Genomic DNA, 144,179 nt, shown 5'->3' with positions numbered 1-144,179 from the left:
TGGCTGCTCATGGCTTGGACAGGCGTACTCTTCGCTGGGTAAAAAACTGGCTGGATGGCTGGGCCCAAAGAGTGGTGGTGAATGGAGTTAAATCCAGTTGGCAGCCGGTCACAAGTGGTGTTCCCAGGGCTCAGTATTGGGGCCAGTTCTGTTTAATACCTTTATCAACTCTCTGGATGAGGGGATCGAGTAAGTTTGCAGATGACATCAAGTTGGGCGGGAGGGTTGATCTGCTCGAGTGTCGGAAGGCTCTACAGAGGGATCTGAACAGGCTGGATTGATGGGCTGAGGCCAACTGTATGAGGTTCAACAAGGCCATGTGCTGGGTCCTGCACTTGGGTCACAACAACCCCACGCAGCGCTACAGGCTTGGGGAAGAGCGGCTGGAAAGATGCCTGGCAGAAAAAGACCTGGGGGTGCTGGTCAACAACCGGCTGAATATGAGCCAGCAGCATGCCCAGGTGGCCAAGAAGGCCAGCAACATCCTGGGCTGTATCAGAAATAGTGTGGCCAGCAGGAGCAGAGCAGTGATCGTCCCCCTGTACTCGGCACTGGTGAGGCTGCACCTTGAGTCCTGTGTTCAGCTTTGGGCCCCTCACTACAAGAAAGTGAGGGATTGTTTAGCCTGGAGAAAAGGAGTCTGAGGGGAGACCTTATCGCTCTCTACAACTACCCAAAAGGAGGTTGTAGCGAGGTGGGGGGTCGGTCTCTTCTCCCAAGTAAGAAGTGATAGAGTGAGAGGAAATGGCCTCAAGTTGCACCGGGGTAGGTTTACATTGGATATTAGGAAAAATTTTGTCACTAAAAGGGTTATGAAGCATTGGAACAGGCTGCCCAGGGAAGTGGTTGAGTCACCATCCCTGGAGATATTTAAAAGATGTGTAGACGTGGTGCTTAGGGACATGGTTTAGTGGTGGACTTGGCAGTGTTAGGTTTATGGTCGGACTTGATGACCTTAAAGGTCTTTTCTAACCTAAGTGATTCTATGACTCTATGACTCTGTGATTTCAAAATAGATACGCCATACCTGAAATGCTTGATAAAAGCAGCAAAACTGAATTATGGAATGCTTTTATAGACTACATAATTATTTAGCTAACAACCTATGAAAGACTGGAATGCCAAATCTACTATCCAAGGGTGTTTCCTGGAACAGGTCTTTGCATATTCTAGGTAGAGGAAGAAATAAAAGTGTTCAGAGATGTTTCTTAGAATTTTAGGAAGTTGAGTAACATCCCTATTCACAGGTGAAATTCAATAATGTATGTTGGTAGGCATAAAAGAACATAAAAGGAGACTCAAGATGGGCCTCATTATTTAGCTAGAAGTGTTGCCATTGATGGTCCATCACACAGACCAAATATAATGGTTCAGGCAGGCACCAGTTTCTTCCAAGTGCTGCAGCATATGGAAAATAGGCCCAGTCAGAATATTTTTTATGAAATTTTGTTTTAACATGTTGCTTTGCTAAAAATGAAATGTTTCACAGAGACATACCTTGTTTTGACATAATGCTCAGAGTCACCATAGGAAGTCTGCTCCAAAGCAAGCAGAACACTGCTTTTCAAGTAGGATTTCCAGCAGCCACCTCTGCAGAAATATCTCTGCTCTTCATTTCAAAACAATTATTTTGATACTGTTGTAATTTCTCAAAAATTTTTGAAAGGTTTTGCTTTTATTTCAGTGAACACACATGCACACAAAACCAAACCACATTTTGAAACATCACTGTGAAATGTGATTGTCTTCCTCCGGGCAGCACCAGTGATTATTTTAGCACAGAGCACTTGCTCATTTTAGGTTTTGTATTAAATCCTCACCACAGCAACTAGGGAGAGATCTCCCATTAAGCAATTGTTCTGCAGAGAAAGGTGAAGTCTGGTAGTGTCTGGAATGCTTGGCTGAAATTTGCAAGTTCATTTAACACAGTGTTTTAAATGTGGCAGTATAAATGTGGGGAAAAAAAAAAGAGAAAAAAAAAATTGAGAACTGGAAGTTTTATCATCATATGGAGCTGTGCAGGACACCAAACTGCATTACTGATAAGGTTTGTACCTTCAGATCTACAGCAGAGACTTTTATTTCCAGAAAAACAAAATAGTAGGCAACAGTAAAATGCTATTCTCTTCCCTGTGGGGAAATCACTGGCAAGAGATGAGAGACCCGTATATGCTGCCAGCAGGTTGCAGAGCAGAGGACTGTAGAGAGTTAGGCTTGACTCATGTCTTTGACCCCATCCTTTATTCCACTTGCCCCTGTGCAATCATCTCGTTCCTTTTACTTCCATACTATCAGTTCTCCAGCCAGGAGATTACTGAGACAATTTTCTCCCTTTTAATCTGCAAATATGGTGCCATAGTAGCCCTTGTTGATAGTGAAGGACTCTTTGGTCTTAAGAAGATCTGCTTGATCATCCTGTTAAGAAGGCACATTTGAAGCTCCATTACAAATATATCAAGTGTGTGGATGGCGTATGTCCACTGCAGATGATGTTCTTGAAGAATATGCCTGTCACATGCCTACATTTCCATTGAGGATCCATGAACTGTTTCCACAGCGTCCGAGTTAGGTGAATTGCCCTGGAGAAAATAGAAGAGACGTTCTTGAAACAATAACCTTGCTTTTACTGTTCTCAAATCCTTGAAACAAAGCACAAGAATATTTAAACACTTCTGTTTGTTGGGGAGCTCAGTGTTGGCAAAATAATGTACTCCTTCGACATCAATTCTCAGGTTTCACCTGAAAATTCAACTATTTCACCCGAAAATCTCTCCACAAAGTTCAACTTGAGAAAAAGACCTACCATGAAACATTCCATTTCAACCTCTTAAAGAAAGAGGTTGTGTAAGAAACTGAAAATAGGAATATAAAAATAAAAACATTGGGAAATACTGGGTCACCTTAACTACAATCCCACATCTGTCTTCTCCTAAACTATGTAATCAGAAGCTTGCTTTTCCTTATGTCTTCCCTTTCCTTATTCAAAATCTGCTAATTGCCTATTATGCCTAAACAGTGTCTCTTTAGTGAAACTATATACCATGCTTGAGACAGGTTCTTTCCGCAGCTTAAAAATTCATCCACTATGTTTGAGAAAAATCATAGTTTCCTCCTGTAGAGTGGGCAATTTGTGTTGAACATAGCACCATCCACAAAATCAAGTCTAAAATGGCCCCACAGACATCAGAGTAAGCTACCAAGGCATTCAGTGCTAAACCACTTACAACGATATTGGATGTAAAAGTATCAGCATTGGTTTATCTGGAACAATCTGTGTCTTTCTTGTAATTAATTAATTAATTAAAACCCAAGTAAAGTGTTTTATCTGAATTAATATCTTGTATCTGATCAAATGTCAGGGCTGGTGCCTTCTAGTTAACAAGAAATAAATGGACCTATATTCCAAAATTAATTGTGATTAAATATTTCATATCTAGGATATAAAAAGTTGGAAAAGAATTCCTATTTCCAATATTCATTTAGTATCCTTTGGAAGCTGCAAGGTATGTGGTAATGATGTAAAGTTAAGATAGATCCATCCTATATTCCTGGAAAGCTTGATCACTATATAACACTTCAAGAAATACTTTATTATATTAAGGAGATTTTTGCCCTGGCACCTCTCTTTCACACATGCTTCTAAATATAAGAAACATGTATAAATTTATGTCTAAAGATAGTAATTTAAAAGTTTCCAAAGGAATATTAACTGTACATATCATACCTTTCTAGGACATGGTATTATACAGCATTTCTTATACAGCAAAAAGACTAGGAGTGAAATGTAACTGGAGAGCACAATGTTAAACTCCTGTACAAACGCTTGCTGCACAGAAGGCCAAGATTGTGGCCAGCCTTTGTGCAAGGCAGAAAGTACTGGAAGTAGGTACCTTGTATCCATATTAAGAAAGCACGGTCTAGCCAAAATTAAAATCTTAGCTTAACTGGAAGGGAAAACAGGGTTACAAGAGTGAATACAATACTGGAATTACAATATTTCAAAGCTCTGGGAGCCCAATCTTTACAAATAAAATCACTGAATTTTTTGCATTTCATCTCACTGTCTTACTGCACACCTTTGCATTTCTGTGTGTCCGGTATGTGGCAACACTTTGTGTTGAGACAGCTGAAACTTCAATGAAAATGTACCCTTGACTTGCTGATGAAAATAGAAAAGTTTTGAGGCAAGTTTTGGAGGGAGAAGTCATATTTTTTGTGAGACTAACAGAGATACTTCGGGAAAAGATGCATGCTTGTGGCCACACCAGCCTTTCTTCCACCCTGAAAGAGCAAGGTTTGGTACAAGTTTAACTTGTTTAAGAAGGTGGCTGGTACCTGTGGAGCTGGAGAGGAATGTTAGCCAAAAAAAAGGATTATGTGTGTTATGGGTTTGTGTGGTGTGGGTTTTTTTGGTAGCGGGGAAGGGGCTGCAGGGGTGACTCCTGTGAGAAGCTGCTAGAAGCTTCCTTGGCTCCAAGCCGGACCTGCCTCTGGCCCAGGCAGAGCCCATCAGCGGTAGTGGTAACACCTGTGGGAGAACAGATTTAAGAAGGGGAACCTGCAGAGAGTAGGGGACTGGAATGTGAGAGGAACCCCTCTGCAGGTACCAAGGTCAGTGAGAAAGGAGAGGAGGAGGTGTGTTGGAGGAGGGGATGCCCCTGCAGCCTGTGGAGGGGAGCAGAGGCCCCCCAAGATGGCCGTGACTCCACGGGAAAGCCTGTGCTGGAGCAGTCTGTGCCTGAAGGACTGCAGCCCATGGAAGGGACCCATGCTGGGGAAGTTTGTGAGGAACTGCAGCCCGTGGGAAGGACCCACGCTGGAGAAGTTCATGAAGGGCTGTCTCCCGTGGGAGGGACCCCACGGTGGAGCAGGGGACGAGTGAGGAGGAGTCCTCCTCCCCCTGAGGAGGAAGGAGCAGCAGAGACGAGGTATGACAGACTGACCCCAGTCCCCATCCACTGTTCCCCTGCGCCGCTGGGGGGAGGAGGTGGAGAGAACCAGGCGTGGGGCTGAGGTGGGAAGGTGGGAGGGGTTGGGGGGAAGGTGTTCTCAGGTTGGGTTTTACTTCCTAATATCCTTGTTTTGATTTGATTGGTAGTAAGTTAAATTGATTTTGCTTCTTCCACAAGTTGAGCCTGTCTTTTGCCCATGACCACAAGTGGGGAGTGATCCCTCCCTGTCCTTGTCTCGACCCATGAGCCTGCCTTCATATTTTCTCCTCATCCCACCATGGCTGGGCGGGCGGGGTGTGTGTGTGTCAGTGAGCAAGCAGCTGGGTGGTGCTTTCTTACTGGCTGGGCTGAAACCATGACAATGTGGTCCTTAGCTGCAGCAATACACCTGAATCTCTCAAATTATCCATACTGAAGAAGATGTGGCGCAATTGCTCTCCTCTGATATACATACTGGGATTTCTCTGTGTGGACACCAAGGTCCCTCGAGAGGGAAGCCCAGGTGTAGTCCCACAGCTCACAGTGACATAGACCTTTTACGTGGATCTGGCACACCTTCAGAACTACCAACTGAGAAATATCCCTGGGCCAGCACACAGAGGTGGTCATTGATGCAGCTGGAGACAGGTACTCCTTGCCTCTCAAATATGGGAAGTTTAACTACAGGAGAATTGAGCAGAATTATAATTATAAAATAACTGTGTCTTGAGTTCAAAACTTTTACTGTCAGGCAGAGTTTTGAATTTAAATTCCCAGACCTGCAATCTTAAGGTATTTTTTAAGTCTCCTTTTCTGTGTCAATCCTTCGTTCTTGTTTCACCTCTCTGTTTTCACCTCTTCTCCCTTCGAATTACAGGGAGGACTGCAGAGTGTTCTGTTTCTTGAGTTTTTTGCTAAGAATTTGGTTGTTGCTTCCAATCAGACAATTACTGTCTCCCTTGTACTAATTGCTTCAGCGAAAGGCCGACAGTTGCAATAGCATCTCTCCAGGTCTCTTCCAGACCACACCATGTGTGATAACAAGGGGTGCAGTTCCATTAGCCTCTGCTAGAAATCTTAGCACATACCCTGCAGCAAGCCTGGAAATGATTTTTCAGCCTCTTATAATTTGTACTTTAAATGTTATTTAAATGTTGTTGAGGATTTTTTTCACCCTGAAGCCAAGTGATGCACACCCTTTTCAGTCAGTAGCATGTGCCTGCCAACTTTAAGAATTATCCAATTTCTGCCTTAGCCCTGTTCTGATTTGATTTATTTTGTTTTGAATCATAGATTGGTTGTTTTCTTGTTTTTTAAAGAAGCTATGTTTGGGTGTTCCTTACTCTCATCAAAACCAGAGCAGCCAAAGTGAATTGTTCAAACTCGTAAATGAAAATGTACAGCACAGACAATTTTTGGTGTTAAGCCCCTCTGGTTACTTTAGGTCTAAAAGAGGAGATCAGAGGCTTGTTACAGTGTAAATCAGATGTCATCAACCTGTTGCAAGCAGCTGAGATGCAGACCACAGGTGATGCCTATGTCACCTTATTGTGTTAGCACCAAGTTGTCCAAACCCCAGCTCCAGGAGAAAACCACCAGGGGCTGTGGGGTGTTATCCTCGGTCTTCTATCCATGCCCCAGTGGCACTCTGCCCCCAGCACCCACCCACCCACCCTGGGTCGCTGCCATTCCCAGGAGCCACGGGCAACTTCTGCTTGTGACTCATGATCAAAACCTCCTTTCCCCTCAAGTTTCTGCAGTGTGTGTAGTCCTTGGCCGTGGGGGGATTTCTGATGTACAGCTAAGGAGGCCACCTGCTTCTGATGGGTTTCACTTCTTCCACCACCTACTCTCCTCTGCAACATCAGAGGAGCACTCTGATCATCTCTGGAGATCTACTTTGCACATCTCAACAACATTGGTACAGTTTATTTTCTTACAAAGAAAAAAAATACAATAAACCAAACCAAAACAAAAGGGCGGGTGTGAACATGTAACTCCAGAAAAACCCAGTTAAATTTGCTGCTACTAATAGGCTCTGAGACCCATGGGACTGGAACATGAACAGCCAAGTTATTTTGCAGAGTGCATCTTTAAGGAGAGGTTAGTATTGCAATGGCTTCAGTGGGTGTAGGGGAAAAATAAGAGATCTGGAAAATAAGAGTGACACCGTTCAAGTTGTCTGTGCCACCAACTGTTTTATTTTGCCCAAGGAACTCTCCAAATATCTCACCCTTGGCTAGTAAAAGCAGTTGTCAAAAAAAATACTAGCAGAGCTGTGGGGAGCAATGACCTAGAGACTTTTGGCACAGAGGAGAGTGGATGGCATTCTGGGGGGTGTTTTCTGCTTTGTTTTATGGAGTTCATCACTATGGAAATTATGCTTGTTGATACTGGTAAAGGGTGGCAGCTCTGATGAGGGAATAGCTTGTATTCAGTTATTTACGGTATGCTTTCCAGTGAGAGAACACAGAGAACTAAAAGGAGAGCAATAAAGCAAGGGAAGACATTAATCCCATGTAAGGGGAGGGGGGGAAGGCAAATTTTTCAGTACATAAGGAAGGAGTAAAAAACAAGCCCCCAAATCCTATGTTCTCACCACAACAGATAGCACTTTATGTTGATTATTATCAAAGTGGGATATAAACTTTAAAAAGAAACTCCAACTGGCTTTTAGTAATGGCAAAATCAGATTTATCATCTGCAGATATAGCTAGTATTTTGCTTCTCTGTTGTAGGTGGTATTACATTTCCATTTGGATCTTCTGAAAATATGGATGAATGAGAGAGAGATCCATGACATATCTGGTACTGATTCTTTTCAGGCTATTTCAGGCATTTGTAGACGTGAAACTCAAATAGCCTAAAGCTGTATTCAAGGTTTATGGAGCAGAAATAACTGAGAGGCTAAGAGGACTTTTCTCTGTGGTAACCCAGATATTAAAATGGAATGGTTTAGACGATTTGTATGTGGAATGTGCCCACTGCCACAGGCTAATATACATTAACATGGTCAAAAACTTTTGCTGGTGTTGCAAAGAAGAGAGCTTTTGAAATATTGGGAAAGTGTTCTTTTCAACAGACATGGAACTGGCAAGGTAACAACACCTCTTCTTTGCTGGCATCTTCATTCCTCTGCTAAGTACAGCCCTGTCTGTAACGCCTTCACAGAAATCAAATTACACACTCCAGGAGCATTTGGATTCCCAGGCAAGGACTACCACAGACTTCTCAGTATCTCTGTAAATGCACATTTCTGGCACTCCTGTCTTGTAGGTGCTCTGGTTTACAATGCCAACGTGACAACTGAGAAATTTTGTAATGGTTCCAAAACGCCAATTTCTGTCTTTTTTTAGATAGCATGACAAATGTACAAATTAAACAATATTATAAATAATTGCATGCATGTCTTTTCCATGCTAGTCTCATAAGCCCTTTTGTCAGTATTCTCTTGGGATTTTGCTTTCTGCACATGCCTTCTCTTTTGATTCACAAATTCACAAACAGCAGGGCTGAAAGGAACATAAAGAAATCATCTGGTGTACTTTAGCCTGAAGTAATATCAAATGCACCTAAATCATTCTAAATGGATATTTGTCTGACATCTGTTGAAGAACTTCATATTATCCAAGCAAAATATTCCAGTTTATCAGTATCTTTACTGTTAGAAACATTCTCCATGTGTTTAACTTATGCTTCCCTTTCTGCAAGTCTGTTGCTTTTACATAGAAGAAACATGTGGAAGATGCTATAAAATTTTTCTTTGCTATAGAGATTTTTATATTGTGTCTCCTCCTCTCTAAACTGAGTCTTTTTCTCTTCTCCCTCTCTAAGTCTCTTAGAATTCAGCTAGTCCAGCCCCTGAACCAAGGAAAGATCTTCTATATTTAAGTCATTTGTGTTTATCTGATCGGTGTTTGTCTGTCCTCTTAATACAGATTTCTTGATGAGTCATAGTTGTGTAGTTCTTGGTTTATGTCCAGTCTTTCCCCAGTAATTTACCTTCTAACTTATGCAATGTCCAACACACACTTCCTAAACCTGTAATGGAGTATCTCTGCCACTCTGTACTGGAGTATCAGTGTGTTTCATGTAAGGAGGTGTGAAGTCCCCTTATTGCCAAATCAGATAAAACAGCAGGTGCCAGTTGCTTTTAATGTCATTTATAAACACTTCTAAAGTGAATATAGTATTTTATCTAGGGTCTCCTTTAGAAACTATGCAGACTGTATTTTCCCCTCTCTCACAGAGCTCTGCAACATTACACTGTGGTAATTAAAGCAAAGTGAGCTTTATGTTTAGTGGAACAAAACCAATTTCAATGCTTTTGAAAAGTCACCCCAAAGAATTTTGCTATAATTTATGCTGATGCAAAAAGCATGACAGTGATGTCTGACATACATCGTGCCTTTTTAGGATGATCTATGGAGTTGATGGATGGCTTTGCCGTTCTTACATATGCAGGCCTAAAACGGAGACACTCACACAGTATTTCATGCATAAGCACTGCTTAGCACCTCCGGTGCCTTTCTGGTAACTGGGGATAATTAATAAGGTATAATGACATGGACATACACTGTCCTGTGGCAAGCAGTTGTAAGAAAATAAACTAAGCATTGTTAGCATTGAGTCATCTACATTAATAAACCATAAAATAATAGAGGCTAGAGAGGGAAAAGACCTATTAAGTCATTCACTCCATCTCCTGCCAAGGCAGGCTTCTTTTCTGCCATATATTATTAAGTGCTTTGTCCAGTCTAGTTTTAAATTATTCAAGCAATTTGATTTTCACTGTTTCCTTTGGGAGACTACTCTACAATTCAGTTCAGAGGTATATTTATTTATTGCTTGCTCTTTAAATAAAAATTTCTTTGCTTACCTTCACTACTTTAAAAGCCACTTTCCAAATTTATTTTTTTTTTTTATTTTTTTACTCTTGGAGCTGGGATGTAAAGTGGGGGATGGAGAGGACTTTGGATGAAACAAAGACATGACGTTCTCCTGGGAAAGTAAATAAAGGGAATGTGTTTTCTTTGTTTTTTTTTTTTTTTTTTGTTCTGTTGTTGTTGTTGCTTTTCAAATCTCACACCACATCTTTATACACCCCCACAAACCAGAGCCAAATATAATAGCAGGCTTTACGTGCTGTTGACTAACTTCTCCTCATCTTGCAACCGGTAACCATCCTGCGACGGTAGGCATCCCGAGCAGCGGCGGAGGAGATAGCTTGGGGGCCGTGGCCCGGAGGAGGCAGGGAGGGATGGCTGCCCCGCGCCCGGTCGAGGGAGCGGGCCGCCCGCGGCGGCAGCGGCTTCGGCTCAAACGCAGCAGGGGGTTTAAACCTCCGGGCTGCTCAGAAACGTACGGCCAGCTCGGGGAAGTCTTGCGTGCTTCGCGACCTGGCTGGGTCCCGCACATCGCCGGGCAGGCTGTCGCGAGGGGAACGACCAAGCACTAAATATGCAGGGCGGTAGAAAACACAGGTGAATGATTAAAAGGCATGTGTGTGCCGTAAAAGGAGAAATAGTAATGAAAGAAATTCTTAATCCCAGCTGTTCAGCTGTGCCTCGTCAAGTGTTTCAGCAAGCTCGTCCCCAGCCCTACGCTCTGGTACACTTCACAAGAAGTTTTCAGGTAATGGGAGTTTAAAAATTAACCGGTGCGCCCTGTGCTGTACGCTCACGAGCCAGGGCCCTTTGAAGCGGGTAGCAAAATCCCCACCAATTTCAAAGGGCTTTGAAGCGAGCCCTGAGCACGCGGAGACGGTAGTTAATTTTACACTCGGACACAAAGACGCCCCGCGAGCGGTGTGGTGGCCGGGACGGCGACCCTCACCCCTGAGGCGGCGGCGGGAAGAGATGGAGCACGGCCGCCTGGCACAAAATGGCAGCCAGCCAGCACAGCTCCCGTGCTGCAGCCGTGCCTCTGGCAGGCGCCTACCTCTTGTTAGTTAGATTAAGGCAACGCAGAAGGACACGGGAAAAAATAATCTGCCCTTCCTCTAAGCGAGTGCAAATGTTCAGTCTTGGGAAGAGGAGCGACTGCGAAGTAATCCTCTGGGAAACCGCCTTCCCTTGGCAGTGGGAATAGAGAGGAAGGTCAGCTTAGTATGGGACAGCTGAAATTCAATACTGTGAATACTAAGAAACACACTAAAGGGTAAAATGGCCAGGGTCTTGGAGTAAAGACGACTTAATGTGGCAGCAGAATGCAGCTTTCCCTACAACTGCAAAGGAAAATGAAGGTCTCCCTTGAGCAATCCTACGGAAAGCTCTAGGGTGAGGTGGCAGCCGACAGCAGCGGCTCCTTTATTTAGGTCTCTTTTTTCCTATCTTCTGACAGAGAAGAAGGGAATGACCCCGTGCTTGGGGGAGGCTCCACTCCGACATGGTGGCACGGCTGAGACGCGCGACGCCAGCTCTGAGGCACTGGTGAGGGACTAGCCAAGGGCAGGCAGTAATACCTGAGCATCACCATATAGAGATCATATTTGGACTCCATCTTCAGAGAGGATTCCTTGTGAACTCATCCCTTTGCACGACAATATGGCTACCCCAGAGTCCGGGCACACCCATCTTGAGACTGAAGGCTTTTTGTAAGCCATTTTCCTTCAAAAAGTCCTTCAGTGTTTTAAGAAGGTCGTTTGAATTGTGTTGTGCTGTTGCTAGTGTCTGATTGTACTCCTTAGGATAGTTTTAGAAGAAAAAACCATAAAAAATAACAGCATATTAAAAATAATAATTCATATTATAAAATATAAAGACACATGAAGTATTTCGCCAGATATCTTCAAAATATTGGTATGTATTACAAGTTTCCAGTTTGTAAGAAACCACAGATGTTTCCAAGGAACTCATTAATTTTTCCAATTTTTGTGAATGTGCTTGAGCACATTAATCAAAATTGTGGGGCTTATTCAAACAATATCTTCTTCTTTTAACCATATGAGCTCTATTTAGTATTATCCATCTGGATCTACACAATTTGGTGTGAGATTCCCCAAGGACAGCCACCATTTCTGGCATGCCACGGGAACAGCTGCATTTAAGCAATTCAGTTTGGGATTCAGGCAAATAAAATTCTCCTGAACAAGGCTTTGGCCCCTCCAGCACCTGAGTTGAACGCTAATAAGCACTTCAAGCTGTTTTAACTATGGTTATTACTTGCTTCCTTAGCAACTCTGTTTTAACTCTATTTATGTGAAAAACACACAGAATAGTATGAACTTGTGGAAAAAATTATTTGGTAAACTAAGAATGGGACTGGAAATAAGAACTACATAGGAAGCCCACACATGGCGTGTAAAAATCTCCTTTATTAACAAATATATTCAAAGTAGTCCCTTAGAAATAGTTTAAGAATAGCTGACCCTGTCCTGGGAGAGGAGGATGGATCACAACAGTGCCTTCTAGCCTTGGTCTCTCTATGGGGCACACAAGCTGACAGCAGAACAATGCTCAAGTGACAAGAGTTCAGTGGTTGATGGGTCTTAGCAAAAGGAGAATACTTTGCAAAAGCTGTTTATTTTCTACTGAAATGTGTTTTGCTCTAGTCAAATATGTTTAGCCATTTCATTACAAGAATTCCCTGAAATATATTCCTGGATTGGTTAGTGACTCTATATTGCTGACAGGCTAGCCATAACTTGTTTCGTGTTTTAAATATGTAAAGTAGGCAAACCTTAGATGTTATAAAAGAGATTTTCAGCTACCCCTTGAAAAAAGGGGTCATATTTGAGGCACTATATTTAAAAAGAAGAGAACTTTTACTTCCCAAATAGTCAAGATGTTCATGACTCTGTCTTTTATAGTTAGATAAATATTTACAGTTGTTGCCATTAAAATAAGGACTTACTTCACAGTGTCATCCTTATGACTCTGTATGGCACCTTTATAGCAGCTTCAGTTATTTCCTGTGCTATACAAATGTGGGAAGTAGTCACTTATTTTTGATGGTAGTCTGTACTTAAGTTAGGCTACTGATTGAAGAAAAATGTTTTAATTGTTGTTGTTCATTATATTAATATTAGGACTATGAAAACTGAAAATACAGTTTATTTTGATTTTGATATCTAATTCTTCAATCTAGAAATTTCCTTAGACTCCTTCTTATGGATACACTGCCCTAGTCAGCTGGACCAGTGCAGGCTTCCGCCAGCTCCCGTGTAAGATGGAGGCTGCCTGCACTCTCCTTGATTTCTTTGTTGGGAATGAAAGGTGAGGAAAATAACAGTTCACCCTTGACTACAGTCTGCCACGACGCTGAGTAACAACACCTTGCTCCTGGCACAGACAGTGCTTTTTTGTGGACTAACATTTAATATAATGGTTACAAAATCCAGCTCTGAGATTGAGGGAGGTGAAGGTGTACAGATGGCTTGGCCCATTACTTCATGGTATCGCTGCACATCACTACACAGTCTTTGAGACTGAAGGGTTGTGTCTACACTGTGCCACATAGTGAGGAGCTAAAAACTCTGAACTAGCTCTCAGCAGTTCTAATGTAGCTGTGTGGCATCATGTGCTCCATAAAGCTCTGTAGCTTGCAACGCTGCCCCTGAGCTAAATTAGCCCTATTTCTTAGCACAGATAATTAACCTAAGCAGAGTCCACACTGACACAACACTGCCTTTGGTCCTAAAGCTGACTGGATTGCTGCTAGCCTGGGGATGTCCAACGGCCATCCTCCATTACATAGTTTATAAAGACCTGTGCGTGGATGTTTTTAAATGTTGTGAATATTTCAATCCAGTGTCAGTGTGACTTAGCCAGCAGGTTGGGAGGTGGAGTTGGGAGGGTCCCATCAGGCCAGGGGCAGCTGTAGGCTGGGATACCAGATGAAGGCAAATATTTGCAATGCTATATCCAGTCACAAAAGAAATAATGTTTTTTCTGCAAATGGATTTCTTTTCACCTGGTCAAATGTCTTTGCAGAGGGTAAAACAACTAAGTCACACGTATTGGCCAATCCCTCCCTCTCCCCCGGCATCGCACTGATACCACGGGACTTTCTATCAGGGTTATGGGACAATGGGAACTGCTGTCTGAGCAGGAGTGCCCGGCCACCAGCCGGGAACCGAGTGCCACCTTCAGACTTAACACGTTGCTTTCCCTTCCATTAGCCCTCCCGTGTGGGGCAGCTGTCCCAGAGTACCCAGGAGAAATGATCTAGGCAAGACAAACCCAGGCCAGTGGCTTCCTTGTGTACTCCAAAGCCAACCTCATCTGCTAAGTTACACATACGTAACACACAGTTAAAGAAAATAGACGTATTTTGCCCCTGGAAGAGAGATGCAAATATTTTTAAATAGAAAACATGAGCTGGTAGATTTCACTAAAGAAAGAGGATTTTCAGTAACAGGAAAGTTTCTAATGAAATAAAATTCCAGTCTCTTTTGTTCATTAAACAGCATGTTCAATGATTTTACAGGGATGATTTATGTTCTAAAATATCTTGCTCTCCTTTAGCCTCCACTGTAGTTAAATTTGAGACATCAGATATTGCTATAGCAACATTTTGCTTTCAGAAAAACAAAATTTGTAAGGGAATTTTTCACTTCCCTACAGAATCAAGGAGTTGGTAAAGACTAAAATAGAAACATCTGAAATCACAGGTTAGGGAATATAGAAGCATGGTGTACTACAAACTTCTTATTCCAGAGCATTGCCAACTTTCACAATTATTTAATATCTGAAAGCCCCAACACTTGGCATCCTTTTACTTGAATATTTTTATTTTAAAATAAAATCAGAAAGCAGTTTGAAGAGAAGATAAATAGATGATCTTTTGTAATGGAATTCGCTGTTTATAGGGAAATATTTGCCTAGTTAAACTACCTGAACAAGCAGCTTGGAAGTACTAGTATGCAATGATGACTACTACATAAAGGCTACGTATAATCTAAATGTGTTTGAGAAACTGAGGGCCTCACTAAAGTTGATAGATGATATGAGAGAAACTGTAATAATGAATACCAGTGGTTTATACAAGAACATAGAGCTTGAAACATAATTAATGCATATAAAATTTTACATATTACTTATGGAATGCTAGTGGATGTCATGCACATAAAATGCATGTCACAGAGTTGAAAACCTCAACCTCACGCACCTTTCTCCCCTGACAAATAAACACACTGTCTCTGTAACCCATAGTGACAGATTTTATTTTTTTTTCCGATTACAAATGACTGTAAACTGAGCACAGTATTAGTGTTAGAAAACTGGAGTTTATAGAAACACCTTTCAGGGCATTGATAAACATAGAATAAAGCAGAATTTGGACCTTGACTGTATGACACCTGGTAATCAGTTTTAAAAAGCCAGCAATGAAAAAAAGCCTTGCCCCAGGAAATGTAGAGTGTGAGTGCCAGAGCTACTGCCGAGGGTGAGAGAGAGGAGCAAGTATCACAGCACATTCACAGAACAAGAATCTAGTACAGCATCTTCACAGACCCCTGTCAGACAGAGACGGAAGAGTCAGTGCTAGCTGGAATCCCATTTAAAAGCACCACGGTGTTGATAACTCATTGCTGCAATACTAAAACATCCACAACTGTGTTTCAGAAAAAAAGCATAGCTAAGAATGGTCAATTCTATGTGTACATATATATATTTATATCCATATATCTGTATGTTAGGTTTCATCTGAGCAGTGACATTGTGAACAGCTTCTGGTATGTTAAAAAAGGGAGGAATCAGGTAAAGGAGCTCAGGACACTGATGCATACTTAGCACTATTAAATGACAGAAAGATACCAAGAAAGCATATGCTGTAAGCTTTAGAAAACTAGTTCAACTGAGAACTGACAATCAAAATGGTGTATGGCCCTGACAGGGCATACGCCACTTAACTTGTCTAATGTGCCATACAGCACCAATTTTCTATCGGTTTTATGTTCAATTTCAATCCAGACACTTGTGATTGATAAAATAACCTGTGTACCCACGGGTTGCAGAGCGTCATGCGTAGTGTTTGGGGGAAAAGGGAGCAAAGTTTGAGTTATTTGCAGGACTCTATAATAGAGCACGATCAGAGGCTGATGTCGTACTTAGTTGGACTGCCTGGTGTTTAGAAGACAGATAAAACAAAACAAGCCCCCTCTGATGGAAAAACGGTTGTGAACAGCAGCTGTACCATCACATGTAGTCATGCTACATACAAGCTAGGGAGTCGTAGGCAACTTCTTCACGTCCCAAAAGTGCGGGTGGTAACAAGCACAGAGCTGCTGCTGCTCCTGAAGTCTGAGAGGGACCACAGCCACTTGTGGGCTGAGCTGGTAGGTGCTACAATCAGAGGAACAGACGTACCAGCAACAGGAACATGGGGATCTTTGGGGAGACCTGCTGGTCAGACAACAGTTCTGAATTGCACTGGTTGAACAGAGACGAACTGAACTTCCTCATCTGAATTCAAAATTTTGTCTTACATAAACTTTGCTAATTACTTTCAGTATTGTTGGCTTGGAACAGAAAAAGGCAGATTACTGAAGCTTTCCTAGGAGGCAGCTATTGTGTTGAACAGTGCTGATAACAGAGTGGTCATCAGTTCCCACAGAGACTGAGTGAAGCAAATCTCTGCCAGGCAACCTGACTCTGAGTTATGTGTGAACAACACATTGGAGAGGGTCCTTCCGTTCTGCTTTCCAGGAAAACAGAGACAAGATGCCACGAACCCCTGTACCTGCCGAGACACTGAATCAGTCAATAGAAAACAGTATTTTTATTACTTTTAAAGTTTCGAGTATTAGAGTGCTTTACACAGAATCTAGCCAGAAATATTTATCTCAATCCTATACACACTGCTGATTTCCCAGAATACCCCTGGAAATGGATACTGAGCTTGTTTCTTGCAGAGTCAGCTAGACTGTTGGAAGAATCATCTTTTGCATACCCTCAGTATTACAGCAGGGAGTTGCCTTGGGAACTTAAATTCAAAAGCAGAGAGAAAAGATTCTTAAATGTTACTTAAGACTTGTAGGAAATGTTAGCGGAGTTTTAGCTGACTTCACTACATATTTAACACTAACTTATTTGTCCCTTAACTGTACTAAATCTTTTAATAGCACTTTTTCAGGATTAGAGCAGTCCAGGAAAATTCCAGACTTCACTTTGGCTAAGAAAGCCAAGAGGAAAACCAGTCTGTAAAGCAGAAGTATGTTAGTAGGCAAAAGCTGAAGTGTTCAGAGACTAGGGAAAGTCGGACTGATTTTCTCAGAGAACAGGGCAAAGGACAGCTATACACAGGTGCCTCTGGCCAGCGTTTGTCCCAAGAATATAATGGTTATTTTCAGGTTTTAGGTTCACCTACTTTTTTCATTTGGGCACCATCCAAGAATGATGCAAAGACCACACTGCTTTTCTAGAGCGCTTACGTAAATACTGAGTAAGAACACAGTGAACTTGTTCTAGTTATGAACGATGTAAAGTGTTATAGACCTATATTTTTGGTTGATTTTGTTACCTTTTTATAGGGCAGAGGGAGAGACCTACTAACTTATCACTCAAGAATAAAATTATTTACTCAAAATTGTTCTTAAGAATCAAAACTTTTCTTTCTAGTCCCTCCAAGAGTCTTCACTTTCACAGTTGATTTTATATGAAAAGTGCTCCATGGAGGTAGTTGCTTGTGTAATGACCCAAGTAGACACCTTTACAAAAGTAGGTATATTTATTGTTTACCATCATGAAAATAATACCTCCAATCAACTAGATTATATTTTGCCTTCTTGAGTCTGCTGATATCTTGAAACAATTCCTCTGAAAAATGTATCTGTACTATAAGATGACCACATGAGAAATAGTTAGTGGAAGCTTTTATCCATGTTACCATCTCAGGCTCTCAAAATTTAACACAGTGTTGCCATTACATCAGGTTTCAACACTGGCGCAAGAATCAGGCAGGAAATGTGGTAATTAAATTTAAATTAATTGGCTACGAAAACATTCAGGTATCTCTATTTACTTTTCTATTCTTTTCCTCATTTCAGGGATTTAAAAAACGTGTGCATAACAAACAAATATATATTGACACGTGCATGTGTTTTGAGAATTTACATGGAAATCTTGGAGAATTTAGTGTCTTTGATAGAGACTTTGTGTACAGTTTACCCCAGTATACAGAGGCATTGTGAACAATCCTGTGTTTAGCTGCATTTGTAAATTGGTTAGTGGCTTTGTTTTGGATTACATGTGTTCTGCAGTTTGCTGACATGACAATGTAGCCTCTAACTTCAAAACCAAGTCCAGAAAAAATAGATCATTTTAGGCCACATGCTCCAGGCTGTCAAACAGCCTCCAAACCGCTATTGACTGTCTTTTCTAGTAAGGCCAGGGGAAAGCCTTTTCATAATCTGGGTCATGGTGGAGTTTTATCTTTTTGAGAAGAGTATTCCTAACTTTCGGAACAAAATGCATCTTTAAACTTTTTAACAATACAGCATATGTAAACCAGATATCTTCCTCTAAGCTACCCACTCTGTTTCACTCTTTTCTTCCGTGTTTGTTTTCATTAGTTATAGATCACTCTTTTAGTTTATGTTTTCCTATATCAAAAGATCTGGACAATGAAACTCCAGTATTTAGTCACCTAAATTCCTCCTCTTTCTGGTTTTGACTACGTTCTTTTCTCTGCTGGAAAAGAGGGAAATGAGTGGATCTCCAAAGCCAAGCGACACGTCTTTTTCCTTCAGCGTCCTCACATTTTAAGATATGTAATCAATCGCGGAGGAAGGCGCAGCAGCTGGAGTAACAGGCGAGGCCCGTCTGCCCGTGGTGTTAGCGCAGAGGAAGCTGTGGGGTGGAAGCAGCAGGACAGTGCCAAAAAACCCGTCAGCGTGGAGGCACGGAGCCAGGCCGTGACGCAGCAGAGACTGAATCCTCCCACAATGCGATGTGGGATCTTCCAGGCGGAATGGACGGTGAAAGGGGAGAGATGAAGCAGGTGGCTTCCCTCCAGAAAGAAGGGAAGGGATGGCAATAGCAGGGAACAGAGCTTGCCGGAATTGTGGGGGGCTTTTCTTGGGTTTTGTCTTCAATTTCAATGAAGCTGTTCTACCAAAACACCTCCTGCACCGCCCCAGGGAGAAGAGACTAGTTAGTCTGAACCAACAGTGAATATTTTGACAAAGTTATTTGTTGGAGACTCAGAGCAGTTTCTCTCAGCTCAATCTTCATAAGTATGGAAATCGTTCAAAACCTTTTTATCTTCTGACGTACCCCTTTCCCATCTCACATTCTTCTGGACTTCCTCACTCTATCAGATCCTTCCTCTTCTGTCTGAGCTGCCCTTTTATCTTCCACTTCTCTTTTCTCCTGACCTTTTCTTATGACAATCTTCTGACTTATCTGGCTTTCACTTGCAAATCTCAGATCCTCTTTGTAGAAGACACCTTAATGTCAGTAACTTGGAAGATGTGAGAGAATTAAAATCAAGATGTAAGTTTGGGAACAGAACTGTCAGCACCTCCTCCCATTAATTCTCTTGTTGCAGCAATTGTAACAGGAGGATGCAGCTGGATGTTTTGTCTGGTGGTTTGGTAGGAACTCAAACAAGATTTTTATCTCTGACCTAGAATCTGTGCAGATCTGGATCTTCCCTGGATTATGTTTCCCACACAGAGATACCCCAAGTTTTTGCTTTTTCCTTTTTTCTGTCTGCTGCTGTTCTAAGAGTGGATTTACCTTCTCTTCTTTTCAAAATAGTGCAGGATTTCCATCATACCAGTCTAACTGATGTGATTATTTTTCATTTGCAGTGACAGTCCTAGAGATTTAACATTCCTGGTTTAATTTCAAACCCACAACATTAAATTGGCTTTGATATTAGGCAGGGAGAGTCTGCCCAGCTAACTGTAAATACATGTAAAATGCTTACACTTACTCCATTACAGCACGCATCGGTTATTACATTAAATCCTTAATAAAGTTACATTTAAAAGCTTGTAAGAGTGAGAGAGAAACTTCCCACAGAAGCGAAATCTTGAGTAAGTATTTCTGCTGTGTCTTTAATTCCTTTTGTCTAGACATCACAACAGCCGTTAGGCTTATCCTGCCGATGTTAATAAAGGCTCTTGAGGATACATGGTAAATTAACAAATATAGCAATAAAAGTAATGAGAGGAGAATTATCTAACTATAATAATAATACAGCATATATTAATGAAATATACAGACACACACATGCACACAAATATATGTACTTACAGGCACATATATGCATATGTATAACTTCTGCTTGGGTTTTCCTGACACTTCAGGAGGTCCATGAGCTTCATAGCTAGAAAATTTTTCATGATCAACCATAACTACAACACTCTTCTAAAACAAAATGTATTGAGAGAAGAAGAGAAACTCAGTTCTTTTACAGCTGTGCAATGGACACAACTGTAATCACAGTTTTTAGCAGCCACTATAAACAGTGGAGGGATTGAACGAGAAAGACCAAACTTGCCTGTGGTGAGATCTTTCCCTTGGTTCTTTATTGCTCAAACTGAATAAAATAATCTGAGCAAAGAGAACACAATAATCTCCTTCTGATATACAAATCTCCTCCTTTCTATATGAACCCTAAGTAACCTCCTTTTCCCCCATGCTCCATCTCCTTCAGCATAGAGCAGATAATAACTTGGCATCCTTGCAGTAACCTGAACCACAGTCTACACCCGTCTCATTGTCACTGGATTGCATCTGCAGAGCTAAACATTACCAAGCTCGAGACTGAATAAGGGACTTGTAAAACATTTTTTCCTCTTTAAAATGAGAAATCTCCACCTTTTCATAGACTGCATCCCACACTATGCCTTTCTTGAAATTGTTAAGAAGTTAGAAAATGAAAGCAATAATGAAGATAGTTATGACCTTTACTTGTTGTGAGTTTTCAGGGAGTTTGTACCTCTCTCTTAAAACAATGCAATGTTATATTTATTGTACCTTATTGTCCAAACATCCCTATTGAATGTTATAGTTGATTTCAGGCTACAAAGGTATTGTACTGACTTCAGCACTAGATGAACATTATCTGCACCAACTAGCTTAGATTCTGTCTTCACGTACCTCTCCAAAAGACCATGGGGTTTCACCAAGTTTAACTGTGGTTCGATTTGTTATTAGGCAGATAAACTCCAGATTTGCTTGAAATAATGGCTATAGATTACAGTCTCTATAGCTGCAATAATTTACAAGATGTGTGAAACAATATCTCAGGAGGAGAAATAAGCGGCCTTAGGACGATATTACACGTTGAGTCTCCTTTTAAAAGAGAGCAAAACAAGAAAGTTTTAAAGTTTTAAGCATGGATGCTGCCATTAAACTGCTCTGACCAGTCCTGAAAGAGTTCATGATTTTTTTCTGTTTGTTGGTCGCTGTCACCACAGCAACTAACTGGTTCTACATGAAGTTACGGTGCAAGCCAGCAAGGCTGTAATGGAATACATTCCTTAGCGTGAGTCAACGCCTGTGCTGAAGAGGAAGCACACTGTTTTGGAAATAGGCTCTAAAATGGTGTGTTCTGCTCAGAGACTGGAAATAAGAAATTGTCTGGAATCAGATTTCTCCCTCTTCCGTGTATGTTTAGTTATAAGTACTTTAGTTATGCTTGCTTTGTGATGGATCAGGACTTCTGCTCTTCCAGTGTGACTGCAGCAAGGGGAAGGAGGGACCTGAAGCTGAGGTTGCTTTGTGCCCTGCAGAACAGAGAGAGAGATCTCTATCAGTCACAGTCACAGGCTGGCAATTTTTTCCTCTAAGACTAGCCTTTGGAGCGGTGGTTTTCACACCATGTCCCACAGACCCCTGGGGATTTGTTGACTGCTTCTGAAAGGTCTTCAAAATGGGACTTTAAAACCCAAGACTACTGGTATTATAATTTAAAATCACTATCCAGGGATCTGTATTTCCCTTGGAAAACTATGAAAGATCCACAAATCAAAAAAAGTTGAAGTTCACTGATACGTGCAATGGAGTAATACCTACTGTGTAAAGCGAGTCTCGTTCTGCCTTTGTAAAACCAGCATCAGTCTGGAGAAATTCTTATTGCACTGGGAATTACACTGGTGCGGATGTAGAAGGCCAAAACTTTTCACTGGCCAAACTGCTCCAGCCCATGTTGTATGAAAAACTTTAGACATTGATTAGTAAAGAATCAAATATATTTTGTCATGTGATTTTGGGGGGAGAGTTATGACTCAGTTTTAAGGCATTATAAAGGCAAATCTGAGGAAAAGTAAAATCAAATTGTATCCCAAACACCAAATCACAATAATTATTAAAATTAAGTAAATTATTAACACAGGGCATTTAATAAGACGCATTTGAGGTTACCAGTCTGTGGAAGGAGTTGCATGAATTTTAGATTTCTATTTTAAAGCAACATTGTATTGCCCAGGTTCATAAATCAGCAACCAGATGAAACCTTAGGGTAGACTATTTTTGCAGCAGTGTAACTCTCTGTGCAGTCAGAGCTACTTTGGATGGGTTTTTTCTGAGAACAGAATGAGAGCTGACTTTTCATCACAGATATTATGTCATCTGCATTAAAAAATATATCTACAACTCCAACCATGGGCTGGTAAACTCAAATGTAACATCACATTTGTCTTAATAAATACAACACATTAATAATCAGAATTTTAACAATGATTTCGTCTTGGAATTGCTGTTTGGAATATGATTTAATGTTACCTTCCCTCAAACTTTCCTTTAAGACATTTATTATAAAAGTCTTAAAACTGAGCCATAATTTCCTGAAAATAAAACCAGATGACAAAATACATTTGGTCCCTTAACAGTCAAACTTAGGGAAGGCTTAATGAAAGGCTTATGTGAGATATCAAGTTAGAAATAAATTGGTCAGTAAATATATTATTTTTGTTCTCAGTTTAAAGTAACTTTTTGATCTCATTTTTCTTACCCCCCAAAATTATATTTTCACATATGACTCTATAAATCCTGACAGCTGTGAAGCTTATTTTTATCCTACCACTAATGGGCAAATTGCAACCACAGTAATCTCATGAATATTTTCAAGCAGACTTGCAGGGGCCACCCTAACAAACTATGATTCATTGACGCTCTCGGGTAGAACACTTCCTCAGAAAATGAAATAATGACTTTGCCTTCTCTGTTGCAACATATGGAGACAATACATAAGGCTAAAGAGTAGAAAATAATTTGTAATTTATCTCTATTGCTTTGATAAATATTAATAATTGTATTAAAATCTGCAAGAAAGTCCACAGGAATAGCAAAGTTTGGCCAATAAAATCTGATTAGTATATTCATAGATTAGTAAAGTTATTACACCACCAGCCTGATTTCCTGCATAATGTCATCCATGGAATGGCATCCAGTGACTCATATATTGAGTCTAATAACTTGTGCTCAGCTCTGGAAAGCATTTCAAACAATTTCAGTTTAAGGATGCAGAACCCCACACTTCTCTTGGTAGTTTATTTGGGTGTCATTATCACCGCTATTAAACATATGTGCTTTTTTTCCTAGTAGCTCAAATTTTCTGGCCATTGATTCTTGTTATGTTTTTCTCTACTAGATTGTCCATGGTAAAACTATCAAGGGTGATATTTTATGTATGAAAAGCTTATTTTGTGTATATAAACAGGTTGTGCTCTTTAAATTTATCACTGTAAAGCATTATAACCATTTTGAGTTACTTGTTTTTTCACTTTCTTTCTGCATAGGGCTTTCAGAACAGTACACAGTATTCCAGTATCAGCACTATAAACAAAGATAAAATAATTTTCCTGATTTTTCACACTACTTCCTATTTTATTCAAGCATGGATTATAATAAGTATTTCTTAATAATTATCTGTATTTCCACAGCGATGAATGAAACCTTTCCCAAGCCTTCCAGGTTACTGCCTGAAGTCCAAAATTTGCAAGAGTCACAATTTTGTTACATAATATTAACAGTACTTCTGAATCTTGACATTAATCTTCCATGTTTCTTTGCTTCTAGGAAGTGGTTAAAAAGTCTGGACTCAAAGCTTTTGACAAACTACCAAATACTAGGTATTCCCACAGTTCTGCTCAAAGTAACCCGAGGTCATGCTCAAGTCCATTCCGTACCAGTTTCTTAATTTTCTCTTAGAAAGGGCAGGATGTTCCGTGTTCAAAAGGACAGTTGGCTCTTCTGTGTATCAGCTGTGTCCTGAAAGGGAACAATAAATCATAACTAGATGTGAGCTCTCCAGTTGTACATAACTCTTTTTTTTTTTTTCGGGCAAGAAGGCCAAGGATTAGGGGTTCATTAGAGAATGTTATTTTGTGCCAATTCACATATGTATAAGAAACAGGACTTCTTGCAGGTGTTGATGAAATTCATCCTGTTGCAAATTAGACCACATGGCACATGAAAGCTCCCTCCAATCCAATTTGTAAATTACACAATGAAGGGGACTGAACCAATTTAGGATTTCCTTTCATCCTGCCTCTCTCCTTCCCTGCAACTGTGCAATCACTAGACATATGCTTTATTTTACTAAAATGAGCAGACCCGTATTGGGGTCTGCTTTCCTGGATGTAAAGTTAAGCCTCTGCAAAAGTATTTGCAGGATTGGGGCTAATTTGGCTGGCAAGCTAGAGAATGTCACTCTGATTTCCATTATAGTTATTAACTACCAGAGGCTGGAAATTTAAAGGGTTTTAGAAACGGTGTAATCCTCAGTTAAAAAATGCCGGTCATATAGCTTTGTCGTTGGAAAGCTATGAATCAGACATATCCCTATCTCTTGTTTACTAGACTTTCCACCAGGCCAGGCTGCTCAAAGCCCCATCCAACCTGGCCTTGAATACTTCCAGGGAGGGGGCATCCACAGCCTCTAAGCCAAATTCTAAGATTAGGCCAAACTCCTCTGCAAATTTCAGCGCATGTAGCATTTGGCAGGGTCAGAGCATGAAGAGATGGTAAAATTCCTCTTCTTTTTTAGTGTGCTTAAAAAAAAATCCACTAAAGATATCTGCATTATTTCAGCACTGGCCACACCAAAGAAAAAAAATCTCTGAAATCCATTGGGAGTGTAGTGAAAAACTTATTGTGTGTTTCGCTTGTTTAACAGGAGCTATGAAAAAGGAAATGAAAATGCTATTTCAGAAACTGTTGGAGGAGGCAAAAGATGAGTATCACCAAAATCCTGAGTTCTTTTTGTGCTTCTGTTTCTCCTTAAATGAAAAAAAAAATTTAATGGCAGCAAAAACTGTAATATCCTCTGTTATTTTAATGAGTACAAATGCACCGATGAAATTAGGGTGGTGAGGCACTGGAACATGTTGCCCAGAGAAGTTCCATCCCTGGAAGTGTTCCAGGCCAGGTTGGATGGGGCTTTGAGCAGCCTGGTCTAGTGGAAGGTGTCCCTGCCCATGGCAGGGGGGTTGGAACTACATGATCTTTAAGGTCCCTTCCAACCCAAACCGTTCTATGATTCTATGAAATCCATCTACTAACCTTTCTTTGCTCTGAGCTTGCAACTAATCCTAGATGCATAGTAAGCATGCATTGCTTTGAAGTTGTGACACTGAAGCCAAGATATTTGTTTTCATGGTTGAGAGGGTCCCTTTAACATTTTCTGGTTTATTCTACTTAGTACCAACTAATGTTTAACTCCTGCCTTTCTTTTCTATTGTGATCATGTTACATGTCATTCTTCTTACCTACATATGGCCGTTCCAAATGAAGTACATATTCTAAACCAATCTCTTCCAGAGGGCCATTTATTTTACTGGTGATACTTTAGGGTAAAGTGAACCATTCTGTAGGATTGTTTACCTCTTTCCAATGACCATAAAGTCTAAATAATGAGCTCAGGCAGTATGCCTCACTTCTGTGTATATGAAACCATTTAAGATGACCCCACCATTTTTCAGGCAAACCTATGAATCCTTTCATTTGCCCTTATGGTTCTGATTTCTCATTTGCATTTTTGTTAAATTGTTGTCCATAAGTAATTTTGAATTTATTTTATATTTCACTCCCATTTAAATCCTATTTCTAGTATGAACTTTTGCATGAAATCACAGGCTTTTATTGTCCACAGTGGATGGCTGTTGTCACAGAACGACCCCCAGGAAAAAAACGCACCACTGCTGTTCACCTTTTGGCCTTAGAGGTGTTCTCCAATTTCATGCACTGTACTCCCTGTACTCTTCTGTCTGCCAATGCAGCATCTTCATGTACATGTTTGCTTTGAGGCACATTTTGTTTGTGTTCCTAATACTGGCATTCTTTCTGTTTTGCATGACAGACATTTACTGGAAACCTGTTTTCTCTGTGCCTTTGCTCTGACTTTATGCTCTGTGTGGATGGCACCCTGTTCTTGCCCCCTTCTTCTGTTTTTGTGTGCATTGGATTCTTCTCTGAGAAAGTTTGCTTACAAAAGGCGGAAAGCTCTCATTATTCACTTAAGAACATAAATAATGCCACCTTCAAACTTAATTTCTCAGAGGGAGATCTATACTGTTTGTGTACCATTTTATGTATGCGAACATGCACACACAAATAAAGCACAGCTGCTATGCAAAAATGCCCAAGCTAGCCCGAATTAGCAAGATAGGGGACCATGTTAGCACATCTGAATTTCTTCTGACACGCAGATTACTTGATTTTTTTGATAGTATCTCTATATGATGCTGCTTTTCCGTGACAGAAGATCTTTTTAAAAAATCTATTCAAAACGTGGATTTTTCAAAATTATTCTTAATGGATCTCCATTTGAGGGAGCAATATAAATCAAGACATGCCAGCATTACCTGCATGCAATTTCATAAGACTTACTCCCACCACTGAAAGTCCCAAAGCGTTTCCCTGATATGAGTGAAGTTTGACAGATGTGAAACTGCTAAGACGAAGAACATCAAAAAAAGGCAGTAATCTCAAAATCAATTTTCATTATGATCCGAGTTTTTCACCACTCTCTGAAATATATGGATTCAGGTCTGCTGCTTTTACTCACCCAAGTGACCATTTCTTACAGGACTAGTCAAATCAGTATCATTAAGTCCTTAATTGCAAAGGGACTTTTTGCACACGGATTACTACATGACTATGGGTTTCTGAAACAAGCCTGGCTACTTTTATATTGCTTTTAATCACGTCAAACTTCAGTTTGACAACATCAAATGTTCATATCATTAAGAACCTCATCAGCTGGCTGCTGAGAGATTTTTCAAGGAGCCTTCAGGGCAGGCAGACAGATCCACAGCTTTTCTTGCATATAAGCATCCCACTGATAACAACGTAGCTTTGTACATGCAAGAAGAGGACACAAGCCTTTGTTTTCAGAATTAATGTCCTTGTAACAATGGCTTGAAAAGAAGTATTGTCAGAAACTCTCGTTTTGAGGTCCTTGTGTTTCGTTTTCTTATAGACTCATTATATTCTTAGATTGGTCATCTGGTATTACAAAGAGTTACACTTGACTGAGACTTCCCTGATGCTGAATGATAGTCTTGTTAACAAAAATCTCTTCTCCATTAAGTGCTCATCCGCTGAGTTACAGCAGTTTTCCAGCTATGGAAGGAATAACAGCCTTACAAAACCGAGGTCTGGTAAGAAATAATACCGGAGAGTAACAGTCTAGATCAGAGAAGGCAGCTGGCAGCTCGTGGGGTGATTTTACTCAGCCTCTAACAGTTCAGACTTATCGTGATTGCACATGCTTGGGCCCTTTGATGAGCAATAATCCTGTCTAAGTGAGTTGAGAAAGCAGCGCAAATGGACAGCAGATGTGCCCCAAACTGGCATCTGTCCCACTAAACTGTTAAGTAGCCCTGATCTAAGCGGTAATGAGTCTCAGCGGGTGACAGTGTCTGGCTCTCATGGGGCTCACAGTTTATTTAAAAAAAAAAAAAAAAAAGCTGTCTTTAATATAAAATGCTACAGTAATAGCCTCAAGTGCTCATTTCAGTGTCATTGTGGGGCTTCCATTAATTCTAACATATTAAGAAGAAAATTAATTACACTCATGAGGGCAGGACAGCACCTTTAGTGTCAAACATTTAGGCTGATTCAAGGCATACTGTTCTCTGCAACATGTTTTGGTCATCCTAGTGATATGTCTTTTGCTGGCACGGGCAATCTGCAACAGGGGCATGGCTGAATCAAAACTACATGCGCTGGGAGAAATGAAGAAGTTATTCCTATCTACTGTCCAGGAAAAGTCAGTCCAGAGGCAAATTGTTGAGTATTTTATTCCATTCCCTTCCTGGAATAATTTATGCTCTTGAACATTCTTTAAGGTATAGCTAACAAGCAAGCTTCAGACTACATGAGTCTTTATAAATATTTCAGTTATAGGTAGGCCAAGTGCAGAATCTAATTACTAAAATGAGCACCAGATTAAGGCAAATGAGAAGGAAAACCAGTTGAATACAACACCCTGAAGCACCACCATTTTATATTTGTACCTCTGGCCTTTCTTCTGCTGTACAAGTGGAAAGAAGGGTGCAGGACAAATGAGGGAGCTCTTACAGCTGACCAAATGTATGTGTTCAAAAAATTTGGAAAAATAACAGGAAAACTCACACTGGCTCAGGTTTCCTTTGCTTCTGTTTTCTGATCCGCTCTTTCAGCTAAACTTCTCCTAGAAGAGCTATAAAAAAATCCACACTGGAAATCTACAACATTTACACCGCTGTGGGTCAGCCAGCTGGATCACTTGTCTCAAACACTTTTCCAGCTATTGAGAAATGTCTCACAAATTCTGTTTGCCCATCTTTCCTTACTAGCTTTTCAAGCGGTTGGTGGCCACACTGTCATGACCCCATATACCAAATTCGTGCAGTAGTCTTGTCTTCCTCCATTTCAACAACCTGCCCAAGTGAAAAATAGGTAAAAATAATATTCTAATATTGTGCATCCCTTGGTTTCACTGCTGCCTATTCCTCACAGACAGCCGTGAATACCATCACTGAGTTTTCCCTATTAGAACTCTCTCAGGACAAACGTTAGTATTGGAAATTGATGTGCGGTCATAATGCGTTCTGAAATGGGCTTACCCAACTCTTTCTTCCAACGTAAACCTTCAGATTCTTTAAAGCATTGATTGAGCTGAATATCTGAATAGCAGACTATATGTTGCAATTAGAATAGCTTAAAATGTTTTTAGGAATTAAATTCTGGTGGACAAAAAAAACCATATAAAATGCATATGAAAAACAAGCAAGATATATCTATCCAGCCACACCGCAAATCTTAAAAATGTGTATTCTAGTCTTTGTGGAAACCAGATGCTCAGTCTGCTTGTCTACTCTGACTGAAAAATTGATGAAAAATTAATGGAAAAAAAATGAACCCATTTCACAGGAGACTAAACCAAATTGCTATAAGCCTTGCTCAAAATTACTGTCATGCTGCTGTAGAAAAATCTAACACACGAATATTCCTTGCCCATACCCACTCCATCCAACTCACATAGTTCCTTTCCTCACCAAAATGTACTTGCTTCAAGTAAATGGGCAAGCAGAATTTTACAAGTTTGTTTTATTTGGCTAACATGTAAATCAAAATAGTTGACTCACTTGAAGTATTAGCTTTGTTTGAGGAAAAAAAATAACCACCTGCAAAAAAATGGGAAATGTTCCAACAAACATAATTTAAAACAAGTGAGTGACTGTTGACGTTTCTAATGGGAAAGAAAATCTGCCATCAGCTGCATTATATGGCACCAGCAAGCGAATATTGGAGTCTAGCTGGCAAAGGATCTGGGAGACCACTGCTTGTCGTACGAAATAGGAGACAGATGCTTGAAGAAAAAGTAGAGCAAAGGGACGCAGTAACCGTATAGTAAAACAATCTAAGGCATAGTTGTTGTATAAAGTTTATGGGACTCTAAAGCTGTTGAATTTAGTCAGACAAAAATATACAAACTCTGCCTTATTTGGCAGACACTGTCAAATTAACAAACACTCAAAATTAGTTTGCATTCAAACATGAACTCTTCTTCGTGTTTACTCATTGTTTATGTACAGCTGAAGTTAATTGTGTGCTTCCGAACTCTGAACATAGGACACACAATCTTAAAATCTTTTAATGATTTGCCTGTTTTATGTCAAAGTGTTATATGCTTGTAAGTTTGACTGCAGGTACACACATATTGATACACAACGGGTTTGACTGAAAACATAGAGAAATCAATAGGAAGCTTCTCACTGATTTTGATTGCGTCTGGAGAAGACCAGTATGATAAATCTTGTTCTCATCAAGATGGTAGGTACACAGGCAACCCTTCCTAGCCTCCACCAGCTGCTTTCTGCCCAGACATTCCCCTCTTCCTCCCTCCTCTGTGGCTTTACAGAGAATTACTCTTTAGCAAATATCTTTGCAAGCAAGTCTATGTTTGCAGCACACATTGGCCCTTCAGGGAAAGACTCCCAGGGTTTGTAAGCACAGGAAACACGTCAAGGAGATATGCAGCTGGAATAAAGCATCATCTTTGTGCGGGGTCAGCTAGAGCCATGGGCAAAGTCAGGATTTGCCTAGGACAGCTGACTGCCAGAGGCAACAAAATTATCATGGCCCTACTGCTTGTTTTGCTCGTGCCAGGGCCCTGGAAAGCGATGCTGGTTGCTGCTGCTGGCAGAGAAGTCCACGGGGCAGCAGTGCTGGTCAGGCAGGACACGGTCTCCGTGCTCCCCATCACCCCCCAGACCTCAGGAGCCACCAGCCCGGCTCCAGACAGCTCTCCGGACAGTTTCACAGCTCTCTCCACCCCTTTCTGCCCCTGGCCCAGGGCACGGCTCCCAGTTTTGCTTAGCCGACTCAGCCTCCCCAAAACTGCTGAGAAGCCTTGGGCTGGCGCTGCCTTTGGCCACTTGTTCAGGACTTGCCTGACTGATAGTAATGCAAGCAAAAATCTAATATCCAAATGTAAACCAATAATACAGTCAAAATATTCTGAGGTTTTGGGCCAAAATTTTATGGAAGATCCCATTTAATGTTACCGAGAAAATAACATTTAGAAAACACTGTGTAGCCATTGCCTTGTAATTCTCAGGACCAGGTGACGCTGAATTCAGTTCTAACAAAGCTGTACTTAATTTTAAAGCCTAGGAACAAAGTAATAATACAGGGTTCATTCTACTCATGCAGGAAGTCACATGCAGATTAGCAGAAGACATTCAGCAGTTTGGTGAAAGTTAGCCGAGTTCCCTTAACAAATTCTTGCATTTAAATGCTTTTCAACCATCCTCAAGAAAAGAAAAAACCCCAACAGAAAATTGTCAGGCTGGCGGGACTACTCTTCACCTCTCTGAAAAACAGAAGTCTGTTTTCTTACTTAATTCACTCCCCACTCCCCACTCTGTTTGTATGCATTTAGAGCAGTCTTAGTTGCACGATCGAAGATAATTTTGAATGCCGTTAATCATGGCAGAAGAAAAGAATTTCTGAAAGTGTGAGGTTAGAGAGATGAGTTTTACTGAGTCCTCCACAAAGGGGCTAGACTGTATTTTAGTATCAAAGCTCAGGAAGCCAAATCAAAGAACATCCTTAATTCTGTTATTTGTTTGATCTGCTTTCATAAGCGTAGCGCTCTCTCCTATAATTATTTGCAGGTTTTCTGCACACGGATCCAGATGCACGTGTGCTGAAGCAAGTGGCGTCATATCATCACAAAACTAGAGTGAGCAAGGGATGAATCAGAATCCGCTAAGGGTTGTCAGAGGCAGCGTGGCTTAGTGCAAAATGGCTCCAGCTCATAGGAGTCTAGTATTGAATGGTCGTGACACATACCTCGGGGTGGGGGGTGTGATATACGACCCTTACTGTATACCATAGGACTGGCTTGGGTTTTGCAGAGGTTAAAAAAAGCTTTGCAACCAGTACAGTTGTGTTTCTTTGGTGTGCGGAGTGTGGGGAGGAGGGTTGTACAAATTTGACTCCATTCAAATTTATGAGCTTCATTAAAACCAGATAAACATCAAAATCATTGAAGGACAAATCTAAACTAGGCACTCCTTCCCCCGAGGGAGCCAGGGGGCTGGGGGCAATGGCAACGGATGGGGGACTAAAACATCCCCTTCTTGCGCTCAGGGAAAGGAAATAAACACCGCAGATGCAACTGGGGAAGCGAAAGCAAGCAGTCACACCCTTTCTAGAGTAACCCGTTTATTTTCAGTCTGTTCCCTTAATATCATCCCAACGTTATTTCTCAAGTAACTAAGCAACCTCCAGTGCCCTACTGCAAAAAGCCTGAGTCACTGCTGGGACCCTGGGCAGCGCTGGGCTCGCTGCCGGCCGCCGGAGCCCTTCCATCCCCGGGCTGCACTGCCGCCTCACGGCACGGCTGCCGCGGCGCTCGCCTCCCCCCGGACGCCGAAAACCCGTAATCGAGGACTGGTTACCTGTGATCCTGCGGGTAGCGTAGTTCTGACAAAGTCTTTCCTTGTGCCTGTACTGCTCAATTTTCCTGTGAGCGGGGATACACAGGAATCTCCCATTTAGCTCTGGGGAGACATAAAACGGGGAGGGGCAGAGGATTAGAACTCCGAGGTTTTTGTAAAATTGGAAGAGTGGTCTGAAAGACAGGATGTAAATCAGTGGTTTCTACCTGGACGCAGGGAGCAGAACCCGGCAAAGGAAAGGCGGGCAGGGAGCAACGGGGCTGGCAACAATCCCGCAGACAAGAATTTGGAATCGCGGGGGCTCACGAGTCAGTGTTGTTCAAAAACATGCAGCTGCTGTGGAAAAGGCAAGTGTTACACCAGTGGGAATGTTATCTGCAAGGTGCTGTGAAATAGAACACAGCAGAATAAGGATGCCTGTGTAAAAAGCATAGCGTACAAAGGGTTGGTTTCTTTAAAAAGCTTTCTGTGTACACAGAGGTTTCACAAAATGTTTGTTTGGAGCATTTGCTTGAGCCTTGCAGGCGCAAACTCCGAGACCTTGATTTTGGATAAAACTATACCTTTGTATATACCTGAAAGACATAGATGATCTCAAAATGCAGATGAACTGAGCTGGGTCCCAGACATTTTGGGTTTCATACCAACGAGATCCAGCAACAACAGGAAATACATCTTTTTTCTTTTTTTCCCAGTTTTCAAACTGATCAATGTTAGGTGCAAATAACTCTACGGTAGTTGGGCTTACCCAGGAGAGTAAAATAACATCTCTTTTCCCCTGGGAGTTTACTATGTAAATGAATACAGCCTTTCCTACAGCAGTGCTTCTCTGTGTGTTGTAATACTAATTACTCCTGGGACTAAAAAAAGGAAAGTAGCATAATGGGAAGCACAGAGAGGAATGGCATAGAAGGATAAATAATTCAAGCATGAAAAATGACATTATAACTTCACTGGCATCTTGCTCCTTCAGTGTTTTCCAAATAACAATGCAGGAAAGCAATCCGAATGACAAACAGAAATGAAACTTTCTTAATCCATTTCTCTGTCACTGCTCGAAGCAAAACATCTGGAAGATCCTAGAAAACTACTTCTCTTCCAAACTCCAACGACTCCAAAGGAAACAAATCATCTGAAGGATTCTGACAGTGTAATTAATTGTTCTAATTCTGCCATTGATGTTGACTGCATGTGTCTCAGTATTAAAAGTGTGTTGGGAGCAGTGTTGCTGTCTAAAGCAGGAACTACTAGAAAATGTAGGACAGAATGGGAATTAGTCAGAAGGGTGGGAGGCAAAAAGGCAAAATAGAGACATTTTTTATGACAGATGTAGAGGAGCAATGTGGGCCTGAGAAAAGGAAGAGAGGAATAGTGACAAAAGAAACGTTTGGGCAAGAAAATCAGAGGAGGTCGGGGAGGACAGGAAGAAAAATGGGAGGAGATAAAAGAAATAAAAATTCAAAAGAAGGACTAATGAGAGAAAAAGGATTGTTCCTGCTGAGCAGATTCAAACAGAGTGTAGTATATTTAGAACCAGAGGACGCATCTGGAGTGAAGCTGGGGATTCAGGTTTTAAAGATGGAAAAGGAAGCAAGGCTGCATCTGTTCTGTTTGATAACTTAATTCTTTGGTTCAGTCCCAGGACCTGGTCCCCAGTCACTCACATCTGAGTATGTTCTCCCGCTTTTGTGCTCCCCTTTGGAGCTCACTGACCGCTTCCCCCTAGGAAGAAGCCGGGGCAGAGTCCCGGAGGCTGCCGACTGTGACCAGCGTGGATGAGGCTGTGCCACCGTCCTTTCCAGCCGGTCCTCCGAAACGGAGCCAGCTCACCATCCCACCACGCAGGTTCCCACGCCACCGAGCACGCAGCACAGCCCCACTGCACAGTGCCATCCAGACGCCACTCAGAAGGGCTGCTACACGGCCTCGGTTTACTTCAAGCATTTTGAACTAAATAAACACGAAGCATAGTTAGTACAATTTAAGGGGCCACCATACGGTGCCACGCAGGAGACCCGGGCAAGTGTGGATGCCCCCCCCCCCAGAGGCAATGAGGCTGAAGCGATGTGACCACAAGCTGTTCGGCAGGAGCCGTCCTGGCAGCCGCAGGTCGGTCCCCCACACCGCTGCCTTCCGTCAGGTCTACGGTGGGACGGGAAGAAGAAAAATCAGGCAGCAATCTCCTGACTCCTGAAATGAGGCGAGGATTGCCTTCACCTGGATGCAGACAGACGGTGAGCTGGGGTGAGTCCTGAACGCTGGATGCTCCCCTCCGTCTTTAACCCAACGGCAGACATTTGTAACGGCAGCTGCAACCCGAAAAATGCTAACACTCCAGGATCACACCCAGAACAATAGAAGACAATGAGTTTTGGCCGACCGCCACGCAACACACCCTTGGTGTGGTAAGAGTAGAGTCACACATGGCAAGGTGCTCCATGATGAAATATTACATAATCACCTTTCATTAAATTATTTTCTAGTGTCATTCTCTGCTTATGATTTTATTATGTTTTCCTTTTCATTGTTTGCCTCATTCTTGAATTAGCTTCCTGCCTTAGCTTTCTGTGGGACAATTTAATCATTTCAGGATGTTTTAACAGTTTTTAATGGAGAAACATATGAATATTAATGAAATACCATGAAAAGTTAAAAAGTTGCAGAGGTATTGTAGATCAATGCTTTACTATATTCCCAGGGAGGACAAAAATGGATCCTTTCCCATAAAAAAATAACTATTTCCTATGACTACCAGAAGCGCTAATAACGTATCAGTCTATAAATGTGTAATTATAAAAATTGCTCTGCTTTTTTCTTTCATGTGGAGAAGGAACGGGTAGATGACACTGAACTTGAGATAAGCTTGACTGCTTTCTTTTGTAATAATAATAATATAATTTTTCCTTTGAGCAGGACCATGTCCACAATTGTTCCTAGATCTCTTGAAACCTCTACTTCATAGTGCTGCTTAGTGAAGAAGTGGCACATGAGTTTACCACAAGCTTTCTGTCTCACGTACAGATAGCAGTACGCTTCATTCTCTTGAGCTAAAGCAGATGAACCTGATCTATAGAATGCTAAAACTACAGAATAAAGCAGTGAATCCTTGTTCTGCCATGTAGTGTGGGAAATTCTGACAGCCTCACCGTCCTCCCCAGTGCAAGCTACCTACGCTTGTTTTCCAAATGAGAGGTGCTAAAAAAATACGGATTAATAAGAATAAAAGCTGGGTATGAAGGACGTGGTAGGAGGGGTGAAAATGTTACACAGAGTTAGTGCAATGGAAAAGACAGGACAAGGAACAGCTTGTTCAAAATGACAGAGAGGGAAGAAACAGCACTGGGAGCCGCGAGAGTTTTGCTTTCAACAGGGAGAAGATAATATATGAGGAAGCTGAACAAGGCCCAGGGACAAGAGCGGGAGTGAGCAGGAGGAAGATTCAGCCATACGCACGAAGCAGCACGTTCAGAGGTCCTTCTCCCACTTGGTCACTGTTCCCTCTCCACAGGGAAGCACCAGGGAAAGAAGAGAGGCACTACTGGTGCTGCTGGGGATTTTGGCACTTTTGCGGTCTTCACACAGACATTTTTTTCTGCGTACCTCTCCCAAAACGTAGCGTCTCCTGTCAGGGGTGTCAGGAAGCTGTTGTCACCAGCCAGCCGGAGCAGGGTCACCGTGAGGAATGCCTCAAAGCCTCGGCTCCCCCTGCCCATCTCCTGCCCCTGTCCCCGCCAGGTTGGTGACACGGGCTGCTAAGGAAATCTTGCCACCCGCAGAGAGCCGGAGTCACCCCGTCCCAGGTGCCATGTGGCCTTGCTATAAACCCGTGTGGGCCAGGAGGAGACTGGAAGTATCCGTGTTTCACGAGTCGCACCAGTACAACCGGTGTGCGCGCGAACACCGTCGGTGCGCATGAATCCATCAGGAACCTCTCCAGGAGTGTGCGGTACTGACTGATGAAAGTGCAGGTTGCCAACTTGCAGGGAGAGGTGGCTACACCATTCAGGAGTGGCCTGGGACCTCTCGGGCTGTCGCGGTACCTTGGCAGCCCCGGGGAAAGCCCCGCACGGACCTTCGGGATAACACTTTCTCTAGCTGCAGAGACGCTCCCTGCCTGGAGGACAACATCTCCAGCAAGTCCGTGCTTGCTTTCCGAGCGGGCAAGTGCTCCAGATTAAAGATACTCTAGGGAAAATGCCTCCTGAAGCAACTTATCAGCCTTTTCACCTTGCTTTTTGTTCTCTTGGAGGCCAGCTGCTGTTGTTGCTCTTGTTGCTCCACGAATGACGTCTACAGCTGCTTAGTTGTGCAGAGCTGGCTTGCAAAATTCAAATTTCCTACAAGTTGCATGCCAAAAATGACTCCACAAGAAGCCCTGGTGTAGTCTTGCCTTGCCCGTGTGTTCGCCAGCACTGCCTTGTCCCTGGTGACAACTGAGAACAGCACTGCCTGCCTACTCACGGGTGGATTTCGTGAGTGCAAGGGTGACATTATTTTCAGATTTTTCAAGGCTTTCCTCTCTGGGACATGAAAAGCAGTAGCTTTATATTGCTTCGTTCGCACACCTCGGCCTGCGCCCAGTACGACAGCCGGGCAGGACAAGACCAGCACGGCGCCGGGGTCCGCTTGCCAGCCTCCACGGCTTTTTGAACGAATTACACCTTTTTTTGCCGCTGCACGACGGGCCGGTCAGCCCCGGGGGCGGGGCGGCGGGAGGCGGGAGGGCGGGGCGGCGGGAGGGCCCCGCCCCGCCGCTTCTCCGCCGCCGCCCATCGCCGCGCATGCGCGCCGCCCGGGCAGGCCGCAGGGAAAGGCACCGGTCGGCCCGGTTGGCGGTGGCGGCCGGGGCGGTTTCTGCTGCCGCTGAAGGAGACTCGGGGACGGGCCCGCTCCATGCGCAGGATGCTGCTGGCCGCGCTCTCACGGGTGCTGCAGGGGCCGGCTGCTGCCGCTGCCGCCGCCGGGAGGACGGTGAGTGCGGCCGGGACCTGCGCGGCCGGGACCTGCCCGGCCGGGACGCGGGGGAGCGGCGGGCCCGGGCGGGGGGGGGTGGTACGGCCGGCCGCTTGGCCTTGAAATCCGCGGGGAGGACTCGGGGGGACACGGACATGCACACACACACACACACGTAGGGTCCTCCGCATTCGCGGTTTTTAGTCACACACGCGCATATATATATATATATATGTGTGTTTATTTTTGGGTGTCGGCAGGGGTCAGGTCCCTTCCCGCTCTCTTCCCAGTCAGCCGCCGGCCTTCGTCGGAGCTGCTTCGCCTTTCTCTCCTCAGACAACGGCCGCCCTCCGTCCCGCCGTTGCGTTTCGCCTCTTTTGCGCCAAAAGTCTTCGAAACTCCCTTTTCGTCCGCCCTTATTCCATCGACAACGGCTGTGGTCGTGCGGGAAAAATTAAACCTGGGGGGGGGGGGGGGGGGAAGTCGTTGGCGAGGTCAAGCTAGCGTTAAAGGCTGCTTTTTGGTAATTGGAAGTCGGCTGCCAGTTTGCCATTGAGAGCAAATCTGTCACCGCGCCTTCACCCCGAAGTAGCTGGCTTACCTAAGCATTCGTGTCCTGTGGAAAAAGCAGGCGGGCGGGTGGATGCGTGAGAATGACACGAGAGAGCAGTTTTACCAGAAGAACTTCCCGTGTGCCTTGGGGCTATGTATCTAAAAGTATTTACTAATTTACAAGTAAAATGCCTATATCAAAATTTTCAGATACGGGTGTCTAAAATTAGCCCCTTACTGCGAGTACTTGGCCCGCTCCTGACACGCTGCGTTCTCCTGGAATTCCAACCTAGATCTGGTTTGGATGTCTTAATATAGGTTTTTGGATCCTAGTGATTACCAAATACGTAAACATTTGTCTTGAATTTTTCCTGTGCATTTGTAGTGAAGGTATAAATTACCAAAGAAATAGGAGCAGTCTTAATCCATAAAGCAATACTTTATATATGCTTTGAGCATATTGCGAAGTGTATAGATGGATTTCCATGACACAGAGCTTACCCGTAAGGAGACTACCTCTTACAGTGTTCTAGTTGGCTAATAATTTGCTGACTTCTCTTCCTCTACTTGTTTGTTATGGTTACTTACTCTTTTTTTCTTTCTTTCCCCCCCTTTTTTTCCTTCCAAATGCTGCTAACCTAGGGAGCCGTTAGTGAGGTAAGGCCTGAATCAGTCTTGTCAAGGTTTGTTTTTGAAACATGTACTGGCCATGTATTAGAATTTTGTACAGACTCTCAGTGTTGCTTTTACGTTGTATTCAGGGCAGGGGGGTTCGACCAGGTGGCCTACAGAGGTCCCTTCCAACCTTGGCCATTCTGTGATTCTGTGAATCCCAAACTCTTGATTTACTTCCAGCTCCAGAAGTAAAATAGCTTTTCATCACTGATAATACTGATGTGTTGTGGTAAACAGTGTAGAAAATTGGTTTAAATTAAAAACTAAATATTTAATCTGATAAGGGGGGAGGGGGAGATCATGACTGCTAAATCAAATATGGAACAGAGTAGGTAACCAAGATGGATTGAGAAATTTCTCTTGGCTTTTTTCCAAGCTTTATACCTATCAGTCAGACCTTCTTTTTTTGCAGACATTGACCTGGATATTCTCAAAAGTTTGAAAGAATGAACCTTCTTCAGCTAAATGTACACAAATGCCATGGTTGAATGAGCTACTGAAGTTTATGTGTAACTTAATCAGCAATACAGTTTTGCCACTAAGGATGTAGTGCATTCCTTATGCTGTGGGCACAATGCGTGCATGGACAGATGAGCATCGTATCTGATGCTGCAGTGAAACTTAGTGAAGTTATGAACAACTCGTATTTTTAGATTAGTTAATAGCTTGTGCACATTCTTTAAGACGGAATAGTAGTGTGTTTTTAAACATACTTCTTATCTCTCTCCTACCGTGCCACCCTTTCTGTTGCCCTGCATTTCAGGTATCCTTAGGTATGTCACCTTTTGTGTTTCCATATCATTTTTAAGTAGTGGCCCTGCTGTTACCCATTTAAATGGTACTCTCTTTCTTCATTGTTATTGCCTTGCATTCCAGCTTCTCTTCCTACTGAAAGGAAGGAGTGAGAGTAGTTCATATTCCAGAAATCTGCTGGGGTTTTTTGTTTGGTTGGTTTTTTCAAAGGAATTTTTTGTTCTATCAAGGTGACATTCCAGTCAGCACAGACAGCCATCAAAATCTGCATTGGCTGTGTCTCTACTCATATAGGCAATCAGGCATGTGAAGGGAAAAGTACTTATTTCTGTGATTTTTATGCTCTTCACAGTCTTTTGAAGCTTATTGGTTTTATTTTGGATAATCAAGGGTATTACAAATGTAAAATTCTATTCTCTTTTTCTAAGCTTAATTTTAAATACTGTGTTTTAAAGAACTTCTAGCATGTACATACAAATTAAAATCTCTCTAGTATTATAGGGATATGCCACTGAAGAGTTTAATTCACAAATTATTTCCATTTGGAAGTATTGTTAGAAATTGTTTGAGAATTCACCTACTTTTGCTTGATAGTTATATTTAAATGTTGTTCATGTTTTGGTTTTGTCTTTTTTTTTTTTAAAGGCATCTCGAGTGTTGGTAGCATCGCGTAACTATGCAGACTTTGCAAGTGAAGCTACGTTTGAGATTAAGGTAAAGCAGCTGAACACTGGCATTCTGTGTAAGCGCTTGTTGTAGATCCTGACACGACGGACTTGCCTCCTTATCTTTTCAATTAGCAAAACACTGTTGGAATTTCCAGAACCAAACCCCTCACTATCTGGCCTGATTTCTAAATGCAGGTGGAAGTACTGTGCTTGGCAGAACGTAGTAATTGTTTCTTAAGAATGTGAAGTAGTGATTCTTTGCAGCTGTGATACTGCAACACAGCTGTGGGAACGGAGTTACAAAGGAGCTAAAGAGCCTTTTCTGTTCTGAGGGCAAGAGTATTAATGCTTTTAAAACAAATAGCTGGTGTTTGCTGCCTACCCTTCTTTCCATCTCCCTTTTGTTTATGGAGTCATGGGTGCTGTGTCCCAGATGTGCAGCTGATTGAGGTGTGTATGCTTTTGGAGGAAAAAATAAGGCATCCTTTTTCACACTTGACTTGGTGCTGCTCAAAAAAATGTGTGTTACATTCTGTCAGCTTTCCACGGTGACTAGGTCTTACGAAGAAGTGATGCTTCCATTGGCAGTAGCTTTTGTGCTGGCTTTTCATTCAGGAATTGATAAAAGAAACTCTGAAAGAAATTATTTCATTTTCCTTTTACCTGCTCCCCGTTTGTCTGTGCCTGTAAAGTACTGAAATTGTTTCACAAGCAGAAGGGAGGGAAAATATGTTTATATGAAAAGTCTTTTCTGAGTAGATACAAGGTTTAACATTTGGTCCCGTGTTGATTACAAGACTCCAAAGTTCCTATTGTTATGTGAACTCTGAAGCAGAGCTGTCTTAAGAGTAGTGTGCACATGTGTTATATCAAATTCATCTAGGTGTCAGTGGATTTGCTCTGGAGAGACTTTGCTTTAATGTAGGCTGTCTTTAATCTGTGTAGCAGTATTTTGGCCATTTCACCTGCACTGACAGTAATTTGTTTGGTCTGTTCCACTGAACTTGACTGATAGTATTTTTTTGTTTTGTTTTGTTTTTTAGGGGTACCTAAAATCAGCCCTGTGTGCAACTCTATTAGTCCATGGTTCGGGGACGAAGTTGTGCTGTACACACGGTGGTTTGACTGGCAGGGTGGCTGGTGCAGCAGTGGTTTATTACTGCTTGTTAGAAGTGGTGGTAGAAGAGGTGAAGGCCAGTCTTGGGACCATATCTTACAAATTGTTTCACAAAGCAAATTCTGTCTCTCTTTTATCTCTTCACTAAGCCTCTAACTCTTGCCAAGCATTTGTCATGCAACAACCGTGGAAATGTGCTTTTCCAGTATTTTGTGAGGACTTAGGTCATCTACTGCTAGTAGGAACTAAAAGAGTTCATTTCATGAGTGGAAATCTGCCTTCATTAAAAGTAAAGTTTTTATTGCCCTTAATTTGGAAATAGTGTGCAAACTTTACAGTTGTCTTGACCTACAAATTTAGGTTTTGCTGGCTTTCTTTTTTAAAAGATACTAAAAATCTGAATTTGAAAATGGCACATCATAAAAAAAAACCCTAAGTGATATTGATAAATAGGTTTGATTACTTTCAAGAAATGACTGCTTTGTCAACTTTGCAGAAATGTGACCTCCATCGCCTGGAAGAAGGCCCTAGTACCACAGCAGTGATGACTCGAGAGGAGGGACTCCACTACTACAAGACAATGCAGACCATACGACGCATGGAGCTGAAGTCTGACCAGCTGTACAAGCAGAAGATTATTCGTGGCTTCTGCCACTTATATGATGGTCAGGTAAGATTCCACACCCCCCCCCCCCCCCCCCCCCCCCCCCCCGCCAAGAGGTTTTATATTGTCTTACCTTACTTAATTTAAGTATTTAAATAGAGTGGAGAATAAACTTAGAACTGAATATCTGTGTACAATGTCTGAAGTTGTAGCTGGATCCATGATTTAGTTCATTATTTCTTTAAAAAAAATGTCTTAGCATGCAAGGGAATCCCTGAGATCTTTGGACAGCAATAGGAAGAGAGAGAAGTAAGGTGCAGCTGAAGATCAGCTGAGTGTGAGGAATGAGCAACTGCAGCATATTAAATTCAACGCATTTGGAGGTCCACGTTCTCCTCCTCCAAGCTTCATTCATGTCTTTTGTTCCAGTGTCTCTTGGATCATGTGCCCACTAGAAAGCAACAGCCAGGAGAAGGAACATCATGAACAGTGAAACTTTGCTGTCTGTCCATTCCCCCTCCCCCCATTATTGAATTGCAGTTGTTTAGATGCAATTCATTTAGATGCAATTGCAGTTTTTTAGATGCATAGTAGTCCTCAGATTTTTGCAGCTTCTGGTTCCCCTCCTGTCTGCTTTTGTTAGTCACAGTCAGGTTGGAATTTAGAGCCCAAGGCTGTTGTAGCTCCAGGCCTGCCGCCCCTTGGGATTTAAGGCGTTCTCCTGTATCTGGGCTTTTAAGGTGTTCTCCTGTATCTGGGCTCTTCCTGTTTTCTGCTGATATTTGATATACAGGGGGGATCATAGGTAGCCCTTGCTACACTGCTGACTGTGGAAGTTGTGTGCTTTTCTTCACTGCTGAGCTTACTTTTCCTTTGTAACAGGAGGCTTGCTGCGTAGGGCTTGAAGTTGCCATAAAGCCTACAGACCACGTGATAACAGCTTACAGAGCTCATGGCTTTACCTATGCACGAGGAGTGCCTGTTCGAGAAATTCTTGCTGAACTTACAGGTTTGTGCTAAGTAAAATGAGGATTTGCATGCTACTGTACTTGTGTCAGAATTTTTTATTCAAATTCAAAATGATGTTGATGCACAAAGTATACTGGGGCTTCAGAAGCAGTTTAGTGACATAGCAGAATAAATCAATTTTATAATTTTATGATGCAACCACTTTTTACTATAAAACGTAAGTCATAAGGAGCATTTAAGTGCTGGTACTTATAAAGCACAAATTCAGAAAATTTTTCCTGATACCATAAGCTGTATTTGTTGTGCTGCAGCTGCTTGTTTAAACAGAACTCGCTGGTGCTAGGCATCTGTTGTCAATAGGACTGGGCGTTACCCTCCCTAGGAGACAGACTTACATTTTCAGAATTATGCTGCTGAAGTCTTAGGAAGACTGGTAAACACTGCCTGTAACGATAAACTGAATGGTTTGGGAAAATTTGACTGTACCAAGAATATTAAATGGCAGCCTAGACAGATCTAAGATCTTGCAGAAAGGAGAGATGGTTATTCACAATAGGGTTGTAGGTGAAGCAGGGAAGAGAAGAGAGGGTCAGCCTGATGAATGCTTAGAGATCTGTGAATGGATGCCAGAAGTGAAAAATGAACAAGGGGTTTGAAGGCCTTTAGGAATCATTGGTATAACAAAAGACTTGATCCGAGAATTTGCACGCTTGAAACGTTAATACAGGAAAGCATGTTTCAGAGGTAGAGAAGAGGTATGGTTTCATATACTAAGAATGTATTTGTGTGTTAAGAATGCATATTAATAATGTGCATGAAAGCCCAGAATCTAGTGGATGATCAACTTGCCAAGTGTCACTGGATACTGATAAGAGGGAAAGTAAATGAGGAGATCGTCATGACTGAAGTCTACTATTGGCCCTGAAACTACAAATATCAAAGATGATGTGGGTTTTTTTTTTCCTTATTTCTTCTCATGACATGCATCATCTTCTGTAGCACTATGCTTGGTTTTAGTGGGGTTCTTTTAATTGGGAAAGAGCAGCTGCAGTACAGAGACTGCTGTTCCAAGAAATGATGCTTGCGGCAAGTTTCTAGAGTGCTGCTAGAGCTGATTCTAGCAAACAAAGATCTTGACTGAAAATGCCGAACTGAAAGACTGCCTGAGTTACAATGACCAGGAAATGACAGAATTAAAAAGTCTTTCAAGGAGCAGGAAGCAGAGTCACCCAAAATAAGACTAGTAGATAAGATCCTACAGGAAAAAAAAACTATAGAAAAGGACTTTTCCGAATTGACGATTCCCAGAGCAATGGTTTTGTGTTCTAAGAAAAGTAGAAAGTATAGCAGAAAGTGACATCGGTCAATTAGGAGTTCTTAAATACTTTCTAAAAAACAAGAAAGGATTGTACAAAAAGTGGAGGGAGATTGCTGAAGTTAAATTACACTTAAAAAATAGTTTTCTGATTAAAATTAGACAGTTTTTTTCTCTTTTTTTTTTTGCTTTGGGTCTAGCTGGCAGAATCCATAAAAGCTTACATGAAACCAATTTGTAAGCATATGAAAGGCATGAGGGAGACCAGTAATAAAAATGATCCACTATTAAAGAGAAGTACAAATTCCAGAAGGATATCCAGCATTCAACTTCTAAAATAAACACCAAGGCTAAGGCGAAAAAAACCAATCAAACAAGCTGTGCTTATTAGAAATAAAACACAAGCCTCTGCAGCTAGTAACAAGACAGATTAGAATAAGAAATGGGGTAGGCTGTTGAGAAATTCTGTGTTCTTTTGTTGTAATGCTTCATGGACCACTAGTTATCTTCAAACTATAGCTTGAGTAAAGCTGCACTAGGTGACTTTTTGATATTTATCCTGGGGTGGGACGGGGAGCTGTTGGTTGGTTTTCTTTATCTCTCTCCCGCCCCCCCCCCCCCCCCCCCCCCCCCCCCCCCCCCGCCGCCTCTCTCTCTCTTAAAATGTCCTATCTGTAACTTTTGCTTCTGGTTATTGTCACAGGAAAGACAAGTGTAGATTATTGCAACCAATTTGGAACAATGTTTATACCTTTCTTGCAGAAACCAAAAGTAATAAGGACTGTATATACTTCTTACAGATTACATATATGAGAAATACAGACCATGTTGGCTATCAAAAAAAAAAAAAACCAAAACCCAAAAACCCAAAACAAAACATATTTATCAGAAAGTGCTTTTGTATAGTAGGACACTGAAACTTCTTGGTTGGTTTTAAAATTTCTTCTTAATCTCATTCTGTATTTCCTGAATTATGTTTTCATCACCATTCTCTTTCTCTCCCTTCTCTTATTTGTTTTGTTTTATGTTTACCTGTAAACTCTTTGGGGAGAGGCCATTGTGTCTTAACTCCGTATAGATCTAATGGCAACAACATGGTCTTAGTGTTATTACCTTTAGGGATTGAATTAGATGTTCCCATTTGCGTAGTATTTTTCCTCCAAAAAAATAAATTGCTTGTTATTCATGTTTCAGGTCGAAAAGGAGGATGTGTGAAGGGAAAAGGAGGATCAATGCATATGTATACCAAAAATTTCTATGGTGGCAATGGTATTGTTGGTGCTCAGGTATATATGTGACTTCTACTTTAAAGCACAAGTTGAATTTGGCTCATGTCCTGTGCCAGTGTTTCCTCTCAGTTTTTGTGGTGTGAGCCTGTATGCAGATACCATTGCTCTCTGGCTATTAAGTCTGTTATGTCTTTATTCTGGTTTGCTCACTGTTTTGTAAGCTGTAGCAGAAATTAATCCAATTGAGAATATAGTTAATGTCTGTATTTTGGCTGTAATGCAGATTGGAATAAACGGAAGTGGGTTGTTAACAACTTGTTTGTTGAGCAGATCTCAAACAATGTAGATGTCCCTATATGGTTCACAAGCTGCCTGTCTCCAACTCCTCTCAACATTGTTCTAAAATTTTGGTTTGTCCTGTACTCTGTGATAGGTTCCTCTTGGAGCTGGGATTGCGCTGGCCTGTAAATACTTTGGTAAAAACGAAATCTGTCTGACGTTATATGGGGATGGTGCAGCCAACCAGGTAAAGGAGCTTTGTCTAGTGTGGCTGTGGGTAATCAATTTTCCTTCTGTGAACTGTGAGCTCTGCCTTTCCACCGAGCAGTGGGAGAGCACCTTTCACCCTGTCGGTGTACTACCTGCAACCCAGGCAACGTCTGACTTGGAACTTAGGCTGAGATTTGTGTGTTGGGCTTTCTGCTGCAAGGATGCTTTATTAAAGGAGACCACCGATGCTGAAAAAGCAGTCCTGGAGAGAGAAGACAATGTACACCTGTCCTACAGTCAGTTTTTTTTAGGGCTTTTGTCATGAAGTGCTGCTCACTGAGACAAACTTCATGTAGGTGGCTGGGCATCTTGCAAATTTGGGACACTAGCACCTCCTATTTGTGTTGTCTTAGGCTTTTGAGTAGGAGTGTGTTTCAAGAACTGTATAGTCCTCAGAGGGGTGATTCAGATGAACAGTGAACTTAATTGCTAGATGTTCTTTACATATCGGGAATGTAGCATGTGCTTGCATTTATTTTTTTTTATCACGTTTTGGACCTGTGTAAATGCCTGTCCTTCCCTGCCCCCATTTTGGATTCTGCCCTTGTTGCTGGAGTGGAGGGATAGCTGCTCAGCTCCTTCCCTTCCGGAGCGCTCCAGATACTCAGGGGGCGAGTGGAGCTAATGGTTAATTATGTGCACACTGCGGGGGTGACTGGAGGAGGGGCTTCCAGTTACTCTTGTTATCCTCTTTCCAGTTGTGCATGGCTCACCTAAGTGTGACACCCTGAAGCCTCTGTGCTGTAAGGAGAGCTCTGAATGACAGCAGTGAAGATGACAGTGCTGCTGAATAGGGAGAAACATGTAACTTACATTTCTGAAGACAGAGGAGAGGACAGAGCATCTTGCAGAGCCACTTACTATTGACATTCTGGACAGTCTCTTCATGTTATCAGCAGAGACATTAAGCCAGATAAGAAATTGACGGTTTCCCACTTTCAAAATGCTGGTGGAGATCTCAGTTCTTGTTTTCCCTGTTTTTGACTTAAAGTAGCAAGGCTGATGCGGTCACTGTGGTCAAACCTTTTACTTTGCTGTAGCAGCATCCTGCCAGATGAAAAAATTGTGAAGTTTTTTTTATGACTGTTGCTGAAATACTTCAGTTAAAGTTGAAGGTTTTGTGCTACCCTAACACAGATACTGATAGAGGTTTAAAAATTAAGTTCTGTAAACTGTTAGTTGAGATGAAAGTCACCTCATACAGTGTAGCTTCTCTTTTATTCCTGCTGACCTGCAGCAAGTGACAGGTTTCGGATCACTTTTAGTATTAAAATTTTTCCTAGCTAGACCTCTGCAACTGAAAAATTTTCAGTAGAGCCTAATGCTTGAAGGCTGAGCTCCCTGTCTAGATGTAACTTGCTCTTTTTCTTTCAGGGCCAGATATTTGAAACATACAATATGGCCGCCTTATGGAAGTTGCCTTGTATTTTTATCTGTGAGAACAATCGGTATGGAATGGGAACTTCAGTTGAAAGAGCTGCAGCCAGTACTGATTACTACAAAAGAGGAGACTTCATTCCAGGGCTCAGGGTGAGCACAACCCCAGCTTTTTTTGAGGGGGGTGGAAGTGGGGCAATGTGCATGCACAGACCTGCACAATACATACACATGTATGCATTTCTTTTATTTATAAATGTATTTAGAAGTATTTTTTTAAATATAGAAAAATTTGAAACTGAATTCCTGTTGCACTTGTGGAAGTACTAAAATTGGAAGTTTGGGGTTTGGCATTTTTTTGCCTCAACTTGTAGTTTCTGTTTATCAGGTGGATGGCATGGATGTTCTCTGTGTTCGAGAAGCGGCGAAGTTTGCAGCTGATTACTGTAGAGCTGGAAAAGTAAGTCTGCAATTGTCATTCCCTTTCCATAGGTGAAATTCTTAGCCACATTATTGCTGCATAAAAAGTTCCTAATCTAGCTCATTTTCTGCAGTCCCTGCTGGAACTTTATTTGACCTTTATTTCCTTTTTTCTCCACAGTATTGAACCTGTAAGCAATTGAGTGGTTCTTTAATTTTGTTAGAATTTATTAACATGTAGTTGCTATTAGCCAAGTGTCGTGGTTTAACCCCAGCCAGCAACTAAGCACTAAGCTCACTCACTTCCCCCCCCACCCAGTGGGATGGGGGAGAGAATTAGGGGGGGGGGGGGGGGGGAGTAAAACTCATGGATTGAGATAAGAACAGTTTAATAGAACAGAAAAGAAGAAACTAATAACGATAATGGTAACACTAATAAAATGACAATACTAATACTAAAAGGATCGGAATGTACAAGTGATGCACAATGCAATTGCTCACCACTCACTGACCAATGCCCAGTTAGTTCCCGAGCAGCGATCCCCCCCACCTCTGGCCAACTCCCCCCAGTTTATGTACTGGACAATGACATCACATGGTATGGAATACCCCTTTGGCCAGTTTGGGTCAGCTGTCCTGGCTGTGTCCCCTCCCAACTTCTTGTGCCCTTCCAGCCTTCTTGCTGGCTGGGCATGAGAAGCTGAAAAATCCTTGACTTACTTAATCTAAATGCCACTTGGGAAGAACTGAAAATGTCAGTGTGTTATCAACATCCTTCTCATCCTAAATCCAAAACATAACACTATACCAGCTACTAGAAGGAAAATAATTAATTAACTCTATCCCAGCTGAAACCAGGACACCAGGCATTTAAAAAATACATATATATATGTATATATATCTCCTGATACTCTGTCACTTTTTTTTCCCCATTTCTATCCCTGTTAAATTCTGTTGTGAAAGGTGTTCTGTCAGGCAGTTGTGTTCTTTGTGAAGAGATTAATTAGGGGAAGCATCAAGGAAAGTAGTAATGATTCTATATTTACAACAAATAGAAAGTGAAGAAAAAGTTTTGTGAGTCAGCATTAGTGTCTGTCACCCAAGTGTGATACATTGGTTTTGAAGATTTTTAATATTTGGTGAAATAATGTTTGTGCTGGGAATGTACAACAGAAAAAGAAAAAAGTTGATACAGAAGAGTAACATTCTGTGAGCTACCATCTCACAGTGAAACAACAATTTGAAATAGTCTGAGTAACAGTGGAATGATATTGGAAGGGAAGAAATTGTATAATGCTGCTCAATAAGAACATGAGAATAAATGCTCACAATATCAACACAGGCTTTCATTTGAAAAGAGTCAAGGTTCATTGTACTAGTTGTGACAATGTTATGTAAATTGAGAAAAAACATTAAATTAAAGTCATTCATCACTGGTGCAATTCACCTATGGAAAATACTTGCTGCTAGAACAACAAATTGGTCACTCAAGGTGGTAACAACCTCTGTCATTTGTTTTTTCTTTTTAAGGGTCCTATTCTGATGGAGTTACAGACATACCGTTATCATGGCCACAGTATGAGTGACCCTGGAATAAGGTACTGTGACATTCTTTCTTGGCATTCATTGAAAACAAGTAAGTATTGATGGTCAAAATCCTGAAACTCTTGGATTCAATGTTTAAATCCATTGTGAAGTGCATATAAAGGTTATGATGAAATTGCTATGAGCAGTCTGATCACTCATCTCATGGCTCAGTTGATAATCCATGGCCATGTAACATACCTGTTTTACTTGCAGTATTAAGAGATCTAGTTTTAGAACAAGCACAGTGTCAGTTAAACTTCTGTACTTTCTATTAATGAATTCTGCTTTCAGTGTGACTTTATGGTGTGTTCTAATTAAGCTTTGAGTGCAAAGCAGCATGCTTTTCCAAGGCTTTTAGAGTTATTTCAAATCCTGTAAGCTACAATTACTGGAACAGTTTGGACTGTCCAGTCAAGTGGAACACTTCTTAAAAATACAAATGTATAGGTGCCAAAAAGACTTAGGCATTGTGCCAGCTGACAGATCTGAATTGATCTACATGAACTAGAGGTGTATCCCAGGGCTTCGCTGGAAGCTTTTAGTGAACTGGATGCATGCAGCAAGTCATCTAGCCCCGCTGTAGGGGAGGTGGGAAGGAGGAAATGTGGCCGCCTTGTCGTAACTGTCTCAGGCTGGGGTTGCTCCCCTTTCCCTGCCTACGTTATACTCGGGTCTGGAGCTACTTAAGCTTGGTTGCTGCTTACAGATCTAAAAGCTGTTTTAGATGTAGCTGTGCCACCCTTTGAGTGATAAATGTTGCTGCATTTTTCATTGCATTCCTGACAATTCTTTGGTCACACCTTTTTCTGAAAGTGAGGTGTGTCCAGAACCTCACCTCTGTTCAGGGATACCACTGAAGAAGTTCATATCTTTGCTTGTCTTGCTCCTAGCTATCGTACTAGAGAAGAAATTCAAGAAGTGAGAAGCAAAAGTGATCCCATTACTTTGCTGAAGGACAGAATGGTCAACAATAACCTTGCTAGCATTGAAGAATTAAAGGTATGGCTTTTAGTTGCTATTTAAGCAAGCTCTTGAGTGTTCACACACTAATCATCTCTGAACAGCACATCATAGGGCAGCGTGTGTCACTTGTTCTTTGAAGGTCTTTAAAGTTTGTTTTAGCATTGCTTTTATTGGTGACGTTGAAGTTTTGTTGCAGCCCAGCTAATGAAGTTGTACTCTGCCAGAAAGGCATTTTGCTTTTGGGTGCTGAGTGTAAGTCAGGGTGTGAGGCTGTGTGTATGGGTGTTAGTGTTTCAAATACAGCTCTTGTCATCTACTAACATGTAGAAATCAAAATTACTGAGGCTTTCTCAACTGCCTAGGAAAGGGTAAGTCTCTGAAAGGGAAATTATCAATAGTGAAAAATCCTAGTGAAGGAGCCAGGAACCCTCTAAGCAAATGTTGTAAATACTTTCATCAACTCTGTTTAAAAAAAAAAATTGACACTGACACTTTCAGTGTTTTGCAGGATCAGACTTGAAAATGTAGAGGCTCAGGGGGGTCACGTTCTTCTGGCAGTAAGTTACTGGTGCTATCCAAAAGGGACAAATGCTGCAGTTTAGTAGGGAGGGAGTTTTCACAGGCTTTTAATTTATGTTATAGATAGTGTTAACGCTAATTCTGACCAGTGCTTAATAATCATTGTGTTTAAATTTAAAATTGTGATGCTTTTTCTGAGCTGTCTTTTAATAAGCATCTGTTTTGTGTTTAGGAAATTGATGTGGCAGTAAGGAAGGAGATCGAGGAAGCTGCTCAGTTTGCTACCACTGACCCAGAGCCACCACTGGAAGAACTAGGTAACCACATCTACTTCAATGAGCCACCCTTTGAAGTGCGTGGCCCAAACCAGTGGATAAGGTACAAGTCTGTCAGTTAAAGGCCTTTTTGTTGGCATGCATTTACAGGAACTATAATGACTCAGAAACAACCCTTAAGCTTATTTAAAAGTTCTTTCAAAAGAGAAAATGTGTAGGGAAATCCATCTCAGTATGGATTTCCTTAAACATGCTGAATGTTGTTTCAGAAGGAGCTAAATTAAGAGAAAGCAGCAGTTTATTTAAATTGCTATATATTTGCTTTACTGACTTTTCTTTGGATTGCTGTATGTGTTATGTACAGTGTAAGGAAAAAAAAAAAAATTAAACTTTAACAACATTTATCTTGGGTGCTGTTTGCTTTGTTTCTTGATGAACCACTTCCCCCAAAACCCACCAAAAAAGTGATTTAGATGCTATGGTTTTGCTGCAAAAAAGTTACTAAATGAAAATGTCACACCAGGCCTTTTTTAGTAGTTCAGTGAGAGTAGCTTTAATACAAAAAGCTATATACATTCATCTTTGAAGAGGTGACATATGCTCTGGCATATCCCCTCCCTGCTCAAACCATCAGCCAGCAGAACTGTGACATGTTTTAAGATCATCATAGCTTTCACAATGCTAAAGCCAATCCAGGTGTGGGTACCTGTTTTGCAGAAAAGGGTTTTTTTCTCACTAATGCTGTGTATTACATTGATAGGCATTTGCCTTCTGCATTACTCTGTCATAAATAATTTAAGTGCATTGACACTGACTTAAAAGCTGTTACTATTCACTGTGTATTACACTGATGGTCAAACAACCTACATAATTGTGCAAAACCTGCAAGGCCACTGTACATACATATATACAGCTAATAATTTAAGTGTTAGGAATGTATCTTTCATTTGTTTATTCCCATTTCACATTCTACCGAAGCATTAACCTTCTGCATTGAGGTCTTGCCAGATGTTTGTCGGTGGTTTAATATTGCATTCCAAATTCTGCAGGCAAGACCACCCCTGGATGGAGAAGAATAGAGAACAGTTAGGGAAAACTCCCTCATCTCCATTACTCTGAAGTGAGCAAGAAGTAAAACCTAGAAATCTCGAGGGCGTACCAGTTACAACAGTATATAGAAAACACTACAGCACTTCTTTAAGGTTATAGCTAAAACAACTTCTTCCAGGTCAGCCAGGGGTTAACAGAATGATGAAGAAAGGACTTGAATTGATGGGTAGGAAAAATAAGTAAATTAAGTTCTTCATGCCTATTTTCCATATGATAACATCATCCTGAAGGGTGCAGAAATGGCTCCCAACCTTGATAAATGCCAAAACTTGGCTTGAAGCACCCTAGGTACAGTTGTTAAGCTGCAGCAGTTAAGATGCGAAAAACTTTAACAGAAAATTAGAGCAGAAATACACAGCAGTTGCCACTGAACTAGCACTGACCTATTTGAATAACCTAACTTCCAAAAGAGTATTTTTACAAATGACTTTAATTAAGTTCTTAACAATGAACTAATAAGTACTTCCTTACCGCAGTTGAAGATACCGCAAATCATCTTTAGTGATGTCATTAAGGACAGCACTTAGTGTATAATCTTCTTCAGCAAACTAAAAGGCAAATTTATTCCTAAATTAATATTCCTTCTTTGAAACCATACTGCTAATTATGACTACAATGACTTAAAAGGTGATTTTTTTTGTTGTTGTTTTAGGTGTTTTGGTTTTGGGTTGGTTTTTTTTTTTTTTTTACCCTCTTAATGGCATCCAAGTCTGCTCCTTGTTGTTTGAGCCAGTTCATGAGCTCAGGGTCTACATTCTCTCTAAAAGTTGCTGCAGACCATTGGGAATCTTTAACAGAAAACAAACATATAGGTTACTACACCTCAAACCTAGGGCAAAAGTGGTGGTTTCCAGACTACTGAAGCTTAAAATAGATGGTCTTTTATCCTTTAAACAAACACACAATCCAATATATTTGTGTGTAACTGTCAAAGTATGCAGTATCTCATCATACCTTCGGGTTTAAGTTTTAATCGAAGCAAGTGTAATTCCTGAGTTTTTTGCTCCAAAGATTGCTGTAAGAGGGTCTGATACTCTTTCTCCTTCTGAATGAGGTTTTCCAAAAGCCTGTTGGTGTATGAGAGAGGTCAAAAATAACCATACTGAGTCTAGCTGAAAAAAAGACCATTTTTAATGACTACCAAAGGACAGAGACACTTGAGAGATGCTGTCTTAAGTAAGTAACATGTTTTATGGCTTACAGACTTCATTTTGGTTGTCTGAGACTCAGCTTAGTGGTGGCACTTTAAGGTTTTTCATCTTTGCAGAATTTAGTAAATAGCTTGTAAATTCTGTTACTGTTTTGCAGCCTCCCTGGGCAGAGTTGCTGCCTTTATCCTGTAATTTACTGCTGAACAGTAGAACACTGATGTTTTACCAGGGACTTAATGATAACAGATTTACATCACATCCATAAAGAAGAATGGGACCTTCTGATGTTAACACACTGGCAGCAGCCTACAAACGTAACCCATGAGAAACAGGAGAGGGGCTCTGCTGAGCTCTTCTTGTGCTAATTAGTGGGCAGCCTGTCCTGTGGGCCAGGACAGAGCTGCTCTGGTCTTTTCTTGCAGGAACAGCTTTGAGGGTGCTGCCACTGGGTCAGGTGGCATCCAAGGAGTCAAGGAAGTAGGAAGGAAAGGGGCACAGTTGCACAAGCCTAATTACTTAACAGTAGAAATGCAACATGACATTCTGCAATTAAAAAATTCATTATACAGAAACAAAGGTTGTGCTGAAAGGCTGTTGAGTTGTCATACCAGTGCTGCCAGCGTATTCTGAATCCATTTATGTTCCTGGGAGGTCTGCTTTATCACGAGGCAATCACAGCGGGTGAGCAATATTCATGTTATATATGTACATGTCATTGTAGAAAGTAACGTCTGAGAGCTTTTCAAAGACTGCCTGAAAACAAATCCACAGTCATTATAGGAGGGTTACCTTAAGGTCTCTTGTTTAAGTCTGCCCAACTCCAGGCTAAGCTGCTGCTGAGCCTCATGTGACACCACAGAACTAAGGGTGCCGACTCCTGATGGGAGAGCAGGATCCTCGGCCCCGTTTTGTTCAGCGGGCTGGAAACTGTCCTCCACTTCATCACCGTCCTTGTCCCCACCTTCAGTTTCTGATGCGGGCTCAAAGTGAGCTTGAAGCTCTGGTAAGAGGAAACAGTGTAAGCATAAGAGAAGCAAAGAGAAGTATGGAATAGGATAGAATAGAATAGAATAGAATAAGGTAGAATAGATTAGATTAGAACAGAATAGAGTAGAATAGATTAGAATAGAAAAGAGACGAAAAGTATGGGATAGGATAGAATAGAATAAAGTAGAATAGATTAGATTAGAATAGAATAGAGAAGAAAAGAATAAAGTAGAATAGAATACAACAGAATGCAATAGGATAGGATACAATAGGGTAGGGTAGGATATAATTAATAGAATAAGGTGGAATAGGGTAGGATAGAAAGGAAAGGAATGGAATAGAGAATGGAAAAGAATGCAATAGGATAGGATACAATAGGATAGAATTGGATAGGGTAGGATGGAATGGAATGGAACATAATTAGAATAGAATGTAATAGAATAGAATATTATGGAATGGAAAAATAGAATAGAATACAATAGAATAGAATGGAATAGAATAGGTTAGGGTAGGATATGAATAAAGTGAAATAGGGTAGAATGGAATGGATTAGACTAGACTGGATTAGAATGAAATAGGATAGGGTAGGATATAATGAATAGAATAAGGTGGAATGGATTGGATTGGAATGGAATGTAATAGAATAGATTAGAATAGATTAGAATAGATTAGATTAGAATAGATTAGAATAGATTAGGATATAATGAATGGACTGTAATAGAATAGATTAGAATAGATTAGAATAGATTAGAATAGATTTAAATTGGATAGGTTAGAATGTAATGGATTAGAATGTAATGGATTAGAATGTAATGGATTAGAATGTAATGGATTAGAATGTAATGGATTAGAATGTAATGGATTAGAATGTAATGGATTAGAATGTAATGGATTAGAATGTAATGGATTAGAATGTAATGGATTAGAATGTAATGGATTAGAATGTAATGGATTAGAATGTAATGGATTAGAATGTAATGGATTAGAATGTAATGGATTAGAATGTAATGGATTAGAATGTAATGGATTAGAATGTAATGGATTAGAATGTAATGGATTAGAATGTAATGGATTAGAATGTAATGGATTAGAATGTAATGGATTAGAATGTAATGGATTAGAATGTAATGAAATAGGATAGGTTAGGATAGAATGGATTGGAATGGAATGGAATGGATTAGGATATAATGAATAGAATCAGGTGGAATAGGGTAGAATGGAATGGAATAGAATAGAATGGAATGGAAAAGAATGCAATAGGATAGGGTAGGATATAATGAATAGAATGGAATAGAATAGACTGGAATGGAATGAAATAGAAAAGGAAAAAGAATAGAATGCAATAGATTAGGATAGGGTAGAATGACTATAATAGGGTAGGATAGGATAGGGTAGAATAGAATAGAATATTATAGAATAGAAAAGAGAAGAGTAGAAAAGAATAGAATATTTTAGAATACAATAGAATACAACAGAATGCATTTTTTTTTTTGGACAAGTCTGTCTTCAGAGGTAGTGCAGTTTGTTCTTTATTCCTGTGGGTGGGGGAGCTTCAGCGGAGGAAGTGGACTGTTTGCACAGTGTGCTTTATTGCAATACTGAGCAGGGGTGTAGCAAAGCCTTGTGTGAGCTGGACCGCAGATTCTCTGGCATCAACTCTAAAGTAAATATGAGTGGCACTGTAATAGCTCAGCTGTAGTGTACCAGTAGAGGTAGGTAGCTGTAAATTACAGCTGTAGAGGGAACAAATACATTTGTGATTAAATGGATAATAAGATAGTTAATAAATGTATTAATGAGAAACCCTTGAAAGCTTGCTTTTAAAAAAAAAAAAAACCCAAGTTATTTTCCCCTAATGCCCTTGACTGAAGAGTTTACAAAGCCTTCCTCTTTTCCAGGTAGCATTCCTAACCCCAGGTCTCTCAGAACTTGCTGCAGGTGGCCACCCTTCCTACCAAAGAATAGCTGGCATTTTTCTCCTACAAACAAAGTCCTAAAAAAATTTGGCCAGTTGGGCTTGAAAGCCAAAGCAACTTTGGACTGAAAGGACCTCACCAACACTAAGTGCTCTCAGCACATTCTCACCCTGGAAGGGTGCTCAGCACTTCAAAGAGTTACAAAACAACTTGCAAATTTCTAACTTAGATTTATTCCTACACAGTTCTTAGTCATTTATCCTCCTCCTTTGCAGTGGTTTTGATTTTTCCTACTATCCATCTGTAGGCCAAAATCATACTCCTCCTCGTATTAATGCACTCCCTTCTCTGCATCTGTTCCACAGCTCAGTAATCATTTTTCAAAACACAGAACCAGACCTGTGCAGTGTTAGTCACCTTAGATGTCATTAAAATGTGCTACAGAGTCATTTTCTTTCTTACTAGAAAAGCTCCAGCTTGGACTGAATTTAATTTGCCTTTTTTTGTCATGGTTGGACCACACTGGTGGTGCAGAACCGCTGTTATCTCCTAATTATGTGCTGCTGTACTGTGAGTCCAGCATTAATCCTGCAGATCAACACTTCTTTCTGTACGACATTCTGACCCTGTGCCTTTGATGTAGAGGCACATGGGATGCAGTTAATCGCATGCTGACAGATTAAACATCTAAACTGTTCCATTTGCTATCACTCTTTGATACGCAAACAGCCACCTTTTTTTTTTAAAGATTATTTTCAGCAGCTTTGATTTACCTGGAATAAGAATAGTGACTGCTGCTTGGACTGCACGGCGAATTATGTTATCCATTGCAAACATCCAGTGGGGCCTTATTAAGTGGTTTCTTAACACTTTGTTCACCTATAAATAAATAAGCAAGTTAAAGTAGCAGCAAACAACATTTGCTTACACCTCAGGAAAGAGGATCTTGTTTTTCAGTAGTCAGATGAAGTTTTATAAAGTAACAAACAACAACTGCATCATTCACTAAACCCCTCCCACCTTTGAAAGTCTAAACAACAGATTAGACAGTTTCAGGCTAGAGCTTTCAGACTGTACCCAGGCTGCGACAGTCAAGCCCCTCTACAGTACAAGGAGGAAGAGGAGTGAGGAAGAGCAGGGAAGCTGCAAACCCCTGGGGTGAGCTCTGTCCAGGAAGAATTCCTCTCCCCCTCGTGCTAGGCAAGGAACTCACCGCATCCTGAAATCCAAACAGCACCAGATGAATCTGATTGATGGAAGTGCTGTCAAAGTCCAAATCCATTTTCAACTTGGATATGGTAGAAGCCATCACTCTCTGCTCAGGAGAGCGTATGAAGTCCCTTAAAATCCCAATAATTTGCTTGATGTGGGCCACTGAAAGTTGCAGTTCTTCAGAGCTCTGGCGAGTAGATAATGAATGTATATCAAGTAAATCCCAGAGTCATTAAACATCTAGTTAGTGGCATTAGTATTTTTTAGGGTTACAATTTATAGTTTTGCCCATGTATATTTCACACTGATGCACAGAAATCACAGAACTTTTGTTTCTGCAAAGCCTTTATTTTCTACCTTTTTCTCACTACAGTTTTTTTAATAGTTATTCCTATTTTCCAAAAAATAAATTAAGTCTACTGCTACTGTGGCAGTCACAAAGGGAAGAGGGTCCAGATAATACCTACACATGTCTGCAATATACTGCAGAGGGCAGCTCTCCTCCATAAAAACAGCAGAGTGAATTGATAAGAGACCCAAATTCTTTAGATGCTATCCTTTCAATAAGCTGAATCTGGACTTGTACCTAATTACGCAGACATTTGATTTCCTTAGGCAAAAAAATGTTTATAGATGCGTTTAGCATAAGTCAGAAAAAGGTCTAAGATTACACAGTGGTAGGACTCAAGTGTTCACTCTACGATTTGCCGTTCATAACCCCCGCAGTTAAAGCCATCCAAGTGCCAGTGAGAACAACGACCTGTATAATTAAAGGTAAAGGGAGAAGTATTCCAGAAATTATGGAAAAGAGATGGTTACAGCAGTGCTGCAAAACAGCTGGAGACTGAGGTAGGACTTGCTGTTACTAAATAATCCTTCTTTATCCCGGAAAATATTTAGAGCCCTGCTTATCTCTGACTGAGATCTCACCTGTGAATTTTAGTCCTTCGTATGGCTATTTTGCAGTTCAAGCTCGGAGCAGAAATTTACCCCAATGGGGGTAAAGTTTGTGGGCCTTTCTCTGGGGCCTGTAGAGCTCTCTGGAAGCCCCCCGGGTCTGGGGCAAGCCGATCCGCACCGTGAGGCAGTTTGGAGGGGAGCGAGTGATGGGGAGAAGCAAACCCCTGCGCTGCGTGGAGCCGGCTGCCCGCGCCGGGCTCGGACGGAGCTGCCCCGGGAGCAGCAGGGCCCCGGCCGCGGTGCTGCGCCTGCCTTTGCTCCGAGACCGACGGCAGACCGGGATCCCACGACAAGAGGCAGCAGGCTCCCCTTTATGGACCTGAAGTCCAGGTGAAAAACCATAGCTTGATAAGAACAGGTGACGTCAGTGGCACATCAGAAGCAGACATGAAGAAGAAAAGGCTGAGCAATCAATCAACTCCGTTACTGGTGTGTGGCATTGCTTGGCTACAGGTTAACCGAACATATGATTTTTCTTGCTCCTCTTTACAGTCACTAAACCTTCCCACTCAACCCTTCCCTCTACAGAAATCCACCTCGGCTTTTTTAAGATTCACGTACTGTGTTCTTGGCATCTAGTTTACATATATTTTGAATTAAAAATCATTAATCGGTTCTCTGTCCTTAAAGAAAATCATACATATTACTACCTGGTGTTCCATTTCCATGTCTTTAAAACCCCAGACAAACTACATAAACCCCCCCCCAAACCACCAACCTCAGCCCCCCCAACCCCACACCAAATGCCCCAAACTCCTCCCTCCAAAAAACCCAAGAGCCCAGCATCGGGCAAAAGGTGGTGTTTGCTGTCCGTTCAGGCAACAGCAAAGGGCTCGCACAGTTACAGGTCTCCGAGATTAAAGATGTTCAGAAGGAACGATCCAAGCACCTTCATTTATTAGTTTTCAGAAAAGGCATACTACTGCCTGGCTTGTCATTCTCCTTTTGACAGGGGAAAAGGAAAGCTGAACTGAAATTACCTGTGCAATACAGTCCTGCAAATTGGAAGCAACTTTGTTCTGTTCTTCCTTAAGGATTTTATATAGGATCGCGCGGCGTTCACTGTCCTTCCGCAGCAGAAACAGACCGGAATCCTTGTCCTCAAGGGAAGGAGAGGTGCTCCTGTCCTCCAAGGCCGAGCCCTCATCAGGCACGCTGCGTCAGCAGCCAGGCCCCGCGCGCAAGAGAGACCTCAGCGTTAGCAACACGGCAGTACTGTCAGAAGTGAGTAGGGATACTTCAGAGGTTAAAAAGTGAGTTAAACTGCAGCAGCGGATTGATCAGACTGTTGAACCCTAATTCTGAGACAGAAGATGGCTCAGATCCTCAGCTGGTGTAAACCTCACTGAAGCCAAAAGCACAAGGCTGATTTCATCCCGCTGAGAAGCTGGCATTAACGTCAGCCAGCACCGGTTCAGTTTTGGGGAGGAAAGCTGAAAACCCTGGACTGAGATAACTATTCACTTTTTCTGGCACCATACTGTAACATACTCATTTGGAAGTATATCCAAATATACTTCCAGAGAGCTTTGTGCTCTCTGATCAGCAGAACTATCTTTCTGCTGCCCTTCTTTTGCCACATTTTTTTAATGAGTACATGGAAGGGTCAACTGTTCCGCTAACTCCAGAATCCATATCCACTCAGTCAATAAGACGACTGACATTTATTCACCAGGGAGGGAAAAGTATATAAATACATGGAAACCTTAAGGAGAAAGAATCATTTTTCATTAATTAAATATAGACAATATTTAAATTAACTGGTAACTTGCCTATGCAACTTGCTTGCTGTTTAACACACCTGCTTATCTAGTCATTATGTGAAAAAATTGCCCTGAGATAAAATATAATGTGAATTAAATCCACATAACCGCTCATGGGTATCAAGCAAAAAGCAAATGCTTTACCTTAGTAAATGGGAAATGGGATGCTTTGTCTGAATCTCTGAAATGGATCTCTTTGGCCTTTCAAAAAACACGTCATGCTGTACATCAGAGTCTGGCGAAATGGAGCCATGCTCACTGCTGCTACTGCCAGCCTGTTCTCCATGGATCGGCAGCGGGAGGGATGTATTACGATTGTAATCTGGGAACAGACATTGTAAAGCATGTAAGAGCACTAGGCAGGAAAGGGCAATGTGCTTAAAACAGCCACGATCATCTTCAGTGATATCAAGACCTCATTTTGCAAAATGGCTGAGAGAGAGGTAACCTTGTTGATAGAAAGCAGCAATACAACTCAAAATAAAACGCAATAAAAGGTGTGAACGAGCTAACTGCTGAACTCAAAGACAGCAAAGCAGCTACATACTCATATGAAATGCCATTTTGTTACCCTCTCTTGCACACACACACACACACATACATATATATACACACTCCCCCTTGGTGCTGGTACAACTAGATATACAGCTGTTTAAAGAGCCTGAATCCAACCCATAGGTTACCATCGGCTGCTCCACCAGCCATACATATCTCTAAGCAGAGAGCACTCTGCTACCCGCCCTCCTCACTTCTGCCTGTGTTAATGGACATATATTTGCTCCCTCTCCAATACCCGAGGCATCTGCCTCGCTCACATGTCCCCTTGCCCTCAGTAAGGACTCTCTCTCTTAGCACTACCCTGAAGGAAGTCTCTTGTCCCTTTCCAATTCATCTTGAAAGTAAGAAGAAATAAAAAAAAATAACAGCTATTGAGAGCTTGCTATAATCCTGATTGCCAGTTTGCAGCTGCGGGGTAGGAAAGGTATGCACTCAGGTGTGCACTCAGAGTGCACGCATCCGTGAAGCTAAAATATCACAAAAGTTTTTGATGCTTGTCACTACAAATTATGTGGAGGTGGAGGAGGAAGAGAGCCAGAAGTCAGAGTTGTTCGGAGAGCTCTGACATACTCCATGGTACATGACTGATGTTCAGATGGCTGAGGTTAAACAGTCACAGAAATGAAACAATATATGTCACCTCGTGAGAACTGGTTCAAGGCGTCTCAGCAGTACAGAAAATTGAAAGTTGCCGTCCCGAGAGTAAGGGCCGAGATTTTCTCTGGGCTGCCTTTGTTATTGGAAAGAAAAAAGGGGTAGAGACAGGATGGAAAGATGGAGGCAAAGCTGAGGAACCAGCGGCGAGGGAAGGGGCAGAGGGAGGAGACGGAGTGAACTGCTGCGGCCGAGATCGTGGCACCTGCTGGGCCAGGACCTGCCTTCGGCCCCCAGACCCCCCTTGGAGACGGCCGCAGCAGCCAGCACGGCTGCCCCCAGCCCCGGCACACGCTCGGCTGCAGCCGCGTCGCCCTTCCCTCCCTCACCCAACAGACAGTTCTCGTACATGCGCCCGCTCTGCTCATGTCCGCGGCCGTCACGGAGCTTGCCTCTCGCTGCAGCCCAGTGCTTAACCCATCTGAAGGAGCTCCATAACCCCAGCAACGCGCGGGAGAAGAGGAGAAAGGAGGAAGGCAGGAGGAGGGAGGGGGTGCAGAAGACAGCTGCGGCTCCCCTGGTATTTGAGAAGGAGCCCGTCGCTCCCAGGGCAGCTAACTAATGAGGCAAGCTCCTCCCTTTCTAATGCCAGGCGGTTTTTGCAGAACGTGTCCTCAGGCAAGGGCTGAAAAGCCGACAAGAGAAGGTCGTTGCAGCGGGGCAGAAGGCCACAGCCTGCCCACAGCTCCCGACGCTGCGCCCGGGCTGAGCAGGGCGAGCGCTCCCGTCACGGCACGGGTGGCAGTCCTCAGTGCCCCTCAGGACGAGAGAGGATGCCCGTTTGCTTGCCGAAACCAAGGCAGCCAGGCGTTATAAATTCTTGGCTAGTTTTTCCCCCTTAGAATTCCATTCTTTCAAATGTTCCTTGCTGAGGGGGAAAAAAGCTCAAGAAGGGAAGCAATTCGATGTGCATTGGGAGCGTGTGCATGTGTGTGTGCAGACCAGGGAAAGAAGCAGCAAGACCAATGGCTTTGCCTGTTTTTCAATTGACAGTCCCTTCAAACACTAACAATTTATTTGGCAGGTCTGTATTAAGGTTTATTATCTTATCACTGAGAAAGTGGCTGATATGTTGCAGGGGGAGAGGGAGGAATACACTAGGCAGATAAAACAAAACGACCCGCTAAACAGCTACTTCAGCACCCATCTGCCAAATTTCCAAGTTACCTTTCAAGTTTGAAAATGCTGACCCATGTAGACCCAAACACCTAATAGACCCACATTTTCAGGTGCCAAACACGTACTCTATAAATAAACACATATCTCTGAAGTGTATGTAATTGTGACTCTAAAATGCAGAATTGCTTTGGAAAGTCTTCACCAAATGTCATTTTTCTAACTTTAATTTACTATAAATGAGGCATTTACTTCTGGGGAGAGGAAAAATGGGGTTGGGAGGTTTCAGCAAGCAAAACGCAAAATAAGCAAGACACCATATTTTGTGGGAATTATTAAATTTAAATATGTCTAATTACAAATCACAGGCACTTTCAACAGTTGAGTTCCTGCTGCTTTCCTGGCACAAGAAATGTCCTTTGTAAAAGAGAGTGCTTAATGATTCCAATCTTTTATATAACACTTAATGATGATGTTGACTTGGATTTGGCTGATAATTCCTTACCTGAAGGCTTGAATGCAATTCTGCTTTTCTTGCCCTTGTTTACTTGTTTCAGGAAGGAATCTCTGAGCAAATCAGATGCTGTAACACGTTTACTAGGATCAGGTTCGAAACAGAGCAAAATAAAGGCCCTCGTTTCAGCAGACAGTGATTCTGGAATTTCAGGATGAATCTTAAACATCCCAACCTGCAAGTAAAACAAAAATACAAATTATTTATACTAAACAACTGCAAGGAGACCATGGGCCAAAGCTTTCTTACAGTATGATCTCTCATGCTCTCGCTGACTTTTGCGGAAAAGGAGCCATCTAGGTACCCACACAAAGCAGTGAAGTGCAACAAGGTTCTAATCCTGTTTTTTACTTCATTGCAAACACGGTGTGAATATCAATGTGGTATTATGCAAATGTCAAGCTATGGATGTATCCAACCATCTACCTTCAGGCAATCTCGGGATCTGGGCATTACCCACACCAAGTGCTTCAAATGCTGCTTATCCTACTAGCCACAAATCCCTCCAGCTATTGCATACGCTTCCCATCACCCCTGCCCAGTACTGTGTGTCTCAGTTGCTGACTCCTCCAGCACAGTCGTGCCCAGGAACAGGAATAACTTCCTCCTCCAGCACCACGGCCTGGGGGCTGCACCTGTTCTGCTCCCGCCGCTGCCAAATTTCCTTGTGCGAATGCTCACGACGACCTTGCCAGACCTTGTCACCACCCCCGGCACTCGGGCCAGATGTCTTCCCCAGCCTTTCGGTGTTATTTAACTGAAAATCACATGACGTCCAAAGGTTTAACAAGACCCCCCACTCTTTAAGTAATGAAAAACGTGCTTCTACAGGTTGCTCCCTAGTGATTTTTCCAGCTCCTTCACTGCCGCCTTATTCTCCAATGCCAATCTGGCATAAATGTTTTGAAGCGAGAGCTGTGTAACACACGTGCACTGTACGGCATGTATTTGGCAAGATTATGGCTTGTAGTCTCAGCATCTTTACATAAAACAGGCTCTGGAGAACAAGCAGAAAGATAGCGGCCACAAGGGAGATAGCAGCCCAGCAGTTAAACAAGTGCCAGCTGCTTTTAAATAATCTCATTATACAGCTGCATTAACACGCTGTGGCACCATTAGGCACTCACAATAGTGGTTCAGCTTCAACGCAAGCTGAAGCAAAAAATGCTGAGCAGCCGTGCTTATGTTTGAACGACAGTGCAGAATATAAAATGCTAATAATGCATTAAAGCCCTCCAAACCATGACTCTAAGCATATTCAAAACTCAGTATTTCCCTCACGTAATGTTTTCAATATATGCAACTTGCTAACCTGTACAATTAAATTGATGTATTTAATAAAGAAATGGAATAAATGAATAAGTAAACTGATGTTATGTCCTGTCAGCAGGCAACAACATCTATACATTTACTTTGTCTGACAGAGCATCTTTATCTGATTTGTAAAACCCCACATGCATTGTGGACAGTGCTTTACAAATGGGGTATATAGTTTCACTACTTCAAATTTTTGCTCCGGAGCAGAGAGAGGAGACAGCCACCTGCTTGCTGTGCTCTGACAACTGCTCTTGCCATGTCTGTCTCTGCGGCCAGCCCACTCCTCCTTGTGCGGTCTGGGGACGGGCTCCCAGGCCAGCTTCAGCTGGGGCAGCGCCACGACTGAGAGCACACTGGTGCCAGGTTATTCCCTTACACACTAAACAAAACCCAGGACAGTCCAGAACAGGACCAGGAGATTTGAATGCACGTCTCTGATCCTATCTTAATCTCTGTGGCTCAAGGGGAATAAGTTTTGTCGCAAGCATCCAGAAACTCCGTGGCAACGTTAGTTTACTTTATCTCCACTGAATGCCATTTGTTTGCACTCCTTTCACACGGAACCAGATGCACACCTACTATGCTCATAGATGAAATACCACACAATGTACACTCAGCCAGGAATTATTTCCAGTTCTCGGTTCACCCTGGCCCCTTTTCTCTACTTTGTCCAACTCTTTGGCCATTTGCAGTTTCTATAGTGACTGCACAGCCAGACTTAGACCTTCCCTCTCCTCGCCTGCCCTCTGCACGACAGAGTGTGCATGTGTGGAGATGGGGATGTCACAAGTTTGATATCCCAAGTTTTCCAGGCTTCTGTTCTTTTTACATGCCTGCCCAGCCAGCCTGCTTCATTTCTGGCTTCAAACCTAGCTTCCAGCTTGCTTACCTTTATTACACAGCAAAAAGAAACCACAGTTTGCAATTTATGGTGCCCAGCAAGAGGCAGTTCCAAGCAGGTGCCAGCAGAGCCAAGAAACAGAAAACAGAACTGAATGCCTGACTGTAGCACATTAACACAGTCTGCAATAACAACGCTAAAAACTGCCACATCCTTGAAGAAAGAAGGTGAAGAAATGTATTCTGAGACTTCAGAAAACAGCCCTGTGTCCGGGAAGCGCTTACGGGCAGGACGCAGGGCCACGCACAGCCCTGCCAGAGCTCGCCTCGTCAGCCTGCGCGGAGCAAATCGAGCACCCGGGACTGAACCAGTGCTTCCTGACCGTTCAACGCACCATGCTGAAAAACAAGACATGTAACTCGCGGAACAGTTCAACTACGTGCCAGACATACAAGATGAAAAGGCATCTGCCAGCAGAGCCGTATCTGACATTTACAGCGACGTGAGAAAAAGTCTCTTTCTGCGGCTCCCTCAGGAAAGCTTCAGTGAATCAAAGCGTGTTCACCCAGGCAGCTTCTTTTGAGGTAGTGTCATAAGTTGACAGCACCAAGGTGACATATGATACCGTTGAAATAACTACATCAAAACCCATAACCATCCCTTTCTTTGCCTTTTAGCTGTGGTGCATGGGACAACTCACAGGCCTAGGACAACGCGCGGCATTATGTGCCACGCTGAATTGCAGCCCAGCTTACTATACTTATTGATAAAGATCCAATTTTGCTACTGTGGTTCCATTAATAATTATACTAATGCTCACACAGTGACTTTCAACAACATACACAAAAGAATTAAGAATACTGATAATTTAAAGCAGTTTGCTGAGTTATGGATGTGACATTTTCCCCTTTAGAAGAATGAGGACCCTGAAGCATAAGTGAAAACTTAAGTACATTTCTAAAGGTCTACTGCAAGACAGTGGAAGAACCAAAAATTTCAGTCTGCGTATTTGACACATTATCACATCATAGCTTTTACACTACTGTTACTTTTAGAGTTAGAACAAGGAACTTTTTTCAAATACATTTATTATCAAAACTATCTGAAGCATTCTCTTCTCAAGTGTTAATTTGTGCATTTGAAAACAGATACACTAAGAGAAAGAGAGTACTAGAGGCAACAGTTTACCAAGGAGGTAGCTTTGATCCAAAGGACTTCAGACTTCAAACAGAGTATTTTACTCCTTCAGTACATACCAGAAATCCTGGGAAGTTACCCCATTCCACCATAGCTTCCTACCACGTTGCAGAGACTGGGCCTTTGAAAGACAAGGCAAGGCAAACAGATACTCTGGGAGGGAGGCTTATAAAGACTTAAAGGACACAAGTAACTTGGTTGTCATTATTGGAGAGACTGGTTGCCAAGAAGGAAATCATAAACCAAGAGCAGGAGATGATAGAGGTAAGAAGGTAGAGAATACTAGTCTTCATAAGCCTTCACTCATTTTTCAGGTTGCTGCTCTGAGTCATGACCCATTTCCAGCACAAAAATAAATGATTACCGCCTAGAGCAATACAGCTTAGAGCAAAAAAGGATTACTCAGTGAGACTTAAGAACACAGGTCAGACTGTGGCTTTGTACAAAACAACCCATATAACGAAAGGTTACTACCAATTAAATTAATGTTAAAAAATTAAGTTAGTATTTGAAAATTCATAAGCTCTATAGCAAAAAAGCTGTACTCACTTTAAACATTGCTGCTTGAGGCTCTCCTAGTTCATGAAATGGAGGTTTGCCTGTTGCCATTTCAATAATGGTACAACCTAGTGACCAGATATCAGCTGGTGCACCGTATCCTCGTGGTCCTTTATCGATGATTTCTGGAGCCATGTACTGCAAGGTTCCTAGTCAGGACAAAAAGAATAGTCAAGTGTTACAGTCATCATTCTTATTAGAGAGAATTAATACACCGCTAAGCAAGCCAAAAATTGTCAGATGTAACCTGTATAGCCAAAATATTTGATTTCCCATATCACCACTGAAAACTAGACAGAAACTTATGTTTTAACATCTTTTCTATAAACTATCTTCCCCCCCCCCCCCCCTTTCTAATACAAGACTTCAAACTGTTGGAAGTATATTCACTACATAATCCAAATACTTCCTCAGAACATGAAATTATATCAAACAATTTTTGCAGACACTAAATTGTAAAGATTATGCATGTAAGAGGCAATGAAAACTTGCAGTGACAGATAGTCTTCATGAGAATAGTTTTTCATATGTTTACCCCTATAATGAGAATAATAGTGACAGGGAATTTTAAAAAGTTAGTTTGAAAAGAAGAAATTTTTGTAAACATAAGATAATAAAGATAAAAACGTTTAAAAAAAATAAATCTCAAGTTTTACACAAAAACAATCAAGGTTGTAATCAAGGTAAATCAATTACACAGTAATTAAAAAAATAAGGGAACCCATCATAAATTGCAATTCCAGGAAGTCTTTTGGATGTGCTTGGGATTTCTGACATCCAAGGTTAGCAAAAAAAAAAAAAAAAAAAAAAAAAAAAAAAAAAAAAGAGAGAGAGAGAGAAATAAAGCTATTGAAACTTCTAAAGATATACATGGTGGCAAAATAAGATCCTGCCTAAGCCTATAGTTGCCTCTTGACAGATGAAGCTGAATGTCTCTAAAGTTTGCCTGTAGACAATCTGACTGTAATACTAATTATAATACTGATAAACTAAAAGAACAGTAAAAATGAAATAAAAGATGGTCAATTTGGAATCACTGATATTCAATCATATACTAACACAGCTAACAAGAGGTCTTTACAGGAAGACAGTCCACACCAACAACAGAAATCTATAGATGTTCTGAGTGTTCCAAACACTACAGCACTTTCTCCACATGAATTCCCACCAGCTCTGTTATGACATCTTTAAATTAAATTATTGTTCGTCTTAAGAATACAATAAAATTACACTGTGGTAAAGCTGTGAACTATATTAAGTAAAGGACATCTGGTGAAGACAAAAGGGATTGGATATTACTATGTTCATTAAATGTGACTGCTATAGAACAAAAGTTCAAGCCACAGTTTTGCCCTCAGGCTGTGTGCCTTGAATGGAGGGATATAGTGTTTAAACCACCAGAAGACTGATTGTTCTGTCATGTGATTGTATTACATAATGCCTAATATCCACAGAGTTTAGGTACTGAGTTAAGGAACAAAACAAATTGCAAGAGACTTTTAAGGACCCTCTGGGCTATAGCTACCTGCATACTGATTTTAAATCCGGAATGAGAACTTAAGTAAAACATTTATTCTTGTGTTCAGTTACATCTCTGAGGCACAAACAGGGCTGTAAACGTGCAAGAGAACAAAGAAGAGGGGCACAAGGAAAGATTTACCTCCTTTTATTACAGTATGGTGATTTTTCTTCAGGTACCATTTCTCCATATATCATCTCTAATAACAACCAGTTGCTAAAAAGCCACTAAGGAGTACATAAAACACAGGCAGACAGAATGATTTTCCTCTAGTATCTGCTCCAACCATAATAGCAGTCAGCCATAACAGTGGCTTCCTGGGCCAAAATTAAATTTTGCACTATGACTTTTGATAGCTACAAGAGGGTCTTCCTCCATGACTTCAACTTTTACCTTATGGAGCCCCTTTATATACTTAAAGTTTTCAGAATATCCTGTAGCAATGAGAGGCACAGTATAGCTATACATCACACCATGTAGAAGGGTAGTGCATCTCTTTCCCATGGAATGTAACTGTATTGAACCAGTATAACAAAAATGGCAAGGACAAACATTGCAGGCAAAACCTGAAAATATTCTTTTCCAGATACCACAAGAGACCTGTATGTATTTGAGAATTATCCATCCAGTTGCATAAGCAAGATGATTCATGAGAAAATTATTTGTTGACTAATTTGTTTGGAAAAAAATGGTTAAATGCCTTAAAGGAATGCTTCAGAAGCCAGCATTTAACCAGCTCTCTGTTCAGACATACTGTCATTTATGTATCTATCTGTTGTAGCATCTATAAACTGAAGAGACTGCTTCTTGTAGTGCTTCATTCTTAACAAAACATTCAAATGCTGCATTTATGATTCCAAACAGGACAAATATTTTTTTTCTTCCCTTTAAAGGACTCCTAACTTAACTTAATTTGATTCTAACTAAAATCTTTACAGCTTTGCAGGAAATAGATTTGTTTCAAATGCCTGCACCTGATGAGATGATCTCATGAGCTATTGATGCAGACATCATATGCTGTCTTCAGATCATGATGTAATATAGGCCCAGTTTCCAATTCACAAGCTTTGCTAATAATGAATGAAAAAAAAGCTTAGAAAGGTAAGTTATTTCAGAACTAATAATTTATTTTCAAGGCTTCCTTTCTAAGAAAGCTGCAGGAACTGCAGACTCCCCACCAGACAGGTAATGGGAAGCCTTGATTATCACTTAAATAGAGGTTGTTGTCTTCTGTCTTCCACATGACTGACATCTGTGTCTGTGTACCATCTACTTAAACTGCAGGCCAGTATGAGGCTTGGGATTTGTGCTATCAGCCTGTGCATATGGCCACATAACAAGTGAAAACATCATGTTACCTATATCTGCACTGATAAAAGAACTGAGTAATTATGTGACCATATATTCATTTTTCAATGTGGAGTTTCAACTGCTGTTCAGCCAATTTTGTTTTCCCTGAATATTGCATGTTTTTACTGCCTTGTGTACGAAAGCTTTTCTGTAACATACCAGCCTAGTATTTTCATGTAAACTGTTCTTTTTACTGCTGGTAACACCAAGTTAGCCAGTTGGTTGGGTTTTATAATGAATGCCTCAAAACTGAAAGTATTTATAAGCTTGTGTTTGGTTTTCTGCACTTTTAGACATACTTCAAGAAAGTGTGCATGCATGAGTTACTAATACCAAGATTACTAAATTAAAAAGTTGCTGTATTCAAGTGCTTCCAGATGTAGTGGCAACAAATCAATTGCTACTTAATGAAAAACACTATGAAGAAAAACTATTATCCCATCACATTTAAGAAGATTTTAAAACAAAATAAAATGGAAGATAATTACATTAAAAAAAAAGAAAAGAAAGATAGCAGGCGTGTGTTTATGGTGATCACACTCCCATTCACTCTTCCCTCAAAATACAGACCTAATCGTCTTTTCATCACAAATCCAAAGAGCCTCTTGGCTCTAACTCTAAATCAGTCACCAAAATCCTCATAAACTCTGCTAAATGAGTCTTACCTGTAAACGTTTCGGTGCATGGGTTGATTCCTGCCAGCCGTTTGGAAGTACCGAAGTCAGATATCTTTACTACGCCACTATAGGTGTTCACCAAAACGTTATCCCCCTGTGGTTTGGATGTCAGAGAGAGAGGGGGAGTGGGGAGGAGAGACAGATGAGTACAGATTCCAAATCCCAATCTCAATACTCCTTCAAGTTTGCAGTTATCTTTGTAATATACCTTTCTACAAAGGAATTTTCCTGGAGCACCAGGGAGAAGGGGTTGTTTTATTCTTTCCTTTTGTTTTAAGCTTCCATGAAATCCTATTAAAAATTCTACTTCAGGTCAGAGTAAAACTAACTGAAGTAAATAAGATAAAAAGCAATCACACAAGACACACTACAGGAAAATTTACCTTTATATCTCTGTGTACAATCTGGTTCTCATGGAGATACTTAAGCCCTTCCAGAATCTGCTTGGTGTAAAATTTAATTGTAGGTTCTTTCATTGGGCCCCACTTAGATCTTAGGAGAGCTGAGAGGCTGCCTACAAGAGTTAAGAAGAAAGTGTATTAAGATAGCAAAATCCCTAAATTAACATGAAACATTTAAGTCTGGATTCAGCCTTTGCTCAATATTGTAATGCAAGAGAAATGCAGTACTTATAATTAAGCCAAATTCTTCGTAGATAACTCAAAGCAAATCATTTGCTGCTGCTCTTGACTGGTTATTTCTTTCTTGCCAGCTCAGCTTCCACCTTCATGGCAGGAACAAATGTTATGACAGAGCTGGATGCATCTCCCTCACTTCAGTCTAACAACTGTTGAGACTAGGACTAGCAACCATTCAGCCCTTAATGAAAGGAAGACTAAAGGTAACACTGTATGACGTTATACACTATACTTCATGAACCACATGCATGTACAAAGAGCAGATGATTTACTCGAGGCAGGGAGGGGAGAAGAAAAAAGGAAAGAGTCTTTTCCTTGCAAATATGGGATTAACTTCTGGAAATATTCAGAGACAGAGGAAAGCAAGCTCCTGAAAGAAACCAAGTAATGGATGTTCAAAGTAGGAGATAGGTCATCCACACTTCTCCTACTTGTAATAAATCTAATCTTTTTTTAAATAAGACAAATATTTTAATCATGAAGCAAAATAAAGACAGGTTTGCTTTTTCTGCTTGTAATAAACTAAGTGCAGTGGGTCTACTTAATGCCAGACAAATTCAGCTAAAGGGATTCTAGGTCCACACCAACAGCTTTCTAAAGTGAAGTTTCCCCAAAGACTCTTGCATAATCTGAACAGCTGGTTCCTTTTTAAGACTGGCTGCAGAGTTTAAAACATCTGAATTGGTTCAATAATATCTTGACATTAACAACTAATCCTAGCACACTCTACAGTGCGTATATGAGCAGGAAAAAAAAGGTATGTAACACCAGCTGATACTTTTAACAAGTGCAGGAAAACAAGTGGAAGTGTTGGTATAAACTCATAACATCTACATGCATCATACATGTCAGAGTGTCTCAGCTTTCAGGTGAGAAGGTCACAGGAATTAAAAAATTAAACAACTTCCCTATGTTGATTGACTCAATTACACTTGAATGTTTGTGTCTGGACCTTCCCTAGAAAACCTGAACTTATTTTCTTGGTTTTCTTATTTCTGGTTTTTTTTGGCAAATTATATTCATACATGAATTTAACATTCGTTCTGACACATCCTTGACACTGAAGAGCAAACAGCAAAAGGGAGATGGAAATATAACCTAGAGAGGATATAAAGGGACTTTACATCTTAAAATGTAGAGAAGGCTAGAGGAGCAAAACTGGAAATTAGGAGCAAGGGAAGCATATAACTTTTATCTCTAATCTACCTAGGAAATAGCAGTGCTTTGTATATAACATGTATATGCTCAACAGATACTTATCTTAAAAGCTCCAGTCATTATTAAGATGCTTAAGCTAAATGGACCACACAGCTCTAACTCCACTATTTTATAACACATGAGTATTTGACACCAAATACTTCTATGACTTTTCTCTCGGTTTATAATTATTACAGAAAGGAGAGAGGGTACTGGGGCCTGTACACTTCAAATCTATTCTTTATTTGAGAAGAATGCCACCCGTAGTTAATGTCTCAACAGAAAAGCCATATACAGTGCACAAACATTTTAAGTGCACATCTATTGGCTTTCACTAAGTTTAGAGTCCCAACTGCTTTTGATTCCTCTGAGAGACTAAGCTCAGAATGATACAAACCTCCTGGCACCTGCTCCATAAAAATCTTAATGTATCCGTCTTCTGAAACAGATCCAAGATACTGGACAATGTTCCGATGCTTTAAATATTTATGCAGTGCTATCTCTTCATGAAGAGGTTGAGAATACCTATTAAAAAAAAAAAAAAGGATCGAGGAGTATCTCATCATGCAGGAAAATGTTCTAGGCTACTTAAATGCTAGTTTGCAAACAGAATAGATTTTAGGGATACTGATCCAATTCTCAGGAAACATCTTGTCCATGACCTTCAAAATGCAGTGTGACTGGCTACCTATTCAGAAAAAGTACAGAGGTAGATCTCAGAGGAACCCTGAAGGAGAAACATGCCCTCAAAAAATTTACAGATGGCTTTCTTCTGTATCGTTACATAGTACTGTCTTTGCCTCTGAAACTCCTTTTATGCTTTTTCCCCATCCCCAAAAAGAATACAAATGAGATAAAACTGCAACTTAAACCCCCAAATATGTCTTATTCTAGAATTTATGATATACATCTATATTATCAAACTGTATTACTTATTATATATATCCTATATTTTTAAAAAAATAAAACGTCCTTATTCTTTAAAGGGTACTGTTGAATACTAGGAGGAAATAATAATTGAATTTTAGTATATGGAGATTTCATAAACTAACCACATAGAAATACATGCTAAGAAGAGCAAAGTTTTCAGCAAACAACTGCAGTTTCATTAGCAATATATATGTAACAATCAACTAGGTCTTACCTGCTGTCTCTCTCGGGTATTTCTTTGATGGCTATTCGGACCTGATTGCTAAGGTCTCTTCCAGCATAAACTATCCCGTAAGTACCTTTACCTAGAACTACCCTGTCACCATTCTCATCATAATCATATTCATACTGCAAGCAGAAAAGATAAACAAAGCAGCACAGAAATTGTTATCACCAAAATTTGACATTACAGAGAGACCTTTAACAACAGTAATGTACTATACTGAGTTAGTACAGCATCGAGTAGTTCCTGCAGTACAGCTGTAGCACGGTAGGCTACCCACCAGCTGGCTGCATTATACAGCTTGTAAAATTTCCATGTTATTTGCTTTACAAAACAGCCTTCCCTAACCAACTTTGAAATGCATTCAACCCAAACAAGGAACAGAATATTAAACCAAATTCAATGAAACAGTGCTGTCAAATGAACACATTCAGGTATCATCTCTAAGAATTGCTGACAGCCTTCAGAAAACATAAAAGTAGGCAACTTAACTTATAATTTTGAAACCAATGGTTTAATAAATGGATAAAAGTGACCCTCTCATCACAGTGGGTGGACACTGTTTTAAGACCCTAAACTCTCATTTGAGCTTAGCCACAGCAAAATTAATTTCTGACATAATCCCCTCATTCTGAGCTTTTCCAAAAGGCGAAAAAAAATGCTTATCTTCTCCAAGGATAATGAAATATATGAAGTGGTGGCTTCCACTGCTACTGAAACAGGCTGGGTCATCTTGCCAGCTGAGTAAGTCACTGCTGGTTCACTGACTTCAGTAAAGCTACACTAATTTACACCACCTCATGGTCTTGTCCCATATGGTGACCTTATCACAGAGCTCTCCTACTATAAAAGTCAGTGAAAAAGCCTATTGATGAATGATGCTTAATGAAAGTACATCCCAGACACTAAATAAAACCAAATTTCTTATGGAAGTTGAGTTAAGCAGCACACCCCTGATTCAAATCAGGGAACTGACAAAGGATATTGAAAAAGCACTTTTGCAAAGAGTTAAGAAAGGAATTGGACAGTTTCATAGCCTCAGATATTAGCAGGAGTACACAGACCTCCCCTAGTATCTTCCCAAATACAAGAGGATGTCCTATGTGGGAAAACTGCAGGGTATTCTCTGTGGCTTCATATGAATTCTCTATTAAAAAACACCCAAACCTGTTTACAATGGCCATAACTATCAACATTTCTGTCAATGATCACTTTTTCTGCTTCACCCAGTAAGACTGTCTCCCACAGAATGCAGCCTTAAGATCTATTTCTTTGAAGTGTCTTCCCAGTTCATATTGCAGCCCTGGTATTGCAATGTCCATGTGTCACTGACATTCCCCGCTCTTCACCTCAGCAAAGATGGCAAGTTTCATGCTGCTGTATGGAAGGTGCTAAAGAAAAAACGCCTGTCGTTTATCCTAACAGCATATTCTGCTCAGTGGAACTAAACTTGAATTAGCACAGCTTGAGTACAGTTTCATCTTCCATGTTTCAGCACTTCACGGTTCATAGCATAATCTTGTTATACGATAGGCATAACTGACCCAAAACGCCATATGTAAAACTTATCAGGTTCTTTGGTAGGAGTGTATCCAGCTTTCACAGCTATCATATGACATAAAACTGTGCAGAAAAAGGACAGAAGTCACACTGCAGAATTTAAGATTGACAGCAACCCTATCTGCAACAGACTGCTCCTAAGCCAACTCTATAATTACTGTGGAGAAACCTATGTTCTCTAGTCTGGGTCCTATGATACACGAAAATCATTGAGATTTATAGTTCACTGCTAGTTAGTAGACAGTTTAATAGACTTGTATATACTTGATGCCACTTCACATTTGCCTCCTCTCATTCCAACAGCTACAAAAATTGAATAAATCACTGCTGGTTGCCAAAAGTCTGAATATGTGATCCACTGGATGTGCAATTCAACCATTAGGTATTAGTAAACAAGTGTTCATAGCTGACCTTCTGTAGGAACGTGGTAGGGCAGAGTCTGATCTCTGGGATATCCTATCTGGGGTACAGCAGGTACTCTTAAAGTGATTGGAACTTCCTCAACATCAAAATCCAGAAGCAAATACCCTAAGGTAGAAAGGACTGCCACACTTACTGTCCTTCCGAATCCTAGTCAGTTGTTGAACTAAACTGTAGTTGCTTTCAAATAATATTGCAGTCCAAAATGCACAACCCCTTGGGAGAATATTCTCATAAGAATTCCGACTGAAATCAAATTTTCTTCCCCCAAACAGTGCACAAGGTTATTTCTTCCTCTTTCCCAAATATAAACAGTTGTTTTATTAATGGTAGGAACTTCTGCTTTCTCTGTGCTTGTCAAGCCCATGAAGACCATACAAAGCTGCATTTTCCATGTTGTCTCTTCTTAAATGTAAGATCTCAGGCTGCAGAAAGACATTAAGTGTCTTAGCTCATTTATAAGCTAAACAAATTAACCCTCCCCTTCTCTGTCTTGATTTCTGTTTTAATGTCCTGACCTAAGACAGTAAGTACAAGGTGATAATTGTTAAAACTTCAAGTTATATAGAATGATATAGCTTAAAGATTTAAAATTCATTTCTTTGGTCATTTCTCCATACATCATTGATTCATGCAGGATTGTTTCCTGCTGTGCATTCTCAAGCAGTTCTTCCAGTTCAGTTTTTAAAAGGCTCAAGCCATGGTGAGCTCGCTTCCTCTGAGAGGCTATTATACAGCTAAATAGTCTGTGTTGTTTGGAGATTGTCCTGCTATTAGCTAAGTACGTAAGTCTGCAATGTAAGATCTGCAGCTATAGGTAATACCCTGTCTTTGCCAAGGTACAGCCCTGATCCTAGACCGAGAACACAGGTATATGTATTAAGCTGGGCTTAACAGATGTGCCTATCTTGTCCTTTTCACTTGACGAGAGAATTCTGTGGCCACGATGCACAAACTTCAGTGCAAAAACTCATCTTCCCCACCATATGCAGTTACATTCAACAGTACAGTAGGGGGTCTTCAACTTTCTTAATCCTCTTCTGAAGCCTCAGGTACTACAAAAGATTCACTATCATAAAGAGCTGCTCTGAACCGTAAGCCTAAGAGAATTGCTGGAATGAGACACAGTCAGAAAGATACCCAGCTCAAACAAACCACAGTAACGTTTTTACACTCATTAACCTGATTGACTGAATTTCCTTGACCACAAATAAAAGTGACAACCTACATTTTATGATAGCTTTTCAGATTTCAAAAGAAATAAACAGAAGTACAGGATATGTACTTAGTGCTACAAATCTGGACATTTGATATGAGGCAGTGTGTCTTAGGAGGACATGGGTTCACCTACCCTAGCCTGAGTCCACACAAAATGTGAATAACCCTTTCCAAGTTTGTTTTTTTTCCCCTCTGTACTGACTATAAAGAAAGCCTACAGCTACTAGGTTCCTAACATGGATGTTTCGGTGATAAGTCAAAACCACAATGGATTAATCTGATCCTAAATATCTGCAAATCTCTGTGACAGAAAAAGCCTGTCAAATGAAATTACCTGGAGTAGAACAGTATCAGATACCAGCTAGAAAAACTGAAGTACCTTTGCTAAATGGCTTTTTCCTAGAACTTATTAAATATCTTATCTTTTTTATCCACTTAAGACAGCTGATAGCAGATGATTCTCATCTATAGAATGTTTGCAACATCAATACAAGATCATTAACACCTTTCATTAAGGATTTATGCAGTTCACAGCAGTAACAGGCTCGCTTCATTAAAAATGTGTTTTTTCAAAGGAATGCAAATCTTCTGTACAAATAGTTTTGCAAGAGTTGAAATTTCATATACAATTATGGAGTTTAAATGCTATTTATAATCTTTCTAGTACACTGATATGAAAGTGCAGGGAAGATGGAGAATAAGTTTCAGAGTTCTTGGATCTTTTATCCTTGACATACCTCCAATGTGTCTCCATCTATTTCTCCTTCTAGTTCCAAAGTACTGCCAACTGCATCAGACAAAATTTCTTTCACCAACCCACAGAATCTAAAAAAGCAATAAATAGCAGTGGATCAAAGAAAAATATCCTTGTAGAAGGAGATTAAACAGATTCTTCACAAGGTGGGCTTTGCTTTCAAGCTAACAGACTAGCATGTTCATAGGTTTATTTCATTACTTGCTTTCTCCATATTTATCCTATTTTAAATGAGGAAGAACATCAAACACATATGGAAAAGCCTAATTATTTATAAAATTATTTTATTTACTGTAGCAGAACCCAATACTTGCTTGTTATTGTAATTGCATAGTAAAATCTTGGTAGATCAAACTCAAATATTTTTGCTGTACACTTTGATGGAAAGTACTTAGTATGGCCTTGTCTTTACAAATATAATTAGAGAAAAAGTTGAGATATTATAAAAATAAGTATTGGTTTTCAATTATTCAGTTCAGTAGTGCTAAATTTGTGACATCATATTAGGTGGTTCTCATTCTGTGTAGTGATGAGAATTTTATTACCTTCAGTTTAATTTAAATGTTCCTATGGACTTTGTTTGCAAGTGTGATTACTCAGTATTTCTGAAAACCAGATTTTGTGGTTTCTAGTCAGGCATCCAGAAAGCCAAGAAAATAAAAGTAGTAACATGTTTTGAAGAACAGTTTTGACTAATTTCATCTAGTTCTCTGGGACAGAGATCCTTAACTACAGGACCACCTTTTCCTGTAGTCTCCTGCCTGAGCCACTCACTTTTTTCCAAATTCAATAACAAATGGTTAAAAATTATTAAAAATTATTAAAAAATAGTCACATCTCTTTCACTGACTAATAGAGACCCATCTCTGGAAAAGACTGCTGTGTGCACTGAATAAGGCGTAAAAAATATGACCATGTTTCATAACACAAATTGCGATGCCAAATTAAGGCTGAGCAGGTAACAATAATTTTGGTGTTTCCTATGTTTTACACATTGCACTCTGCAGAGCTAATAATTGTCTTTAACCTGAGTTTATTCCATATAATACATAAATAATAATTATTCCAAGAAAAATAAATACACCATCCAACCCCAAACATTAAGTGTATTAATAAATCTCTCCTACTTCATTCAGAAGGTTTACATGCCAAATATCAGTCCCCAGGAAGAATTTGGTCTGTAAAGATTTAGGCCTGAAATTCAGTTAGCATGCTTACTGTTTAGAGACAACATGTCATCAGGAAATACCTGAATACAGGCGCAGACAGTAACAGCTATCTGTGACACAATATAAGCTAGAAATCCCTATTATATCTAGTTGCTCTTACTTAAATCAAACTGAACAGGTACATAAGGGAATCTAAACCAATATAGTACCTTACATGGCACAGCCAAGATACAAAAAAAGAAGATAATAGTTATAAATCAGAATAAGTTACGTAAGCCTTTTTTCAAAACTAATGAGTTGTAGGTAAACTGATTAGAATGAGCCAACAAGTGTAATGGGATGTTGCTCTCATCACCTTAAATATCACCAAGTTTAGCTCATTGCTTCTTCATCAAGAAAGAAGAAGTGAAGAAATAATTTATTTCGCAAACAAAAATGTCAGCTTTCAATCTTTACTAAATCAATTGTATTTGGGACATAGATCTCACATGCAATACCCACAAAAACTGAACTCACCTACTGCATTGGTTTTCTGTAGAAAAGTAAATTTGAAAGTCGTCAGAGTTGTCATGGACATAAAGAAAGCAACATCGTTCATCAAACTTGGAAATGCTATGAAATTCACATTAAGGAAAGATTATTTTGGAGGTAACTATTAGAAGAAATAGAGCAAGAAGGAGTTAATTTCTTTGAATTACGAACACTTAGCAAACATCTTTTCCACAGTTAATTACCTCAGAGATGCAGTATGCAATTATATTTATTTTCCTTACAACTAGAAGCTTTGAGTTTATTTATCTATTCTATAATCCTATCTCCTATCTCAGTTTGATAAATGATTAAGCTACTGCTTGCTTTGGTAAAATACTCATTTATCTGAAGCATTTTGAGGTTTGTTTGTTGTTCACCTCCCCCTCCATTTTTTACACAGTTCCATCAGATTTCTGGGTATTTGATGACACCTCAATGGAAAGTGAATTGCTTTGACACTAATCTAGCTATCAGGAAAGCCTTTCTTTTAAGCCTGACAAGTACTTCTGTTTTTATAATTCCATTACTCTTACAGTAAAACTGAACTGGGAAATACCTACAGTGTAGCAGATCCTTCACAGTATATACTTTTTACGGCCTTAACACTGATAAAAAAGTTTTGGGATGACCAATGCTTACTCCAAACTGCAGCAATAATTCTGACAAAGTGAGAATTTATTGCATATTGTGTCATGCCAGTATCATATATATCCTATCTAAATGCACTGAAGTGAAAAGTGAAGAGGCCATAAAAAATAATATCAATATGAAAGTAAACATAGGAATTAATGTCTTATCATTCCAAACACTTGTACTTTAGTATTATTCTACATAAATGCCAAGTTGTTATGCTTGTTAATGTACTGTCATTATTTTTGTGCACTAAATTAAGAAAATTAATTAGATTCTTGCCTGACCTGTTTAGTCAAACTGTCAGATTTTGCTTAGCCTCTGTTGAGCCAGTTAGTTAAATACATGACAGTAGACTATAGTAAAGTTGCAGAATGTTGTAAGATCAACTTGCTGTAGCATCATTAAAGGCTACATGGACAAATGTTCCAAAAAATTAGAATTTTGCCAGAAGATCTTTTCAGAAATATGTGAAAATACACTATGCCAATCTGTAGCTTGGTTCTGATATAGTGATTTCTAGTGTAGCAAGGCAGATTAACCTGACATGAGAACTCAGACAAAGCAAGGTGATTCTTCCAAGGGCAAATACAGGATAGAGAAGACAGTATCTAAATAACAATATTGTATTATAAACAGTGTAATACATATGGTATATAAGATGAACTGGTTAGCATAAATACAATTTAAGGGTTTTGACAGAGTATAAGTTAACTGAGACCACTATTTTTTTTTTTTTTTCACTGAAGCTAATGCAATTTCAAAAGTTTAGGAATTGTAATTTGTCAGATACAAAGCAAACATCTAATTCCACTAAGTTTCAAAACACTGCCTCTTTGAGTTTTGTAATCCCCAGCAGTGATTAAGAATCAAAGCAAATGAACTGCTTGCTTCTATTTAATTAAAACTTATCTTTCTCAAAGATTAATTTCTATGCAATGTGTTGACTGAAGGTAATTAATATGTTTCAGAAACATTATGCTGAGTTATGCTCAATCAGCTCCACAGACTTCAGTAATGACAACTTCACATCCACTCACATTCCGTTAGAGTAGTAAAATAAAACATCACATTGAATTCATTTAAACCAAAACCTGCTTCTTTTAGAAGAAAATACTGAAGTTATGGTAGAATCTATGTCCAAATCCACAACCGTAGGCTTTCATAGCAATCATCACTCACTTTATTCAGAGAAATGTTTTTTCATTGGGCTTATTTGGTTAAGCAAATTATACAAGTTAAGAGAAGACAAACTTGGGACCTAAAACTTAGGTGCTTATAGTCAAAATCACAGCCCAGAAACCCTCTGTTTGAGAACTACAGAACTCAATAGGTATCTGAATTTATGCTTGTAGTGGAATCAAAGTTTTTCTAGGCCTTAAGTTTATGCACTCACACAAGTGGCCCCAGCCAGCAGCCATTTACATCCCTAGAAAGGTCTGACCCACCAACGCAGCGACTCACGAACTCGGGGAGAAGGCAAAAGCCCACCTCACGTTCCCGGTGCTTACGGCTCCTCTGGGTCTCAGCTGCAGCCTGCGTAATGCAGACAGAGAGCAAGAATGCCACAGACACGCTGCCAGGCTGTACAGATAGGTTGCATTTTGTTTTCTCTCCTGGTGCTCTGTCTCTCACCTCTCTGGCAGCAAAGTAGCCCAACTTAAGATATAAAAGCTAGCTCCTAAATGTAGTAATGTATTTTGCAGTTGTTAATACCAAATGTGATTCTTTTCTATCCTTTCAGTTCTCAGAACAATCCTGTTACTTCTATACAATATTCTGATCTTCTTTTGTACTAGTATTTGGACCCATTTACTTGGTGACTAGAGTTGCCATTAATCTAGACATCACAAAATGGAACTACTTTAACTATTTAAAGGCTAGCCCTTGAGAAACTCCACTAGCAGTCTCCTTCCAGCTCAAGAATTCTTTCCTTAGCACAAACTATGTCCATGCCTCATTTAACATTTCTCTAATAATCCAAGTTTTAGCTAGTAGGTTTTAGATAGAGCCATATCAGAAGCATTTCTGAATTCCAAACAGAAAATAGATACCATGGTTTCCTTTTCTTAAAGGAAAACAGACAAACTGTTCTTTTTAGTTATAGAAGGAAGCAAGAAGATGTAAGGGCTCTTCTTTCCTTCTGCTGTGTTTTTAAATGCAGAGATGGCAATAAATTCACTGAAAAATATATAAAAAGCAGGTACACAATTGAAAACAGGGAAGTCTACCAGAGAATACACACACTCCCACACCTCCCTTACATGAGTGTTCCTATGAGAAATGTACAGCTCTGCCCATGCACGGAAAGGCAAACTCTTCTGTGTTGACATTTCAAGGCAGGTTCGACAGAACAAGCTTTTATAATTGGCAATGCAAAGCAGAGATTTAAGGCAGAACCCAGATTTCCCACTGAAGGGAAAAATAAAACATAAACAAAAAACCACTTAACTGTTTTCTGACATACCAACCTTATTCCCCTAATGGAAGTGGCTGTAAAATTCCATTCGTGAATCTGTTTCTGTAAAGAACAAAAAGCTATAATCAACCACAGTTTAACCTTGACTTACTATTGAAAACAAAGTCACAGCATGGTAAACAAAATAAAGTTTTTCCAACATGTGTCTCTTCCTTTCTTTCTTTCTTGCCCCCCAAATTTCAAACAAGATTGATGTATAGGTAAAGAAAGGCCATACATTGCTGTTTTACTCACTTCAGGAAAAATGAATATAAATGGCACAGGGTGGAAGTAAATGCTGCATTTCCTCATGTAAAATTAAATTTGAAGAATAAATCTTGAAGTATAATTTACTAAACATTATGTTTTGACTCAATACATCAACGTTTCATATTAAACATGGAGCACACTATGCCCTACTCTTCTCTAGGCTTGAAGGAAAAGGAAACTTCATACATCTCCCTAAGAGGTATTGAGCCAACAGCTTTGGCCCAGGGAGAAAGAACACTGGAGGCAAAACAGAGGAAGGACAGCCTGTGCCTAGGACTGTAGCCCTCCATAGATCTCTAGCTAATAGCTGGATCTTATTTTGCACTGCCAGATATGCACCAAGAACTTGTTCCATGAAGTAAAGTTGTGTCAGACACACTCACTTGAAGTAGTGAAGTAGAACAGTGTACTGGAAAAGAAGTTCACAGATCCAGGTAATTCTCTTCTCTTGCTCTAACATACTTCTTTTCTACACTTTGCCTCTCTACATTTTTAGTCTATTCTCCACCTACATTGTTCTGATATTAAAAAGGGGTGGTGAAATACATTCCAGATTTGAAGTCTTTCAATGCAAAACTGAAATTATTTCTCACTTATAAGAGATTACACTATCCATAACTGTGCCTACTCCCTTCCTAATCTCCTGTGCCTTATCCAATAATCCAAGACGCCTTTTGACACTTCTTTGTCACAGGCTTCCATTTTTTCTAGTTTCTAATCTTATAACTGTAAAACTTTAAAATTTCTAAAACATTAAATACAATACTGGGCTCTATTGTTACTTTTTATCTAGCTTTGAGCTGCATCTTAATAAAAATCACGCAATTCTAATGAGAAATATTATTAGGAGAGCAAAGAACCCAAGCGCTTCTAAGAAACTTGGTCAAGATAAGAGAAATCTTAACTAGAGGTCAAAACCACTTGAGTTCTAATCGTAGTCCTTCCTTTTATTTCTCTGTAAAAAGTCAACTGTCATATCTGCACAAAAGAGATATCGAGGCTTGTGCTTCACAGAAGTGTAGCAAACCTTAAATAATTGTAAAGCATTCCAAAATCTACATGTAAAAAAGTGACTTTAAGCACAATGAATCAGAATACATGAAACACATCTGCTGGTAGTTTTACCATTTCAGTGGGAGAGACATGCCACAAAGAGAGAGATCTTTCATCTGCTTCATTGTTGATTGAAACATACGCAGGCTGGTAGACTTTAGTTGGTTCTATCACCAAAACCTGAAGAGAGAGAACATTTTTCCTTAATGAACCAGCAGCTAATACACAACAGTATCTTCAGATGCTCTGATATAGACAGACAATGGGTAATCTCAAAGTAGGGCCTAAAAAATTTCCAGGGGGAGAGAGAAGGGCAAGACAAGGCAGGAAGAGGCTGTGTTCCTATGCACAACAAAACAGTATCACCACAATTTGTTGTAGGAGACTTAAAAGTATTTCTTAGAATGCTTTTAGGGTGGTGGGTTAAATGTTTTTGGTAGAGTAAAGATTAGCAGAATACAGGGGTTTGGCTCATGCAATGAAATAACAGGCAGTTAAGTATGTAAGTATTGCATTTGGAGTCTTCCAATTCTTGTTATATCCTATCCAGAAACATAAGACATACAAAACTTGTTTGGACATAACGTCTTACTGGAAATCTCAGTCCATTAGTTGTTTCTTTCGTTGCCTCAAAAATTATATCTAGCCAGAAAGTCAATTTTTCTTGTCTAGGAGAATGTTCTATGGTGAGTTTCTTGAAACGCTGAATTAACATCAGATTCTGAACTAATGATTTCAAGTACCTAGAATGTATTGAATTAGTGAGTTAACAGAGAGAAAACAAAATTTGACCAGATTCTAAAACCACTTAACTAACTTATACACCCAAAAAATTAACTGCAAAATGAAATGGACTTTAAAAGCTACCATAATGAAAATTATTGTGTTGATTTTTACAGATTTCTGGAAAGAATAGCAAGTTTAGTCAAAATCTTAAGTCATAAGCTCACATGGATGTTTATGAACAATATCTTTTTGCAAAAGGCTATAGTTACGCGAGTAGTTACATGGTGATTAGACAGGATATTATGAGCTAGAAGATGGTGGGGGAAGGAAGCAGCAGCTAGCTAAACTCTGAAAAGAATGGTTTCCCAATCTTTTCAAGATTGTTTCACAAGAAATCATCACTAATTTCCAAATGATTTCTTATAAAAGATGTACTTCAATGGGATATAAACCCAACAATGATGGGTAACTTAATTTCTTACCTTCCCCCTTCCTTCCCAAAATAAGAGAGTATAAAGTCAGAGTTACAAACAATCTGAGATGGAAAAATCCAGCTAAGTTATCCAAGCGACTACAAGATGTTTTTAATTTGTGTCTCTCCCCATAGTTGGGTACTTGAGCTACAGCCTTCTACCACATACCACACTGGAGGTTTCAGCTTAAAAAGTTTCTCTGCTGCTTGTACTGCTTTACCAACATCATTAGCCAGCATGCTCACGCTGAAGAACTGTCCCACATCCCAGTAATTGTTCATTTTTTCTAGGCTTCCTTTTCTTCCCAATAAACTGTTTAACCGTACACCTGTAAAATTTCAATTAAAAACCATATTTTTCTATCAGTAAAACACTAATAAGTGGGTTTTTTTACTGATGGTCTATCAGTAAAAGACTAATAAGACTTGATTAAGCATTAGTGATAAAGTGGAGCAAGTTTTCCTCAGAAATAAAACATTGCTCAACACAAAGGTTGGGTCTGCAAATAACATCCCCGACACAGTTCAGACAGTCAGAACTCCTACCACACAGGATGATGAAAAACCTGTTGTGCTACCTGTCTGGGCTATCTGCCTCCTGATTGTCAGTGTAAGCTGCGCATCTCTGTGTCCTCGAGATCTGCATCTACTGCAAGAGATCCATGGCTAGAGGCTTACACAAGTCCACCCCAGAGCAAGATCAGGGGAATGATTTAAAGCCACCTTTGCATTCTTCCCCTTTAAGGTTCAAGTATGCATTTCAGGCAGGATCTGATTCCAAATACAATTTTCAACTCTTGTCTTTCTAGGAAGAACTGTGTACCTGTTTCTATCATATGATTTCTTTATAGACGTATAGTGGTGCATTTTAGTTAGCACCTATGTGGAAGATGTGAATGTAGGTAGGCAACAAGTTACTGTGCTGGTAGATCCTTCCAGGTGATACTGCCTGTGGATCTCTCAGTTCATGGACAACAGAAACCCTGTGGATCCTTCCCTGGCATCCCTCAGGGGAGCTGGGCCACACAATGTCACACCCTGTCTTTGTCACCTGTTGGCTATGCAATGGGATAATCTCCGTGATGAAGTAAAGGCGGTTTACGGATGGTGCTGAAGTTGGTCCTTCCTCGTTCCTCTCCCATCTCTCGGACCCTTTAGATGGGCCAAGTTACTAGAAAGCTGCTCCAAGGCAACAAGGAGAAAAATGGTCCTTCAAGATCCCTGTGGTTTAGACTGCCGTCCAGGACCCACTACTAAAAAGCCTGAACCACCTTTCTGTCTATGCAACCCATCACTAAGCATTTTGTTTTCTTCACAGGGGGAGAGGCAGAAAACTTGTCTGTGGCACTGTGTGTGGATATTTACCTATTTTTCTCAGTTCCATTGAGCTTTCAAACTGCTGTCCTGCAACAAGTAGCAAAACTGCAAGGTTAATTCCAGAATACAGAGTTGACTGGAGTTCAAATCCTTTGCGATACCTGCAGAGAAGAGTCAAGAGCTCACATCTCACTGTATAGGCAAACTGAAATACTGCAAAGTTTTGCTAAGTATTTTAAGCTATTAATTTACCGTAAGGACTATATGGCTAATTGGGACCAATGGCACCCCTTGCAAAGAGCACTTAAAAAAAAGTAGCTTTTTGTCTTATGGTGAGAAAGAAAAACTGCTTAGTTTTTTGTCCTGCCACCTTGTGTAGTTTTGGTTACTGGTTACTGCACACCAGTTACTGCAAAACTCTTAAATCCAACAGAACCTAATTTTATTATATCATTCATATGGGAAAAGCAGCGAAAATACTAGTCTTCAGTGCAAGTTTTAAAAAAAGGCTCCACGACCTTTCTTTTAGAGCTTCACATTCATTAAAGGTAACTGAGACACAGCTGATAAAGGCTGAATGCACACCACTAGCTGATGCAGGATGAAGAGATCCATCTGAAGCTTGTAAGTTCACTACTACCTATCAGTGTTGCACTAACCATGTTGAGGTGATTTGGGGGGAAAAGAGAGAGAGAGAGGAGTATTTCACAGGTACAGTACAAACCCACATTGCTAACATTATTGTACTCAGCAGTATTTATATGATTATACAAACGTACCTATGTGAACAGTATGTCAGTGACAGCCTGTGTGCACATGCATGCCTTACTGTCTTAAGAAAATTCATAATGCAGTTTATCAATATTTTTCTGTATATAGAGTAGATCATTGCATTTCCTGGGGATCCAGTGTGGAAACCATCCTTGCACAGAGGACCAACATAAGTCCCATGATCTCACTTGCACATCATTTTGGCCTTGAAGCAGATTAATTGTGTATTTTCTCTACAAACACATGGGTGAATCATTGTCCCCTCCCCAACAAACTAAGTGTATCATTCTATATTCATGATAGTCTATAAAGAGAAGCAAGGAAACACATATCCAAAGATCTGGTGCTCAGTAAACCAATTACTCAAACAGGACCCTGAAAAAGAGGTAAGTAGAACAATTGATCTAATTCTTACAGCCCTGCTTTTCATAACCAGAAGTAAAAGTCTGAAAACATTTTTAAATAGGTATTTTTGGTTTTCTTCTGTTACCATTCAATGGCATGATCTCGACTATTGGTATCTTTAAAGTCAGAATCAAGAAACATATCCTTGTAGATCCTCCCACATAAGCAAAACATATCTGGAGCAGGGTGATCACACGTCTGCAGGACTTGAAGCATAACTTGTAGTGCCTTCTCTCTGTCACCTGCATTATTTCTTCTGAAATCACATACAGAGAATAAAATAAATTAGTTCAGATCTGAAACAGTAACTGCAAGGTGGTGGAATAACATTATCCCCCATCTATCCCACAACCCATCCATCATTACTACATACGGACTTGACTTTATTTAGACTGATGTATGATTGTTCGTTGATTGATAAAAAACAAATGTATTCTCCTATCATGGGACTCTACTTCTAGCTCACAGAAGAACTGATTTAAGCCCAGAACTCCTCTATGAAAAAATCTGCCATCTGACTTGATTCCTCCCTGTGTAAGCAGACAGACTCTGCACATCCTGCAATGAGAAACAAGTGCTTGTTTAGTGTTCATTCCCGACAATACTTAACAAAACTGGCTATTTTCAGCATTCGAGCTGACAGCTCATTCAGCTATGCCCAAGATTTGTAATCTTGAATCCAGAGGATCCAGAGCCAATACCAAGCGATACTGACTAAGTACAGGAGAAGCCAGGTCAATCCTATTTAGGCAAAAGAATAATGGAGCTCAATATGGGGCCTTTGAACTACAACAAGAATAAAAGGGCAAAACTGAACTGTATTTATTTCTTAATTAAAATTCTTCAGATTAGAGAAAAATTTGGAGAACAAAGAGCTGTCATACAGCTTCTTTTCACAAATATTTAACAATCATATTGGTAAGAAATCAGTGATTAAATAACATTTCTACTCATTATTATTATTAAACACATCAGAATTTTTGCCTCCCTTTACCTTGCTGGTTTTGTAAGTTTAGAATTCACTATTTACTGCAAAAAGTCGCCTAGACAAAAAAAAGTCTATTTGCAAGAGTAATGCAAACAGAGCTTAAAAGTTTAATAGCCTCTTCAAGTCATTTTTTAATCATCAGAGAGATTTAAAATATTTACCCACCCCTTTTGAGAACTGTTTACAATTTTCTGATCCCCACCTAGGTATGCAGGAACAGGCTTACAAGTCCTACAATTACTTTGTCAGCAATACCAGTAGCAGATGACGGTTTCTGGTAAATTTATTATTTGCATGCTCTGAAAGGATTAATATTTACTGTAAAGCAGCTCCGTTCCTTAGGTAACCAGCTGATGCAAGAAGACCAATAACAAGACATCTGTAGCAAATTCAGGCTTCTGTGCATGTTAGATGATGGAGAACATCTAATAAGATTAAACAGATTTGTAGCTAGTTGTGCAGGCTGTATCCTGCCTTTGATGTCACTGGCAGAATGTAAACTTTCACAGCAAGTACTTGAATATTTTTTAAAGCATTTTTTCTTCAGATTGACTGTTGTTCTGGTATTAATACTGGTCTTCTCTAATGAGCATACAAGGAGAAAGTTAGTACCTTCTTTCAGTTTCACAAGAAATAAATAGAAGTTAAAAAGTGTGGGGGTAAATCCATTGCACAGGTCAGCATTCTCTAACCAAACCCATTCTGAACTAACCAGATTCTCTCAGGAATAGTACCCAAGTTTCACTGCTGTTAATAGGAGCCCAGAGAAAGTTGAGTAAACAGAGCTTAGAACAAAATTAGGCCCTAAAATGCTAAGTCCAGCAGGTCCCCGGTCATGTGTAACGTGGTCACAGAAGTTGGCCCGTGTTCAAGCTCTTGCTGAAAACACAAGAAATACACAACTAGTACCTAACTTACAGCACTTTTGCATGGAAGATGAAAATTAAAAAAATCACTGCTTCGCAGACAAGACAAACTTTGACTCAACTCTGCTTTGTATGAAAACCGGGTAAATATTAATGATCATACAAAGAGTTGTTATGTACTGATTGATTAACTTTAAAGAAAAAATACAATGCATAAAGCAAGACCCTGCTTAAAATAAGACACTGTGCAGATTAATACTTCTGGACATCAAAGGATGAACCAAATACAATACCAGGAGCATTTCAAAGGACCAAGCCCTAAATAAACAGTGTACTACTACAGGACTCAAAATAAAATTAAAGGCTTCTATCTGTTATAAGGAAAAAATCATCAGTAAAAATGTATTAAAATGAACAAAATTTAGCACATGACAAGTATACACTAATCTAACAGGGTATTATAAACAAAAATCAGTTTAGATACCTTTATATTAAACTCTGTTTTTCACAGCAGGAGAATTTGATGCCCATTGGGCAATACAAACCCAACATATCAATTACAATAATCTACAAATCTGGGAACAGTTATCGCCTTCTAAAGCAATCCCAAAAACAGAGGGCTAACCCAGAAAAAAACAACAGAAAAATCACATAACTTGGGCTACAAGCAACTTCTCTAAGTCAAGATGAAAATATACTGTTGGAAAATGTGCAGAACCTGTTATGCTGGACCAAGACAGGTTTTCATCTCTTACTTCATACCCCACACTTTGTCAGATCTGCATGTCTGACAGCTTATAATTTGTTTCAAGGTGTCTTGAAACAGGTCTGTGGTGTTATCAATAGAGTAAAAGAGATTACCTTAAACCGTCAAGACTGTAGCACTGACTTCTATTTCTCTTACCCAAAATCAAATATATTGGCTTCCACACCTTCCCAGGCCCCATTTAAAGACATAGCAGAGAGAACCATGAAAATGTGGGTTGGAAAGGACTTCTGAAGGTCATCTAACAGAATCTCCTTCTCAGAGCAGGACCATCTCCCAACACTAGACCATGGCAGCCTTGGCTTTGTCTGAAAAGCTGAATCTATTAAACCTCCAAGGATGGAGATGCCACAGCCTCTCTGAGGAGGGAAAGCTAAAGCACTGTATGTTACAATGTACAGTCACGAGAAGGAAGGCAGAAAATGTTCTCTTTATGGAGAAAATTGGTGCTCCAGGTGAGACTGATTCTGCAAAGCAAATCCCCTGAATAGGAAGTTTTATAAGCCAGAGCAGAATCACAACAGGCTACCACAGAATGGACCCTACTAGTTTATTTTACTGCTCCTTGGTTACAGGCCAGCTTGCACTGAAATATGTATGTTCCTCATGGTATCACACAAACTAGTCACTTTGGGAACAAAATACAATTTTGAAATAGGCATTTTTTCATTGGCGCTCTTCAACATACAATCTATTAGCCTCTCCATGTCTGGGATATGATGCATCCTACCTTAAACAAGTCTGCATACACGTGCAGTGAAAATATGAGTTATTCTTCATGGTTTGTCTGGGGTTGGGGGGAGCAGTTTTTAAAATCACTAATCACAACCCGAAAATTCTTTCAAAATACAGTTTTACAAAACATATTTTAAACAGTAAATGAGCTAGAAAAAAGAATACTACAATTTATTTAGAAACTGTATTAAAACAAAGCACATGCCCTGGGAGAGTTAATAATAATACTATTTTTTTCCCCACTAGTTTCTTTGTTAGCACATTTCAGTTCTCTCCCTACAAACCTTGCCTTGCAAAAACTTGCATGGAAACCAAACAGAGAAAATCAGTCTAAATTATGTAAACACAATAACTGCAAAAGCTACTGCTAGTGAGGAAAGAGATCTTCAAGTTACTTCTAAATACTAGGGCAATTATGAAAATACCCTAGAGCTCAATAAAACACTGCCAAATCCACCCCCCATCCCCGCCAAGCAAAATGCTAGGAATGAAAAGGAAATGGACAAAGAGTAAAAATTAAAAACATGATGCCTTTTTACAAATAGCCAGCATGCTAATCTTCAGTACTGTGTACAGTTCTAGGTTGTATTTGAAAAAGAAACTAAACTATTAGGATTGGGGGGGGGGGAATCAAACAGAGAGGAGAACTATCAATGGTATGGAATGGTTTATCTATGAGGAAAACTTCAATAAACTAAGGCTTTTCAGACAGAAATGACTACATAGAGATTTTTTTTCCTAAAAAATAATGTTGTCCTGCAGGACACCTTTATAGCCTCTAATCACTTCCTCTAAATTAGTCTCAATGTTCTGTTCCCAGTTTAGTTTTGCCTGACAGTTTGCCTCCTCCAGAAACTGCTCACTGATTCACTTGCTAATTTGCTGATTTGCTCATTGCAGTGTTCCCACATGATTTCTCTACCATGTTTCTTTAAACACAGAAGCAGTCTTCGCGCTTCCCTGCCTACACAAGCCTCTTTCATATGTCTCCCCATCCTGCCCAACTATCCACTCCTCCTTTACCTGTCTGAATCACTCTGTAAGGCTACAAACCTGATGAAAACAGCTTAGCACATAATAAAAATAAATTTTTAAGCACGTGCATATAAATGCATATAGTGAACAGAGCAGAATTGAGGCATGATTAAGTTACGGTGCAACTTCAGTTTTGTATCCCATGTTCTAATTTGTTGCTCTCCACCCCATCCTGCTGTCATATTTTGTCTTAACCTAGGGTTGGAGTCAGACATCCTTATTCATAACAAGAGGTATTCAACTCAAACACTGTCCTCTGAATCCAAGGGATAAGTTGCAAAATGAAGCAATACTGCTTCTTCCAAAAAGCATGATACAGTTAAAAACTTCCTACTACTAAGCTATGACAGGATTTTTTCTGTCTCTCCCTACTCCATCCCCCCTTCTCCACACTTTCCTCTCCCTCTCAGAAAGAAGCTGCTGTCCTGTAACTTGGCAACTTCAGTCACCGGAATTGTGGCTTGGATTGGGAAGCCCAGAGATACTCCATGTGCTGCTGAGACACGTTTGCTTGTTTCCATGGGGGAACAACTACACCACAAGCAGTAAGCCCTAATGGATGTGCTCGTGCTCTTTCCTTGTATTGTACTCACAGCATCCTCCATGGCTATTGATATTTAAGGGATCTGGGACATTCTCAGATTAAAAATTCGTAAACTGCTAATGGCACCAGAAACACTCTCTCCACAGATCAGTCCTGTCCCATCCACCACCCCCACAGTTGTCTGGGCCTCCCCCCCTCTGAAGCGCAAGAATAATATGTCGAGGTTTGCTTCAGTTTGTTCAAGTTCTCTCTGAGTTTGTACTAGTGGAGAGAGGTCACTAAAACAGAAATCAATCATCATTTGCAGAAAGCAGAATCTCTTTACAAATCTATCCTTCTTTTCCCTTCCCAAATTTACTTGACAAACACACAAATTACCACCACTGTCTCAGGAAGTCCCTGAGCCACAAATTGGTGGAAGCAGTGGGATTACTTAGGGAGATTTATTGCTATACATTTTCCTATCTTCAGACTGTTCCCTGGGTATATGCTATTGACCACCGTCAGAGATGGGAATCTACGCTAGAAGGAACTATGCCTTGAGCCACTATGGCCATCCTTATGCTGTTTCTCTTCCCCAGCTCTCAAACATCATCCAGAAATCATATCCATATCACAGCCTCTCACCTGGAAAAACACTGCCTTACAGCAAAAACCAAATTATCTTTTTTTTTTCCTCTCTTTTTGATTTCATGGCTTCTTTCTTCCCCCTCAAATCCATTCTCTTCTCTGAATCCTTCTCTCCACTGCAGTCATTATAAGAAGTCCTAGTTTTAAATACCCCTAAACCAAAAATTCTTCCTGCTTCACAGGCTGGTTTTACCAGCCTTAAAGCGTCGGCATGGTTAAGGAGCCAGAACAACACTCGGTGAACCAAGCCTTTGTCCAACAATGTTAACAGGAACAGAATGGATTTCACTGGGACAAGAATTAGCTTGCTCTGTAAGTAACAGCTGATACAATTTTTTTTTTTCACTTTTTTTTGTTCACATCTTCCCCTGTATGGCTTGTTTCCATCTGCCTAGCTGGAGAAGACTATATACTATAGAAAACCATATGTCTGTGAAAAGTAACTCACTCAAGGTAATCCACCTTTGGCTTCCTTTATATTTCATGCGGACTCATTGATTTGATCCTCTCTTATTATTTTAAGGTCTCTATAAGCAAACAGATTTCTTGAAGAGCAATGCTCAGGGAACAAATCAAACTATAACAAACAATTCTGAAAACGTTTCCCGTAGAATAGTCCATTCAAAAAGAGTAACCTGTTTTTTCCACTCTGTTCCTATATGAATATTGTTTCTCTTCCAGTTTCAGCCTTGAAGCAGCTATCAATAGTTTACTGCACATATCATGATTTAAAAAAACGCTGATCTCACTGTCACATTGCAGAGGAAATGTCAGTGAGACAACTTAATTGGTTAGTGTAAATACTACCTTTCATAAAATAACTGGTCTTCATATACAATACTTTGTTCATTTATTATTATGTACAATACCTTTGCTTCCAGTGATGATATATAATTAATAATAAAATATGTATTTTGAATTTTCTTGCATAAAAATAGGACACTGTTAGTTAAGTATGCCTTAAAGACTCCATAGCAGGTGATCTGAATTGCTACTAACTGTACAGAAATCTACAGCAAAAAAGATTTTTAAAAAATTCTTAATTATTAAGGAATACAACAGCTAATTTGAATTAGTTGTTACACTTGCACTCTCACTTAAAAAAAAGAAACTAATTTGTGAGTTAAGACACATTTCACTAAGGATGCAATTTGATTGTAGAACCTTCGATACTTGAAAGAGTGAATGAGGAAAACAAGACCCTAAATTGGGCCTTGAGACGAACTAAATTTGCAAGTCTCCAGTTAGATGTGACAATGAAAAAAACCAGATTTTTTTTTTTCCCCTCATATATGCTTCAGGTGCTTCATGCAAACCACTCATATAAAATGAGGAACCCCATGATGTGTTTTTTACTAAATCTGAGTAATCACAGAACAGAACATTTTAAATAACCCAGTGTTTTTCAATGGGAATAATTTCCTATGGCTACTATTATTCACAATTACTAGTGATTATCTACTTGCACCCTGTTACGCCCTTCACTTGCTAATTGCCTTTTTTTATTATTGTATTGGAATATGTTGCTTGTTAAAACACAGCATGCTGAGTTAAATAATAGTGACTGCATCTGCCCTCATCTTTAATATGAATGAAGATAGAACTGCCTTGGAAAAAGACTGAAGTCTTCACAGCTCTGGCCTTGTGTCAGGTCTGAGTTTGGTTTTAAAGTCTACTCTGTTTTGAACAGAATTTGGCATACATTCTGGCATCTGCAAGCTCCCAGAACTTGATATCTCCAGTCCTGGTAAATAAGGCCAATTGGAAAATATTCAAACATAAGCGTACTGCGCATCATCAAAAACTTTGCTATGCAGCCCTAAATTAGTGAAGTAGATCCTAAGCAGTCAGCTGACAAGCACACTTAGCAATTGAATTAACTATAAATACCTGTACTTTATCTATCTACTATATATATACTACAGCAACAGGAAACAAAGCAATAAAGAACAAACCAACATCCTTTTTTATTACTCTCTTAACCTGATTACAAGCAAGTAAAATTCAAAGAAATGGATTGCAAAACTTTCCTGTTCCATTGGCTTTGATCATGATTTATACTGCTCACGTGACTTGCTCAATACTTTTAGATAATTTGAGGCAATACAAAACACAGAATAGGAAACAGTTCATTCTATTCTAAAATTATTAAATAAGAGAAGACATTCTAGAAACCTTTTTTAAAAATGCAATATCGCAGTTATTGTTTTCTGCAAAAGACTTGGTGGAAAACAATAGTAGGTTTTTTAAAAAAAAACCTTTAGGATCTTCTTTTACTGCTTGTTTGGTTTGGCTTTTTTTCCAGATGGATCAAAAAATTTAACTGTTGCTTATAATTAATCCACATATACTTTAAAACATTGAAATATTGTGATTCCAAACACAAAAGGCATGAATATATGCATATGTAATACATTAATAAAGCATATTAAATCACTTTATACATCCATCTCCCTTAAGAAGAATCTTGGGGTTTTTAAATTAAAAAAAAAAAAAAAAGGGAAGAAAAAAGCTGTAATACTAGAGAACCAGTTTTAACACCATGCCATATATGCAGGTAGTATTTCTACCTTCTTTTCAGTAATAAAGACAGCCATTGCACTAGATATTCAGGAAAATTACTTGTTGGAGGGGTAGCTGGATGTGTTCATACATTCAGATTCTGTAAAACATCAAATCCCAGGGTGAAAGCTTCCACAAAAAAAGGATCATTGACCAGCTCCTCTGTGTGTGAATCTAGAAATTCGTCAATAAAAGCACTTGGCAGACCTCAGCTATAAGAGCATCACATGAAAGAGCTCACCTGGCAAGATCCAGGTCCTAAGGCCAGCAGCACTAACCTAAGTCAGTCCCATGAACTATAGCCGTAACTCACACAGGAAAGCAGAGTGGACAAAAGTAACAAACATAGTGACATGCAAAACATGGCACAACACACAGGAACACTCTTTAAAACTGCAAAAATCTCAAAATTTAACAGAAATTCAGGTCATCATTACAACATAAATTCAGGCCCCATATGCGTACTTGCCAATGTAAAATTAAACTGTGTGATCAAGGTGGGGGGGGAGGGTGTTATGTGTTTTTTGTTTCAGTTGGTTGGGTTTTTGTTGAAAAGAAACACAGCTACCAGTCATCTCATACAAGAGCTGGTTTTAGTGTGAGGTTCTGTCATGGACTTGGGTTCGCTGTTGGTGTTGAGGCCCCTGCCTGGGGAGCTGGGATGCAGATAGAGTTGAGGCTGGGAGCTGCAGGAGAAAGGACAACCATACACCTGAGACAGCTGGAGGCCATCCTGCACGACTGTCTTCTAGCTTTACGCAGGTCCCTTCAACCCAAAGACTTGCCATGGAAACATGCAGCCCTCATTTTATAGGAGCGCTAGCTTGAGAGCCCAAAGGCTAATTAATAAAGGTGCATTTCCATTTATTGCTGAAGACAATGGGATTTTTAAATACATTTCATCATGCTTTACACTTCAAAAGAAAAAAACCACACTGTAGACACCTCAAGCTAAGAACCTTTAATTAGTGGACTTCATGTATCTGTGTGTTAGTTCCACACCTGTAAATGTAAGTAAGCACCGTTGTTCTATTTCTCCATGATATGGTGATATATTACTCGAGTATTGCAACAATAAACATGAAAGGACCCATAAGGAACTAATGATACTTCACGTGTGGGGTGGAGGGCTGTGCCATATAATAAATGTGTATTTATTTATCAGATGGAACCGTTACATCTTTAACAAGCAGATTGACACAAAATATTGAGACCTCCAGCTATACCAGTGCACCACACCAGGCAAAGCTCTCGAGGAAAAAAATCACAGCCTTCAATTAGACACGCATTTAAAACAGAGGAAATAAAATGGCAATCTTAATTGAGAAATTTCTTAGCTTTCAAGAATCTGGAACTTTAAGAACATCCTTTCATGGCAGCTCCCATACCTCATCTTCTCCTTAGACAGTGCTTGCCTCCCGGGCTAGGTATACCCATGAACTGAAGCAAACAGCCATCCACATCTGAAACACCCAGCCTTCAATTACACAGCATCTTACTTCATACCAAAGCCGTGAGCACAAATATTGAAAACATTCATGTTGCACATTTGGGCTGAACTTATACCTAAAGATGTGGTCCATTCTATGCCTAAATTAAGATACAATCAGACCTAAATCTCAGCTGGGAGGCAACAAGGAACAACATCTTACCACCCACATCGGTACAGAAGAGAGCACTCTCTGCTCTGCTTGTGTGTGGAGTCAAAATTAATTAGCTTAAGACACTGGTAGAGGAATGGCCTTTTGCTCCCTAAGACTTCTAAACAAGCAGCCAGGAGGGTGACCTATTGAGATAGCCCAGGCCTGGAGGTAAGCACAAGCCTGTCATTGCAAACATCCATTATTAGCCTCCGTTATTAGACGTAAGACATGACAGATCTAAGATGCTCTCAATGGTCTGCTCTGAAATGGAAACCAGGGAGGAAGACAGGATCTTGGAGAGGGGCTGTGCTTAAAAACCTGCTGTGTGAATCAGGATACCAGAAATGACCATGAAAAAGCCTGCCTCCCCTGTGTACGATAATAGGAATTGCTTCAGCACACTTCTGCACAGTACTCTGCAGGCAGGCCCGGGCTTGCTTTGCTCATGATCCAAGCGAGGTCAGACCCCCGCTGGCTCTGACCCAGAAGACATACAGCTAGGCTGGAATGGAGCCGAGTCCAAAGTAAAACATCGCCGTCCCTTCCCTTAGCACAGCTGGTTAACTTGGACCCAGAACTGCACACAACTGCGGTTCAGACTGGGTTTGTGTCCACCTGACGCACCAATAAAGCCCCCAGAAAGCCATCCTCTGCCGCTTGCCTGCCACGTCGCTAGCTGTGCAGCACTCCAATAACACCGACTTGAAAATGCTACGGGAAATTAATTGACAAGAGAACTCAGTTACACAGTCCAAGAGGAAATAAGTGAAAGACTTTTTCTGTTGATTATGATCACAGTTCTGGTACACCTTCATAATGTGATTAAGCAAACATTAACTTCTGCAGGGTCAGATATTCTTACAGCTGCTAATTCTGTTTTGCTTATGATGTATTTTCTTCCTGGTAGGCTCAATCAGTTGTACTGAGCAATGTTAATACTGTTCGGTATGCTGAAATTAATAGCATATTAAGTGAAAACACTGTTTTATAAACAGATTCTGATAGAACTTGCTAAAAAGAATTTGTTTTTAAAATAGAAAAAATAAGTAATTCAAAAATCCCATGGAAGTAAGATGCTAACAGCAACACTTTAGGGGTCATTTTAAACTAAGTGGACTTGTTCTGAAAATGTTCAAGTCTTAACTTTTGACTTTTTTTCATCATTTTGTTTCAAGAAGGCAAGAACACCTGTAGAAGCTAAATTCTGCATTGTTACTGATGGAAAAGTGGTCATTTATTTCTGAAAAAAACTTTCCATAAGAATGTTTAAATTGTTCCCAGAAGAACACAAGGATAGTCATGCTGATTCAGGCTAGTGATCAATTTAATGAAGCCTGTTAATGGGGAAAGAAAGTTCATGAGCCATTCGTTTTGTCTTATCTTACCAGGGCGCTATTGGCATTGCCAAAACAGAAGATTTAACGGCATGAGGTTCACATGCTACTCAACACACAAAAAATTTGAAGACAGAAAGAGTAAAGGAGCTTGCCAATTTTATTATGCACATCTAAATGAAAAAGTTTTAAAAACTGACCATATAAGGGTATTTTCCTAAGGACAAGGCATGACCCTAGCATTATTCTTACTGGCAAATCTAAACATCTTTAGTTAAATTCCTGAAATAATAAAAAGTTGGACAAAATTCTGAAAAATAGGGCCAAATCCTTTTTGTTGAAACCACTTCTCAGTATGATATCTTAAGGAGACTTGAATTTCAGAAGCTTTATAAGATCAAGCCTGCAATTTTTAGGGGTTTGGGGAAAAAAGGTGGAAAAATGTACCATTCAATAGTAACAATAATATTCAATAATAACAATAATAATTATGCAGACAAGAACATGGTTTAGAATTTACATAATTTAATTAAAGAAATGTCAAAACACTGGCTTCTACTTTAAAATATTGCCTTGTGTGGTACATTAAAAATTTTATACCAAAAGTGCATTTTTTTCCTTTTATTTTTAAGCAGCCTAATGAGAAAATTATCTTTCACTGGGTGTGATAAATACCAGAGCAAACTGGAAATTATGTAAATTGATTCCCTCTGTCTTCATATATTCAGATCAAAATTTTGGTCTTTTGAAAGATACACTTCAGCAAAACAAGTTAACAGACTCAGTAGATGGTTAATCAGCTAAGATTTAATGGTCTGTGATATCAGGAGTGGAGAATCAAGATACCCACTCTTCACTTCCAGTCTTAAAACCAAAAACCCTACATAAGCTGAATTATATGTAGGAACCATATTCATATATTTGGTATCAAGATCTAAATATTAATAATTTATCCTTATTATTATTAAAAAGGCTTTGTCATGATCTAAATTTGGGTTAAGGTTCCAAATATGGCTCTAGTTATCTTTTTCTGTGAAAGATTTGGGCATTGTCTGGCACCTGGTACATTTCTTCCCACAGAAGTAATTCTCATTGTAATCAATTCACTTCTCAGAACTCTGAGGCATTTTAAATAGGTTTAATTCCAGCCTTCCAAAAACATCACTATAGCTAGCTGTTCATAAAAGCATGGACATTAGAATTATGCCTGGTATCAGTCACACCTATGCTGTATACTCTATATACTCTGTATTACTCACTACTACATTCTTTCAAAGATCACTTCACGCTACTTGCCACTGCATTACTCAGATGATCACTCAGCCTATTAACAAAACACCAGATCCTTTCCAAAAATCACTGTTTTCTAAGAACTTTCCTGTTGGTGTGTACTGCATTCTTTGTTCCTGTATTTATGAACTTGCACATGGTTGCATGAGAATTTTTTTTTTTTTTCTGTATTGATCACAGTCTATAAAATGTTGTGAGAAGACTGTTCTTTGACACAGAACTGACACGGTGATATCCAACACTTTTCTGAGCAATGATCTTGCATTTACTCCTAAGTCTGATGAAACTGTCAAATGGCACCAGACTTATTACCACTTTCCATAAAATGCCAAAGGAACTGCTTTTCTAGATCTATTAAGTTCTTAATCCCTTTGATGTATGCCATCCTGATGCTGCCCTGTGCTAGTTTTTAGTTAGATTGCAGGTGGCAATTTTTAATAGCATGTGGATTGCATCTAACCAGTTACATTTATTATTATATGTGATTTCATTTGCGTAAGATCTATTTTCTACAATACAATCTTAATATAAATTCTTTAGAAATGAAGTTACTATTATATATAGGCACTACAGAAATCTAGCTAACTAGAAGAGTTCAATAATATTTCTGTGCTTACTAATCTAGTAATGTGCCTGTAGGTCTGGATCACCTTTCAGCCTTTCAAAGAAGCTGTATCACGAATGTGTATTCATGGATCAAGCAGTGCTTGTTACCTATTACTTTAATAACTCACCCATAACTCCATTATGCCAAACTTTTCAAGACATTCAGAATAATCAGTGACTCAGAATAAACAATCTCAGCCGGACTAAGAACCCATTGGTATCATTGGAGTCTTTTGCAATTACTCGGGTGGCCTTTGGAACAGATCCACCCTCATCAGGTTGTTGACAAAATTATGGTGGTTGGAAAACAACCATTTCAAAAGTTACAAGCTGCCCCAGTGCACAGGAAGTATGGGATTAAGGAAAGATGACTGTGGTGAATATCGGTGCATGCAGAAAGGGAAAAGAATCTGACATTATCTGCACCATAAATTCATATATAAGCCCATATGGAACAGCAATAAAATGAGATGACCTCAATCAATCATCCTTACCGATTCAATGCAAAAGCATAATGAAATTTAATGTTGTGTTGATCAGCCAGATCACAGGTAGGAAGCATTTCTAGTGTTTCTACCAGCTTCACCATAGCATCATAGTCCTAGTATGATTTAAAAAAAAAAAAAGGGGGGGGGGGGGGGGGAAGAAAAAAGAAAGAAAATAAAGAAACTGAAAGCAGAGGAAAGCATCACTAAACTAAAGTGTATCATGACTGCTAGAGAGTATCTCAGGTGACTGTTCCTAGAAGAATCACTGAAAAAGCAACAAACTCCGCGTAAGGAATTAAACAGGGATTTTGTCTATCCATGTCAGTACTTGCCTCTTGCTCACCTCAGTGCCACTGCCCAAATTACTGAACCCCTCTGGCCAGTTTGATCGATCACACTCCCAGCACCAGGAAGAAGAGGTGATGAGTCTGGCTCTTTCAGGCCTCATTAAGGACCTCTGATGAATGACACTTCATCACGACATTGCAGACTTGAGCACAGTTCATTCTGCAGTATATCAGCTGTTTGTGCATTCATTTTGGTTTCTCAGGGGTAACCCACATATACATTGCTGAAGAGGCCAGTTTACTGACATCACAAATGGCCTCACATTACTTAATTGGTTTGTTCAAAACATGTTTTGAGATGATTACATTTCTCAAGGGAGAAGACCTTTCAGAAGAACGCAAATGATCACCAGAGCCAATCAAAATCAAGTTGGATAAAGTAGTGCAGGAAAATACACATCTCGGAATAGAAAGTTGGGTACTGCAGGATGATGTGGTCACCCACTGCTCTCACAACCCATTTATACTTAAGAAATAACCAACTTAGCTCCTGATGGAAAAAAATTTCCATAGAATTGTTGGAAATATATTTTAAAAGGGATGTCAAGCACAGAGACTGTCAGGTTGGAAATACAGTAAGCAGGCTATGTTTTAGCAAAAGCAGAACTCATTTAAAAAATAAAATCAAAAGAAAAAGGTGCAGTTATATTTTAAAAACAAATTAATGTATTTTTGAATGATGGTTCTCAACTTGGGCACCTCTGGCCAATACAAGGGTCACAACAATTGCATTTTCTTAATTTCTAAATATATCTGACTTTGGGGGTGAGGGAGGAAAGGGAGGGAAGGAAGGGAAAAGCAAACATCTTGCTTCAGTAGGAAATTTTTTCTTTTAATTTTTTTTTTTTTTAAGGAGGTTAAAGATGACTAAAAACAAAGGAGGAGACCTCAGGTAGTCACCTCATCTGTGTCTCTTGTTCAGAGGCAAAATAAATAAGAGTCTAAAGCCCCTTACATGACCCAACAGACAAGTCAAACTGTTAACCAATGTAACAACTTGGTGTCAGCTTTGAATCACTGTTTAATAAACAATGAAGTATAGAAGAACAAACAAGAGCCAAAATACCATGGTAAAATAATCTTCCTTAGTCTTTAGGAACATACCTGAATATCTCTGTAAGAAAGAAGCAGGTTTATGACAATGTCAGAAGTCAGCACTTCAGTATTATCCATACGAAGCTTAATCCTGGCCAGCTCCTTAGCCAGTTCATCCCCTTGATACTTCTCTCTAGCTTTTCTAATATCATTTAGCAGTGTTTCTTTGTAATAGGCACTAAAGAAATAGAAGATAGCCATGTGGGAAGAAGACTGTTAGATATTTCTTATGAAACATGGTTATATTTCTAATAAAAAGCTTAATTTCTAATAAAAAGTACCATTTCCTCAGAGTGAGGTGCACATCAAATGGTTCCACATTTTTCATTAAGTCATTATAAATATTCCACCTTGCCCCACCTCAGACTGTGGGGCTATGTATTGATACGTTTATAACCAGGATTGTGAGATAACTTTATCAACGCAGTAAAACTGTGGCATTTCTTTGCCACATTACTGACCGTGACAGATGTGGTAATTTGTATCCTAAAGAAGGCAGCAACCGGGATAACAGCGACACAGAGAGGAAAGACCAGTGTGATGTAAAGAGGAGGTACATGATTTTATCATAAAAGGAGGAAAGAGGCTTTAAAAAAAAGAAACTAAACCAAACACAAGCCACCAAAAGCTGTTGCTTTCTGTTTGGTGAACATAACACACAATGTGGGCAGGATCTATGTAAAAGCCCCCAGTAAGTGCATCTTACTTACACTAAAATGAGTGCACAACACAACACCAGAGCTTTTGTACAATACAAAATCACATATATTTTATCAGTACGACAGTTATAAATGACCTGGACAGGCTACTTAGAGATAACTTTATGCGGAGCAGCTTGTGGAGTCTATAGTTTGGAAGTTAGCAGATGTCACCTGACAGATACTCAAGTGCATACAATGCCTTTTTTGTTTACAAATGAGTATTGCAAAGTATTCAACTTTGCTTAGCATAAGCCCTACACATAGCAAAAACCCCTAAGTGCTCTGTCTAATACACGTTATATCTTACAAATAATGTGTAAGATGTTTATAATGCAAAGCAGCAAGGTCACAGTAAGTGCTATTGGAAAGCTTATAATAGCTGTTCTGATGTCAGTGGAGGTTAGGCCTAATTCACCATGGATTTCCAATCTCAGGTTTCTATCCAGCATTGCCTTCAACCAGGCTAATGATAATTAGTCCTTCCTGTGCTAACCAAATCACAGGGGGATACTGGGTAATGTATTTCAAAAGTATCCAAATGATTTAGGAATGGGAGTCTCACTTTCAAGAATGACCCAGCACTTAACCTCTTCAAACTTATTCAAGCTTTTGGCAGGAATGAGGGATCATCTAGCTACATCTTCCTCTTCACAGGGATCTACCACAACAGTGTCCAATTCTGCAGCTGTACAAAAGCCTCTTTCAGGCACTTCAGCCTGAAAATGGGAGAGAGAAATGAGGCTTTACTGTGGGACTTCACAACACAATTATCAAACCAAAATCACCCACAACCCTGGTCATAAATGTCAGAGACACAGTGTATGGGTAGCTTTGGACAGCTGGTGCCCAGAGCACCTTTTCACAATGACACAAACGCTAAGCAGTACCAAAATTTACTACTACCAGGACCAACTGTGCTACCAGTTTCATGAGTCCACACCGCTGAGTACATCTTTCCCGTATGCCGACCAACTTCACGGAGCTTCTGCTCCTCCTCTTGTCCATTTCCTCAAAGCGTGCCTGTGTTGCCTGGACGTAGCCTCCCCTCTAGCACTGTTTTGGAGAAGCCGGAGGCAGCCTGTGCTTCTTCAGGCCAGCGATATTCCAGCTGCTGCCCAGCAAGGTGCCAAAGAACAGCAGACCTGCCATGCAGGGAGGTGTAAGAGACAAGGTCTGTGTCAGCAGGGTCATCTATGGGATCCTAAGGGTGGGACCACGTGAGAAAAGGAGTTTTTCAGGTGAGCCTTTCACTTGGGTGGGATGGCAATGGGGAAAGAGAAAGAAATCCGAGGGCCCTCGGCGCTACCTCATGCTTCAGACACCAGGAAAAAGAAAACCTAGAAGCGTATCTCTCCCAGTGTTTTCCAGAAATACAAACAAAACCAAACTAGCTGCAGAGTACAGGGTGAGCAACTGGGAAAGAGAGACTTCCACCTCCAGCCCCAGTCCTCAAAACTCCAACAGTCCCTTGTAGAAGTGGCTGAACAGTATCATGTTTATTTGGTGATATCAGAAGGCTAATATTAAACAAAACAAACAATAAAAACCAAACCACGGAAGTTATATTTGATTGCCCATTGCTGCCATATATATATATGCTTATGTGGTGACAGAAAAGGACAGTCTTTGGCTTTGAGCTCTACGAAGAGGCTGTGGTCTCATCTCCTATTACAACCTTATGCACTGTAATTCATACTTAAGCACTTCACCTTACCCATGGACTGCCTTTGCTTACTGATATTTCAGAAAGTAACCATAAATCAATTTCTAGCATAACATGGTTAGTTAACTGCAACAGCTGCAGGACATCAATACAGAAAGCAGTAAAGTTAGTAGCTTCTTTTAACGCTATATTAAGTGCAGTGAAAAATAAAAAATAAAAAAATCAATGCTACTGGAGACTCTGCACCTTTTTTCATAACATTAAAAAGAGACTATCAAAGGTTCTGGAGGTGTATGTGTTGTAAAATTACCATGATGTAACATGAACATCCTTGAGAAGGCTGATAAACTTGTCCACCAGTGGGACACAAAGTGGCCCCAGGATATTGTCCCAGCTGGGTTGCATATACTCAGAAGCTCTTCGCTGGGCATCACTTTCACAGCAAAAGTAGTCAGCACAAGGTGTGATGATGTATGGAATAAAATAATAATTGCCACTGGAGGCCTAAAAGAAAAACAGACACAGTTTAGAAAACAAAAGAAAGTGGAAATATGCTTGTGTATACACAGAATCTTTTACTGTCAGAAAAAACAGATAGATTAGGGCTGGTGCACTATGAAGCTTTAGTGCACTGTTTAACACAAGATTTGCAAGCATTGAATTCAAGGAATTTTCTGTAGAAGAGTTATAAATATTAACAAGGGTGATGAATAAGGGTCCAGATCTGTTAAGCAGCAATACAATGAAACTGTTCAATTTTTTAATGTGATGCACAAACCCTAATAGGGTCTGAAAGTTACGAGCTAACCTTCTGCTCCCAAATTTTGGGGGTCAGGGACATACTTTCATTCTCTAGGATCACTCTGTGCTAGGAAGGATATGATGCAGAGCTCCCCACAAACAGAGAGATAAATACAGAAACACAGGCATTGGAAGGTCTTTATGGAGATGTTAATCCAGAGGACCCTACAAAACATCTGCTGCATGCAGCCATCAAACACCAACCCAGCCAGCCAACCAACCAAACTTTGAAATGTTTTGTAATATATGTAAGATTTTTAACATAAAATTCTAGAAGTATAAACCAAAAATCCTTATTATGCCACACAGTGTGTGTTTAAACATGATCAAGGTGCTGAAAGAGGAGAGGAAACAGGACATGCGCTTCAGAGCCCAAGACCAGCAAGTTCAGAGTCTTCAACTCCTGAGCAAGACCCCAAAAACCAAACAACTGCAAAGTTTTCCACAGCTACTAGAAGCACCAGTATCCCATTTTGAGCTATGACAATTCTCTGTTGCTTAAAAGAAAAGTAAACTTTGCATTTCAGAATAACTAGGTAGAAGCACTAAAGCCTGGGTCAGCATGATACATCTAACACAATCAACTACCACTAAATACCCTGCACCCACCACCTTGGGGATATCAAGGCATCAAACATGTAGAGCAAAATCATACCTTTAATTTTTTCATATCATCTAAGCCTGCAGTAAAGCCATTTAAAGTCACCTTGAACAATGGGAGAGTGCTAAGATGATGGAAAGAATGGATATGAAGATGGCAGATTTTTATATGCATTAATAAACTAGACAAGAAAAATAAACTGTTCACAGGAACTAACAACATAGGGCATGCAGTTACTAAAAATACAGATGGAAAAAGAACCTGTATCAGTGACATCCTGTTGCTGATCTGAGTCTGTAAGGATTTAGAATTTTAAATTCTTTCTAACAGATAAAGATCAAGCCACATTCCTTCCTCATAACTCCTACAGTACAGTATCTATGTTGTAACAATATCATTATCTGTTGCAAAGTTATCTTTACTTCCTACTAAAAAAATCAGAAAACTTGCAACCCAAACTACCAGTACATTAAAACAACTTAGTCTCAGGTTCATTGAAATAAACACTGAGTTCAGTGCAATGCAAAAGCTTCTTGTGTATAAACTCTATTCTTAAACATGTAACAGTGAATTAGCTCTTCCTGCAATGGAAAAAAAAAAAAAAAAAAATCCAATTTGCAAGTATGATGTATCTTGTGACGCAAAGAGACCTGCAGTTATCTACTGAAAAAGCAAAGCAATTTTCAGAAAAATATTAAATGACACGTGTGAAACACTGTATTTATTCAGCTGACTTCTCATCTATTTGACTTAGATTTCTTGCCTCTTTTTGGCTAGTGAAATCCATGCAATTAAAACTACATTTTTAGCCATGACAGACACATTTTTGTGTGCAGAAGTCAGGAACCCTGCACATATTTGAGCAAATCACCTTTTCTGAAAAGCAACCAGCTCCAATTTTCTAGCTTCTTCTGTCCGATAGTTACATACAATAAATTATAAAGCCCCTTCTTGCAGAGTTTGTGGCCTTTCTAAGAGAGTCTTTCATATCTTCGTTACATCAAAACCCAGTTCTGTCCATCTACTTTTCTTACACTATCAAGGGCTAGAAATGCCTAAAAATACCATCCTTGCTTCTTCAGATTGTCTACTCAGGCTGCTGGTCTCTGACACCAAAAGCTAATAATTATGAAAATTACTGTCCTGTCATACACCAACTACTGCTTTTTAAGATAATGAATAAATGGCACAGGTATGTATGAAGTAACATATATAGCAATTCTAGCTGCAAATATATATAATCTAAAAATCATGACTCATTTAATTGTAATAGAATTATAACTTCATAGTTTATAAAGACCGTATGCTGAGTTGGTTTATTTCAGGATTAGTAGTTAAGCTATTTTTATTGTCTTATTTTGAGATATTTTTAAGTTAAAAAATACAAAAAACTGAGCAGATGGAAGAAAAAAAAAAAAAGCAGCTCTCAATAGCTAATCTTCCAGCAAATAATGTATGCCCAATATGCTAGCAATGTAACTTTTGCATTCAATCACAACACTTTAAAATCTACTACAAAAAGAGCCAAAAGTTTAGGAACATAAAAAAAAAAAAAAAAGGAAATAACTGCAAGCAAGTTGAGAGAGGGACCTGTTCTTCAGAGGAAAATGGTTAAAGGAATTAAGCACAGAGCCATGCCTTTGCTGAAGGCTTGAAAGAGTTAGGCCCACATAGGCCATTTTTAGGCTCTAGGCAAGACAAGCCAAATGTAGAGTGCTTTTTGGCTTAAAATACTCCTCTAAACATTTTGCTAATGCTGTTAAGAGTAAACTCTTGACCTTAATAATGTAAACAGGCTTATTAAAAAAGCCTGTACTGCTAGTTATTCCAGTGCAACTGTCACTTTGTGACAGAGATGTTACACTAGAATTAAAGAGCTTTTTTTTTTTTTTTTTCCCAAATCAATAGTTTTGAGTAAAATCTCTGCATTTTTAGAGAGGGAATTATGCCTGCACAGCTAATAGTCTAATTATTTCACTCAGGCCATGCAGTTCATTTTGCCACTTACTCAAGCATCAAGAGTATTAGGAGTGCTTACCCTACCTTACAAAGCAGTTAGAAGGAAAACACATAGGATAACAGAAAATGAACTGCATTCACTCAAAGAAGTCACTAACTTTTGAGTGTTCAGGGAGTTTAATCCACTGTTGTCTTAAGAATTAAGGTTTTCATGGTAGTTTTCTGTGATATCACATTCCTATCCATCTTGCAATACAGGTGACTAGGATACTATGAACTTTAAAAAAATACTTCCTCTTCTAAAGTTGAATATATGCAGTATTTTTATGTACAGACTGTGAAGAGAGATTATGACAAGACAAGCATTCTAAATGCTCAGGATCTAGCTTGCAAGGAATGAGTACTCCAAGATTACGATCACTTTGAAGGGAAGACCCTGCCAAACACTATTCTTACAGTATCCTTATACATCTTTAAATGCCTAGAAACACAGTAATAAGATGGCATATCTATTCAATAGAAATCAGATTTAAAGAGATACATACTTTGCCTATCAGATTACCACTGTGGTATTCAGGAGGTACTTGAACCCGAAGAAAAGCTTTGTGGTTGACAACCTACTCCAAATCGAAATAAAACAACAAAGAGGAAAACACCACCACAAAACAGCATAAGAATCAAAAAGACAGACATGACACATGAATAGAGAAATTATTAAAGAAAGAAACAACAGAAAATGAATATAGATATTTATAGCAAGTCCATATTTACAAGGCCAAGAAACCAGTGGAATACTTTGCCACCCAGAATGTAAGATATCTCTATTTGCATGATTTATTTGTCTATACATCTGTCATCATTAAAATGCTTTCAAGTCTTATTTTTATGAACCTATCAAATTCATTACCTGCTTAGTTAACTCTAATTCAACCACTACAAATATGCATCCCTTGAGATAGTAACATTTCCATAAAAACTAACTTTCACAAATAAATTTTAAAAGTCCTATTTTTCATTATATCAATAGTAACAGTGGCATATTTCATGACTGGAAACATTAAAAGTAATATTTATTGGGTTACCCATTGCCTTTGTACTATTCTCCCCTCAAAAGGAAAAATTATTGTCCGTATTTAAGATGTTCCTACTCCTCTTTCATTCTGTGCCCTTTTGCAAACTCTTTTAATACTTCTGCTGCCTCAGGCTTTTTTAGAAATATATCATTAAATGACCATATCATAGAAACTTTTATATATTGTAAAAATAATCAGAAAATAAAAAATAGAAAGCTACACTGCAATACTTCTTCTTCAGATTATTAATTCATATAATGAAATCATACTTTAGAGTCTTGGCTCTCATTTCAATCCATTGGGGCTACTAAAATGGAGAATATGAGTCCAAGTGCCAAAGTCTTTCTATTTAGTTTTCTTAAATGTTCATTGCCCTGAAACAGTAGATACAGTCTAATTTATAGAGCTACTGAAACTCTGAAGAGGCTTTCTGCCAATTACAATAAAAAGTGATTTTTCAACATAAAAATTCCTTGTGGCAAGGATAAATTGCAGTCCTGCTCCCTTTAGATTGAGGAGAATTTTTGCTAATGACTCCTCCATGGCCCAGACATTATTCTCTGCTTACTCTGAGCTGCTACAGGATTTAATGGGAAAAAAAAAAAAAAAAAATTAAATGTCTGAAAATACTTCATCAGGCCCAGAGGCCTAAGTATACTATAATAAACCTTTTGGTTTAATAGCCAGCTGACTTTCCTTTAAATACTTTCCCCGAAAGCAATTAACAGGGTTATTCAAATTTCTTCAGGCATACCATCAACTAAAGAAAAATTAACTATTAAGTCTGTCTCCTTATATTCTGTACTTGCCATAATTATTCTTCCAGAGTGGGAAGTTCTAGTTTGTATTCTCAGTGCCACATTCAAACAAACTGAATGGATCAAAGCATGTATCTCAAACTATGTGCAACTAATGCTAGAACTATTGCCAGAAGGACTGTACATTTTGCTTCCTGACTCCAGCAGTTTTTAAAAAGCCTCCTGTGCACTCTTTCCTTCACCAAATCTGCACCATTTTTATGCACCATTGCTTAGAATTCTGTAGAGGGAGAGGAAAGGGAGAGAAAATTTCCCCATTAAATAAAAAATAAATAAAAAAAATCAAGGATAGCAACAAAATGTTGCATGAAAACAGAACAACTTTCCCATGGATTTTGTCTATTACATTGGTTTGGGGGAAGATTATTTTTTTCAGCATTTTTTGCTTTTGAAAATCCTTGAAATTTCATTTCTCCAGTAAACCAATGTTTATCTGACATCTAAAGAAACTCCAAAGCACAAGCCCATTTCCCACACATAAATCTATTTTCCTCTACCCTACAGTCCAGTAGCATCCACTGTGCTCTCAAATGTTGATTTTTCCAGAATGACAGAGGAAACAAACTGTTCTGCAAGACTGCATGTTTGCAATTTATTTTATCAATGATAATTTTGACAGAAACTATGAAGCTGTGCATATACCCTATGTAAAATTAGCAGAAGATAGTCCTCAAAGCTCAGAGGAGCTCTACAGAAGGAAACCTAACTGATGGGACACAGAATCTTGACCTTGAATTTTATGTCAGGGCAATTCTTTCCTGGGAACTGAACTTCCACAGCCAATAATTCCTTCCTTTTGTATCCAAGTATGCAATAAATTATCAATACAGAATTTTAATTGCTTGTTTGGGGGAGTCAAGTAGAACTGAATCACATTCCCCATCTTATCTTATCCCTGAAAACTTCATTCCTGGATGCTAGAAGGAAGTTCTCCTACTCTTACACTCTTTTTTCAGATCGTAAGCTATTAAATCTCTGAGACTCACACCACCACAGTGTGCTGCTGTATAATTTTCACTGTTGGATCAGCTGTATTCAGGCCAAAGCCCAAATGAATTGCTGACCTTTTTTCTATGCATTGTTTTCAGTTGTATGTCCAGTTTCCTCACTCTTGCCTCTTCCTTGATGCTGAATTAGCGTAACAGTTTCCCTACAGGGAAAACATCGATTTTCTTCAAGGCTTACTTGTAATACACAAAAGAAAATCACCACAAAGGACACACTAGACATTCATCTTCTCTGTATCTTTAACATGGTTCCACACCTATTCTATGCTAATATTTTTGCACCTTTGTACACAACTTGAGATTTGCAGGATACATAGCAAAGGTGCGGGCAGGGAAACCTCAGAGAAAGCTCCCAGCTGCAGTAGCCTGCACAGGGAGTTTCACTTGTGCCGCTGGAAGAATGGTGTGCCGTGCCTGGTAGCAATCTCAGTCGTCCCCCTTCCCTCGTACAGAGTGCAGATGTGCAGATGCAGAGCTTCTAAGATGCAGAGAGAACTTCTCTTCATGAAACCAGCAATAGTATTCCTGTAGCTACTTCTGGGTTGGAGGAAGGCTTAGCAGATCAATTATCTATCCTCTTTCCAGCATGTCTCCAGGCCCTAGTGAAGAGTGCATGTAAGCTCTTTTTGCTGTTCCACAGCTATGGCAGAGGCATACCCACACTTTTCAATCAGGAAAAGTGAAAGGAAAATATAAACCCCTAGTACAGGGATATTAACTATTGTATCTAATATTCAGCATTTAAATTGAAATGGTTATGTAGCTATGTACTTGACTGGACACAGTAAATTCACACCACTTTTGATCCTACTTAACTAGCACAGCAACCCTCATTAGCATTTAACTTCAAACAAGACATTGCCTGTACAGCTGTAAAATATTTAACCAAGCAGTGAAGCAGTGGCACCAGCAAACTGCATGCCTCTCATGACAACTCATTGGATCAGAAAGGAAGGGAAAGCAATTGTCTATTTGAAGTCTAACTTAGAAAAACATAAAGTTTTCATCTATTAACTATTCAGCTTGCTAATTAGTTTGTTGTAATTTCTGATTTGAAAACTGATAAAAGACTGCAATATGGGAGTACCTTTATCTAAAAGAGAATAACACAAAAGGGTCAAGAATCCATACTTGGTATTTAAAGTAATTTATTTTTTCCTCACTGTATTTTACTCACAATTGTTTTCTTAATTTAAGCACTTGAAGAAAGTGGGTTAGGCAATCATCCTTTTTAAAGGAGGGACGAAGATCCTAGTTTCAGGACGCCTCCCCACACCTTTTGTTAGCCGCATAGTGTTTACAGGTCTAATACTAGGCCCTACTGCAGAAACCACATCACCAGATCCATCTTCTCTTCCACATGAAGGGAAATACCTACCTCTGTGGGAGAAAGAATCTGCCAAAGGAAAAGATTGAAGGCTGCTAATCTGATTGTACTAGGCTGAACTTGCCACCATCCTCTTTGCCTTTATTGCATTTCTGGAATTACCACCAAAATGGCTCAGTCACAATTCCCCCTCTTGCTCTGGAGGGGAAAACACATGCATGCCTGTGACTTTTTGATCATCCACCAGGTGATGGATAGTAGCATTCACAAGCAAATCTGCCTCATTCTGAGGCCCCCTTCACTGAGCTACAGACCAGTAAATGCAGCTCACATCGCACAAGTGAAACTAGTTCAAAGATCACCAAGACAGACAGGAAAATGACCTGGATTTACTCACGCGCTCAACCTGATCTATCTTTAGCCTACATGCAGCGCTGTGGCCAAGTATAAACAGCAGCTCAAAATAAACTGCTGTGACTAATGCATTATCTTTTCTAGTTCTATTTTAAATTATTAGCAAACTCTAAGAACATTTCATTATTTTAGTCCTGCTCTATATTCTTCAGAAGAAAATAAAAGTATATAGTGAATGTAAGCAAACAGAAAGGAATAAATGGAAGTTTAAGATTTTTGCAAATTCAATAGTCCTTAAAATAACAGTGTAGAGTGTTTAATGAAAATAACTACTGATACGATGTGAAGTATGACAAAATATGTAACTGTCTATGATATCATGGCATATTGCAATAAGCCTAAAATAACCACTAAATTTTATCTTGGTTCAGGCTTGCTTACTTGTTTGGCTTTACTTGCATTAAGGGTAAGAATATTTTTACCTTGGGAAATAAGCTTTTGCATTCCTAAGTAAAATCTGTGAATTTGTAAGGAAGAGGATGGGTATACAGTAGTCAAAACTGTTTGAGATACAAGAGTAAGCGCTATTAACACATCCCACACACATATATATTTGCACAAGTGGGTAAAAGTGGTAGAAGGAGAAAGACTTTGAATTTCTGAGTTTACACTTTGAGTATCAACCTAGATATATATCTACTGGCACTTTTCTAGAACTTATAAAGGAACTTCTAAAGAAAAGTAATTTTTAAATCTAGCTTTACTTTGGAAAGGAAGTCAACAAGATTTCCACTAGTTTCAACTCTATATAGGTAAAACAGACTTCCTTCAATCATATAGAGCATATATATGCTTGGCAGCTTTGTTATTAGAGTCACTTCAAATGTAGTATCTTCATTTTGTGTTTTAAAATGAATGTGGATTTAATACTTACTGTGTTTTTCTGAGATACCATATCCTGGGGAAAAAAAAAAAAGAAAAAAAAGAATAAAAATGTTTATCCATTTTTACTGGGAATTATTACTTCCAATAAAAATAACTGGTATACATATAAATATACACACATACAGATGTGTTCTTCACAGCATAATCCATATTTCCTGCCACAGAAAATTCCAAGTAAAGAGACAGAACAACATCAACAAAAGTCTTAGTAGCTGAGGTTAGGAAAAGATTAATGATTCAAAGAAGAAACCTACTTAAAGAAGAGCCTATAAGATGAAGAAAGTTGTACTTGCCAGTAACCAGAGTTTCTCAGACTGGGCACTCCCCATACCCAGTCACACTCCAGGCATTTGTGAGACAAAATCATTCAAAGCTGGAGATTTTTTTTCTCTGAAAGAGTATCCTTAACATACCTAGGCCCCTTTCCTACCTGGATGGGCACAGATCAACATACTCCGCCTACACCCTAATTCTTCTCCCCTCAAAATCTAAAGAGAGATATTGAAACTATGAGGCAGATGATAAACTAATGGGCATGTAAACCAGTTTCCGGCAAGTAACCTCTTCCTCCTTCTAGTGATGGTTTACCTGTTCAGTGAACACTGCTTGGTGAAACTAAAGAGATCTCCAGGTAAATCACACTACAAATGTTAGATATAGACTTGTTTCTAAGCAAAGTTATTGATGTAATTTAATTGTATGTGCTCTTACAACCTAAGATGATTCTGCTTAAGCAACTTCACATCTGACAGCCTGAAATCCACTTGAACAACCACTGTACAGAACTTATCATGCCCATTCACCCTTTTCCTCAACAACAGACAAAATATTAGGGGCCATCTAAGAAGTTTAGTTTTGCAAATATGGCCCTCTTGAAATCTGGATTATATATTCTTTTATATGCTTGGAACTAGGTTGCTTTGGAATGTACACTGGTGAAACTGAAGAGACAACTCTTGGGAGAATTTCAGGATGGGTCCTAAGAAATAAACTATATAAACTCAGGCTGCTGAACTTCACAGATCTTCCCAGTAGCAGTAATAGCAGCCATGAATACTGCCTTTATAACACTTAGGCTAGCCACTCTTAAAAGGCATGCACAGCAACCTAGGTCCAAGTAAAGTAATAAATTCCTGAAGGGGAGGGAAAAAAAACCTGACCAACTTAGTCATAAACCTGAGAATAAAGAAACACCAGCAGATGGTCAAAAGCACATATTACGGTACCAAAACCTAAACAGAATTACTAATTAACTTAAACTCCTTAAGCCCAATAAAATACCTCAGAACAAAAGTGATGGAGGGCTAAGGCATCTGAAATATCACATATCTGAAAATTAGTATGTCTACCTAACTAAGCAAGTATCTCTGGTAGAGCTTTATCTACTGCAGATAAAGATCTTTCTCAGCAGGGAGAAATGAACTCGTCTGAAAACTACCCAGCACCTATGCCATGAAATGTGTCATGAACTGTTCTTCACTGAAAGACCCCAAGAACAATCCCTATCTACCTTCTGAATTATTCCTAAGAAAGGTGTATTAGCATATTTGAATGGTATCCAACACTGAACTGGGGCTCAATTGCAGAAGAGGTATAAAGGACATCAGGGTAGGACTGAACTACATCCCAGTGCCCTGCTTGATCCAGAGGATCTCTTCCACTTGGTTCCAGCAACATAAATCAAGCCTTCTGATCCCATAGTAAGATATGCAGGGGCCTACATAGGCCAAGGAGGTTATGCAAACAACTGGGAGATGAGGAAGAGATCAGCGACACTGACAGAGTTCCTAGCAGAAGACAGATGAAGGCAGATAATAGCTTTTCTAGCCTGAAGTGACCCAGTCAGGCTCCAGTGTTCCCAGATCCCCAGACTTGTCCTTGAGCTTTACATCCTTAGAAGAAAAGTCCCAGAACTGACAGTGCAAAGACTTGCAAGTTCTGGCAACAATCAGTCTGAAGATCCGGCCGATGGATGGATGTATGTAACCCTGGAAGTCATTCAGCACTCCCGTTATGGAGCAGGTGCTTGCGTATGGGCTTGGCACAAAGTACAGAAATCAAAGCCATCCACAGTGGTCCTCACTGGGCAGAGACAAATAGAAGATGACTAGCCTGTGTTCCCAAACTTTGGCACATCCTTGGGAGAACTAAGTTGATCAGAACATCTGAGTGACAGCATAAAAGAAAGATAAAAATGAGTTAATGAAAAATAAAAATGAAAGATCTCTTTGCAGTCAGGTATATTACCAATGCAGGATGAAAAGTTGTATCCCTGCCCACCCAGATTAGCTAGAGGAATGGAGGGCATACAAGTAAGCCTTAGCGCAGATCCATATGGATAATCTCTTTGAGCAAAGTGTGAGAGGCTCCAGCTCCAAGTTCTTGTGACTCTAGGTCACACGGAATGTGAATGTGTACGTGGACCACCACCTGAAGAAAGGAAGTACGGGATACTAGACACATCACAGTAAAATCGATGACATTGAGAGCAGAAAAGAGGACCAAGAAGCTGTGACAGAACAGAGCTTTTCTGGGAAAAGAGAAGGAGACTCATAGAAAATTAGGATTAAACTTAATATTCTTATACGATCAAGAGAGGTTGGAGAATTCCAAAAGGATTTTTGGACACTGGTGGTGTGAAAAATATAAAGTAGTAAGGGGCAATAACTCAAAATAAGGAACAAAACCACAAAGTATGAACAACACTGCTCCCAGTGAAGGTAGCAAGAAAATGGATGATATTAAAAGCAGCAGTAGGTGATGATACAGAGGATAAACCCAAATGTGATCTAAAACAAAGAGAACCAGCACTGAGAAAGACAGAAACATCCACAATATGTGACTTGCATCCCCAATGTATGACTTGCATCCAGAACAGCAATTTCAGGACTTAAGTGTATAGCATGTATTATCCTACTATAAAAATGAACAGGCCTATAAAAAGATTTGGTGAGGATCTCTTTTTTATCTTCGAACAGCAATAAAAAGGACATTCCTGTAGTCTTAGCTACTCAGCACCTAGGAGATACAAACCTCATCTGACAGAAGTACTTCAATAGCAGGAGTAGGTTGCAATACAGCCCTTGTTCAAGCATCGTTATTATACAGGCCATAACATTTTTCTACATGTACTCTAATTAAAAGAGGGAAAGGAAGGAAATAGTCAGACCTGCACTCTCACTTCCAAGTCTAACCATCTGAAGCAAAATCAGTGCCATACTATGGATCTTTTCTTATAAACAAGCTTTTCTACTATTCTAATCATTACTATTTCTGCTAGCAGCTGTTTTTCTTAGCATGATTTTGTTATGTAGCTATCAGGAAATCACATGCAATGGAAGTTTCAGAAAAACACAAGCATTTGCAGGATCAGGTATTTAAAGATATTTCTGAAAAGAAGCAGATTTTGAAGCGAAAACCTTACTTTGAGAGATTGAGCAGTGTCAGCATCAGTGTCATGGTAGAGTATAACATTATTGGCCATGTCAAAGCTTTCACGCACGCCAAGGTGGTAGAACAGTGATGGCTGCTTGGAAATATCACTCATGTCCACAACTGCAACATCTGAAATGAGAGAGGGAGGGTGTAAAGTGCTAAAAAAATAATCATCATAAACCCAATTTTATTCTTACACAGGATTTAAAATAAATCCTGAAATTAAACATATATTTGGAAAAAATCAATATATTCAAATAAGGATCATTTTTTCACGGTACAAGTAAATTTTACCATTCATATAAAAGATAACAACCTACTCAGGAAATTATCAGTGTTAGAGTAATGGGGAGGCAGAGTTTATGAATTCTGCTTGAGGTTTTGAAATCACTGCATCAGGAATGCCTCAGGTAAAGCAGCAGTTCTGTATTTGCTCTCTGAACTAGTCCTGACAGCCTGAACACCCAAGAGGATGGAAGGCTCCAAACCTTCAGGTGGAACCTCCAAGAACAATAAAGTAGCAGAAAATTAGGGAAAACTGCAAGACCAAGTTTGTCTTAAGAGTCTGAGCTTTGGAGAACAGGAAATTCCTGAACAGTAAAAAAGAAATTACTGTGAAAGTTGACTTTCAAAAGCTACAGGCAAGATATTCAAGATGGGGGGTACAGGAATGAGGTGATTCAACCACAAGTGGCCAGAGCAAGACTTCCACTGCTCTTGGGTAGTATTCCAGTCAGAAATGGAAGTAAAAAAATTGACATCAGTGGAAGATTACCTATACAGAGAGCTAAAGAGAAATACCCCATATTATGCAGAACAGCTGAGATACAGGCAAAAGATTCTCAGTTCACCGTTTGGTTCTCATATAAGCCTAAAGGCCAGTACAGAGAGAAGAGGTCACTGGAGAAGTGGACATTTAATGCTGAGTTTTTTAGCTTGATTCTTATATACTCTGTGCTACCTAAGAAAATCTGGCTTTAAAGCTTTTTAAAGGTCTGTATCTATATATCTGTCTGCTTTCACCACTATGGGATAGATGGATGAACTTAAATCCAAAGTATTCATAAGACTAGAGCCTTGGCGTTGAAACCACAGGGGAGTCTGAGGTTCAAAACAGATTCCAGAGACTCAGTGCAGCTGGGCAGTAAATCTTACATCTCTGAAGGGGTAACAGACAGTGTCTGTACCTACGGGGAATGACAGAGAAGGGTGAGCTACTAGTAAACAAGAAATCTAAAAGCGGGTCTGATGTATAAGATCCAAACACAGCAGCCAGTTTACCTGGGCTTCACCGAGGTTACACATCACAAGAATCAATACCCCATACTTAGTATGCAAGTTCTTGGAAAAGCCTGCAATGAATATACACTCCTGTACAATTTCATCAGGCTATGCTTGCACACCACACTGCGGTCAGCCAGTCCCTCTGGTTACTAACACACTCCCTGTTAAAGCACAAGGAATGTTTTGAGTCCAAAGACAATGACCTGCCTTAAGACCAAAACATCACCATTCAAGAGAAAAACAAACAACCCAAACCCAACAAAACAAACAAACAAACAACACAAAAATCCAAACACACCTCCTCCCCCACCAAAAAAAACCAAAACCCCAACACAAAATCATGGCAACATGAGAAAATCCCCTTATTCCTGTAGAATCTCAAATCCTGCACGACCTACTGATAATCTTTCCAGTTCGTGTTTAGCCAGCTCTCTACAGCATGGGCAAAATTCTTAGTATACTGCACACTGTAAGGTCCCAAACTTAGGTTCAACCTCCTCCATTATAGACAAGCATGAAGCAAGAGCTAAGGTCAACTTTGATCAAATCTTTTCATGAATGAGGAATTTTATGCAATAATGAAACATTTCACATAGGCCTAAAAGACCAATGGATATGGTTTCCTATGTTCAGAATGCAAGAGAGCAGGGGAAGGTACAGCCCCTCTGTAAAGACAGAAGGCTTCCAAGTGAAGCACAGCGATCTTTACAATGCATGCACCGGAGGATGTGGAGGGTAGAGGTGTGCTTAATGTTGCACATGACCAGTTTTGGATGATTCTGGAACAGAACATTTAAACTCATTGCTTTGTTTCTGCAGCAGCAACTCACATTTAAAAGAACGTGCCCATAAAAATGTGTCCTTCCTCATTTCTTCTTAAGCGTAAGAGATCTTTTAAACTCTTTTTGTTTTCTTGTGGTTGTGTATGAAACTATTTTCACCCTGAAAATAGTTTTCTTTTGTCACAAACCCCCAAATTGATCTCACTTTATTAAGTATCTGATTGCAGTTTGTCTATGCTTTTGTTTCCATGGTAAAACAATTATGCTATGTGTGTATTTTTTAGTGCATTAAGGTAATTCATCAGTATTACTAGTACAATCTTGATTAGGTGTCTGCATTGTTGCAACAGATGGCACATAAATAATTTCTTATACTACAGTTTACATATCTTAATACTAGCGTGTCTTAAGAGACCAGACAGGGGAAGAGATAAATAACTATGACAACTGAAATGAGATTAGAGATCATTACTTGTGGTAAAACAGGAGACTATGAAACTAATAAATAATTCAACAGGAAAAACATTATTACATGGGTTAAAACCAGAGGACTTACATCTCTATCTGGAATGCACCTGAAGGCATCATATAATTTAATGATCTACGCAAATCACAAGTCTTCATGTGACTGTTGTATCATTTATGGCACTGCTAGCAACAACAAAAGGAAAATTTTGGTACCGGGTTTGGGGATTTAGAAGTTAAAAGTAGTAAACAAGGCAAAATGAAGAAATAGGCTGAAAAATGCTGAAAGTTAAATGGAATCTAGGAGGCCTAACAGAAGAAAAAGTCAGAAAAAGTCTGCACTGCTTTCAACTCCTAATCTAAGACTCACCTCCATCCAGCCTTATCCATGTGGAGAACAAGAACCTTAGTCCATTATTATGGATTCATTATTTTTCAGCATTTGGAACCTATCTATACATAACAGATTAAAAAGAAAATACCAAACTTAACATGATAATAGAAACCTTATTGGAGGAAAATGTAGAATTCTGCCCCTTCTTATTCACTAGCATCCTGGTAAATTACAAACTTTCAGATTACTATTCCTTCAGATTATTGACTATTTGCATTAGTGTCCTTCATAGTTAGTAAATAAACAAATGTGTTATCCTTGAAATCCACTGGAGGAAACTCAAAATTATTCTTCAGAACACCACCAATGCTTCTAACAAAAAAAAAAAAAAAAAAAATCAATCATCATAACTATCTTCAAGAACCCATAACTTCAGGATGCACATTCCATTTTTTTTCTGCACTGCATGACTGCATGGTCCTTTAAAGGAGAGAATGCCAAAGTGTTTATAGGGAAACAATTATGGTAAAATTTGAAGTGTATTTGAAAACCAGGAATCCTTTGCAGCTTTCACTTAAGGTAAAACAAAAGGCACAACGCTCTCAACTTTAATATACCCTAAATAGCATTTTTAAAACCATTTCGTATATTTCAGACTAAGCTTAACTTCCAGTAGACTAAACCCAAGTCCTGCACTTTTGTATAAATAGTAAAATTAACTGTTACAATTTAGAAATTGCTTACGAAGCACCTTTAAGAAGGAAGGTTGTTCTTATAAGCTGCAATCAACTTTTGCACAAGAATTCAGTTGTGGCTGGAGTCAGACTACAAGCTTCAGCCTACTTCCTATTTCAGAGAAGGAAACACAAGCATGCACACTGGAGGCCTGAAAGTTTTTGATACAGTGAGGGCACTTCCTTTGGAATGAGCGTTTAGTTCACAGGCCAAAGGACTTGAGAACTCAAAGGACAGGAAATTTAAGAATTAAATTAGGTATGAATCCTCATATTAATTTGGGAAAAAAGAAGATTTCTTTCTGTTCACATATAGTAAGTGCTGAAGAAAAAACAGTGAGATTTGGGGATTTTATTAATGATACCAATCACAAATTGGAGAAAGAAGACAATTTTAATATTGGCCAAATAATTTTTAATTCAATGTTTTTAAAGGATGATTATCTTGGGAAGACAACAGAGAAAATTAGATTCCGATTCTGGTGTATTATCCATCCACACCCACTCTGTTTATAAAATGAAGCAAAATCTAAACTTAGATATATCTCACTTTTGACAGCTCTAATGGATCTGTTACGTGCTTTAGGAATTCTGAAAACCTGGGCATCAAATGGCAAAAATTCTGAAATGTGCTCAGCCATCATTTGTCTGTTTGCTCAGGAAAACAAAAGGACTGTTGTAAAGTGGCCATTTCAGGCACATGTTGTTTTATCAAAACCAGGGCCACACCTCTAACTGGTGTTCTCAGACTGAGCTTGTCATTTGCCTTTTACTCAGGTGTGGCTTTAATCTTACCTTCATCTGCCACAGGTTTTATGTTACAAAATGATCTATTAGTGAGAAAAGTGCACCACACACCAAAATGTATCAGTTCTGTTCCTCTCACCTAGCAAAAAGGAAGGCAAGGGCAAAAAGCCTAACAATTGGGGCCCTTATAAAAGCCAGCGTTATCAGAACAGCAAACACAAGGGGCAAAGTCAGACCTTTCTTTTGCATTTCTTCCTTCCTGTGTGTCAAATCTTGCTCTGGCAAGCAGTTTCACATCCTTCCCCATGAAGTCATTCTGCTCTGTGAATGTGAATACTGTGAGTGCTGAAGAGGTAAATTCAACTATGTATTAGCTGACCAGAAGCAGCATTCTTGGCTAAGGAAAGTCGGCTGTTAAATAACTTTCCTGAAAGGACCAGGCAAATCCAGAGCCCTGCCGTTGCTAGGAAAGAAACCAAAAAACTTTAATTTTCAGATGAGCCTTTCCGCTATATGGCAGCATTACTAACTGCAACAATTAGTGCTTTGCTCCACTTAACACACAAACACATTAAAACCGGCAGTGTCCCACCTCCAGAGACAAATCTGGGAACAGCTGTGTTAAGCAAAGCGGTCCAACTGGCACTTCACAGGCCGGATCCAGCTAACCCACTGCCTTTGTTTGGAAAGCAGGCGCATCCACGTGGAGGAGGAGGAGGAGGAGGAGGAGGAGGAAGAGTTGACATCCAAGTCTGTTTCTAACCACAGCATTTGGGTGCATGCTAGAGTCTTTTTCATGTGGCCCAGCAAGGCATCTCCTCCTTCCTATGCACCTAAAAAGTTTGGAGCACTCAAACTCAAGCCTCTCGGCTCCCAAGGCAAAAAGCTGAAAGACAGCAGTTTTTAAACTACCAGAATGGTTAGAACTTATCAAGCAAAGCTGTAGCCTGGATTACACTCTGAAAGTGGAGATAAGGAAGCTGGTACACTTATTTTTCCATGTCTAGATCACAAAAGTGCCTCATACAGCTTCCATTGAAACCACTGGGAGAACCTCCAGCAGCCTGAAATGGCACAGAATGAGCACTTTTTGGATAGCCAACCTGCACGTGGTGAAATGTGAAGTCCAAAGAAGCAGCCAGAAAAATAATCCAGTGTGGAAGAAACAGAGGCACACGTAGCTGGAGTGAAACCAGTAATGAATGCAACCAGCACAGCAACATGTACACAGAGCCTGAAAGCATTTTAATGTAGGTAAGGCATACAAAAACCATATTTATTTCAAACATTTACCAGAAAACATTTACCTTGTTCATGAGATAGTTCTCACCTGTAACCTTTTGTCTTTTCGGTTTCAAATACAGCCTTTGGCAACAACATTTGAAAATTTTAGTGTTAGGCTATCTCAGTAACATACGACATTATAACATTCACTGGCAATTCTCATCCAGCAAAACTGACCCTCAGGATACACCAAAAATCAGACAATCATCCAAAACAACAGCACGGACAAGACTGAGGGGCCAGTGCTCATCTCCGACTTTCATAATTCTGTATAAGTACCCATTTCATGCAATGAACTCCACAACAGGGTTACATTCAGACCCAAACATTACAGCCACTCATCATGTTAGCACTGTGGTGTTACTTTACAGTTGTACTCAGATACTGCATCTTTCATCTGTCCTCTGGTACACAAACACACATTAAAAATAGCACTAGAACATATTTTTCATGCTCCAGTGGCATTTATTGCAACTCAGGAGAAACTAGTATCTAAAACTATTAATTTTTCTAAACTATAACAAAGTATTTGTGCCATATTTATAATTGATACATATTCCTTAATATCAAAATAACCATCTGTTCCAAAAATTAAATCACTCAAGAAATTGCACTTTAGTTAAAAGGAACAGAACAAATTACAGCAGGTGAGCAACACTGCCAGTTCTAGGGGTTGATCTGTAACCTGAGTTCTCATTTATTTTTATGTTTTGAGGTTTCCTTATTCATTAGATACATCAACTGAAGCCTTCAATTCTTTCCCCTGCAATTGCATATTAGGAACTTTTTTGTTAAATGGAAGCGAGGATTCTTCCAAAAACGTTGGACACCAAAAGCAAAAGCTTTAAGAAACATTTTAGATGTTTCTTAAATATAATTAAATTCACAGTAAGTTTCAAACAAGGCAAGGCACTAAATTATGAACGCATTTCTACTGATCCAGAAAAGCAAAAATTGTGTCAAGGGCATGCCTGTGTTTATTACTTCTTTAACTGATCTTTAAAGAGAGTCTCTCAGACTCTGCCAAAACAGAATACAACCAGCACCCACAAGAACTGGTGTGGGAAGAAAAGTAATGCAGTTAATGTAATACATAGGGCATCCAAACTTAGAATGCATTTTTAATTCTTTTGCACAAGTATGAAGGAGAAAAATACAGTATGAGTGGAATACTGAAACACCTGAAAATAACCTGTCATTCAGCAGAGCAGAAAACATTATTTTTTGTATAGTTGGCAGTTTAGGGAAAGAAGGAAACAAAGAACTAATCCTCAAAGAACTTTTCTTACAATATGAATTGCAGAAGTTAGGAAATATATAATTCACTGTAAACTGTGTATGCCTAAGCTTAGAAGTTGCTTAATGTTTTCCATGACAAAACTTTGCTTTCAGTCCTTTTTAACTTTGCCAGTCTTTGCTTCAGGTTGGTTTTTTTCTTTATAAAAGACTTAATTAAAAACAACCCAGTCATTTGTGTTAGAGAACTTATTTTTCTGGCCAATGTTAAACATCCTCTCATGCCAAATTAAGAAGGCTTAGTGCTTCCAAGCACCAAAACAGAAATTTGTCAGACGAGTCAGGCTGTCTGGAAGTACTCTTGTTAGCCTCATGAAACGCTGCTCGTTCCAAAGCTAAGATTTCAGCAGTCAGTTGGTCAGAGTCACAAGGGAGATGTTTGGTGTCAGATGAGCCAGTCCTCACTCCCTCCATTGTCAGCGCAGAGAGAGGAAAAGCACTTTTAGAGCACCATTCATCTGATCTGTCAGAAGTCTACTTTAGGATGAGATGAACTGCAGCCCAGAAGTGCCCGTTTCTCTCCACTAACTATGAAGTGAGTCAAAGCCAACTGCAGACAGCCACACTGAAGTGTGCTATGAACCCCCTCCATAGAGCCTCGCAGCTCTGCTTTGAAGAATTTCATTAACCATTAAGGCATTTCAGTCAAGAACGGTACTACCTCAGCAGATATTTCCCTGCAGATGTTCCCACCAGCTGACCAATGAACTGGTGGCCAACAGAGAAGGACTACAGCTCTTTCTCATCAGTACTATACCCGCAGTCTCTCTGTCTGTGAGAAAGAAAAGGAAAGATTGTCACAATTCAAACCCTCATCTAAGATTTCCAAAGGAGTCTCTGAAACACCTAACTCTTGCTTGAGTTTTCCATAAATTGGGAGCTCATTTGTGAATCCCAGCTTATGACACTCTTTGCTTTGGCACTCAAATATGATTATACAACTGTGTGGATGACTGTTCTTTAGGAGGTGTGTTTGCATGTACTATCTCAGCCCAGAGTCTTTTCTGCTACCCATATAATCTGATTGTTGAGTTACATTGAAGCATTGACTATAACCTCCTGGCCTATGGATGAAGTTTATGTGCAAGTTAAATTCTCAGTAAAATTACCTTCAAGCCAAATACAAGCATTACATTTCCCTGTAAGGCAATGACATTCATACTAAAGCTAGTAAGAGACTTTTATCTTTTTTTTTTTTTTTTTTTTTCCCTTTTATACCATAGCTTGTGGGGTCCTGGGAACAACATAGCCTCAAGTCCAAGGGCACTAACTCACAGTGGTGTGAGAGATCACAGTCAAAAAAAGAATGTCCGCACACAGTGTCACTGGAAACTCACCCAGTATACACCCCTTTGCACAGCCACTCTTCCTTGAGGAAGGATTGCAAAAATTTACCCACTCTGGGACCACAATCAAAGTCAGGGATCTTTAGTTACCAACCACAACTGTATCAGATGGGTCCTGCCAAGGTCTGCACACTGCTAATAAATGAATTCTGAAAGTTGTGAGATGCACAAGAGATCAATATTTATACCATTTATTTGTAAAATTACAGCCTTCAAGCTCTCGGCTTAGAAATTGAGAGAGATCTCATCACTTGGATCTTAGCCATTTGAGCAGTTTCATGGCTCAGGTAGATGGATACTCATGCCTGCCTGCAACTCCTACCTCCTTCCCATGACCCATGGTCTCTGATTCTGTCTCTTCCCATTCTATTCTCCCCTTATCCCTCAACCTATATTTAACTTGATAATTTTTGCCTAACTTAGTGCTAGCACAGTAGCAGATAGAAGATCTGTCACTGCAGCTAATCAGTCCTGTGAGTGGTATCAGCTACCAGCTTCCCGCTAGCCTCCTGGAAAAGTACTTTAAGAAACTGTTATATTTTACAACAATTGAAAGAAATAAAGGCTGAAAACTTAATTTCATGAAAATGCATTTTTTACATATCATATAATAAACCACACTTGCATCTGTAAGTAAAAAAATCCAACTCTGTAAGTAGTAGAAAAGACTCTGGCCTGATATAGTACACACACAAACACCTCTTAGATATGGTCATCCACACTGTTTTATAATCATATTTCTTGAGGGCCAAAATAAAGTACTTAAATTTACAGTGGCTGTTGTTTAAACCTTGTAAGCATGCACCCAACAGAAGTAAAAAAAACAACAAAAAACCAAAAAAAAAACCCCAAATTAAAGTAATTTGCTATCACAGGTTGATATCCATCATTTGACCATGTATAATGTAAAAAGCAACTATTAATCACTGCAAGTTTCAGGAAAAACAATCCTTCCTTTAAAAAGACAATATATAGTGTGAAATACTCTATACTCACTACCTAATTATTGTTAAAACATGCCGAAGAATCTTAACATTCTAAGAAACTTTTTTTAAACAGCATAGCTCATAGCAGACAAGTGACTGTGGGGTACGTGGTGAACAAAGCAGTGCCCACCCGCCTCAGTGGCTGCAGAAGATGAGCAGTCACACCACGACAGGGGCCGACAAGATTGCAGGAAGGGAAAGGGCAGTCTCCTGGCTTAAGCAGCTGAATGCTTGCCTGCAAAACTGAATTCCATCCCTGCTTCTTTCTACTCCACAGCTGCTGCATGATGTTAGCCGGGTCACATAAACTGAGATTTCAGAGATGGACTTGGTGACCATACAGTTATTAAGATTCTGATTTTCAGAGGGAGAAAAAAAATAATAATCAAAATATCCCACTGGAACATGAAAAGTGGCTTTGAAAAACAGAGCCCTCATTTTAAAGGTAGTTTGTAACAAACCTCTTCTCTCTTTAGAGAGAAGAAAATTCCTAATATTTTACCTCAGCTATTCCCTTCTATCATCCAATTGTACCTCGGCATAAGTTACAACTCAAATAGCCTCTGATTTAGCATCTGGAGTCTTCCATCTGCAAAATAGCTAAGCATCTACAGAGCAATCAGTATGCCTGAATACTACCTCAGAAAAGACAGATATTTGCACTTCCCATGTGCTCATTCAATCTTTATACCCAAATGAATACTAATGAAGCAGCATTCAAAACTTCTCAAAGAGTATTTAAATAATCGACATTTGTTTCCCTTTTTGTTATTCACAGACATTAGGCAAATGAAGATTCCAGAAGTCACCCACTTCTCACTTTTTCCCAAATTCATTATCACTGATTGAAAAAGGCTTCCTAATCTACATATCCAGGACACTACAAAAATACCCACCCATCACAGATGATCTGAGAAAGATACCTGTTCAATAATTTTCTCTGTTTATATACTCTTAGTAAACAGCCATAATGAGTAGATGTCTCACATCATACATACTTTTCACTATGCCAGGTCATTAAGGATAAGATTATTTCCTAAAATCTCTCTGCAAGGCAAAAAGCCTACTAATTCTACAGAATCTGTCATTTCTCTGCCCTATTTAACAGCAGAGAGGAAAAGAAACAGCAGAGTAAATTAAAAACAGGCGCTTCACACTTGCCTGCCACACTAGCAGTGTGCCAAGCGTCACATGAGGCTATTTCCACTGCAACGTTTACAAGAGCTGAGCCAGCCAGTTGAGAGAGCATGCAGAAAAAACACCCCAACGCTGAACCTAATTTGAACCTTGCCTGTAGGCTGGGGGGGGAAATGAGAAAGGTGAACTTTATTTAACTTTTCCTATACCTCTGCACTTCCTACACTGGGTCATAAAAGGGAATGAAGTATCAAAAAAAAGATTACTTATGGGATAATCTGGCCTAAGTGAAATTAAGAAGAGTACAGAATTCAACAAGAAAGGCTGTCCCTTCCTCCCCGACTGCAGGCAAATCAATTTCTAGGCCAAGGAGGTTTAGATAAGCTCCAAACTTTTAGACATTTATCCAAACTAAACCACTTGAGAGTCACCCATCAGTTAATGTTGAATACCTTGGCTGGGAAGCAGAAAGAAACTGCCAAATCTGCACATCTCCAACAGGTCACACATTGGCCAACAACATATATCAAAAACATTTGAAAAAATAAAATCATGCTGAGCTTTATCTTCTGATCAAAGAAATGGAAAAGATAAGAAAAGTAATAAAATAAAAGGCAGTACAATGGAAAGAAAGAAGATTTCAGTACACTAAAGTTTGTAAGTCTGGGTTAAGCCAAGACCTTTATTCTTTTCTTTAAGAATTAAAAATATAGCATACAAAAATAAGGGACACTTCCCTACTCTAAATCTCTTCTTTTTCCCAAATATTTTTTTAAAAACAAACATCAAGAGACATCTCTATCATTAGCACTCGGAACTTGTGCGTACCAAACTGAGGTATCCCACCTCATAACTAGATTACAGATTTCCTCTTTACGTTGACAGACTCCCAGACTGTCATTTAGGACCCATGTAAAAACACAGTAAATTATGCAGAGAAAATGTTAATCAAGGAAAGGCAGTATTATTAAAGTGCAAATGAAAATAAAGTTTACATAAAGCCACAGCATCCTCTGTGAGCCAAGAGACTTGCACTCACATATAGATACAGATTTCTTAACTTAATATTCTGGATGCTGGGCAGATGTAGGTTCAATCTGCTATTTTTAACTTTCCTGTAAAGAGTACAAGCTTTATGTGCCAGCCTAAAAGACTGCACGCACTACTGAAAAAATCCTTATGTACCACTGAACACTGTAATTTCAAAAATGGGCAACATTCATTAAAAAATGAGAAAAATCTACTTCAAGGCACTAAGTAGTGTCAATAAAATCTAGGATTTCAGTAGAAGCTGGCCTTTCCAAAGCAAGTCACAACCATTATCTACTTAATCTTTAACTATCCTATAAATACAGTACACATTATTACTTCCAGCATGTAGATAGGCAATATTAAGCATGAACACAGCCTGTTTGTTGTCACAGCAGATCCATGCTAGATTTCCCTACTTCAACTAAGATTATAACTAAAAGTAAGATACCCAAAGTTAATCATCATAGGATCCCTGTAGAGTCAGAGGAATATAAGTACATCCAAACTGTGATTCATCAGGCACAATGAATCACATGAAATTGTGGTTTTACAACAAGCCTCTAAACATGGTCTCCAGCATTTACTGAATGTAGCGTAGGATGGTTCACCTCAAAATATACATACAAAGTTGTCACAAGATGAATCCCTGCATGGATGCTGACAATATCTCAGTTTAAGTATCTGATGGTGTATTTTTTTCTGGTTTTAATAAATCCCAAGACAGATTAGCTTTTTCCTTGTAAATTTAACTCTACAAGTATTGTTTTGAGGCTGATTTCTTGCAACGTTCTATTTATCACACAGCTGAATCCATAGCTGAAGTTTTTACACTGCTGTTCAAAGCAGTAGTCTGCAAGTACTTTCATTGTCCAAAGTCCCAAACAGGCTTCATGAAACCTCTGGCACTTCTCGATGGAGCATCCTTTTCTTATTTTGGGGAAAGACCATAGTCAGATTTGGGGATGATCAGCAAGGAACAATAAAAACAAAACTAAAAAAAAAAAAAAAAAAAAAAAAAAAAAAAAGTTGCAGAAGCAGTGAGCATCTTTATTAATGTGCAAGTTTCTCCCTTTTGAAGATTTCTGAATTTTGTGTATTGAGCCTTCTGCAGAGAGGATGGGTGCCAAGCCATAATACTAAGACAGACTGCTTTACCCCAAGTTCATGCATATTCACCCTAGGACCACTTCTCTCCATTGCCTCTGTGAGCATAGCGTTGTGTACTATAATTCACAGATCAGAATTCAGCAGTGAAAAAAACCCTAATGCTTGTCATATCAGTCACTCTGAAAATTAGTTTACAACTTTAAACTGGCAGAAAAAGCCAATTGCAAATGACTGGAAGAACTTACAGGCCTATGCCTGTAAGTAAAGCTTGAGCCGTGGAGCAGGGAGAACATTGACTTTTGTATCACTAGAGTCTGTGTGCTGGTTTTACAAGCACGGTTTCAGATGCAATGAGGGAGAAAAGAAATACGTGAATTACTGCAGTGAAGTTTTCAGATGGCAAGCAGTTTCTAAGAAAATGTTTTGGAAGTCTGTGTTATCAGGTCATCCAAACACTGTAGAGAGTCCTGAGATGTTCTGATGCACATGGGCTGTGTACCTTCAGCATAAATCAGCAGAATCTTCCCATCAGTTCTGATATTGCCTGATTTCACTTGACTAAACTAGCCTTCATTCAAAGATTAAGTTCTTACAATCACAGCAATGGTATTAACTGTGACAGACTGTATGTAAAAAATCAGTATCACTGGGATGCTGTTTGGTAACTGAGCAAATCTCGTGATTATCCTATGACCAACCTCAAAAATACAAAAGACAACAGAACATAGTTCCCTGCGCTATGCTGCTTCCAAAGAAAGAATATTATTAGTTGCATTCACTGAATTCTGCTGGAGAATACCCAGAGTCAGCATTCTGACAGACTGTCATGTAGTTATGGACCAAGCCAGAAAACTGGGTCTGTGCTTTTACAGCACAGCTCTTATTTGTGGCCAGGCCAGCCACAAGGCTGCCCTGACACCGTCAGAATCATCCTTTTTACTGTGTTCTGGACTGCAGTACGACTATGAGACACCCAGGCTATCAGACGATGTCAAGTGCTGTTGACAGTGGGCATTTACTGCTTTTGCCTTTGGAACTAGAGTTTCGCTGCTGTTCACTAGCTGGAATTAAGTGTTAGGTTTGCAAGGCAAGACTAAATCAGCATATTTTTCAAAGGATTTGTTAAAAGTGTTCAGGGAGTATGACAACAGTGAGTATTTTCATGAATAGCAGCATATGCTCCAGAGGGAGGAAGGGATCTATTCAACACATTGCAGCATTCATTTCTCATGAATCCTTAAAGCTTTATCAGCTTTAATGAAACAGAAGTCAAAGTTAGGGTTGAACAACTACCATAGTTAGATCTGAGACCCCACAGATTTATTAAACCAACAGGATAGACAGCAACTGCCACCACTTTCAGGGACTGTAAGGTGGAAACTCAAATTTGAAGTCATACTGAAGGAAAAGGATCAACCATACATTGCTAATCTGTACCTAATGAATGTGTCATGGTGGGAGTATGCAAGAAAGTTTAGATTTAAGATCCTAAATTCTGAATATCCATCTTTAAAATTGTCCAAAATACCAAAAGTTAAGGAAATTAACTTGCTATTGTTCTCTGAATTTGTATTATATCTTCTCAGAGGCAATCATAACTGCAAAACAAGGAACCTGAAGAGGCATTAAAGGGTAAAAAAAATATAATAATTAAAAAAATAATCAAGCATTTTTTTGTGCCTTAATTGCAAGCCAGAAAGTCAAGGCAGTTTCTGGTTTTCCAAAAACAATATGAAGACTTACCTAGTTTTGTTCTGTGGTTATTATAATAAACAAAAAGGTAAGTTTATCAACTCTGAAACTTAATTACCATGAAAACAAAAAATCCAGCTCAACCGTGTTCAGACATCCTTTCATTCTAATTCAGATACTTTCTTGACCTGGTGACAACCCATAATTTGTCAGTTATCTTAAGGACCATGAACAAGTAGTAGGAACAGGCACAATGTCTGGCTTTGAGCTTGATAATCATGTTCTTTTCTCAAACTGGGTTTAAAAAGACAGAAGCATGTCAAGCATCTGTTTACAAAGAAAATATCTGAAACACTTAACTCAGTTCCACAAAAGACAGAGACAATGCTGATAAAAGCAGACAGTTACTCTGTTGAACAGGATTGCACACACAGAAGCTCTGCTAAGTAAGGAAAGCCTAGTGCCAAACTGTAATGCCATTGTAAACATTAGCTTCTCTCCTGCAAATTTTTATTATCGACGAAGGTCAGAGCAGCAGAGATTACTGGTCTATCACCGTTGGAAAGCAACACACAGATACAGCCTTGTACTGTTTTCATTTACCAATTCCCAACTCCAGTTTCATGTTGTCACTCTCAGAGCAAAGGCAAAACTAACAGGAATTCTCTCCCCTCAACATACACACAAATAAGCAGAATTTAATTTTTTTTTAAAGAATCTTTTTCTTCAACTGTCGTGAGTGAAAGGCAGCAACAGGAGAGTTAATGCAGCTAGTCTCACCTGAGTGGAACTATTATGGGCAGATATTTTTCTGCATTAGACAAAACCCGCAGCCTTTCAGTGATGGCTAGGGCAAAGACACTTGATGCAATACAATTTCTTCTGGCTGCGCTAGCTACTAAATATCTGTAACAAATTTAAAGGGGGTGGAGGAGAGGGAATAGCAATCAAGTGGCAAATAAGTCACTATCCCAAGTGTAAACAAAGTAACTCCCCTGTTATTTTCCCACAGTCAGTTTCATGAATCTACAACTCTGTTTTTGACAGGCCTGGAGGCAATGGAGTACCACAATTCATGGAAAGCACTGCTGACACTGGTAGGAACCTGAGGAATTTTAGGGAAAGCTCATTATCATGCTGATTTACATGGGAGTTTGTTTGTTTGTTTGTTTTCCAGAACTAATGCGTTTGGGGCTTAGACTTCAAAAGCTTTAGCTATTACGTGAACAACACTTCTGAAATTGTTGAGAGGCCAATGACCATCAGTGGTTGAGTTACAGTTCTCTGCACGAAGGCATGTTTTCCTAAATGGGAGAAGAAAAAAGAAATTGCAGAGAGTCTAGACATTTCCTTCCATAACTTGATACAAAATGAAACAAAAAAGATTAAACCGAGTGAAACAGAGTTAAAAAGCACTTCAAGATGATTCTATTTAGAACTACCCTTTGTTTCTTACTTTAAAGATATTTTGAAGAATTTTTAAACATAGTTTAAGCATAAAAGCAGTATGTACTACAGTAGACAACTACATGTGCACAAGTTCAGCTATGATAAACTAGAGCACTTCCCTTAATACTGGATTTAGCTATACCATCCCAGATCAGCAGAAAGCTAGGGACGCGGTCTTAACAGTGTCATTACTGTTTCGGATTTGTGCCTGTCGTCAGAGCCTGCCCGCTTCAGTCAATGAAGGATCACACTTACCAAGGCTGGGATCATGTACTTTCAATGTAAAAAAAGCTGGGGTACATTTTTTTAAAGTTGTGAATCCCATTTGGCTTTGAGCTCCAAGGCATAACTGTTGTTGAACTACTGACTTAGACCAAAGTTTAAAAGCTCAGAAGCTTTACCAGAGAATATCTGAAAAATTTCAGTTCTACCACCTTGAACACCACAGCAGAATCATTTACCTTGTCAGGCTGAATATTACGAAGGATAAAAAAAAGCAAGCACAGTTTATCACGACACAGTGATCCAACACTTTTAAGCATCAGAAATCATGCCCCAGCTTTGGGTCCCTCCTTGCAGCCTACAGCGATGCAGCCTTTGCTCCCGGCGTGCCTGGGTAGCCACCCCAACCTCCCGGCAAAAGGGGAAGGTAGTAGCAGCACCCCCGAGAGAAAGTTGACAGGCTAGGTGAAGCCATACTGGGGGAAACGTTTGGCCCATCAGCTGCCAGCTGAATCACACTGACATGTTTATAGCAAGCCTGTGCCAGGGAGCAGGATCAGGCAGCAGCTGCGCTCCCTCTCTTGGCTCAGCCTCAGGCACCCACATTGCTGTTCAAAGGTAGCTCGAGTCTAAAGCAATTCACATCCCTGCTGAAGTGCGAGGCAGCACCTACCACGTTCACGGATTTCGCCTGCAAGTGGCAAACCGCATCGACGTTCTCCTAAGACCGACCCTACGTCTACCTTGACTGCCTAATTTCAGCCATGTAACATCACCGCAGTGTGAAACGAGGCAGCGGCTAGGCCAAGCAACCGCCGCTGGGGATGCTCCGCCACGGGCGTCGAAGCAGCAGTACGCCTGGAGTATCGGCCAAACGCGGGTTTGCAGCCAGGGCGGACAGCCAGCAAGTCTGAACCTGAGGCCATCTTATAAGCAGAATACAGAGGAAGACAAGAAGTCTGGAATCCTCACCCAAGTTCTGAACCAACTCCTTACACATCAGAAGAGCTCTACCTCAAGCTTCTATGTCTGCAAACCAGGAACATCAGTTACTTTTTAACTAGGGAGTACATCAACATTCATTAATGTGCAAGTGTAATTTAACAATTAAAAAAGTGACATATGATTACACTGATAAAAGCAGGATGTGACTGCAGAACATAAAATAAGCTACCATAAACCTATCATAAGTTGTCTATTTTACAAGGATGGAAATGAAAGCAATGTAATTAACCCACTTTGTAATAAGCAAATATTTTCTTTTTTTTTTTTTTTCAACTTAATTTTGTGACCTCAGGTCTTACAGAAACAATTCTTAAACCTATGAAAAATATGCTACACAGAGCATAGCAAGACTGAACAAGCATGCAATCACTGCAAAGGAGACGAGTGGCCAGGAACCAGGCTCCCACCTAAGCAGCCTCATGTGCCCACCCCAGTCGACTCAAGCCTGTCAGCCTCACATACAGCTTCTTTTCAGGAGCTCCCGGATATCACTAAGATTCAACTTGAAATACAGCAAGGTAGAACCAGAGATCTACTTGCCAACATCTCATGGTCAAATGGCACAGCAGATTCCTTCACAGTAACTTAGGAACTACATTGAAAAATGTTTGTGAGGGTATATCATTCTTAAACAAAACAACAAAAAAAAGGGCAACCTTTAGAATTCACTGACTGGTATGCACAGTCACCACTTTGTTCTTCTCCTATCAATAATCAGAACAACAATTACTTATATGAAGAATTCCAGAAATGTTTCATTTCCCCCCAAAATTTAAACAATATTTAAAAAAACCAAAATAAAACATAAAAACACCCTAACTGCAGTGTTTTCAAGGGGTGCAAGTGTGACAATTGGTCTTCAGATCAAAGGTAGCTCAAGATAGATGCAGTCATTCATCTCTTCAGAATAACCCTAAATGTTCAGAATATCATCATTTGTAAGGGCTACATCATTTGTAAGAGCTGTAATGGGCATAAATGCTTCTATCTAACTAAGTCTATTTAGTGAGAATCAATAAAACTTTTAATCATACGGTGAAAAATATAACTTGCAGAGTAAATTAAAACAAAACAGAAACACACACAATTTGTATTATGTTTAGGGAAAAGATTCCTTCTCAGCTGATTCAATACATAGAAACACCTGTAATGTTTCCAGCTATAAAACGCAGTGACAGATAGTTCACAGTCAGATTCTAGGAAACTCTCTCAGATTTAATGTTTAAGCTCAGGAGGAGTGAAAGGCAACCAGAGAAAATAGAAAGTTGTAAGTTGGGTTGCTTTTTTGGTTTCATTATTGTTTTTCATGCAAGTAAGTTTCATGCAGAAGAAAGAAGGTGGGAGGCGGGGAGAAAGTGTATTCCTAATTTTTGGTTTTTTTTCTCGTTTATCCAAAAGTCATGGCACAGAAATGAGTCACATCAGACAGACAGTGCATGCACACGTACATATTCTCACCTTGGAACAATGAAAGAAGGTCAAATTTGCATGGTTAGCACCAGATTTTTAGCGATGCAAATGACTTCATTCAAAGTTTTATTAAAAGGTAGAACTCATACTGGTTTTGAATTGTCAGCATTTCTTTCCATATGACCCATTACAACTAAGAAGAGATTTTAGTTCCAAAAAGGGAAGCAATAAAACATAATCTCTCTTCATTAGAGAAGCAAGGTATATTTTTCTTTTTAACATCTTCATCATTCTCTGAATACAGCTCTGATCCTGCATTTGGCCCATGGCAATATGCCAAAGGAAAGTTAATGAATTCCACATAACCTATTTATGCTTATTTATTTGCATGCTTCTAAGCTTGTTCAACTGACATTAAAGAAGCTATTTCATAGAATACATGCAAGTTGAACCGAAGTGAAGCCTTTCAGGTTACACAAAGAAAAAGCAACAGAGTTGATACACATTTTTCACAGGTCACAGACAGAAAATAATGTTCTCCACTGCTGAGCGAAAGCATGCAAATCTCTGAACGCAAATAAGCATTTCTGCAAGAGGACTTCATGTTAGAAATTCACCCCAACTAGTACCATTAAAGCAAAATACACCTCTTCAATGTAACGCATGTCACAGCACCTGAGATGTATCATAACATAGTGACATATAGACTTGATGCATTGCATCAGGCTTGTTACTGTCATTTAAAACTCATCTCACGCACTTGAATATAAAAGGATTACAATACTGGTATATTACAGGGTCTTCTTACCAGAATATTTAGTTGGATGGCACAATGCAGAACTTTGCTGGAGACACCTTGTCCTGGTTTCGGCTGGGATAGCATTCATTTTCTTTCTAGTAGCTGGTCTAGTGTTGTGGTTTGGGTTCAGTATAAGAAGAACGTTGAAAACACACTGATGTTTTCAGTTGTTGCTAAGGAGTGTTTAGACTTAAGTCAAGGATTTTTCAGCTTCTCATGCCCAGCCAGCAAGAAGGCTGGAGGGGCACAAGAAGTTGGGATGGGACACAGCCAGGACAGCTGACCCAAACTGGCCAACGGGGTATTCCATACCATGTGATGCCATGCCCAGTATATAAACTGGGGGGAGTTGGCCTAGGGGGATAATCACTGCTTGGGAACTGGCTGGGAATTGGTCAGCAAGTGGTGAGCAATTCCATTGTGGATCACTTGTTTTGTATATTCCAATTCTTCTTATTATTGTCATTTTATTATTATTATCATTATTAGTTTCTTCCTTTCTGTCCTATTAAGCTGTTCTTATCTCAACCCACGAGTTTTACTTCCCCCCCCCCCCAACTCTCTCCCCCATCCCACTGGGTGGGGGGGAAGTGAGCAAGCAGCTGCGTGGTGCTTAGCTGCTGGCTGGGGTTAAACCAGGAGACACCTGTAGTCACTCTAGATGTCCAGTACCATGCAGAGATAAAAGATCAGGTCCCGACAGCTCTGCTGTTGTATTAAAGCAGCACAATATCCAACCTAGTCAGACCAAGCCTCTCAGCCACCACCTTCCCGTTCTGAAAATGGTTGGTTTGCTTCTCTTCACATTTCTGTATTCTGTGGTATATACATCTTCTGAGATTTAAAGCAAACACACCCCTAGCCATTGAGCTAGTTGCAGGGGAAAAGAAAGAAAAAATATTAAGTATTTCTCAGAAAAACAGCAAACCCTGCCTGCCGAGGTAAGCATCAGAGAGCTAACCCCTTCCCCACTGTTCACTGTCACACCCAGGGGCAAAGATAAATTGCAGCAGGAAGGTTTGTCGAAGTTTATTTAAGACGTTATTGCCCTCAGCTGTCGTTCTCGCCCTCCTGTTAGAGATTACAATCCCTGCGGCAGAGTCAGTAAGACAACCATGTGCCTCCAGCTCAGCTACTCTAGTTACCATGCTGTACATTAGCTTAATTCACTCAGATTCAGCATTTTTTGGATAATAGCTTGATATGTATTCAGAAACATGAGGCAGGGAGAACCCACCAATAAACAATGCAGAGCAAGAAAACAAGAAGGGCGTAACAAAAGTTCTCAGGAAACAATGACAATCATTGTATATAAAATGAGAACTGAAAAAAAAGAGGCAGCACTTTAAAAATCCATGGTAGTGAAAATCCAATATGAAATTTAGGTCCACTGCCAGCCAATACCAGAAAGATAAAAGAAAAAAATTAAAATACTACCTCCCCACCCCCCCACCCCCCAAAGAAAGAGAAACAATAAAGTGAAAAGTGTAATGGATACTTTTTGTCCCTTTGCAGAATGAGGCAAGATGCAATTATTCCCTATGACACTGTTAAAGGAAACAAAATTTCCCCATCTCTAGCATGTAGCAGGAGGAAATGAAGCAGCAAGTACTAAGTTAAAGACACTTCACCTCAATGTGCTAGCACAACTTTGCAAGTTTAAATTTTAGACGTACCATAGGAATTGGGAAAACTCCAAAGGATGGGGCAAATGTCAGTACAGCCTGACTATTTTAAAAAAAGAGAAAAAGGGAACTACAGAGATGTTCAGTTAAGAAAAAAGAGACAGTAACTGCAGTAATGCAAGAACAAAAAAACTCTTAAAAATGTTGATGCTAGAAGAGCTACTTATTAAAATATTAAAACAACAAAGAGCAAAATAAATACTCTGTTAAAATGATTGTTTATACTTAACAGCATTTTTTTTTAATTAAGGATGCTTGCATTTTCAGGGTAACATTGCAGTTAATTTGGGATGCCATGACAATGAATTAATGTTAAAACACTACTAACACAGTCAGCATCGTTTTCAAAAAAGTATATACAGACAAATAAATCTCTCTGCTTTTTGACAGCTTGCAGGTCTGGTTGATAAAGGTGACTCATGCTAACACACTTGAGTTTCTCTTAATACATGTAACTTATCATTAAAGGATGCTTTGACCAAAAAGTTTGCCAAATAAAGGTATACATTACACAGATTAAAAAGTCGTCCCCCTGCCTGATCTCAAAATGTTGCTACTGGAAAGAAATCCACACAAAGACTATTTCGAACAGTCTCCTTTGGAACAATTCCTGGTTCAGGACTATTCAATTAGTTTTTAATGGACACTAAAAATGATAGAAAGTATTTGCTAACTAAACCTGGATGGAAGTGTGTTGCAGGAGTATCCAGTAACAAGGCACTATCACAAAGTGATATTAATCACTGAGAAAATGATCTTGGTCCTACAAGATGACTTGAATGCAAAAGTCTGCGAAGGTAGGCCATGTCCCCAGACAAGAGGCACACACATCAGAATGCAGCAATTTAAGAAAACATTTTAAATGACTGTCTCAAGCTCCCAGTACAATGCAAAGCAGGTGTGTGCATAATACATTAATAGGACTATTAGTAGAAACAGAGAAAAAATTTTGCATTGATGAGTACACTTTTATGCTTACCTTCAGAAGGGCTACAAAAATACTGGAGATACACAAAGAAATTGCTACTTCATGGTTGTGTGTCTTCTACTTCATGGTTGTGTACTAAGACACACAAAGAATTATTTATTACACACTTGTCAACCTTGCTAGCAGAGATACACCAAAATCCCCGGACTAGGAAGTTAAACAACAACAACAAAGTATGTGAGGTTCCTCAGTATTTGGGTGACTTATCAGGGGATGAAGTGGACTCATCGCCATATGAGAATTTAAAATAAGACTAAAGTTTAAAGAAGTATTCTTTAACACATCTCATGAGCAAAGCAAAGTTGTTCTTGTGAAAGACGGACATCAACATGGACTTACCAGTACTTTCCCTCTTTGGAGGCTGTGAATCCCCCAGCTTCCTAACGCCTGCTCATACAGGTATGAGAAAAAGTACGTCTGCGTGTCTACAGCGTGTCCGCGTACTCACCTTGATTAGTTTTAATAATATCTATTGACCCGGGGGCTCCCTCTGCTCGCTCAAAAAGCTCACAATTCTCTGCCACAGTGCCCAACCAGCCAGGTGTTTTTTTGAGTGGAAAAGGGACAGCAGCTTTCTTTTGAAGCATCAGACACCAGTTGCCAGCTGGAGCCTGGACAGGGTGGGCAATACTGACAAGTCTTCTTCCTCAGGGCGTGCTTCTACACACCCTTGTTCGGAGCAATGCTGGATCGCTCTGCTCCTGGCTGCACGCAAGCCAATTTGCACCATCCAGGTCTGGAGTTAGAGCTGCGAACGTGAAGCCCCTGGCCAAGCCAGGCTTCTGGCTGGTCTGTCTTCACGCTATGTCTCGCCCTAAGCTCCCAGCCAGGCCGGGAGCTGGAAGAGGCTTCTCAGCAAAACACCCCGGGAGGAGTTTTGCTGCTCCTTAGGGCTCAGTTGGTACCGCAGGATCCACAGTCCTGCTGGGGCAACATGCCACAGTGACTGAAAGAGCCGGTATAAGGGCCCGAACCTTTCTCCCTCCTCCTTCGTGGGCAGGACGCTCCTGAAGACCGGGCTTTTGCTCCCATTACGCGAGGGTCCCCTGGCAGCCATCTCCTTCTCTCGCACTCCCCCGGCATCCATCTCCCTCTCACCTTTGCCCCGCTCCCCCCCTCCTCCGGCCGCTGGCAACACCTTTACGGGGCCTTCCCTTCCCCACCCGCGAAGGTGGCCGGCACCGGGCAGGGACGAGCCCCAGCCCCGCGGCCCCGCCTCGGCCCGCCCTGCTCACCCGCGTCGTAGAAGGCGTCCAGCACCGCCGTCTCGCCGAAGTCCAGCTCCCCGAAGTTGACCGTGCCGAGCTGGGCCCCCTCGGCCTCGCAAGCCCGCAGCAGGCACTGCCGCGCCCCGGCCTCGGGGCTCCGCGCCCCGGCTCCCGCCTTGGGCGCGTCGTTCAGCACGTACACGGCCCGCAGGCAGCGCGGCCGCGGGGCCGCCGCCGCCGCCGCCGCCTCCCCGCCGCCCGCCGCCGCCTCCGCCGGCAGCTCCGGCTCCGCGCAGGGGTACGCCGGCTCCGCCGCCGCCGCGCTGCCGCCCGCGGGGCTCTCCATAGCGGCGTCGAGGGCTGAGGGCAGGCGGTAGCTGCCGGCAGGTGCTCAGGCGGGGCCGCGCCCCATGGCGAACCCTCGGGCGAGCTGAGGCGAGGAGAGGCGAGGCGAGCTGAGGCGAGGCGAGGCGGCTCCCTCCGCGCAGCCCTTCCGCTCCCCGCCTCACCTCCGCGGGCGGGCACGGCGACGACGTGAGGTGAGGCGAGGCGAGGTGAAGTGAAGTGAAGGCGGCCGGAGCGGAGCGGAGCTCGGCACCGCCCTCCCCGGACGGGACGGGGCGGCCCGGGGCGGAGCTCGGCTCCCCTCAGCGGCACAGCCGTGCCTGCCCGGGACGAGCGGGCCGTTTCCCTCCGCGGTACCGCCGGGGCGATGGCGCCTCGGGGATCGCTTCCCCTGCCCGCCTTCGCAGGCTGCGCTCCCGCAGGGATCGCTGCCCTCACGGCTTTCCCGCTCGGGGCCCGCCGGGCTTATCAGCCGTTGGCGTGAGGGGAGCGGGCTGCCCTCGCCCCGCACGGGGCTGCCGGGGGGGTCCTTCCCCTTCCCCCGCCCCGCCGCCGTTCGTTCAGCCGAGCGGGGCCGGCTCGACCCCGGCTCCCTTCCCGCTTCCTTCCTTCTCCTTCCCTTCCCCGGGGAAGCCGGCGGGGACCGGGAGCTGCTCTGTTTCTTACGGTGCCTGCCGCTTTTTCTTCCCTCAGCTTGCTCTATCATAGCTGTCCCGTCCCCCCCCCCCCCCCCCGATTCTTCTTTCCCTTATTGTTCAGACGACTTTGACCCCAGACAAGCCGTGTCAGAAGTTCAGACAACAGTTTATCCTCGAGTCCCTTCTCTTGTCTTTAAAATCTCCCGTGGTCATGGCAAAATCAGCTCCTAGAAACTCGGTGGCAACTCCTGGCTTCTTTGTAAGAACAGAACTAATCCTGAGCATCCCGTTTCCCAGCGCCTTTTTCCAATTAGCTGAACCGACGGCGGCAGCCCCGGCATTGGCACCGCTCTTGGGCGAGCTGCTGATTTATGCAGCGAGAGAACGTGAAAGGCAGGCTGCATCTGGATAACGCTCTGTCTCGGCCTCGTACCCCGGCCGTCAGAAGGACCCCGATGCACCCCACGGAAATCGCGGCCTACCAGCAAGAGAAGGAACAGTGGAAAACTGCCGTCCTCAAGCAAATTTGTGTTTGAAGTAGTAAACCTGTCTGGAAAGGTTTTTCATCTCATTTTTCACTCACTGTGACGGAAGAGGTTTTAAACGAACAGCGTCTTCACCTGCTGCTGCAGCAGTGTGGCTCCTTGGGGCTATCACAGGTTAATATTTTTACCGTGTGCTGTAATGCAACAAAAACAACAACCAAAGGCTTACAGCACAATATTTCCCTCTTTAGGTGTCTGGCACCATGGTTTGGTGAGCACAATAAGAATTGCAGCAGGCAGTCTTTCTGAGAAGCAGTCCGATGCGAGGGTGGCATAGCGCTGCGCAGCGTTCGTGTTTGCTTAGTGGCTCCTAAGGATTTTAGAGAGAATGCAGATAAATGATTTAAGAGGCAAACCTGTTTCTCACTGTGGAGAGTTTGGGGCAAATAAACTGTTGGATTTGGTCCACAAGTTGGGGGTGTGTGTGCTTTTTTGACAAAAGCACTAGTCCGTGAGACTTTGGAGGAGTGATATACAATAGCCACCAGCGATACCACCCATTCCTGGCAGCTTTCCTCTTTAGACAAGGGTCAGCCTTTTTATACGACAGCTCTAACTCTATTAGCCTTGATCCAGTAATGCACCAATTAGCTGATGTCACAGGAGAAAAATCTAAATCTGCATTTAGAAGATACTCAGCGTGCACACTGAAGCCTCTGACCAACAAAAAGCACTACCACAGACGTTTATGATCCTCCCCAACACAAATCCTACTTTGTATTTTTTGCATTATAAGAAAGTTTGGTTGAACAGCTGGTATTAAAACTTGAAATGAAAAATACAGTACTGGCAAAGTTAAGGGATTATTTGCACAGGAACACGTTCATCTTACTCAAGAATGTTCTTGGGCTTTCAGCAACTAACATGCAAAAAACAAATTGCAATTTAATGGGTTCAGAACAGCAGATGCACGGTGTGGTGCTTTCTGTAATCGTGAAAATTGTCGAAGTGTCAATTTAGAGCAAATATGTAGGCTGGAATTGCTTAGTGGGATGTCTCTGAGACATAGTAAATAAGCCTTTTCTGCCTTCAAGAGGTTATCAAAATCTAGTTTGTTGTAGACCTAAGACGTGTCTTCTGGTTTAATTTTGCAGTTTTTAACATTTGGTACCATTTAAAATTGCTTGCGGAGAGCTCTGGCTCTTGGTCTTGAAACAAAGCGATAGTCTCTCAATAGATACTTTATGTGAGTATAATTAAGAAAAGGATATTTTCCCCTTTTCTTAATTATATTCACTCGTCCTCCAAACAGTATCCTCACTATTCCTTAGGCATTTTTCCTCACAAGCTGTCATGGTCTAAATATCCATTTTCAGTAGTTAAACCTGGTGCAATTTGTTCAGAGTTTGAACGCTTTTTTTGAGGCTAGAAAAAAGAAGTATTTTTAAAGAAAGAAGCTTCATTTTACATACTGCAACTGAGTCTTCAGAAACTGTGGTTCAGTGCTGGTATGCCTGACATTTCCACTGAGCAACAGTATCTTCAGATCTTGCAAGTCACCTGAGTGAGAATAAATGGTAGATTCAGGTTTTGGGATATTCAAACTGTTTCTGTGCAAACCAAAAAAATGTTAAATCTAAAAGAAAAAAGTTAAGTCAAGTCATGAAACGCTCTTTCCTCTTTTGGAAATGTGGTCCAGTAATGAAGTTATAAAAAAAGCCACCCTGCCCCCAGAGCTGCCTATTCAAAGGTCCAGGCCAGAAGTGAACATTCAGCTTTCAAACACCCTTCCAAGACCTTTCGCCTTTGCACAGACCCAGCCTGACAAAACCAAGCATAAACCCGAAAGGCCGGCATTTGCTATTATACAGTAACATAAAGATGATGCCACCATTTTCTCAGGCAGCTCTTTGCACCTGTCAAATCCACTTAGTGCAGAATATTAATTACCACTTAGACCCCAGGAGCAATATAGCAATATGTTCGCTGCAATTCACAAAGACAACAAGTGCTCCAAAGAAAATAGATGTCCTTGAAACCACCTTCCCCCCGCCCCCCCCCCCTCCATTTTGCAAATCCCCAAGCAGCAGTTATTTCTCTAGACATAACTGGGCTAATGGGGAGTGAGTCTTTCCTTTTTTTCCCAGGGGTACGAACTTACAGTTCAAACTGTAAAGCTGAGCTCTAAACTTATAAAAGTTCGACTCCACAGGCAGATGTGCCACCTTTTCCCCTGATGCATATATAGCTACAGCATACCTTAGCTTCCCCTTTTTTTAAAGAAAACACACGCAAGAACTGGTGGCATAAATGTCAGGCTGCAATTTCATGGCACTCTAACATTTTCAGCTAGTAACGAGGGCTCATCCCGTTTTACCCAGGGTCAGGGAAAGCCAAGATCTCTTGGTGCAGGTAACCACCAAGTAAACCAGAAGACACCCAGGTCCGTGGGGAACCTGTGGATCTGAGCTGTTCTTCCAGAGTGCAAATCCGCCTGCCCGTGCCCCGGCAGTATTTCCCAAAGACTGCCGGCCAGCGCAGCGTCCCCGGCACCCATCACACCCGGTGCGGAGGTGCCCAGGAGTCCGTCCAGGGGCACTTGGCACCGACCAGCCTCGCGCACGGGCGCATCCTTGGCCACGACCACATCTCCCTCCTGCCCTCGCGTCCCAGGCAGAGAGCCCGCGGCCGGGGCAGGCGGCAGCGTCCTGTACGGGCTCCCCCGAGAAGCACGGTCAGGGTGACAGCCGCCTCGCACAGAAACGCGTCCAGAAGGACTGAACTCTGTACCTTAGATGTGAGAATTTCTTCTGTATTGTGACGATCAAGCATTACGGAAAATATTTTGATGTCCGAATTCTTTCCTGGCAAGCCACTGTACCAACCTTCCACGAGAAAATGCAATTTGTGGTGTTTAAACTATTCTAAGCAAACACTTTCTTAATGGACTTTTTGTTTTTACTGTAGCTAGCGTGAGACCCTACTTATTTTCATTCACAGTGAGCAGGTCTCCGGGTAACCACACAGAACTGCTGTCATGTGGATGAGGAGGAAAATAGTTAATTCCTTGACTGAACAGAAAGATAAGAATTTTTTTTTTTTTTTTTTAAAGCATGGATCCAGACAAAAGATGTTTTCTTTTTCAAGGTCATTATG

At 40.2% G+C, this 144,179-nt stretch overlaps 2 protein-coding genes across 6 annotated transcripts; one reads left to right on the top strand and one right to left on the bottom strand.

Annotated features, from left to right (window-relative positions):
- Nucleotides 1-37,063: 37,063 nt before the first annotated feature.
- On the top strand, nt 37,064-51,212 carry PDHA1 (pyruvate dehydrogenase E1 subunit alpha 1). 2 transcript variants are annotated; one of them, XM_030019873.2, is made up of 12 exons: nt 37,064-37,254; nt 38,431-38,445; nt 39,862-39,930; nt 41,498-41,671; nt 42,488-42,614; nt 45,084-45,175; nt 45,552-45,644; nt 47,042-47,197; nt 47,433-47,504; nt 48,995-49,062; nt 49,942-50,050; nt 50,766-51,212. In XM_030019873.2, exons 1-12 carry the CDS (start codon nt 37,177-37,179, stop codon nt 50,928-50,930), a joined length of 1,218 nt encoding a protein of 405 aa, XP_029875733.1. In that variant the 5' UTR covers nt 37,064-37,176; the 3' UTR covers nt 50,931-51,212. The 2 variants fall into 2 exon arrangements, with proteins under 2 accessions (XP_029875733.1, XP_029875734.1); XM_030019874.2 differs by lacking the exon at nt 38,431-38,445.
- A 349-nt stretch (nt 51,213-51,561) lies between these two features.
- MAP3K15 (mitogen-activated protein kinase kinase kinase 15) lies at nt 51,562-140,119 on the bottom strand. 4 transcript variants are annotated; one of them, XM_030019869.2, is made up of 30 exons: nt 139,583-140,119; nt 116,553-116,692; nt 113,118-113,141; nt 108,150-108,221; nt 104,554-104,747; nt 101,889-102,057; nt 100,444-100,550; nt 87,036-87,206; nt 85,823-85,935; nt 84,627-84,786; nt 83,852-84,002; nt 83,332-83,439; nt 81,950-81,999; nt 78,834-78,929; nt 77,132-77,219; nt 73,188-73,321; nt 72,441-72,568; nt 70,592-70,722; nt 70,197-70,302; nt 66,654-66,811; nt 62,741-62,924; nt 60,052-60,229; nt 59,125-59,299; nt 57,186-57,371; nt 56,746-56,851; nt 53,859-54,069; nt 52,873-52,985; nt 52,609-52,706; nt 52,390-52,466; nt 51,562-51,869 (listed from the first exon to the last, which is right to left on the bottom strand). In XM_030019869.2, the coding sequence occupies exons 1-30, from the start codon at nt 139,899-139,901 to the stop codon at nt 51,752-51,754; spliced, it is 4,065 nt and encodes a 1,354-aa protein (XP_029875729.1). In that variant the 5' UTR covers nt 139,902-140,119; the 3' UTR covers nt 51,562-51,751. The 4 variants fall into 4 exon arrangements, with proteins under 4 accessions (XP_029875729.1, XP_029875730.1, XP_029875731.1 ...); XM_030019870.2 differs by lacking the exon at nt 108,150-108,221; XM_030019871.2 differs by lacking the exons at nt 52,390-52,466; nt 52,609-52,706.
- Nucleotides 140,120-144,179: the final 4,060 nt, after the last annotated feature.

Source organism: Aquila chrysaetos, chromosome 7 (assembly GCF_900496995.4).
Source record: "Aquila chrysaetos chrysaetos chromosome 7, bAquChr1.4, whole genome shotgun sequence".
Lineage (NCBI taxonomy): Eukaryota > Metazoa > Chordata > Aves > Accipitriformes > Accipitridae > Aquila > Aquila chrysaetos.
The sequence above is the reverse complement of the archived record's forward strand: the minus strand, read 5'-3'. Positions and strand labels throughout refer to the sequence as shown.

Excerpts from the sequence above, each read along its gene's own strand:
- PDHA1 (XM_030019873.2), top strand. The coding sequence starts at position 37,177 with ATGCGCAGGATGCTGCTGGCCGCGCTCTCACGGGTGCTGCAGGGGCCG. Across the intron at positions 47,198-47,432 it reads ACTTCATTCCAGGGCTCAGG|GTGGATGGCATGGATGTTCT; the intron begins GTGAGCACAACC and ends TCTGTTTATCAG. Across the intron at positions 50,051-50,765 it reads CTAGCATTGAAGAATTAAAG|GAAATTGATGTGGCAGTAAG; the intron begins GTATGGCTTTTA and ends TTTTGTGTTTAG.
- MAP3K15 (XM_030019869.2), bottom strand. The coding sequence starts at position 139,901 with ATGGAGAGCCCCGCGGGCGGCAGCGCGGCGGCGGCGGAGCCGGCGTAC. Across the intron at positions 113,142-116,552 it reads ACACTGCTCAATCTCTCAAA|GATATGGTATCTCAGAAAAA; the intron begins GTAAGGTTTTCG and ends TTTTTTCCCCAG. Across the intron at positions 73,322-77,131 it reads TAGATGGAGACACATTGGAG|TATGAATATGATTATGATGA; the intron begins GTATGTCAAGGA and ends TTCTGCTTGCAG.